Genomic DNA, 144179 nt, shown 5'->3' with positions numbered 1-144179 from the left:
TTTATGCAATGGGTTAATTTTGCCATCACTCATAACTGAAAATGGGTCATGGGTAAATTTTTTATATGCCATCCTCAGTATTTCTTTCTAGGTTGATGTAAACGAACAATACATGTAAATGAACAACTTTCCAACAATTAGTAAGTAAGCGACACTTTCTGAAGTGTTTGTCTTAGACATTTAAAAACACAAAACAAAAGGTTTTCTTGTTGTAAGATAATGGTTCTTTACCAGAAAATGTAACTATACTGCTGCAAATGCACCAGGAGTAGCCTACTATTTTCACACTGTTCAGAAATGGCTTTGAATATGATGTCTGTTGAATAGGTGTGATCAGACACAATCCCAATCCTGGCTCCTACGCTTTAGAAGTATACTACCTGCATTATTATTATTATTATTATTATTATTATTAACATATTTGATTTGAGTGGGATCATCACTGCAACTCAAAAACAAATACCAACATACCGTAAATAACCTTCCTTTGTTACTATGGACATTAACTCTTTTGCTAACTGACAGGTTCTTCACATTTCAGTTCATACCCGGCCTAGTTTGCGGTGATCTCTGTTCTTGGCATCCTCCTGAAACTTCTCCCACTCTTTGAGCATTTTGGGGTCAGGGAAGGAGATTCCATAGATCCTCTGGAGGGTTTCCATGTCAGCCTTTCCCTCCCAGTATGTAGATGAATTCTAGCACACCACAAAAGGAGTAGGTTAGTTTTCATCATGCTTTTGGGTCCATCACATCCCTTGAGAATAAAACATAAGGTAACTCTGCTCTAAAAATGGGGACAAATGTGTTTACTGCCAGACATTTGGGGCACAGGCTACGGTACATGAAATCCTGCCTGATTTAATCAATAAATCCACATATACAGTAACAACCGGTTTGCTGTACATAGAGCACTGCTGAAAACAAAAAGGCTCACCTTATGGATCTTAAGTGCCTTGATTTTCCCAGTATGTCTCACATGGGGCCCCCGACACAAGTCAATTAAGGGACCACACCTAAAATGTACAATGTTTATGAGTGTTTTTTTTTTTAATGCTGATAACTAATAACCAGTTGTGTTTAGGATAAGGCTAAAAATACTCTACATTTTTGTCATCACTATCAAATCCCATAAAAAGACCAAAACCAAGGTTGCATTAGTTCATCTCTCAATACCAAAACTCAAGACTAAACATTTTCATTGGTGGTGCCCATGCACCTGCATGTGCTCTGCATGTCACATGTGTGACACCACGCCCTGTACTCCTCCTACATTGCTTGCGTGCCAACAGGAGATACCGTGAGCAACATCACAACCTTATAACATAATTCAAAAATGCTGCGGTGCCCATTCCACTTGTCCCCGGGCCTGAAAGGCCCAGCCCAGACATCATTGACAAAGGTAACCGTTCCACCTGTCTCCCCTGTCCCCGGTCCTAAGTAGGTGTGGGGCAAACCGGTGTGTGGTGAAAAGAGAACTGAAGGGAAAAGCAAGGTAAGCAGATTAAAGTACTTTGTGAGTAAACACTAAAATAAGGTGGAGAATTAAGTAGAATGAAAATGGGGATATTTTTAATATAAATAAATAAATAAATAAATAAAAAAGAGAGAAATTTTAAGAAAAGTGAATATACCATGATACATACAGTTACCACCAGTGCTTCAAATTATACCGTGATATAAATTTTAGGCCATAAGAGATGCCCCAGTGCCACCAATGCAAAAAGTTAGTCTGGAACCCTGAATGGTTTCTACTGAAGATATAAATCTTTAAATCTTCTTGAATGAGGCTAGATCATTTTCTTAGAACAGCTGGACATTGTAGTTTTTAGCAAACATTACACAAATAGAAGTAAATGGTGCATTTGTTGGGGGCTATTTTCAGTAGCGGGTTTGGTGCACTAGTGTGTGTTTACGGCAGCATGACAGTGTAGGTGGGATTGAATCAAAATATAATACAGTGCCCATGTTCATTGTAATGAAGGAGGTCTGTGAATAAGCTATATCAGGCTTTGGCAACACAGACAATACTTGTCAGAATGATCATCAATGATTTATTCTTGGTTTTGGTCTTTTAATGGGATTTGTTTACACTACAAAAAATATAGACTATCACCAGAATTATACTTTAATAATAAAAAACTTGTACATGCACAGGGCCTGGACTCACCTATAAACTGTGGTAGTGGGAGTGGTAACCTTCTCATTCAGAATGCGGCACTTAAAGGTGTTGTACTGTCAAGAAGAAGAGGTGGTTTTAGAGTTCTGTTACTTATTACTTATTTTAGTTTTTATTTGTACAAGTTTGTGTTTTCAGATACCTTAAACATTTCCAACAGAGTCTCCTTCTTTATCTCCAGCCTCTCAAATGGCTGTTTCTCCTTGATAATTTTCTTGCACAAGGTCTCAAGACACGGGAAGTCATTGCTTGATACGCCCCTGTCCAAAACATCAAAAGATAAAACAACAAGAATTGACATCCAATGACAATGACTGAATGTCTTACGTACTCCTACATTAATATGCAAACTGCCTTCAATGCTAAATTTAGTCTGCCAGTGTTTCTAGAGGGCATCGTGGATGGGACCAAACATTAGCCATGTGCCCAGACCTTTTGTTCACCAATGTAATTCTTTGACTTCCAGAAACTGATAACCTCTGCCAAGCGTGGGCAAATAGTTAAAAGTCCTTGGCTTTAGGGCTTGAGCAATGTCAAAATATCCTTGCAAAAAACAGTCTCCAAGAATCCCATTAGCATAAAATGACTTCATTAAGAGGTTGTGGAATTAATTAGACCGCACTCCTCACGCTCTCCTGCTGCCTGAAGCAGGGAGAAATGCATCTGTTTCAGGGAAAGGTCAAGTGAAAAAGTTGTTTACGAGGAAGAAGTGTTCAGATTTCTGAGGGTGTCTCAACACATTTTCAAAACTTCACGGAAGTAATCTCTAGTTATGTGTTTTGAATAGATTTGCTTTTAGGCTTCCAATCCTGTGGGCAGATATAGAAAGATGTTATTTCAAAACCACGCCCAATAAAAATCCAGCTTGACTGCATTAGTGTCATTACAATCCACCTATTGTGTTTGCTGCCAGTCTTAGACAGTGAACCAGACTGACAGCTGCTAAGCCTTGAAGTACACACCAAAATAACACTGAGAGCCGACTAACACAACTAATTATACAGACAAATCTGAACCCAAAACCTGTGCCACTCACTCATTGTTCTCCAGGAACATGTCGTAGTAGAAGCCGCTCTCGATGGGGGGGCCGTAGCAGAGGCAGCCTCCATACACCCTCTCCATAGCTTCACCCAAGATATGGGCACTGGAGTGCCAGTAAACCTAAACAATATACAAAACAATATTGCCTGATTAGCAAAATAGCAGTACAGTTTATCCATTTGTGTTTATTAAAAATGAGAGGTATGACTGTGCTGTTGATGATGATTGTTGACCTTCATGTCGTGCTGATGTTATTGTGTGTTATTGTAATCATTCACTGTGCTGCTTAACTACTTAAACTGTAAGATTCTTCTGAATGAAAACAATACAAAATATGTTAAAAATCTGAAAAATATGCAGATAAACCTACTAACAAATGATACCATAAAAAGCTAATTGACTGAGACTTTGGAATCTCTTCAGTACTTAAAAATCTCAACTGACAAATGGCTAAGTAAAATATTCAGCAACTTCTATAGACAATGACGCTGAAATTGGGCTTTTATTTGAGGAAAAAGTCTCGTTATTCTCTTAGAGACCAGTTGCTGCCACTTTAATGACAGTACATAATTGCAGCAGTGTTTTACATTCTCTAGTCTCCTCTTAATGTCTTTGTGGCTCGGACACTTTGTCAATCACAGAGCTTTGAGGCTTATTACTCATTCATCACTTTAACCTTGCATACTCAGGTTAGCCTGCCCTAACTGCATATCAATAAGGTTCAAATAACTCTACAAGATGTTGTGTACTGGTAAGTAATCAACAGATTTGTTGTGTCAATGCATGTCAGAAATATTTTCATAGGCTTTCTCAGAGTTAAGTTAAAACATGGGCAAGTGAGTATAGTTATTGGTGTTCAAAATGAGCAAAATGTGCATCCAGAAGAAGGTGTTTAAGATGACTTTACTATGTTCTCCTCTCCTAATCCATATGTGGAGGAAAAAACTAAATATAAACACTGTCAGACCAGGGATGAGATGGACTTACAGCTTGAGCCTCCTCATCATCAAACTTGAGCAACTGAAGGCTGCAGTCATCCTCCAAAGGTCTGTCCAAGTCCCACACACTGTTGTTCACTTTAGCAATCACTGTGTTGTCGGCGAGGCCTTGACTGGACGTAAAATATGAAAATATTCCACATCGGATTAATGTTGATATGTACAAAATCAATCAATCATATTTTGACATACTGGCAAGATCAATTTAAACAGATAAGCTTGGTCAAAAGAGGTCAAATATAACACCATCTGTGACATCCCCTGCAGCTACAATATAGAAACATGACATTAAATCAGGTCTGAGTGACAATATTACTAATAATACTGATTATCAAATTGTTGTTTGAGGTAGTACATGCCAACTAGATGCATGCATGACTGCATGATAATGGCAAGCCAAACTGTAGCTTTCAATTTCAAGAAGAAAAGAGAAATGTGAGATAGTATTTGCTCTATATTTGAATTTAGATAGTTATTTATCAATCAGATTTTATTTGTATAGTGCTTTTCATACAAACAAAATGTAACACATAATACCCCCCCAATACCACACACAAAGTAATAAATGACATTGTAATTAATAAAGCACTCAATAACAGTGCTCAATAAAAACAGGAACTGAGGAAACGCTATCATAAATCTCATAAATTTTCAATGAGGAAACACCAGAGGCAGGATTAGAAATAGATAAAAACTTAAAATAATAAAAAGGATATACCAAGTAATAAAACAGATTAAAATGTATAAATAGATAGACAAATAAACAGGAATAAAGTTCAACTAAAAGTCAGACTAAAAAGGTAGGTCTTGAGTTATAAAATAACATTTGCTGCTGCCCTCAGGTCTTCAGGAAGGCTCTTCCAGAGACGCTGGACCATAGTAATAAAAGGATGGCTCACTGTGGGTTTGTTCTGACTTTATGGATAATTAAAAGGCCACTACCAGAAGACCTGTTGATACTTGAGGGTTCATAGGCTAAAAGCAAATCTGCTAAATAGGTAGGACCAAGACCATTAAGAGCTTTATAAACCAATAAAAAAGGATCTTAAAATTCTGAATTCTGAAGCAAACAGGTAGCCAGTGCTGAGCTTCAGTACCAATAACCAAGACTTCAGTTTTGTCCTGAGAGCTGTAGAAAATGTTCAGCCATCCATAACTTGATATCTAAAATACAGTTAAAAAGGGCAACTATTGGCCCTGAGTTATCAGGAGACACGGCAATGTAAAGCTGTGTGTCATCAGCATAGCTATGGAAATGTATACCATGCCTCCTGATAACATTTTTCAAGTGTCAGCATGTAAAGGTTAAAAAGGGTAGGACCTAAAATTGAACCTTGAGGTGAACACCACAATTAATTTTATAGGTTTTATATGACCATTCATCCATGCTTACAAAAAATTCTCTAATCTATAAGATTTGAACCAATTAAAAACAGTACTAGAGAGGCCAATCAGACCGTGAAGTCCACCTAAAAGAATCGAGTGATCTACTGTATCAAAAGGCTGCGCTGAAGTCAAGTAGTTCTAATACAGAAGGTTTTTTAATATCCATATTGGACCTGGCTCTGTGCTGTGATTGCCCCGAAAACCAGATTGGTATTTTTTAAAAATATTGCACAAGTTCATAAAATCATTTAACTAATTAAAAAAAAGCTTCTCTACAATTTTACTAAAAAATAGCAAATTGGATACTGGTCTGTAGTTATTAAGAAGTGAGGCATCTAAATAGTTTCGCTTCAGAAGAGGTTTAAATATGGTGGTAAGAGCAGTAGGGAAGACACCCATCTGAAGAGAATAGTTTACAATGTTAAGTAAATCTTAATAAAAAGATTTAAACTGTTTTAAAAAAGGATGTGGGAATGGATCTAAGAAGCAGGTTGCGGGTTTGAAATAACTTTGCCATGGATCTCAGCATCAACCAGGACAAATTTCTCCAGTGTTTCCTCACGTAAAAACAAAGGTTCTGGGGTATTAAGATTCATAGGTTGACATTGACAAAAATTTGATCTAATAGTTCAATTAAATTTTATTTATAGCGCTCAAATTCATAATAGAAGTTCTCTCATTGCACTTTTCATACAGAGCAGATCTAGACTGTACTCTTTATAATATTTACAGAGATCCAACAATTCCCAGTTGAAGTTGGTAGATATACTCCTACACTTCATAAAAACAGGGTTAATTAAATGGTCAATGTTTGAAAAGAGGATTTTGGGATTATTTCGGTTGTCGGTTATCAATTTTGAGAAGTGTGCTCGCTTGCATGTTTAATTGCTGTTCACGGAGAATGTCCGGCCATCTGTTCGTGACCTCAAGCTGAAGCAAACTTGGGTTCTGCAGCAGGACAATGATCCAAAACACACCAGCAAGTCCACCTCTGAATGGCTGAAGAAGAACAAAATTAAGACTTTGGAGTGGCCTAGTCAAAGTCCTGACCTGAATCCCATTGAGATGCTGTGGCATGACCTTAAAAAGGCAGTTCATGCTCGAAAACCCTCCAATGTGGCTGAATTACAACAATTCTGCGAAGATGAGTGGGCCAAAATCCCTCCACAGCGCTGAGACTCAAAGACTCATTGCAAGTTATCACAAACAATTGATTGCAGTTGTTGCTGTTAAGGGTGGCCCAACCTGTTATTAGGTTTAGGGGGCAATCACTTTTTCACACAGGGCCATGTAGGTTTGGATTTTCTTTTCCCTTTATAACAACCTTCATTTAAAAACTGCATTTTGTGTTTACTTGTGTTATCTTTGACTTATTTTTAAATTTGTTTGATGATCTGAAACATTTACGTGTGACAAACATGCAAAAAAATAAGAAATCAGGAAGGGGGCAAACACTTTTGCACACCACTGTATATCCAGAGCCCTAGGAGTAGATAAAGGGATGCCGCTTATAGTACACCCTTGCTTCTGAAATTACAATAAAAAACTCTCCTACTCTCCCTTGGTCACAGGCTTATGGGCAGCTGTGGCTCAGGAGGTAGAGGAGCTCGTCCACCGATCACAGGGTTGGCGGTTCGATCCCCACCTCCTGCTGTCCACATATCGCAGTGTCCTTGGACAAAAATTGCTCCCGGTTGGCCTGCACCGTGAATGGTATTTCGTTGGAATAAAGCTACATTATATTATATAAATGTAGCTTTACTATTTACAAAAAGGTAAAAAACACCAGCCATATACACATATTCAATGCATCTAATAGAAATTACGGGGCTGATTAAATGGAGCAATGTTTCATATTTCCCGAAGCTTTTTACTGAGTTTACTGTCTTGGTCATGTGACCTTTGGTTATCAACATTTAATCTCTGTTAACACACTCTGACCTATTGTATATTGGAGCATGCTGGTAGGGAGATCATTCTCAGACTATCTTCAGGCAATAACTAATGAGGTTTTTTGTCAGAGTATTTTTTTGTCTTCGGTGGATGGTCTAAGGTTGGCGGGTGTCATTTCCAATTACTGTTTTCATAATGTGGGTGTTCTGAAGCCTTTTGAAACTGTAACAATGATTACAAGCTGTACAAATAAATTTGACAGCTACTCTTTAGAAATTACATTCCTGAAGCACCCTTGAGGTTTTCCTTTTTTTTTTGTGCTAAATGAAAGCGAGGTGTCATGCTTAATAAGTAAAAATTACAGCGATCCCATCATCACACTCACCTGATTCCACAGGCCACCTGATATGGTGTGGTCTTCCAGGACTCAGCCTCCACAACCTTTCCATCAGGCAGGGTCACCTTGATGGCTCGGCTATTCTTCGCAGCCCTCTCAGCCATCAGGGCTTCATGCTCAGCTTTCAGCTTTGCGTACAAAGTAAGACGCTCCTCAATATACTGAGGTGGTGGCGATAGCTGAACAGCAACAAAAAGAGATGAGTAAATGGAAGTAAATAGAGTAAATGGAAGTAAATAGAAAAAGTTTATGTCCCTCTTAAAGGTTCTGTATATGAGATTCTGAACATGAATACAGCAGCAAGCAACTATTTGCTATGTAAAGATATAGTGGAGTAATGGCATCCTGAGCAGAGAAAGACATCACACTCCCTCTGCCTTTGTTATTAGCCAAGCCTCTCAGTGCTTTGTTTATACAGCCGCACATGCATGTTAATGCATGCAAGTCCTTCCATGTAAAACTGTTCGTCTATGAGGAGAGCAATATACGGCTGTTTCTTTTCTTATCTAACGCAGTGAAAAAATGATTTATTTCAACCAAACCAGAGTTGGTGATTGTTGGAACAGTGGAAAGACTAACAAAGACAGTTTTGGTGAATTTTATTTTGTTTCTGTCCAGTTTGAATGAAGTGTGTTTTACGATGATCTGCAATGTAAAATTGCTGTTTTTCCTCAATGGAGTCTGGTGGGCTGTGGCGCCCATTTGTTTTGGTTTGAGATACTGGTGCTCTGGTTCGACATTTAGTGGCATTGAATGTCCCTTACAGCTCCTTTAAAGAAAAAAAGTCCATCAGTTGATCACACATTAGCGTAGTTGTAAATTATTTTCTACTTTATGTATTTAAATAATGAACATCTGTACACACTGTAAGAGCACAAAGACACACTGACACTGCACTTCTGAAGGACTGAAACCAAAACCTAATATTTATAGTTTTTGTTTTAGATTGCTGAAATATTTTCTGCTCTGAAACTCTGAGCTGGAACTATCTCAATGTGTTCTCAGTTCTGTTTTAGTAGATTAAATGTTTGACTATACTAGAATCTGATTATAAACATCAACAACCATTATGCTGGTGGGTGGCTGCTTTCAGATTTTTGAGCATACAATGACCAATATCTACACAAATATTAGACATACACCATGATTTAAGTTCTTGTAAAACAAGACATCATTATGATGTCTATAATAGCATCCACATGCACTCCAACACTTAATTTAACAACTCACCTCTGCCCTGCCTCCAGTGTCCCCAGGAGCACTTTTAGCTTTTTTCTTTCCTCCTTCTTTACTGCTTTCAGTTCCTCCCTGTCAAATAAAATCCCACCGTGAGGTTCATTAACTTTTATCAAGAAGGAAGTGAGATTTAAGACAAGTTTAGTATGAAGCTGGTATGAAGCAGACAACTTCATGGATACAAACTACACACTATTTACATACACATGGAAAAAGTACACACTTACACAATGCGTGACATAATAGTAACATACAGCAGCATAAGGAGCATTAGGCACATAAACACTACACAAAAATCATTTAAGCATACAAGTGATCCAATGAGAACTTATAAGTGGTTCACGCCACTTGACAGCGCTCTCCAACTTGTAACGCACACTAGGGTTATTGTTTGACGTTTGCGGGAGGACAAACCAGTTTTAATTGTGTGCTTTATATTTTTTTTAAATCTGCTTGGTCCATTGGGTGCGTGCCGATTTGAAGAGAGAATATAAGTGATTCATGTAAGGTCCTATGTATTGGTCTCACGTGGGTGTAAGCCCACCGATAAGCAGTGAAACATAAAATTGTCAGAGTTGTGAATTGAGTTTGGCGTAAGGCTCTCTCCCAATCCATACTAAGCTATACGAGTAAAAGCTACGTTAGTCAAACCAAACTAGCCGACTGAGCTCGCTTAATTGCAATGTGGCACAATTTACCGCCTAACTTAAACAGAATGAAACAAAAGTGAAATCAATGCTTCTGTCATCTTGAGAGTAACATTTAAGTAAAGCCAACATAACGTTACTCATAAAAGCTAAGCGTTAAGACCGCATTGCTGGAAGCCGAATGACAGCATGAATCTGACTACAGGCTAGGCTTGCTGCTAGCTGGCTAATATGACTTAAATGTAGCCGGTCATGAAAGTTAAGTATCACCTTTTTTCCCATGTCCACTTGCAATTCGCTCATTTTCTCCACGACAGTCTGGTCAGCCATAACAAGTGAAAAGCTACCTCACTTTCAGAGATAACTTTTGCAAGTGTGGGTAATATCTACTGTAAGCAGTCAGGGTGCCGGGTGAGGGCTGATGACGTTTCCCGGATATTGCGATTCTGATGCAACGTTGCCGTAGTAGGCGGCGCTTTCAGATGATAACGTCAGCGTTCTCGCTATTAGACTACCCCCTAAACTTTCTTTTAAAAGTCATTAAAAGTATGTGGTCTTTGAACCCAGAGCGTGATTGTTCGAACATGTTGCAAGGCATTTACAATGGGCTAAGTGCAAACAGTAGTCTCTTATGCACCAGCACCATCCCAAAATACTTTCCCATAAGTTTTAATATAGTACGCAAAATAATACACCGGAGTAAGGGTCGGGGTACGTCTTTATCTTGTTTTTTGACCACAGTGGCTAGTAGAACTTTTTGACATGACTTTTCTAATTCTTAGAGTTATAATTTGTAACAGTAATTGGTAGGTAATGTATATATCACCAACACTAAAGGGGGAAAAAAGAATTTTGTAAAGCATGTCTTGGCTACGCAGTTTTTAAATGCCCTACAAACCATTTCAGCAACTTCATCATCAAGGCAGTAGCCAGCATTTTAGAAATACTAAGGTCAACCCCATCTTCCAATAATAAAATAAATAATAGTCTCATTTATATTTTCTGTAAATTTTATTTCCTTACATGAAGGTCTAAATTGTGTTTCAAGCCCTTCTCCACACTTCCAGGAGTAAAATTCTGGTGGGAAAAAATTATATTAAAGGACAAAAGTAAAAAGTATAAAATACTCAATATTTATTTGTTTATTTATTTTGTTGGTGTAAAAGTAAATTATATATAGAGAGAGCTTATAAAGTCTAAAAATACTGGGATCAGCCTGTTGTAATATTAATATCCACCAAAAATAATAATGAGGACATGATCTCAGTGTCCTCAATGGTAGCTACAGCCCTAATGATCATCATCATCAACACCCCAGCAAAAAGGTCCAGGAGACTTCTGTCCAGGCAGCAAGCACACATACGTTCTTCAGAAAATGCAGCTTTCCCTTGTTGTCTCTGCAATCTTGATGGTGTTTCTGTGTGGAGGAAAGGGGAACCAGCAGGTGATATCTGGATGCTGCTCTTGCACAACATGGTTACTGACAGCACGGTTATCATATTCTGAATTGGTGGAGCCAGTTTTCATTACAAGCAAACACTTCCATCTCATTTCACTGTTTTTTTTAACACACCTTCAACGAGAGAGCTAGCTTAAATCTGTGGAATCACCTGCTGTTATGTTTGGCTTGCGCAAAACCTGCATACACACAGTGCTCACTGCTCAGTGGCACATTTTAGGAGACCACAGTAGTTTGGATAAAATCATTTATCAGATGAATGCAAACACTCGTTTCTTTTTTGCTTCATATTTCTTAAGGTGGTCATAAACAACAAAGTCAGCTTATGTTTCTGAGTGAAATCACGAGTATTTTAGATACTCTGAAATTATCGCTGATGTGGTTGCCTAGCAGGGACATGAGAGAGATGGTGGCATTGTTAGATCAATATTGATCAGGAGTGTAATCCTCTTTTCTATTTAGTCTGAAGTATGATTTCCTTCTGTTCAGCATCAGGTGATTTTCCCATGCTGCCCTTGAGGCTCGCAGCTGCAGTATTGACAGCAAGTTTTAGAGTTATATTCTGACTAGAACTACTTTTGAATATAAGATCATTTGTGAAGTGGAAAGAGAAGAAAGGGGGGGGAGTGATCTCCTTAGTCAGTAATCTGCATCTGTCTTGATGCCCAGTGTACTGCCACCAGCACATGGTTTCAGTAGAACATTCTGTTGCTAGTAGCAACCACTTACTGGCACAGTTCCATAGACGTTGCAGTTTAACAGATATTGTTACATCCACCATTTTGTCTGTGATCTGTGATCAAGGAAATATTGACAAGCATATTTTATTTAGTCCCCAAATGCCCTTTTGAACATTATCTATAGGCACTCTATTATTATAGCTGTTTGTGATTGCTGGTTTGTTATTTGCTGCAATCAGTTTATTGCTAATCAAGCTAGTCATTACACTAGCTGATTGAGGCTAATGTGTTGCTAATACACTATTCTATTCTATTCTATTGTTAAATTACTGTACTTTTGTAGACTCTGTGTGTTACTGTGATTACTGTAATTACTGTGGTGTACTTGCTATAGGGACTTAATGTTGAGCTTTTACTGGTGATACTTTGTTTCTTCCTTGCATGGGGGATAATTCATTTGACAGTTTATACTTTTGTGAATCCAGTTTTCTTGTTACTGTACTAATTCATTTTACAGTTCTTTTAGTTTAACTCTCGTTTGTGATATCTCATTGTTTCTGATTTGATCACTGAATTTGTTTTCCAATACTGTTCTCACTGTTTCACAATTGTTTCCAGTAAATCTACAAAAATCAACATTTATTGGAAGTGTGTTTAGCATGCTGCTTAGCTGTGCACCTGCCAGAACAGACCGGAGAGACCCACCTTTTGAAATTTCTTCACTTGCTTGAGAAAGCTGATGGTGTGCAGGGTATGATATGAGGTAGATAATGACTATGCAGCTAACCAGCACTGTAGTTATTGGTTTGGAGTGGAAATAAAAGTGCAGTTTGGGGCATATTGTTGACATTGTGAGCTGTGAAAAATTTCAGGGAATAGCTACTGTTTAATGGTCCACAGAGTATGAGTTGGGGTCATTTGGTCAAGGTCTAGGCTACAATTTAGCTTTTCCTCTTATTGAAATAATTCTTCTGTGACTATTAAGGATGAGAAAAGATTAGGTTTGGGAAATTGTCATGAAGGCAGAATAAAAGAGTCCTTTATACAATATGTGAATCTAGTGAAGACATTCCCTTCCTCCTGTTTTGTCTGTTTGAGGTTCACCTAGATTCCCTTTTTTTATTTTTACAATTTTTTTATGCAAGTCTCACAAACATTTCAGCTCCTTATGTGGATCTTAATTGCTTGTAATTGCTTTTTAAAACTATAGAAACCTAATTATGAAAACCTTATAGTTGTTGTTGCTTACATGTCCAACATACTGATTATAGAGTACCTTGTTTTTAAATCTTTAATCAGATTAACCAATTTAATCTACACTCATAATTTACACTCACAGTGCATGCATAATCAAAATAACAAAAAACAGATTAGTCTTGTCACTGATTAGAATCATATCACTGATTGTTCTTCTTTACCGAGAGAGTATCTGGGGTTATGTTTGTCCTATATTTTCTTTCTGCTTTGCTTGAAGGCGCCAGGCTTCAGACAAAGTGTGCATTTCAATTATAGTCAAACAGTGGTTTTAAACTTCTGACACTCTCCGAGGGAATAAAGAAGAAGCTGTAGCATGCGGTGCTATCCTGCTGTTCTTGCTCTGTCGTGAGGAGAGGGAATTCTTGAATAATTAACCTTCACTTGAAAAGTAAGACACCATGTTCTGTTTGTTGGCTCTGTATTGGGCCTTGAACACAGTTTCTGTTCCAACTCAGACTAATAGTGTGGTTAATGTATATGGATAAACCAAAGTAGATTACATGCAATAGAACTACAGCAACATGTTCAAAAATGTATTTTGAATGTTTGTTTGATTATGGGTATACATTTCTTACAGATAATAGTCAATAATCATCACATTTTTGAACGAAACTTTGGATTTAATTTCACATTCTAAAAGTAGTTAGATTGGCTCAGATTTAAGGGCGTAAAACAAATAGATTTTGATAGGATACTGATTTCATAATTTATTATGAGTGCTAGTAATAAAAATACCACTACTCTCCTTTTCCATAAATAAAGCAATGCATAAAAGGAGAAAAAGGTATGAGAAAAAAAGTGAAAGGGGGATGCTTATTATTTATAGTGAGAAAGTGAAAAAAGAATGTGGCAGAGGCAAAGACCCTGTAAAAGTGGATTTACTACTTATGTGTCACGTCTATATTCATTCTCATATATTCATTATTTGGAGATATTTTGAATATTTTATATCACTATAGCCTCTAGGTGTCAGTAGAGAAACCTTGCAAAAGACAAACCTAAGCCAGAATCCAAAACCAGCCAGTCTCAAACACTCTGTTTTCTGCCTGCAGTTTGCACTCCCCCACAGTTCAGCAGCTGACATTGCCACCTCTCTCACTGAAGTTTTGATATAGCCCGCATTTGTCTACAGGCATCTCTGGAGAGAGCAGCACAGAGCTCCAGCCTCTTTCACTCTGCTCCACATTCAAAGGAAATTGCAGAGGCGAATACATGATGGGATTTGTTCCAAATGCATCATAAATATTTTATCCCTCTATGGTAAATTCGATTTTTTTTTCAATACAGAGTGAATGAGATCATCAGTCAGTGCTATTGTCTGTCTCCCATGAAACCTCTCTCTTAAACAATATTGGGGAATACCTCTTGATTAGATCATTCATAAATGTTATGGCTTAGAGTGGCCTAGGTAAAAAAAACAACAACAACCTCACTAAAGTCTCCCAAAGCCAACATCCTCTTGAATCTGTGATGCAACAAAGATGTGAAATCTGGAGTTGTAAAGAATGAATGGAGATAGTTGATGAGACTGACTGAGGGAAGATGGTTTTCAAGTTCAGAGCTGATAATACCTCTTAAGAGCACTTAATGAGGGACATCTCACAACCAATCCCGATTTAATAATACAGGTCTGTAAGTGAAAGCATTCTTACAGCCTCGTCTGAGTAAGCCTGCTGGTTTCCTGCTGGTTTCCTGCTCCAAGGACGAGCTTCAGAATGAAAAATCACTGGCCTTCAGCTGCCCTCCATACTGGAAAAGGATGACACCAGGTCAGAGACAAGGGCAGGGCAAATCACTGCTCACCCCGACCAAGCAGACAACCATCTGCTGCAAAATCCTTTGTGAGATGGTCTGATCATGCTCTTCCTGAGAGCTGTCACACTGCTCCCATCAGCAGTCTTAACACTCATCCCCCATACACACACACACACACACACACACACACACACACACACACACACACACACACACACACACACACACACACAAAATCTCTGGACTCCTCACAACTCATTATGGCTGAGTGTGAAAGCTGCTACTATTTCTATTTATTGTGATTCTCTTTATTATTTCAAAGAGCTTTTTCTCATAATGTATTCATTATCATAATGTAAATTTAATCCTTTCTAAGTATGAATTCTTTGGCTGCACATTATGTCAAAGATGTGTATTTATTTATTTCCTTTGACTCATTCAACTTTCTAGGCATGAGGCATGTAAGGCATGTATGTCCCTTTGTCCTGGTAGGGACTTTAGAGTCAGCAACATGTCATTACAGAAACACCACCAAGGTTAACTCCTCAATTTGCACTTCAGGTCATTCTGTTTCTTATATGGAAGTTAACATGTTGTACAGTATATCAGTGAAAGTGTTTTTCCTGTGTTTTTAGGTATTCTCCAATGATTTCAGTTTATTTGAATGGACTATAGACTTAAAACTTGCTCATGGTTATGGTAATCCATTACCAAATAATAATCCATATAAAAAGTAACCTTGTCATTTTCTGATAATACAGTTGAAAGTCTGCTCTTAGCTCAGAAATCTGAGATATGAGAGTTGGCTGCAAAACAGCATTACATTCACAAGCTACATTGTCCTAAAATACACAATATTAGCAAACAAGGACATCCTGAAAAGCATAATGTGAGTTTGATGACTCCATATATCAAATCTGATGGTGATCAGCAGCCAACTGTTAACATACTTTTGTTATTCTACATTATTTTGATTAATTATTCATATTAATTCATTATTTATATTTCATTTTTTAATAGGTAGTTAGAGAACAATACTTGTATGTATCAATATCCAAACAACAGTGTATTGTTCTTAACAAATATCAAAATTAGAAACTATCCCTCTTTTCTTATGAATAATACTTTACTCAAAGCACTTCATACTGTATGAATACAGATAACAGAATTGGAAATGGCTCTTCTGGTCTACATGAACCCACAACACATGCACATGCATACACGCAGACACACGCATGCAGGTCTGTTTCTGGGTCGCTTGTCTGCAGAGCTTCCTGCAGAGTTTCTGGTTCAGACAGAGGTGCTCCCTTTGAGTTGAAATTCAAATGCTGACGCACATGAAACAGCTCCGACAGCAGTCAAATGAAGTACAATAAACATGGGGAAAAAAATTCTAAGGTGAAACGAAAAATATGTTCTCAAAAGTATTTTAGCACTAAGCTCGACTTGTTTTTATTCGAGGTGAAATACTCACATAAAATGTTTCCCTACTCAACAGTGAAGTGCCATGAAGTCTACTGCTATATTAAAGCAAAGCGTACCCATTCTGTTGCACCCATTTAAGTTTAGATGCACCAAAAAATATGAGAAATCAGGTGTGCCAGTCTGCATATGACCAAAAATATAAATAAATCATACACTATTCCATTAAAATTGCAGTCAGATTTCTGTGTGCAATATTTCTTCAAAGCATAAGCATGGATCACATCCCAGGCAGATGGTAGGGGGTCCAGATTATGCTGCCATCCCTGCATTGCCACATAATGTCAAATACACCAAGGGAAGGCTTTAGTAAGGCTGCCTTTTCCAAACCCTCTGTGCTGCCAGGGGAGAAGGTAAAAAGCAGAAGCGGAATGGAAAAAAAATTAAGGTACTAGGCTTTTTTTCTCTCCCTGCTTGCATCTTAGTAAGAAATGAGAATCAGTCAATGTGGAAGACAATAAAATGTACATCACATCGCACCCAGAGGAACATTTATTGGCTTCTTCCCACAGCCAGGGGTGATGGCAGATCAACTGGTAGTGGTTAGTTTGAGGGAGAGAGACAGAAAGGGAGGGAGATAGAAGGATTAGGCTTGATTGTGGTCCCTTATCATTCAGTTCAGTCTGCTGGCTCAGCAACAGTAAGCAAATTGAAACTAACAGGATCTGCTACTACCGCCTCACAGTAATATGTGAGCCAAGCTGGGCCTGACTGTCATTAGAGGATTACACTTTATGTCCTCTGCTACTGCCAAAAGATTCCTGATGTACTTAAAGGAACCCCCCTCCCCCGAAACAAAAATCACATTAAACATTTGTTAATATGAGGATGTCTCCCATTAAATAAGCCAAGAATTTTGATTGTTTTTTGTTTTGAACTTAAGCAATTATCTATTATAGCAGTGTAGATTGGAACCTGAACACACTCATTACCCAGAAAATGCTCCCTGGATAGTATGATAGTGTCTTTAAAAGTCATTTTGGCATTAATTGATTGATGGCATCACTGCACACTCATGAGTTCAGACTCATTGACCTGTCCATTTAAACAAGCATCACATGTCATAGCTGGCTGTTTTGTATGTAATGCCTTCTAATGTGAGAGCTCAAAATCAGGGACATAGACTTCAGTCTTATTCTACAGAATATTTTGTCACCTTGGCTGTATTATTCAGACCAAAATAGATCTCCTAACAAAAGATACTACATTACACAATAGTGAAAGGAAGTTAAACTCATTTTGAATTCCAAACATACATTACACTAGGTTCATACACTTCGGTAGCAGGATAAGCCCCTTGAGATGAAACAGCCCATTAGAAGCATAAAAACAAGAAGAAAAAAAACTTAATTGACCTAGGCTTCAGCATGGCTTTCTCTGAGTCATTCCCACATCTTTGGTGACTACTGTATAAGAAAGCCTCGGTGATCCACACAGGTAAGCTGTATTAATCTCACAATTTCTCATTTCATTTTACAAATTGAAAAGCATCCAACAAGATCCAGAAAGCTCATACAGTCTAATAGGGAGCATGAAACTGAATATTTGATTTTCTACCTTACAAGAGCAGCAAAACAAAGCAAAATGTCATGCAACCCTTTCCTTTATGAATAGTAAATTTGACTTTGAATAGCCCTGTCTGTATGGACATCACTGTGAAATATGATCCAAATGTCATGTCCTTCCTGTAAAGATAAAATGTTTATTAAATCTGTTTAAAGTGGCTATAATCAAATTTTTTTATAATAACAATGCATCAAATGACAATGTGAAAACAATGTGACAATGTGAAAGGGGTCGTTTGTAGTGATGAACCTACAGAGAATGATCAAAAAGCTCTAAAAACCCACTGTACACTATCTCCCCAACACCAAACAGAAAGTTGGCAATTAGCTGCTGAACATAGTGAAGCATTTAGCAGCTATATAAATATTTACTTCAGGAGTTGGTATAGACCAAAAACAGAATATTGGACTTACATTCGTCAGGTGGTCAGAAACACGACTCCAAATGAATGATAATGTTGCACCATAACTGGTGTATGTGTAAATAAGCAACTGTTTGCTACCAAGTCCGCCATATCAACTTAAAAGGTGATGATATGTCAGTGCTGTGTTCAAAATGTATTTCTGCTTCCCCCAAATGGACAAAATTCTCTGTGGCATGTTTACTTCTTATTAAACCACCGCTAGAGATTTAGTAATGTCTAATGATGTTGATGATGCTCCCAGTGCCCACATCCAATCAGTGCATTTATCTGAGAGCATAACATTTAAGTTTATTGTGTGCTGAAAAGGCTAATCACTCCACCTGATTGTATCAAGAAATGGTTCATTTTTTGGGAGAATCTGTATTTTGTACGGTGTCAATCATTTGTCCCCCTGAATTCACAAATAACGTGCCTCATATTTTGCAATGGGTAATTTCCCTTGTCTTTTTTAACATTTCACTGCACAATACATGTAAATAAACCTAGATACAAACAGTACCTCAAATCCTAGACATGTTCCACAGCCTCAGTTTTATGTGAGGTTTGAAGCAACAAAGATTCCATTTTAGAGCATTTTACAGAAACAGCAGTGTTTATACGAGTTATAGCCAGTGATTTTATTTTTGCAGCAGATTGGGTTTGAAAGTTCAGTTTTAATCCTATTAGATCTTAAAGCACCATTTGTGCACAACACAGAATTTTAATGGGTTTCCTTAAATTGGTAGGTTGACATCAAAGGCAAAACACTAAACTGCTTCAGCTCATACACTCACTATAGGAAACTCCTTTTTCAGCACGCATTACCTTGTGGAGTTCCTCAAGGTTCAATGTTAGGCTCTGTCCTGTTTTTCCATTTACTCGCTCCCACTAGGTTTTACAACATGAAAGGCAACAAAGGGTACCTTTGTGAAGTTTATATTCTAGTTTTCTTTTTGAGACTGTGTCACCGAGATATGAATTCAACTTAATGTTAATTTTTTAGTTAGTTTGTGATGTTGTTCTCCTTCCTTTGTTACACTAATTATCCACAGCTATCTCTACTTAAACAATGGAAGGTTTAAAATGCCTAAATAAAATCAAATAAAGAAATAAAGTGAAATACAATGTACACTAATACAAATTGTGATATGATTTTAATGTGGAATGGAAAATTCATGTCACATTCATTCTGGCATCTCCTCATGGATTAACTGTTTATAATTAAATCTTACTGATTACTTTTAAAGCAGGGTTAAACCTAGTCCTGGGGCCGCATAGTAAACACAACTATTTCAACCAGCTATCTGTCCTCAGCAACTTCCCCACATAATGGTCTTGAATCAAAGCTTAAGACTAAAGATGACTGTGTTTTTGCACTAGGGAAAAATTATTTTTTTTAAAGACTTTTGTGTGTATTTCTTTTTTATAATAAGAATGATCATAAATTATATTTATATATTACACCTTTCAAAACAAAGTTAAAGTGAAGTTAAAGTGCTTCACATAGGAAAATCAAGATTAAAACCATTCAGCACTACAATAAATTAAAATCAGGCAGCATGTTTATTCAAGTATTGAATAAACGTTGAGGTACTTATTTTGAGGTACTTGTACTTTACTTGAGTATTTTCAATTTGTTCTACTTTATACTATACTCCACCACAGTTCAGAGGCAAACATTGTACTTTTTACTCAACATTTATTTGATAACTTTAGTTTATAATTACTTTGCATCTTCAGATTAATAATACAAAATATAATTAAATAAACTATGATGTATTATTACAGGTTAAGATAAGACTTTATTAATCCCTGGGGGGAAATTCACAAGCTACCCAGCAGTATATTAAGTAATTAAAATTAGCCCCACCTTTACCAAGTGATGAACACAATAATGCAACAATAACTATAATCTAATAATATAATATACATTATTCTGAAATGGGCCAGATGAGTACTTTTTGGTACTTTAAAGTATATTTTGATGCTAATACTTTTGTAATTTTAAGTAAAATTTTGAATGCAGGACTTTTACATAACAGAGTATTTCTACACTGTCGTATTGCTATTTTTACTCAAATAAAAGATCTGGGTACTTCTTCCACCACTGATTGGAGTACAAAATTAAACCATAAATACAAATACATAAAATACACAACAATACAATGAGCTAAGAAAGATTGAAATCAACAAATATAAACAGGTAATACCTAAAATAAAGCTCAGGGGTAACAATAAAGTATTTAAAAAAAAGCCTTAGATCAACAGGGAAATTACATTTTTAATATTTTACGTTTAATATTTCTTACCTTTTATAATGTCTTCTTACTTATACTTACACAATTGTATTAATAACATTAGCAGCAGCAGTTGTAGGAGTGCTCTATTGTTTGTTAAAAGGATTGTGTGGGTTATTAAAAACAACATTAGACTTTCAATGATTAATTTTATTCTTATTATCTGAAAAGGTAGCTTTTGTGAATAGATGGTTGGAGATAATCTTTCCAGGCACAATCATCCACACACAGAAGAGTAGTGAGAGGAAACTACTGTGGAACATATAATAAGACATGCACAATTCACTAGCACCTGCTGTAGAATTCAAGTAATGGAGAGGGAACACGAAGCAAAAGCCAGTGAACCAGATAGCACATGAATAAAGCAGCAGGGAGACGGATGGAGCAGGGGCTCCAGTCCTCCCTCCCCTTTCATTTCCTTCGGAGCGGGTCGGGAGGCATCCTTGGCTTTAATCAGGCTCACCTAACCATACCTCAGTGCTGCCGTGCCACAATGATGGATGGTTTGGAGAAATACCTGTAATGGCAAGCTCTCTGCTTTGTGTTTGGCAAAGCAGGTGCTCGCTCTCAAAAAGTATAGTAGTGAACCAAGCAACTGATAGAGACAACTGAGGCATGTACTTTTCAACAGTTTCATCCTGTTAATTACTGCTTCCCCCCACACTGTGCCTTATTTGCATCTGGGGGGGATACTCGACTTTAATGCTCAAACCTGGTGCCTTGAAGTACGGACACAGCTGAGAAGTGCAGGGCATTTCTGACATTTCGTGTGATATACCACAGCAGTAACGTGTGTGTCATTCCTTTTTGCCTCTGGACTGACATCATGTAGGGCTGATAGAAAGATGTCTTTTCACTCGGTTCTGAACGATACATTTTGTTCTTTGAGAAGTGCCAAAGGCTCAGTTTAATCTATTCACACTCTTTTTCATGCTGTTGCCTTCGAGGGCTGAGGCTACTGCTGCACACAGAGAGGCTCTTGTAATTGTAATAAATAATGTATGATTAATATGGCTGATTAAACAGTCTGGGAATCCTCTCCCTGTGGGCAACACTACTTCTAGCAGAATAACAAAGATTACCTCAGAGCTTTCTGCTCTTGTCACACCATTGTCTGATAAGGAGTTAGACAGCCGCTCCAGATCAAAGAACACCTTTATGCAACGTAGCTTTGCAAGTTCAGTTTTAGTCAGTTTGGAAGTTTTGGTAGTATTACAAGGTGTGCAGTTTGGTGATTCTTATCAGAAAGTTTTCAGGTCGACTTTGTGTTATAAAATGGAAGGTATTGTACATGACATATAATTGGTAGCTGTTTTATTAGTGACTAGGCTGCACATTTCATGTTGTGTGTTGACAATTCATTTCATGACAGTTATTAGTGACATTGTGTACTGAATTATTCTTGTTTCTAATGTGAAGACAGTACATAGACTGCACACTGTTCTGTATTAGTGTTTATGTACAAACTTAGAAGCAAGTTAGCCCAGTCTGAACTAGAACAGTTATGATAGCAGCCAACCAATAAGCCTGTATTCATCTAAGACTATTCTTCTGCTGTATTTACAGTATCTATTCAAATCATCTGGCACCTGAATGGAAATTGTCCTCATTCAGCATGTGTAACATAGAAACCAGGTTTTGACACGGAAGAAGAAAGCATGGAATATAAAAAGATATCTCTGGTTCTACTGTATGGATTGACATAGTCTACTTTTTTTCACTGTCCATTGTGAGTCCGACAGTGTTATAGGAGAGCAATGCTAAATCGGTGGAGTACTCTTTTCATTTGTACAATGCATTTTATATGATTTGAAAAATTGGAATTGGATTTAGGCTAAAGCGTCTTGTAACATCACTTTGTAACAAAAAAATGTAGGGTGCTCAATGTTTGCTGCCTTTCATCCACTTTGCAAGTGCTCACCGCCATTTGTGGTTCAGAAATGGTACTAGAAATCCTTTTTTATTCTCTCAATGTTAAAATCACCTGTTAGAAAATTGCGTTTAGCCACTGCACTCTACAACCCCTGCCTCCAATCCACCCTTGAGTCTCACCTTCTCTACTACCCTCTACTTCAGCCTTCTCTTGGAGCAGGTAACACATCATCATTACTTGCCTAGATAGAAAATGTTGGCCTCCATTTCTCATTTTGAATTTTTTTCTTTTTCTTTTTAGGACTGTGGAGTACATTGCTCAAAGGACCATAACATGCTACCTTCACTATCAGATGCACAGCATGAAAAATTACATTTCCCACCTGTTCTACCTGATGGAGACAACACTAAAACTTTCTAGCTATAAATTCTCCTTAAATGTCAAGTCTCCACGTACTTGAGACAAGGTCAGAATCTTTGTCCACGAATAAGCCCCTGATGTATAAAGAGAAAATGCTATTACAAACTCAACGGCTTCTGAGGAACAAGCTCTGTCCCTGCACTTTGGCTAATATACCTGATGGGACCACTACCACAAGCGGTCAAGCGAGAGTAAGACTGGCGTATTTCTAATTTAACTGCCAATGTCTTTGACAGACACTGACCTTTTGCGGACAGAGGTCCTTAAACACTATTACAGGGTTTTGAGGGAAATAGAAGTCATTTAGCCTAATGCTTGGCTCAGGCACTCACAAAATCCAATAAAGCGGAAGGTTACAGGCTGTCCATTCAAGTCTACAAAAGAGCACTCGACGAACACTTGCTAAGTGCTGTTATCTTGTTGGGACTCCAGAAAACTCAAACTGATCTGACAGCCCAAAATGGGAGAACAGCTGTTTGATTTACTATACGAGAGCCTTGAATCCATAATAAGCTCAGAAAGAAGCTCATTTGTTATACAGTTTTTTTTTTAAGTAATGGTTGGTGTTCTAAGCATGCACTAAAGATTTATAATGAAAACCTCATGTCACTAACCCTACCAAAACATTATGCTAAATCTACGTTTTTGAGAAACTACACCCCAGATACATCACTAGAAATGAGGCCCTGCATGTCTGGAACAGCCGGCTAGCTTAAAGAAAAATGACAGTATATTTTCGAGGGTCAGCATGCAAAACCACGTATATCGAGCTTTCCAAATAAACTTAAATTTTACATAAATCATTTCAATGAAAGTAACCCCTTTAATTAGCTATTTTTGCTAACTGCACAGGGATGTACTTACAGGGCAACCAGTTAGCTCAGCTGATTGATTAGCCAACTAACAAACTACCTATTCATCTGCAGTAATAACAAACATTTATTACTAGTCATTTCATATATAGCATGATTCTACTTAAATAGAGGTAAACAGACAGTTACAGAAATGTACTGAAATGCTTTGACTGTTTTGTAGAGGTTGTAATTGCTGTTGCTTACCATATTGAGCGCTGACTGTTTGGTCCAGCCAGCCTCTGACTTTTCTTCTAGTTAAATTTGAGAAGGTGAACCACAACAATGTAGATCAGAGCAGCAAATTAAATATTTGTAGCTAAACAACTGGGATCACTCTCATCCATGGACAACATGGTCTACATTTGCAGCAAAGTTTTCCTTAGTCAGTCAGTCAGCTATGGAGACCAGTGACTCCAGAAATACCACCAGTGCCAGTGTAATGTAAATTGTCATGCTTCTTTGTCATTCCTCTTCCACACAATTTGCTCCTCGTCTGTGTACTATAGTGCTAAAAAATACGGTTGACCACCACAGTAAAATGACTCAGAATCTTCCTCAAAATAGCCCACTAGATACCCAGCCATTGCTGAATTTCCTCAGGAGACTGTCTCTTGTTTGCTACTACTTCTCTAGCATGAATGCATGCTAAAATCGACAGCCACCCACTGTCTCACACATGTAAAGAAACCAGGGTGTGCATATGAACAAGCAGCTGTTTGGTTATCCTTAATTATTTCTGTGTTTACTTTTGTTTGGACTCAAGCATTTTAAATGATTTATGTAAAATGTACGATTTTTTGGAAAGCTTTAAGACCGTGCTGCTTGCCCCAATTTACATTGTATTGCAGGAGTCGCGTTTCCCAAATCTCTACAAAAAGGTGGTGAGGGCAAAGTTATTACGACCCACAGTCGTAACAGCCACAATTATGAGAACAAGACTCACATTGAAAAATACTGTAATTTTCTTTTAACACTCTTATCAACATATGCATACAGTATAGCCATATGACTCATCGTCTTGTATAGCCATCTGACTCATCGTCTTGGTATCTATTGTATACTGTTGAGATGCACAATTCATTATACTTTGACAGCAAATTAATGCTGTGATGGAACTGCAATAGTTTGCCATGGACTAGTTGACCAGGAGTTGGCTGGTCTCAAAACAAAACATGCTGACGTGAAATATGTGCATGCTGTCTACTAGTAAAAGAGGGCGTAGGAGGCGTTATGGGATTCATCACAATTTAAGACTGAGGGAGTGTGTGAATAATTAAATGCAAAAATTCTGTAGACATTTTGGCATTTCAAAACAATACAAAATGACAAGTGAATCAGACAGTGAAAATGAATAATGGCTGTGATGTTATTTAAGCTAATACCAGTGGCATGACTGTGGTAAACCTTTCCATAAGGTAAATTATTCATTGTCTTGTTTGTTTGACAGTTACTCACACTCTATTTATGGACAAAATAATGTTTCCAATCCAAATGACCTGCATGTGTTTGGACAACATCCAAAAGATATCCAGACAAATGTGGTAAAAAATATGCAAATGCTACAATTGAGCCACCATGTCACCTATTTCCATAGGCAGCCACTCAAAATTTTGAGATGTGTCTGTGATTTTTTTGACAACAAATCCAGCAGTCAAAATTATTTTAAAATCCCTCCAAAAAGAAAGCTGTCTCCAAAGAAGGACAGCAACAAGGTTAATGGCCTGGTTTGCTTTATGGCTTTGGAGGATGATTACTTTTCGTGGTAATTTGCTGTTTATATGAATAGAAAAGCCTATAAATAGTGCAGCCTTGAAGAGTGACAATGTGATTATGGCTTTGGCAACTCAAGATAAGGAAATCGTGTTGCTCTAAGTAAAAGCTTTCCTGGGATTCACTTTCCTTGACCTAGAAAGTCCCGTCACTCCCACTCATCCACACACTTACTTCCCCTTGGAATGGTTTCAAAAGTCAGTTACTTTTAGAGGCAGCAGGTACTCTACTGTCCACAAATAACCTGACTCTTTAGAGTTTTTTTGAACTATATGTACCTACTTTTATCCCATCACAGTACAAGACTTTCACAAGGGTAATAAATATCAGACATGTTGTATATTACAGGTGATTAGTGTGTTTTAGACTGGATTTTGTAAATGCCTCAGTCAGACAGTCTTTGCCAACCAGCAGTCCTGACCAAACATCTGATTTGGATTTCTCTTGTGATTGTTAGAGAGGATTAACAATCCACATTTCTATAGACAGATAGTCCTTAAAGCAATAAAACCAGATAAGAGCTTGATGTTGTTTGTTCCTGCATAACAACATGGTTTTTAGCCATGCAGCATGGCTTTAGGGATGGCAGTGTTGGTTGGTCCAGCACTTTGATTCAGACTGAAATATCTCAACAGCTACTGGATGGATTAAGATGAAATTTTTTTACTTTCATTCATGTTCCCCAGAGGATGAATCCTAGTGACTGACTGACTGACATCACAAAGGCAGCCAAGACAGAGCCAACATAGCAACAGGGACAACCTGATGAAGACCAAAGGAAGGACACAGATTTAAATACACTTAGGTGAGGGAAACAAAGAGACACCGGTGAAAACACTTGAAGCAATCAACGACAGGAAGCAAAACTAACAGACACAAGAGGGAGGGAGAGTTTTACAAAATAAAACAGGAAATAACAGGACATAACCCCAAAACCATGACAGTACTTTGGTGTGGTCTGTGACCAAATTCCTACATAACTAATCACATTCCCATCAGCCCCAGCTGTAATTCGTGTTTAGTGCTAATTAGCAAATGCTAGCTGTACATAAGTACAGCCTCTCAGAGCCACTAGCACGGCTAGCACTATTATCTCACTGTAACATAAACATAAATACTTGCTGCAGCTAATATATAATTCCAGATGCTACTTGACCAGCCAAATTACACAAAAAGCAGATTTATTTTTATGCTTCAAATGGACAGTGGACTCTTTAGGACTGGATAATCTGCCATATTGGATAGAAATGTATGTAATTATGCTACCATTATGAAAACTGTATGTTCTTTTCCAGTCTGCCTTTTAACTTGTCATGTCTAAAGTTATGTGAAAAATGTTGGTTCAGTTGGTGACTTTTGGACAGCAATTTAAAAGACTGGTTCCTGTGAAGAAGATAATTGGCTTTTACCGATTTGTTTATGACAGGCTGTGGAGCCAGGATAGCTTGATTTACCTCAATCACCCTTATGTAATACAGTCCCCAGTGAAACATGTAATGTTTCTCTTTTCATAACAGCAATATATGCTTATTTCTTAAGAGAAATTACACCGTGGGACTGCTACTTTGTGAGTGGTCACATCAATGTAATGCTTCTCGGCACAAACACAGGCTTCGACATTATTGATCATATCTAATTGTAGATATCTAGTGCTGTGAACTGGTTCTCATTTAAGAATTTGTCCACGATCTGCAGCTGCTTCTTCTGTGCAGGGCTGCAGGGGCAGTGGAGTTGATCTGAGCTCAGAGCAAGAATTGACAATATGCAGGTTTTATGATCAACCCAGCACCTTAGGAGACAAACACATAAAAAATCTGCTCAAACAGCGATGTGGATTCATTCACTCAGCAAAAGTGATCCCTAATGAGTGGAATGATGACTTTAACCCCTTTTTTGTAGATGTAGTTGAATGTTTCTTTCCCATTACATTGTCATTTTACAAAACACTTGCAAGTTAATTATGAATAAATTTACATTACTTGCTAACATTACTTACATTATACATGTGTCATATACAGTAATATCACATCACTGTGTATTTACATCATAGCATACACTGACAACTTATACTGTACATTATTATTCATGTCTTATCACATCATTTTATGTGTCCTATATTATGGACAATGTCTTTTGTAGTGGCATATGATTACTTGAAATATAGATACACTATATTAATATACTGTTAACTTGATGTATTACTTTATGTAAATTTGGTTATCTCCATTTACATAAATATATGACAAATAGGGCTGCGACTAATTCTCATTATTGATTAATCTGTCAATTCTTTTTTGATTAATTGATTAATAAATCAATTTATCTATGACATTGTCAAAATATAAGTGAAAAATGCCCAACACAAGCTCTGAGAGCCCAAGATGACATCTTCAAATGTCTTGTTTTTTCCAACCAACAGTCCATAACCCTAAATTATTCTATTTAAAATCATTTAAAAAACACAGAAAAGCAGCAAATCTTCACATTTTGACAGTTCCATTTTTTTTTCTTTTTTTAAACAACTGCATCAATTAATCGATTATCACTTCTAAAGACATGACAAGAAAATAAGTAAATAGACGGGACACATAAAAGGAAAAAATACATGTAATAAAACAAGTCCAACAGCTTGTTGTAGTTAAGTGAAGTGGTGCAACAAATTCAAAACCTTGACAGTGTGACAGTAAAAAACATTTTTAACTGTTGGTTCCAAATACTTTGCATTTCTGTCTGAGTAGTACTTCCAGTGATAGCATCTACCTGATGAGAGCCCCTAAATGACACCCACAGATGGCTGAGCTGTTTAATGCGCTGTTTTTACGATCTTGTCTATAAGCCTCCCTCTTCATCAGTACAGTTTTCTTATTAAACTATAATATGGAAATCTTGACTGTTACACCAGGCATTTTTGTAAACAGTGGTTGCTGCTGAGCCTGTTTGCCAAAGGCTGTACAGTGAAGACATTTGAGGTCCTTGGATATTTGAACTCCTAATAATGTGAAAAAACTACTTTTTTTACACCAGCACCATTGCCACTAATAGGAATGTGCTTTCTGCTGTTTGCCTTTAAGTCAGGAATGATTTCCTTCATCTTGGTGGCATTTAAATCAACTTTATTTTCACTTCACCACTCTGTGAGTCACACAAACTCCTCTCTGTGAAAAAGGACTCATCATTATTCTGAATTCCCTCTATCAGTTTTTTCCGCTCACAAATTTAATGATGTGGTCCCTATCATATTTTGCAATGCAGTCATGAGTGAAATGCGAATATAGAAGTGAACTAAGGATACACCTCTGGGGTGCACCTGCGTTCATTACCACTGCAGATGAAGCGAAATTATCTATTCTCACTGCTTGTTCTCTCCCAGTAAAAAAGACTGAAATCCAGGCTAAGAAAATGTCTACATGCTGTGATGTACTGATTGGCTTTTAATGTAATGTATACGCTGGATGATGATAGTGGTTAGTAGAAGAATCTGTGTTGTGTATGTATGACCTTTTATATAGTCTCACTTTGTGATTGGGATGAAGATGCTTTAAAGAAGGCAAAAGGCTGATGTGTGCATCTGCACAGAGTAAATCAAAGTAAAAAACTGAAGTTACCCTACCGACTAGTTATTTCTACTCATCTAGACAGTATATTTCGAAGCACTCCACACTGGAAAACACATTTTTCTAACGCATCCACAATTTTTAACAGATCTTGTAGAAGCCCACTTTTTACATCACTTTTCATTGCTGTGACGAAGGTTGAACAAGCTGCAGAACTGTCATCAGACATGACTTTTATCAGCTGGACAACAAGACAAAGATAAGATAGTCTTCAAGTTTAATAATGCTTATAGAATTACGTTCTGTATGCTTTTATATCATCTCCACCCTATGACTCCGATACCCTGTCTTTCTGTTTCATGCAACTGGCACAGTGTAGAGTATTGCTGCCTCATCATCAAAAAGTAAACTTTTAATGTCTCCCTATTGTACATATTAATTCAAACTGTCTCTTTAGCAGGTGTTCAAGACCTCACTCGCTGTAGGAAATATCCATGCTGTGATGTTCCTAAAAGTGAGGTAAAATATTCAATTACTGGTAATAATTTATCTTCAAAAATCTGTTAAGATTTCAGAGCAGTCGCCCCCCCCCAGAGATAAATTAGAAGGGTCACAAGTATATTATAGGCATAACTTTGGAGGAAAACCTTTCCTCCTTGGCTTTTTCAACAGTGATTCTTCACCGGTTTTGAAGACACAGACATCACACAACTTCTGTCATCTGCAGCTTCACCTACAGTGTCATGTGAGTGGTTGCAGCATTTCAATAATGTTTTGTCAGTTTTGTTTTCATTTTATCTGTGCCACCCACTTTACTTCCTTTTTTGTGTGTTTCTGGTTGCCTTCCAACACCATTTCCACCTGCTCACTGTAAGCAGATGTCACACCCTCAGCAAATGTCTCTGCCACAAAACATCCCGAACATCACTGAAAGCCGATTCCAGGTAAACAAGGAGATCAAGACCTGCATGGGTTGATAATGTGGAATGGACCCAATTTGTTCTCTCTTTTTTAAAATATATTGCTTTTTTGATGCCAAAAAGCTCCATATTTGCAGCTTAAGCAAATGTCCCTACTGGCTCGGCATTGGCACATCTTCACTTTTTTCAACTTGCAACTGTGTGAGTATCAGCTCCATGATTTCCAGGATAGCAGCACATCCCTAACTGTCAAAAACTAAGAAGAAATGTGCTTTACAAAACACTGTACATTTCCAGTGTGACAACAACACACCATCTTCTCCATCGAAGAACACACAGAAACAGAAACAAGCTGTTCAGAGCTGACCAGACTCGACCCAGTGATTGACCCAACTCGCTGGACTCCCTGTCCCTCACCTCCCGAAGCAATACTCTGAGCCCCTAATTGGGAAGACTGTGGGCTTATAGCAAAGAATGAGCCAATCAGGATGCCTTCCTCTCCACAGGAGTGGAACTGCATGCTGGCTGTGGAGCTTGTTAAGGCATAGTTACTTGTAGCATCATGGGAGCAGCAGCACACAAACACACACATAGATACACAACAGACATACAGTACAGTTACTCAAATCCCCACCTGTCTCTTCACCATTAGAAAGCACCAAGTAGAAATTCTATGTGGTACATTTGAGGAAAGTACATAACATCATTGTCAAACATTCTGTAGTTAATCATATCACCTTCCAAATTAATGGCATTTGGCCAAGTCAATCCGACATATCAGGCTGACAGAGGGACAATGAGACACAACGGAGGAAATAAAATAAAATAGCCTGCAACAATTAATTGTGTTGTGCTATCAGATGCAAATCAAATCGAAAGAGACGTCTTCTATTGTTATTCCACCACCACCATCAGTTTGTGTTGGTAATGGATATGGATTATGGTACGAGTCTACACAAGATATACAAACAAACAAGACTGAGTCTGTGGCCATGCTAGCGACTCTGTCTGGCTGTACTTTGAAACAACAGTGCTTTGAGCTAAAAGCTAACATCAGCATGATAACGTGTTTACAACAATAATGCTAGCATGTTGATATTTAGCAGGTATAATGTTTACCATATTCACCATCTTAGTTTAGCATATGCTGACATTTGCTAACTAGCACTAAACACAAAGTACAGCTGAGGCTGATGGGAAAGCCATTAGTTTTGCAGTATTTCTTCATAAACCAATTGGACAAATTAAAATTTTGACTTGATGATGGCAAAAGATAAAAGACAGGGTGAATGTGTGTACTAAATTTCATGGCAATGCATCAAATAGTTGTTGAGACATTTGACTCAAAACTACGAATGTCAACCTCATGGTAGTCATTAAGATACATCTCTGGGGACCATGAATATCAGAACAAAATTTTTTGCCAATCCATCAAGTAGTTGTTGAGATCTTTCACTGGATAAGTGAATACTTTGACCTGCTGTTGGCGCTAGAGGAATAGTCAGGGACTCATCAAAGTAAGTATGATTCATCCTCTTGGGGATATGAATGTTTGTCCAAAAGTTCATGGCAATAGTTGATGAGATATTTCAGTCTGGATCAAAGTGGTGGACCAACCGGCAGACCTAAAAAACTCTTCCAAAATCCTAAAACAAAAACTCACTCAAATTCATTCAGATAAAAAATTGGGATGTACACCATTTTGAAGGCCTGCAGTGTGAGTGTAGCCTCAGTGGCCACGAGCTTGAGATATGAGCCTGACATGAGGGACAGACACCGTGTGAAAAGATCACAGCACAGGTCACATCAGACCTCGCTGTCCAAAAGAAGGCAGTGAATGATGAGTGCCAGAAAAAACCCATCTGTCATATCAACTTTAATCTTCAGGGGTGCTTCTTTTTATAACTCCTGTAACATGCACCGCATTCACCAAGAAAAATAATAAAAACAATGGTGTCTATACAATAATTCCACAGGATTTGAATATATTGTCTTTTATAGAAGAAATGACAGGCAGATGGGAAAATGAAATGCTTGAAAAGATGAATCAAATTATAATAATATAGGATATGATCACAGCTACACAAGATGGCACACTTTTACATGAAGGGGTTAATTATATGTGCAAACCTCACAAACTATGTGAGATGCACACATCACTAATGAATGACAACCTCAGCAGGAACAAAGTTTGTTAACAAAGTTTGTTAAAAGTAATTTAGTTTTTTTAATCATATAATTTAAAGTGATTTTCATAATTTTATAACACTCAGCAGCTGGCACAAGCCTACATGTGGAGTACTGATAGGTTTGACTATTTAGCATAATGCATAAGCCCCTGGAGGCAACAGGGAGGCCAGATGTGTCTCATGATATAACTATCGCAGACCAGGGTGAAATTATAAAGAGAGGGAACTTTTGGAAAAGCGACAGTCTAACAGCAACATGCTTTTAAAAAGCAGTGGGGTAAATTATATCATACTGTGCAACAGCATGTTGCAAAACAGGTGAGAGCTGCTTTGTACATTTGGGCATGGAAGTAATCTAAGCTGAGGTCCACTTAGTAGTTTTTGAGCTTTCAATCGCATCTCATGGTATTTGTACATGTCAAGAAATCAAGAAAACCTTAAACTGCACTCTCAGTTGCAATTTCAATGACTACATAGATTATATTTTAGATTTTATATCTTTTCCAAAACTGAGACAAAATGAGGGTTATCGGGGGGATTTCAAACACATCTGCAAATATTTTGGCCATTTTCACTTGCTTGAAAATTTAGTCAACTATTTGGGGATGCTGCCCTTAGTCTAAACCTGTAAAAGGCAACTCTCCCAAAGTCTTTGCAGCAGGTAAACCTTTAACCCTCCACAAAATGGAAGATTTGGTAAAGCCAAACGAGAAGATTTTGGAAAGACTGGGAGATTTGAAAAATATTTTAGTTCTCACAGGTGCTAGGTCAAAAAAAAGTCCAAATAAAAATACTTAGTACACATTCACTGGCATGTTGCCTGTGTTTGCTAAGTACATTTACCTTAAGTGCAATTTTGAGCATTTGAGCATTTCCATCACATACTCCACTATATAAGTTTAATTTCATTTCAGATTTAAATTGTATCCAAAACAAAATTATGATGCAATGTTGTAAATTGGACTATCCAATACTATATAAAGTATTTACAATTAGCTACACCTTGACTAGCTGTTTACACAGTAATACATCCATAGGTATAATCCACTAATACAATATGATATGACATTTTTAACAGGGGTCATTCTGCTACCTCATGAGTAGTTTTGATATTCCAAGTCAATTTTGCTGCTTCGTCTACTTTAGTAAAATTATGAATGCAGGACTTTGGAGTACTTGCGGTATTGCTACTTTTCTTAAATCTGCATTAACTGATTTTTTGGCCACTTGGGGGCAGCAGAAAGAAGCTGTGAACACAACACTGACATATCATCACCTTTTAAGTTAATATGGCGAACTTGTTAGCAAACATGTATCAGGCCACCTGGCAAATGTAAGTCCAATATTCACTCATTTTAGCTCTGTTTTTGGTCTCTACCAACTCCTGACTGAAATATCTGGCTCTTTAGCTGCTAAATGCTCCACTATGTTCATCAGCTAGTTGCTAGAGCTTTTATTTTTAGCTGCCTGCTGCAGCTGTGAACATGAGAGCGGTGAGAGTGCACCAAAACAGCTAAACAGTGAGCCAAAACTCACTATAAAGCTCCATAAAGGCTAGGGGAGCTGCAGATTCAGGTGATAATTCTCTGTAGGTTCATCACTACGAGCGACCCCTTTCACATTGTCACATTGCTTTCACATTGTCATTTGATAGATTGTTATCATAAAGACATCTATTATAGCCGCTTTAAGCAAAAGATCTCAATACTTTTTCCACCACTGCAAATCATCCAAGTTTTATGCAAACATAATTCCTGTTTAAAAATTATGAATATTGATTTTATGCAGCCTCTTACTGCGTTTTTAGTTGATAACTTTAAAAACACACTGAAAGATTTGGCATCTCAACGCTCATAACAGAGTGCTGAGATTGAGGGGGGACAATTAAAGCCCCTGTCTCTCTGATCAGCAGCAGTCAAATCTGAGACTAAACTACAAGGACAAGGGCCCTTAATTTTGAAGTCGCAACATTATTGCATCTTAAACTGCAATGTATTAGCACTTTACAAACCCTCAAGGCTTTTCACTGTTTCAAAAGCCAGTCATCATTTAGTCCTGTATGACACATGTCTGTGTGGGGCTACACACTGTACATACCTACGACAGACCTTATTAAATCTCCAAGCTCCAACATTCAGCCGATCCCTCTCTACACAGCATCTGAAATGTAGCATGACCTTTCAGGTCCCGTCAGACTGCCAGGCTGTCTGCTTGATGTGTTTGGGTCCAGTATGTGCTGACAGGAATCCGGAGGAGGAGCAGAGCGCAGCTAAATCAGAGATGTGAAGCTACTTATTCAGATCTGCCCTGTTTTGACAGTTTTCTCCCCCTTCTACACCTCTCTATTTAGGACTCACTTTAAAACCCTCGTTAGCTTAAATTTCATATGACATTGAATGATCAGTATGTAAAAGATTAAGACTAGTCAGAACCATACTGTTCCATAAAGAACTCATGATACCTCTTTATATATGATGACCTATGAGTTGCCAGAACTAATCTTGGAATAACACATTCATTTTTATCTCAGGGTAACAGGAACAAAGTGCCCATGGGACACAGATGGATAATCAGCATTCACATTCAACACATGAAAAAAAAAAAAAAAAACTACATAATTAGACCCCTGCTTCCTTTTTATGTGTGAATGTCATGGATGAGTGCACAGACTCTTATGTGTGTTTGATTTATCTAATTTCAGTTTTTAGTTCTTGAGGCTGATAGCTCACAGGCTATTTCCAAATCCTGTGTACCAACCTAATCTTGGATTATGTCGGGGGGAAAAAACCTAGGAAATACAAGTCTTAAACAGCATTTGTGCTCTGTAGTTTCCGCAAAAGTTTCTCATCACATAGTACAATTTCCTGTGTAATCTAATGTAATGATGAAATAATTGTAACCTGGTCTTATATGTGGAGTCGATCTACTTCCAGTTCTAATAAACAAAATCCACAGGCCATTTGAATTATTAATATTAGCACCAAAGATTTCATTTGGGGAACAATTCCAGCTGTTTGGTGGCGCTTTAGCTTTTTTGATTATCAAGATTCAAATATGTTTTGTGTGTTCTATATAAGCTGTTTTTAATTAAATTTAATTACATTTTTATCTGCACATCATACAGTCTACAAATAAGAGTACTAAGGCACAGCAGTGCTTTGACCTAAATGCAAATGTTAGCATACTAACATGCTCACAATGACAATACTAACATACTTTGTTTTTTTAGTCAAAAACCAAAGTATTGTTTTATGAATTGGAATTTTTACCTGATGATGGCGCTAGATGAAAAGTCAGAGGATCATCAAAGTGAATGCAGTTCATCCTGAGGGGGGACATGAATGTCTGTGTCAGGTTTAATTTTACTCAAAACCACAAATATCAACCTCATGGAGGTGCTTGAGGAAGAGTCAGGGGATCACCAAAGTCAGTAGGAGTCATCCTCTGGGGACCACGAATGTCTGTACCAATCCATCCAATAGTTGTCATGATATTTCAGTCTGAACCAAAGTGGTGGACTGGACGGCCGACAGACTGACATTGCCATCCCTAGAGCCGTGCTTTCAAGTAAAACAAAAACACTGTAGCAAGTATATAACAAAATCAAATGTTATACAGCAGCAACAAGGAGTCCTGAGAGACAACAGGAACAATAGGATTTGGCCTGGGGATTTCTATATGTGATATCTATTGGCTGCACACTGTGAGCAAGTCTGCGAGGTAGTGGCTGTACAGTGTGAACTGGCTGCCATTAGTGATAACTAGACAGGAGAGTGTCTAGTTCAACAATGTTGTTGAGATGTATGTGCATTTCCTGTGCTTTGACATTACACACCCCTAAAATCATAATCAGTACTAGTTTGTATCAGCCCATTGACAAAATTATATTCAAGGTTTGAACCTCAGTAGACTTCTTCCTCCTCCTGTTATCTGCTATGTTCATTGCTGGGCTTGTTCCCCGGTGAAGTATTTAACCTGTAGCCCTGACTTCAGTTGCTGAGATAAAACTCAAGAGTCTCCACTTTCCCTTCAATCTCTGTGTTGTTTGCTGTTGCAGTTAAAGAACAGCTTCTCTGCCTCCTCTAACAGACAGAGCTACAGCAGCTGTAACAACTCCTTTGCTGGTTTTGCTCTCTTTCCTAACGTCTAATCTCTCTCATGGACATTCACTAATCTCTCATTTATATTTAAATCACAACTTCATGCAGAATGTCTGGCTCATGAAGCAAATAAGGCTTGTTACTGTTCCAAGCTCAATTTCAGTGAGTGATAGCATGATGAAGATGAAGGAAAAGCCAATGTTTTGCTCCATGATAGTTGTTGTTGTGAACACAGTGAGAGAAGCTTTGACCTCTCCCTGAAAAATGTAATGAAAAAAAGAGAGACAAATGAGAAATAAACAACTATCTTTGTTTATTTCCTGTAATTAAATTGGCCCATCCAAGATGTAATTGAATGTTGATTGATTGTATTAACCTAAACTAACCTAGCATCATTATGGACCAGTGTTTGCACCCTAGAGTGCATCTGGTCCTATGAAATGGTCTCATATTTCCTGGTTGCCATGCAATCGTGCAGAACAAACACTGGACCTGTGACTCTCACCAGATGGATACCCAAACCATTACAGATTGACCAACATGTATAATGGGGGGCATCAGGTGTTATGGGTTAAATCCTTTGGTTTTCTTCAAATTCAGACCATTCAGCGTTTCTGCTCCTGAAACCACATTATGCATCTTTGTGTGTTGACCTTGGATACAAGTGGTGCACGAACTGCACTTCTGTTATGGGTCCAAGCGTTTGGGATACTTACGATGTGCAGGTGTGTTGACATTGAGGTGGGAATTCAATTATAAACTAAAGTAAATTTGGAGGCCAAACTGTAGTTAAAAGATTTTTCTGATAGATTCAGCTGCAATTACAGGTGCATCTATTGTTCCTCTTTGTAACTCTGTTTGCACTCTTTATGTTGATTTTAAACTCACATTCTCTGAACTCTTGTAATGCCACCAGGCACTACTAATTTACTTCATTTAAATTCAAAGTCCCTTTTTCACATAGTATTTGCAGCATTTTGTCTACTCGCTGTAGTTTAAAACATTGTAAATATCGTATTGTAGTGATGGATGAAAATATCATAGTTTGTCTTTTCATTACACACACATCTGTTTCCTACCTTTCTTCAGAGTGTATTTATTTTAAAAAGTTCATACAAACTTGTAACACTGAAAGCTGGTCCTTTACATTCATGTATATGCTGCATAGTGTAGCTGTTATACAGGTGTTTGACATTTTATTAATGTGGTAAGAATCACAGTTCGTGCAAAGTGTTCCCATTAAAGGATTTTGTGATTGTGAGTGCCTGATTTAGATCACTGCAGACTCATTATCATTATCATCTATCGTGAATAAACGCCATAGAAAATATTTAGATGCAAACAAATGTTCTTAAAGTTTTTACAAAAAAACATTCTTCAACATTTCATACTGGTTCATACTGAAACATCTCAACAAATATTGAATGGATTGCCAGTACAGACATGCGTGATCCCCAGCGGATGAATCCTACTGACTTTGGGGATTCCCTGACTTTTCCGCTAGCACCAACAGCAGGTTGACATTAGTGGTTTTTACTGAAATACCTCAAAAACTATTGCATGGATTGCCTTGAAATTTGGTACACACATTTAAATCCCTCCTCAGGATGATCTCCTGAGGCAATTTCTTTGGGGATCCCCTGACTTTCCCTCTAGCACCATCATCACATAAAACATTTAAATTGTCCAGTACTTTGGTTTAGGATCAAAATGACATTCTCTTCAGCCTCATCTGTAGTGTACTTTGCATGTAGTGCATGATAGCATGGTGACATTAGCACTTAGCTCAGACTATCGTTGTGCCTAATTCAGTTCAATTCAATTCAATTTTATTTATATAGCGCCAATTCATAACAGAAGTTTTTTCATTGCACTTGTCCTATAGAACAGGTCTTGACCGTACTCTTTATAATATTATTTACCTAAGAGCAGCCTCATAGAGCTGCTAGCATGGCCGTAGACTAGCCTCGTTTAGGCTGTGCGGCTCATCATATCTCAGCCCAGTACAGTAGCTCTGTGCTTAGACAGGATTTACCCAAGGAAAAACAGCCATGCAAATAAGCCGAGCTGAAATTGCTCTAGTATTGTAGGTTATGGTGTGTCAGAGTAATAATCCTGCTATATGTTAGCCAAGAATCCATGAATACAAAGAAGGCACTTGCTTCGATTTCACGTGTGGTGCACTGCAAGTACAGGAATATCCACTGTTTGAAATTCCAATATCTACGACCTTGTCATTTTGGTCTAATTTGTCTCATTAAGTACAGACACAGGCCTTTTATTCCCTCCAAGGGGTGCACCCTGCACTTGGAATATTGAGTCTCTTATTACATGAATTACCATTACTTGGCTTTTCTTTGAAATGTCAGAGAAGTGTCTGAGAAATGCCCTGAAATATATACAGCTTCACAAAGTTTTGTGTTGATTTAACCAGTGTTTCATTTTGCATTTCAATGGCACTTTATTTCTCATTTCAATATCACCTGAATCCTTTTTGAACAGTGTTCCTTAAATTATCTGCTTGAACTGAAAAAGGGGAAGAGAACCAATTTATATTTCTTTTTGCTGAGATGAAAAGAGCAACAAAGACTCTTTTAAAATATATAGATTGTGTGGGTTGTACCTTGTTTAAATTAATGTATAATATTTAATATAATTAAAGGATCTAAAGGATAGGAATACGATATAGATAAAAGCATAGAGCAATTCCACTGTGTATTAGTCATATTGCCGGTTTACTATAGACGTCTGTTTTCTTTTGCTTTTTTTCCCCTTTTGGACAGAGAGAGTAGGGAAGAAAAGTTAATGTGAGGACTTTAAATGCCCTCCAGTGACCTCATTCCATCACATTTTCAAAACAGAAACACTCCAAGTAAGGAATTGATGCATAATTAGCTGCAGCAGTGGCAGTTCTGGTAAAAATGAGGAATTAGCTTTCTCTTCTGTCTTGCCCTGTAAATAAATGCTTTGCTTGCAAATCTTGACTAAAAAAATTATGTTGATTAGATCACTGCAGGGTGTGTGTGTTTATTTTGTATCACTAGAAACTATCCTTTCTCTGGTTTATACAATTCTAAGCTTAATCATTAAAATGTAAATCTACATCGATAAAAAATTACTTTTTTAAGAGAGAGTTAAATGAGAAGATAGATGTCACTTTCATATCTGTCTGCTACAGTTGGGCGATGGTTAGCTTAGCTTAGCACAAAGACTGAGAACATGGGGAAACAGCTTGCCTGACTCTGTCCAAAGATTTCAAAATCCATGTACCAGCACCTCTAATTAAGACATTATATATTGTTTGTTGAGTCTATACAATTAACAAAGTTTAAAAACGATGTTTTTAGTTATGGCTTTACAGGGGGGGTTGTGCTGGACAGACAGGCTAGCTGTTTCCCAGTTTTCAGTCTTTGTGTTAAGCTAAGCTAACTGTTTCTTGGTCGTATCTTCATATTTAACAGAAAAATATAAGTAGTATAGGTAACATTTTACAATAAGGTACAAAGGATTTAGAGTAGTTACTAGGGAACAAATGAGGAATGAATGAGGAACTAACTATTAGTTAATGGCCAGTTCTTGAGTAACCCCTAATCAAATGTCATAGAGTAGCTAATCAGTAGTTAATGATTAGTTAATTAAGAAACGAGTGAGGAATAAATCAGAAACGACTTGATTATTAATGAATTGTTAATAACTACTTCGCTAATAGTTCCTAATGGAGGAATATATATTAGATAATGATGGATTACTAGAGAACAGACTGGGCGATCGTATATTAATGAATCATTAGGTAATGATTAGTTCATGAATATCTGTGACTCGATCATACTGACCACTTTCTTCATGAGTCGTTCCTGATTAACTCCTGAACCAGCCGGTGAATGGCACAAAACTAGTAAAGACTCATTCACTACCAATTACTTAAACATCAGTTAGTGTTTTTGTGTCCCCTAAAGTACAACGGAGCATCATACCGAGTAGTTACTAAGTATTCCCTCATTACTTCATTATTATCTTATAATTACTTACCGTTTTTGTGTCCCTTAATGTAAAGTGGTGCATCATACTGAGTGGTTGCTGAGTACTGAATAATTACTTAATTATTACCTGTCCATTAGTTACCCTTTTTGTGGCCCTTTAAGTAGAATGGTGTATCATACTGGTTACTGATACTGAATCATTACTTCAGATTTCACAGCAATCCATCTAATAGTTGTCAAGATATTTTAATAAACACTATATATTAAACTAGGCTATTTTTTTTTTAAATGTCAAGCTCATGGTGGCGCTACCTGAGAAGTCAAGGGATCAGCAAAGTCAGTAGGATACATCGTCTGGGCACCACGGATATCTGTACCAATCAATTCAGTAGATTAGAGATATTTACAGTGAAAACTTTGACTACTGATGGCACTAGAGGAAAAGCCAGAAGGTCATCCAATCCATCTAATAGTTGTTGAGTTATTTCAGTCTGGACCAAAGTGGTGGACCAACTGACCGACCAACATTACCATCCCGAGATGGTAAAAAATCAACACGGGCCTTAAATAAGGTCCTGTCTTGATGGTAACCCTGGATTTGCAGAAACTCTCGCAAGATTTAGGTTTAGGCAAGTATGTGCCTAATACTTAGTACTTATACATACTTAGTAACTACTACTTGGTACACACATTCATGGTCCCCAGAAGATGAATTGGAATGACTTTGATCCCCTGACCTTTCATCTTGTGCAGGTCAAATTTTCCTTTTTATACTTTGGTTTATGACCAAATACCTGCAAAACTAATGACATTATAGCCTCAGCTGTAATGTGGGTTTAGACTCTTAATCTTGTTTATTAGTGTGATGTCAAGGCCAGGTACAACCTCCAACCTTAGCTGTGGTACAGCATGTACACTTGCAAAAAATCAATTCTTTCATCTTTCTTTTCTCAAATAATTTCACGAGACCGGGTGTGCACACAGGATGATGAATACTGAGCAGCTGCTGATGGATCACGCCTAATAAGGCATAAAGCAAAGAGTCATAAAACTCTCTCTTTCCTTATATAAGAGAGAGAGGCTTCATATTGACAGTATGCTCTGAAGCTGCCTTCATACTGCTGCTCTGTAGGAGAATTATTTATCTCTTGCTCTATTCCTTGGAGGATGCTGTTGACAGTGTCTCATCTCACTGTCTGAGACACTGGCTTCCATTAGGGCAGGAATTGCAATATGATGTCTTTATGGAAGGTTCACCAGTTGCACTACATTTAAAAGCTTCGAAAGCAGAAGTAATACTGAGGCAAAGAAAGAAAACATTTATTGTTTATGAATGTGGTGTCACACAGGTCCTGTCAGAAAAGAACAGGGAGGTGAGGTCTTGGTTTGAGGTCTCTGAAATAATCCTGCCTCCCCTCTTCTCTTTCAACAGGCAGCTGGACTTTGGAATTGTTCCTATCAAGAACAATCAGCACATTCGTGTAAAAGCGATACATTGCAATTGCAAAAGACAGTCTAACATTCCACATGACAACTAGGTTTTACATTTGTGATGTCCACTGTAGTTAATATTGTTATAAAAATTTACAGAATAACATTTTTGTGTCTCAGTGCAAAAGATATATTCCAAAGGAATTTCAGAAAAGCCGTGCCCTTGATAAATGTCCCCCCACGTCTCCCCTGATCTGTGCCCCAACAGTAGAATAATTGGCCTGTTTACAAGACCACCAATAAATAACCAACAGAAGCAGTTTTACAGTCACCGTCAGATAGCAGCAGTGTTTCAGCTTTGACTTTAAATACATATTCACAAACAACAGTGTGTCACTGTACACTCACAAATCATCAGAACAACTTTAACTATAGATAATAATAATTACAGTTGTATTGATAGTAATAACCATGACAATAACAACCAAAAAAAAAGAAATCCAATGTCTCACATCTGCATTAAAGTATTTACATTGCTTTTTCAAGTTCTGTGGCTTAATTTCCCATGTGTGAATTTCCCAAGTAAAAGAAGGCAATGAAGTGTCTCTAAGGTAAAAGGTTGGGAGTGGGGAGTTTATCAGCTGGTACAGATGCTGTTGATGGAGATGATGGCCGGGTCCACCAGGCCCAGCTCCTCGTGCTCGTTAACGCACAGCTGATAGCCGCAGCCCCGCCTACGCTTCAGCGGGGTCACCTTGGCGTCGGGCTTGGCGCGAGGTGGCAGGAGGAAGCCCACGCTCCCTGCGATCAGCATGTGCCAGATGCTGTGGATGTAGAAGTAGTTTTCCTCCGTCTCCACGAAGGCGTAGAGGGCCACGGCAGACGTGGCAATCATGGTGCCCGGGAAGAGGAAGAACACCCAGCGCTTCCAAGTGGGCGGGTAGCAACGCCGCCGACGGATGGTGCGCACCGTCTGACAGGCCAACAGAAACAGAAAAGTGTTTTCAACTTCACCATTTAGACCTATTTTATATGAAGTTTCAAACAGCAAACTGCAGTTTAAATTTCCCAGGTGTAGCTTATGTAGTAAAGGTTTTCTGGAAAAGTCTGTGTAATTTGCACATAGGTAAGATAACATATTCAATGGGTACACTACCTGCTAATGTATTTGAGCAAGGAAACAGATTACACAAAAAAATAGAAGAGTGGAGTTGGGTGGAGTTTATATAAAGAAGAGACATTTCCAGGAAAGAACTGTATAATGCCAACAGCTCGAAATACTGAGATTTGCTAATCCAGGTAAATACTTATTTAATTTATTCCCATGCCTGTAATTTACAAACACACAGAACCAGAAAATTATTTATTTTTGTATTTATGTTCATCTTACCTGTTCACTATTAAGCTGGAATTATGCTTCTCTGGGCTGCACGTACGATAACGAACACAGGTGTTGTTCAGATACATTTGCGTGTGTGTTTCTTTTTTACTTATATGGGGTATGAATTGCGGTATTGGGGTATAATGTGTCCACTTGGAAACAGTGTCACGTTTAGCAAACCACAGTGTAAAGAAAATGCAGAAATTCCAGCTTAAAACACTGTGTGCCAAAATGTGCCAATTAATGTCATTTCAATTTTTCTTGTAATTAGTCAGGAACAGTCCTTACCAAGAAACTTACTAAGAAATAACAGTTACATATCAATGTCTTTCTAGAAAATTATTAGGAAACTAAGGGACCCATAAAATAAAGCATTTTACAGTTTATTTCTTTTACAGTTGCTCTCAAAGGCCCTGTGTTTAATGTTCTTATTTCCTTAATTTAATGAACATATTTCATGTAGAAACAGGATATTGAAGTGGGAGATTACACAGGGAGCAGTAATTCAAAAATGGAGACCAATGGGATTTCAGCGAGGGAGCAGCAGGCAGTTTACTTTGACTGGAGGAACAGAGTGATGGGATTCTTCATAAATCTCCATTGGTTTTATTGTCTGAAATTTGTATTCGTGCCTACTGCTGCACCATAAAGTCCATCACAATGATCATAATCAGCTGATAGATGTTTTAAATTGGTAATCAGTGATTGTCCAGTCACCGCTTTAGCTATTTTGTTATTTATGCTCATGTTCCATTTGGCAGTAACTGGATATGATGTCTCTATTTGTTTAATATAGAGAATGTGCTCATTCTTTCTGTAAGTGGCCCAGAATTGCGAAAAGTGTGGCACCGAGAAACATTTCACTTCATTTCTTTCTAAACAGCGTTTAGAGAGTGCTTCATTATTGTATTCAGTCTCTATTTTCATCGGTTCATAAACACTGATTGCTTGCATTATATATTTTCCCAAAACATTACCATAAAGACTTACATTGTCAAAGGAAGTGTACAGTAAGCCATTCATGAATGACAAAAAGAATTACATGTATTCTAGCAGTAAAATGGCACTGATTGAGTTATTATGCCGTTTACATTTTAGGTTAAAGACTAATGATCGATGTGAAGCCAAGTGAAAAAAAAAACATGAAATGTGTTTTCACTGTTCTATTTTTCTGGTTAAGACAAACAATTTCAAACCAGGATGGTCTTTTCATGTCAGGGACCTCATTTAGTTTTCTCATTTAGAATAAGGGATATTTGGCATTGACAGAGTTGAACGTCTCCCCTTTTTCTTACTGCTCATGACACCCCTGCAAAGTAGCAGGCACTCTCTGTGCCCTCCGCTTGACTGATCTAATTCGGTTGTGTCTGGGAACATTCAGAATGCCAGGCTTTGCAGAAACATGACAAGATGAAATTAAAGGGCTCTTGTAGGAAATGTGCGGCGCTCAAACTCAGAGGTGCAGCACTGAAGAGAGAATGCTGAAATGTAGACATACGCTATTGAACAGCTGATAAATTATGAAGTGTCAAGTAATCAAAGCATGAGCCCAGGTTTTTTTTTTTTTAAACTGCAACATAGCAGAAGATCCAAGTGACTTTTTCTGGAAAAGTTGCTGTGTGGAGTTTACCATTGTGACTAGTTAGTGTGTGGTTCATTGCCATTGGAAGATCAGATATTATGTCTCTATGTTTCATTCATTTTGACATTGCATAAAATCTGTGTATACTTCCATTCTGTAGACATTGTCACAGTATACCAGACTATGATATTTGCATTTTATATTTTTCAAATAACATATGTCAACAAGCCATCTATAATTGAATTATAAATGCACCAAAGCCTAAAGAAAACCAGCCAAACAGTGGAAGCCAATGGCGTTATGTAAATCTCTGAATACACTCACATTTGAATAATACAGTTGTGCTGTGCATGAATTCTGAAGGACTGTTGTTATTAAACAGTACTTCATCTTCCACAGTTTCTGTAGGATCCTTCAGCTCACAGAAAGATAACTATCAGAGCTACAACTCCCACTCTCTTTTCAAAGCAAAGCTTTCTCCATGGAAGCCACAAACCTTATTTTCAAACTCATGTCAGAGGTTTGGTGTTAAAGGCTTTTTTTTTCAAGAACCTTGCCTGAAAGACTATTATTTTTTATCTTCTCAGTTCAGGGAGCACATTATGACTCGGAGAAGAGTCAGTAAAAGTACAAGCTGACTTATAATGGAACTACAACCCATGACTAATACCCACAGGCTGCAAAACTTTTAAAGCCCCTTCCATGCTAATGTAAAATAGCTTTGTTGGTCAGGAACCCACACTTTTTTTAGCCATGCACATGTTCCAGCCCCATGTTCCAGCCCTAAGCTTAAATGATGGATTAAGTCCTTTTACACTTAAAGGCATGAGGAACAATAGAGGGACAGTGCTGACATGTTTCATCTGCATGCACCAGCTTGTCTATGAATGTCAAACACACATTATGTATTAAAATTAATTATCTTTTATCCTGTGTAAAAATCCCTTGTAGACCAGTTATTCACACACTGTAAGAAGTAACTTTTTTTGGGGGGGGGGTCTGTCTTTACCTCTGAAATACAGAATTAAGAAGCTAAAATTGATATCATTTTGTCAAACAGGAACATACTGTATGTTACATATGGGCTAACATTATTAAATCCCTATTCCCAAAAACTGTATTAACTTTTAATGGTAATTTCTATATGCAGAGGCTACTGTTTTCAAATGCAAGTATATGGGATAAACCCATTTTTATGTGTAGACTACTGGTCTACTGTGCAGTAAATATATGAGTTGCCCTTACCCATGCCACGGCCATGATGCCCAGAGCAAACAGGCTGGGTCCCAGCAGGTTCCATAGACCGTGACGGTCTAGCTGCAAAGCCATGGACAAAGACATCGCCCCCAGCAGATACAGCACCTTGACAAAAAACACATGGATCAATAATAGCCCTCCATAAACACTGTCAAAACTGTTATAGAGAGAAACATACTGTCAAAATTCTAATTTTCTCCCCACGTGTAAGAAAAATGGTGACAAAAGCTTTGAAGTTGCATCACAAATCTTTTAGAAATGATTGACGGTGACTAAAACACAGGGAGAAGATTTTCAGTGGCTGTATGTGGAACGATACTTTAATTATTTCTGCACCTGTGTCCTGTTTTTTGGAGTCCTACTTTACATTCATGGAGGTCCAATGGAGAACTGTGTGAAAAATGGATAGTTCAGCGAAGGAGAATTAGAGTTAACAGTTTGTTGTTAGCTTTGTTATGTTAACTAGCCAGCAAGCTAATTTGGTAAATCATATATATTAATGGTTAGGACTGGAGATATTCTATATTTTTCTTATTGTCAACCAATCGCAATGAAAAGACTACAACAATGAATTGATCCTACTAACAAGTATTAGCTGTGTAGCCAAAGTTCTATGCCATAGAGCTCCATTGTTGAAAAACTGCGTTGCTAAAAACACATCAATGAGCCAAACTGTTGCACTGGGTGACATGTTCCTTCATTATAATAAACACACACACACTGTAGTTTATTTAGACTGTCCTGGTGCAGTAAATATGCACTAGAGCACCAAATGTGTATTAATCTGTGGTTGAAAATAGCCCTCAACAAATGCACTATTTACTTCTGTTTGAGTAATGTAAAACTACCATGCCCAGTTGTTTCAGCAGATATGATCAATAAACAATGGAGCACAATATATTTGTGATCTATTGTTAAAGATTTACATATTCTGTGGGAACGAATGGGCTTGGGGCTGAGTACCACAGACAGGGCAGTGAAGTCACAAAGTTGAGAAACATTGAGAAACAGTTTAACGCATTGTTGTTTGTTCTTTTCATGGGATTTGTTGACAATTAAAGATAAAATAATGCCAGCCTTAACCTGTAATGTCAACAGCCACTACAAGAGCTGGCTTTCACAAATGGCATGCAAATCTGTGTTTATAAAAGGTAAATGTCTGCTATTATGTAAACATAACGTCAGTTTAATCAGTGGGGAAAAGTCATTACAGAAAATAACTGTGTCTGCTGAGTTCTGTTGAAGTCAAAATCGTTATTTCAGTGTCTCTATATGAGTGAGAGCCACAAAACAAAACACTAACAATAGAGGCCCATGCTATAAATAATACCAGTTTTTTTGTCAAGCTCACAATTTGACATAAAGCCACAGGATATAAAAAAGATAAAGTGAGAGGGAAAAAAATCAATAAGCTGTGCTACACATGCTTTGGGAGAACTTAAGCCTGTCCAAGATGCCTGAGGTCTGCATTCTTCTGCCTGGTAGGGAACGTGAGGAGAAATTGGGTATTTTTTGAGCAGGGAAGGGATGACCCGCCTTCAGGAGAACAGGGCTAATTGGCACAGACCAAGGAGGAGAGGAGCAGCGTGGTGCAGCCCGAGGACTCTGTGCAGCAACAGTCATCAGTTATACTGCACCGTTGGATCACACAGTAGCACCCAAACATGCATGTACACATGTATTATATGCAGGAATGGATGCATGGACGCTCACAGGCAGGGGTTTTGCTGTAATGAATCATTATATGACATTGTGATGGACGAGCTTGTAGCAATTCTGGTAGAAAGCCTATTTTTATCTGCCACATATTTATATTTTTCATGCTCACCAACATACAGTAATATAGGCTTATACTGTATTTGTGTGGATTATGCATGGACAAGCTTTCAAAGCTTTCAAACAAATGTCATGGTCATTTGCTAAATATAAGACCTTCACCATCTCTTCACCATATTGAAAATAATAATTTATTATGTTAAAACCTTATGTGTTTCTTCGTTATTACATGTGCTTTCACAGCGCTTTGCTCTGATTTTATAGGCCTGTACACTCTGCTGTTCTACTTCTAGGATTGGCTGCCTCTGAGGTTGCTCCAAACTATAACTGTTTACTCAGTTTTCCCGTAACATCAAGGTGGCTGTTTAAATTTTCTACCTGCACTGTTGATCGTTTGTCCATCTGCTGATTTGTTGAACCCTTTGTCTTACAAGTATTACACATAACTGTGTTACATTATGCCTAATTTGAATAACAATGTTGCAGCACTCAAACTCTCAGAATGATGAATTTTGAGTGATGAGTTTATCAGCGCTATAGTACATTTTGAAATTAGTAAATTAATACAATCTCTTTATACAAGAGATACAAATAATTTTTATTGCAGTAGGTCTGAGTTCCGTAGTTGTTGCCATCATTCCTATCAGTAATTGTAACATTGTGCTGACCAAGTTAAGTGCTAGAATCTGGAAAAGTGGCAACATCACTAAAAAGAAGTCTGATGAGGCAACAAATGTGTGGTGTTTTATGTTGTACAGATTGTAAAGCCCTCTGAAGTAAATTTGTGATATTGGGCTATATAAATAAAATTGAATTGACTTGACTTGAATTGAATTGACGACAAACACAAGCAGTCAGGCGATCAGAGAGGTTTTAAAATCCCCTAGGACGGCCAAAATGTCCGTTTTATACATCCATCACAGTTTACAGACCAACTTCCAGGTTCAACTTCGACCTACCGTACTTGCAGTAGTTGTGCACACACACAGTTTTTCTGTGCAACAGATATTTCGGGTGTGCTCACTTTCGGTTTTCCCTCCAAATAAAGTGGTTAAGATCATCTGGCTAAAATGTTCTGATCGTCTGAAAGCTCATGTTTCATGTCCTGTTGTACCCAGATCTCAGCAATTACTTTGGTTAGAACAATGTTATCATAGCTGCTCGGTAAAAGAGGGCCAAAACTACGAAGATGAGACCCAACATGTAATAAAACGGAATTATCCTTTAAATTGATTTGTATGATTCTGACACAATAACCTTCAGCAAATCTCCTGAAGCTCTTTCTTTATGTGAACCAGCAAAAATGTCCTTGCAAGATACTCTGCTGACATATTTGTGAGGACTTTTAGACCTTTGAAGGTCCAAAAGTCACACACACACACACACACACACACACACACACACACTATCAGGTGCTCTTGGGTCCTTCACCCTCTACAGCTGCTGTGGTCATGGAAATAAACAAACAAACACACACATACACAAGCAAACACACACACACGCTGTCTCTCTACAGTACACAAACACACACAGTTCCACTTGCCAGTCTTGACATGTGCGATTTGATTAGTGACTGCGTACTGCAGCGCTCAGCAAAAATGAAAACTCTAGAGGACAGCAGATGTTAGTATACTCTCCCTCCCTCCCACTACACCACCCCCTCTGCCCCTCCCCTCTCTCTCTGTCTCATTTATGGACATGGACACACACACACACACACACAAACACACTTTCCCTGAGACTGCTCTATCTTGGTGTGCAGCCAGGGAGTGACCCAGGGAGAAGGTGCACCTGTTAGTGTTTACTGTTATCCACCGCAATATGTCAACAACCAGAGAATTTAGCACCACAAGTCGCTGATTCTAACACATCGATCTTTTAATTTATAACAAAAAATTGAGGCATATGCGATACTCATTTATAGTGCTCCTCCATAGCTCAACAGCTCTCCTTTGCAGTCCTCTAATCCCTCTTTGCTTCGGGGCTTTCCTCAAGTTGTCGACCACTAACTCTCAACTTACTGAAGGTGCTGCCAGACTGCAACACATGGCAGTGGACATGTGCTATGGTCAGAAGATGTCTGGTTCCAGATGTCTGAATCACTGTCCACATCTAATATTTTATCAAGCAAATCAAACAGGTCTGGAGTTGCTCTTGTGAATGGCTGCTTCTCCGTGTACTCGGCTTCCCATATCGAAACTACAAGCTCACATGTTTTATTACAGTTGAAACAAATGGCCGCTCAGTTTGAATATCAGGACAAACGTTGCCTACACTCATTTTTCCTTTCAACTATGTCACTTGACCCTCCTTTAAAGGGACAGTTCACCCCAAAATCAAAAATACATATTTTTCCTCTTACCTGTAGTGCTATTTATCCATCTAGATTGATTGAGTTGCTGAGGTTTGGCGATATCGGCCATAGAGATGTCTGCCTTTTTTGTTTATAATGGGACTATTTGGCGCTTGTGGTGCTCAAAGAGCCAAAAAACTACATTTGAAATTCAACAGCAATGTCTCTTTCCAGAAATCATGACCCGGTTACTCAAGATAATCCACAGACTTGTCGTGAGCAGTTTCATGTAGGAACTACTTGCTTTCTACCGATAACTGTCCCTTTCAGGGTGATTAGTTAGAATTACAGTAGGTACCTACCTGTTTGATGATGGACTTTAGCCTGGCCATAGCAATGACAGTGACCCACACTGACATGAGTGACCCGAGGAAGTCACAGAACTGTAGGACGTCATACTCCATGATGCAAAAGACCACAATGCCCGGCTGGTCACATGCATGGTAGAACTGTCAGTAGAGAGGGAAAAGGCAGCAGTTAGACCAACAAGCAAATGTGCCAGAAAAAAACACCTGGCACAGCTGCCATAAAAACAATGGATTCAGTAAAATTAAAACACTAAACGATGGGTGCGTGGTGAGTTTTTTCTTACCTGACAACAGCTAACATGCACACTATTGTTTGATGAGCTGAATGTATTTTCAGAGTGATGGGTCTTTTTGATTTGGTCTAAATTTAGCCCATAATTGGTCCTTTATTTTAGCCTCCACTGTCACAACCTGATTACTTTCTGAAAAATGTTTTTGTGTTTGTACATGCTTTAATAATTTCTTACATTTCTAAAATAGTTGTTTCTTAGTAATTTTTTCCTACTTTTATTTTCAACCAAAACTACACAAATATTAGATGTCTGGTTTATGATTCATCCTAAGAGTCACACATTATGTAAGATTTTCCTAAAAAACAATGTATAGACTGCAGAAAGGCCACAGCGGACAGGATGAAGCGTGGCTTCGGCTGCATTCACACAAAATTTGTGCTTTAGAACGTAACCACCGCAAAACAATCGGACCATAACGTTTTATTTCTCTGATTCACTGCTTCGTTCTCGCTAACGCCGCTCCCTCTCTTCATTCACTCTCTAGCTCGATTGACCACCGCTGCTCTCTCTCTCCTGCTTGTTGAGTGGGGGGAGGAGGGGCCAACATTCGTGTATTTACAAACAGCAACTGACAAAATCCTGCATAGTATGCCTTTAAAGGCTTGTCAGACGATGTTTGCATCCATGTTTGCTAGCTTGCAGTCTTCTTCTTCCTTGTCTTTGTTGGTGCATTGCTACGCTTCTTTGCGTGCTACCGCCGCCAACTGTTGATCGGTGGAATATTATGAAACCAGTGGCAGGAATGTGCCTACATGCTCACGTTGATGTGTGTCCTCGTGTGCGTACATGATACAAGCAAAACACGTGCTTGTATGCGTGCTCCATAGCACGTCAAAAACTCCACTGTGCCTTTAACGTGGTAACTTGTATTTATAAAGCATCAGCTATGCTAATCATGATCAGCATATTTCTTTCTATCACAGTAACTGACAGAAAATGTTAGTTTAGTTTAGCTACAGATGAAGCAGTAATGCAGCTTTCCGAATGTTTGTGCTGGTATCAGACCCAAAAATATTTTATAGGTCAACTCTAGTTTTTTATAGAGGATAGAAAATGCACCACTTTGTTTGTGTGGCAGTCACTCACAGTGGAGAAGAACATGGTGAAGATGTAAACTGAAGCCTCCAGCAGGTAGTGGCTTCGGATGGCGATGGCCACAGGCGGGACGAACATCAGGTTACTGAGACAGAGCAGCAGAGTGGAGAGGAGCTGGAAACTGTAGGAGTAGGCCTCCGAGTTGTCTGTGCATCCCCAGCCGTCCCAGCCTACGACACACAAACACACACAAACACAGTCAGTACTGTACTGTATGTTGTGCTAAGAAAGGCGAGATCTAAGAGTGTAGAGTGTTTCCGTCTTCCTTAAGCTCTAAGTAAATATAGGAAAGCCTTCTTAAATCTTTTGGCTGAATGGATGAGAAGAAATTGTACTGTAGATGAATCAGTTTGTTTCAAAAGCTCATCCCTTTAGAATTTACAGTATCTCTTAAAATGAATAAAATATTTATCTCTCAACAAGATGAATCCTTCATCAGCCCTTTCTTATAAACAGACATTTCTCTGTGGAAAATAATCAAAGTTGAAGTGTGAAGTTGTTTATCCTGCACAATAGAGCCTCCTGGTGTGAACTCCTTCCCATGTTAAAACACCACTGCTTTGCCACTTGAATTGGATCTTTATCAAGTGGTAGACTGGATAAGACAGCGTGAATTAAATATTTGTGAGCACTGTTGAACAGAGGGTTTTCAGTGTGAGACGGGCCAAGGGCAAGTGTTGAATGCAAAGCGCCTGCCAGGAAGCAGTCACACATATGAAGTATGACAATGAATTTAACTGAAGAGAAACCAGCTCTGATAAAAGAAGATCAAAGGCAGGATTTAAAAAAGCCTCAGAGGACATGCTTTGTTTAGTTTCATAAGCTCATCTTTTATTGAAAAGCTGTTCGTAATTAAGAGCCTGTTTTATTGTCTTATCAAAACGGCTTATATTAGAAGATTAATACCAGGCAGCTGTATGACTCATTGGACAGCGGCACATACAATTTAATCGCTGTATTGTCAGTTCAATTCTGGAAGGCGACCTGTGCCATCCCACCTTGCTCTCTCCCATTTTCTTGTCACTCTGCTTGATGTGTTTTCCAACAAATTAGAAATTCTTTGCAGCAGTGATGACCCAATTTCCTCAGAGAAAGTTCTATCTTATCTCGTATGTAAAAAAAAACTGAAAACAACTTCCAATTATTAATTCATGGTCACGCTTTTTGCTAATTATTAATTACTGATTAATAATGAAATGCTTTGTTGCATATACACCACATTTATACAATTATTTCTCCTCTTCTATCTTATTTGTTAGTAACTGGCTTCCAGTGGTTTAGTGAATGTGAATGCAATTTAAAAATTAAGAGGACATCAAAATAGAATCAAAAGAAGACATAAATAGACCACCTAATCAGAATTTAGTTCACATTCACACTGTACAGAAATTCACATCAACAAACAAAGAGGAAAAAAGCTCTCCATGTGAGCCTGAAAAATACACTGACAATGTAATGCATTGCAATAGACTTTTAAAGTAAACTGTTACCTGCTTTGCATTCACACGCAGCATAAAGGTAGTTGTTGGTGCGCAAAAGCTTGCACTGTCCATATGTCCCACAGTCATTGATGCATGGAGTCAGGTATGAGCGCATATACACCTCGGCAGTGACATTGGAGCACGCCTCAAATCTGGAAAAGGCACAGACAGGCAGAACATTAGATGGAGGTGAGCATGAGGAACATCACTGCAGTACCACTGATGAATTAAGGTTCCTTTTTATCAGTGTGAAGGTAGAAATGTACTACTTTTTCACTTTTAAATGGATTTCAACTGACATATTCTGCACTCAAGCTGCACCTTTTTATTCCTGGGTAGTTGTTTTAGCCATGCTCTGGAGATGGCAATGTTTGTCTGTTATTCCACCACTTTGGTCCAGACTGAAATATCTTATCAACTATTGGATAGAATTTGGTACACATATTAATGCCCCCCCATTAATGAACTGTTAACAACTTTGGTGATCCCTTCACTGTTCTGCGCCATCATCAGGTCAAAATGTCAATTTGTCCAATCAGCTGTCGCAGCTGTACTCTGTGTTTAGTGCTAATTAGCAAATGTTGCTCACATGTTAAATTAAGATGGTAAACGCATGTAAGCATGTTAGCATGTTAGCATGCTGACATTCACATTTCACTCAAAGTCAGACACCTTTACTCTGTTGGGCTTGTGCAATCTCCAAATTCATAAAGGAATTACAAAAGTAATTCACAAATTACGTCTGTGCTTTATAGACCAAGAGGGAAACTAGAGTTGTACTGTGATAGTTTAACCTTCATTAGGTATCTCTCTTAGATACCCCACCTGGAATTTCTCCCAGCACTTTACCTATAATCAGAAAGAACTCTATTTATGACTTCTCATGTCAACATCTCCTTTTTTTGTATTTCTAGAGAAGTATTTCAACCAAAAGGTAAAATCTTTTGGAATTCACGGCCTGATGCAGGTTGATGTTAATAAGCTAAATGTAGCCTACAAACTGGCAACTGCAAATGGACCTATACATAATTTGTTTATCTCTGACACCATACAGGATAAAAGAAAAAACCTTGTGTATTTGTGCTTGCATGGTATCTTTTCTAATTGCTTGTTTATACAATCAGTCACAAAGAATGAAACTCCAGGAGGTAACAAATGTGTTTCTTTGCCTTTTCCCAGAACCCATATTTTAATTGACACAGCTGCTTGCTTCTTTATTTTTAAATTATATCCATCACCTTAATTGTAGCCTTGAAGAGCACCTATCATTCACACTTCCTCTTTTCTAACAAGACCTGATTGATTTAGCACGTGTAAATGGGTGGATCTAATACATACTATGTGAATGTTTTCATACCTGAGCAATGGTCTCATGTGAGGATGAGACCATGTCCCACACCATCTGTTATTATTTGCTATTCAAATTCAATTGGAAATCCCAAGTGGCCCGCAAAAAATCTGTTTAATTTCATTCTGTTCACATTTTCGTGCCATTAAGGGTTCGGCAAAACAGCTCAATCTGCTGAATAGCTAACACTTATGAACTTGTGAAAAACATTGCGTTGGAGAACTTAATGGAAACATTTTCCCCTCATTCTCTTTCTGACATTTCTCACAATGACTTTAAACAACCGTCAAAGAAAGAGCGTGTACTTATTGCATTCATCTGTGGATTAAACTGTACATGAAAGTGGAGAGAACACTAGAGATTACAAAATGTTTTCTAGTCAAGAAAAGATAAGAGCTGCGCCCTTTAGAAAAACCCCAATATGTCATGTAGTTGCAATGCATTATGTTCTTCTTAGTATACAAAAGGTGGGAAAAGTAGTGTCTCTGCCTCTTTTGCAATACATTTTTACCTGTATGAATGGTGAACATTATCACAGAATGATGAAGAAAGAGATGCTCTTGATCTTTGAGTCTGAAAGGCTAACAGCAAAATCTGACTTTTCACGTTTTAGAAAGATGCTAAATTGTTCTGCGTTCAGATTCATTGTAGCCGCCGTGGAAATATCTCAAAGTAATACCAAGTTGTTAGAGTTTGTTGAACCAGACAAATACTGTACACCAAATAAAATAGATGCAGGAATTCAAGGTACCCTGCTAAAAGATTGAACTATGTTTCAGGGTGAATTTTCAATTTGGAGGTCTGTGTCCTATTTCAGAAAAGACATATTTGAATCATTTTAATCATTTGCTAATATGCAAATGTGGAAATATGAAAAATCTGCTTTTTAATTCTCAAAATCTAACCCTCTTCCATGGTAGGTGTGCGCCAGAAGCACATTTATGAAGCCAATCCCAAATTAATCTGCCGGGTGACAGATGGGAGAGGATGTGGCTGAATGAGGAAGGCTGCACCGTTTAAACAGTGAGTCTTCATAACAGCACTGAATTATTAATTTTGGTAAATAAACTAGAGATTGTAATACAAAGATCAGTTTTTAAGAAATACTGAATGTCCTATTTTGCAATCGTCTTCCTGTAATTGACAGCAAATATTGTCTCTTTGAGGTTGCTTTGGGGCACTGGGACCAAGCCAAAGAATTGATTATGAGACTGAGAGAATATTTATGAGCAACAGTCATTCAACTGGTTTCAGTGAATTTCTGCTTGTAAATGATGTTTTCGAGACTTTCTGGGTTGACTACGCCAGAGCACGCAATTTACACCATTGTTTCCATTTTAACGGAATAGTTTTTTGACATTTTGGGAAATACGCTTATTTGCTTTCTTGCCGAGAGTTAGGTGAGAAGATTGATACCACTCTCATGATCGTTTCAAGAGAGCGAATACAAGTATTTCCCAAAGTGTCAAACTTTTCGCCAGCAGCTTTTCAGGAAATAATTCTAAATGTAGTTGAGTGAAGTTCTCCACATGTAAGCATACAGGAAAAACAAATGTCTATAGAAATACAGAAGCAGTATTGCCTGTCTTACCCATGTTCAGTGGCACATAGAGAGCGCAGACTGAGGTACCAGGTGCCTGTTTGTGGGTAGGGAATCCTCAGTTTGGTGATATTAGCTGAGGCATTCACAGAAAGGAAAAACCCAGCCACCGATTCTGCAACAGAAGAAAACAATGATAGAGCAGTGAAAGTGAGTGTTTAAAACTGAAAGGGCTTCACACTTTGACAAGAAAAGGTTACATTTTCTGAAGAAAATTTACATTTACCCGCTCCTGAAATTTTTCCTTTAAAACAGCTCAAATTGTTGAAATACTGAAACAGTTGAAGTTGCGGTCAAATACAAATACTGATTGAAGTTGAAGTGTCAATTTAGGTGTAATCACTAAGGTGAAGTTGAAGTATCAGTTGAAATGAAAGTGCTGAAAGGAGTTGAAGATTCAGCAGAAGTTCAATCACTGAAAGGAGTTGAAATGTGTGTGTAGGCGATAAATTGAGCTTGAAGTGTCAGTTGAAGTGGAAGTCCTGAAAGAAATTAGCACCAGTTCAAATAATTAAACTGAAGAATGATGTCAGTTGAAGTGCTGAAGTTTAAGCAGAACAGTTGGAGTAAATTGTGTATGAATAGTCAAAGTTTGGGAAGTTAGAAGAGCTGGAAAAGTGTATTTGTTGTCCAAAGGTGAGCCTGACACTGAAAAGCATTAATTATTATATTCTTATGGAGCAATGATAGTTTATTAATTTGGGATTACAAAACATGTGGATATTTTGTCAAAGTTAAATTTGATATACCTGATTCACATTTCAGTGAAGAGTTTTTCCGTAAGAAAAGAGGCATCCCGTGGTTCAGGCAGCCAAACACTGTGACATTAGCTCCTTTCAGCGTAGACTGCAGGAGGAAACACAAGCAAACGTCATTCATCCATCCAACCATCAACCATCTGCTGCTATCATGCCTGTGCGCTAATACTGTTCATGATTACCTCAGGTCTCATTTCCCCTCAGCAGTGAGAAAGTAAACTTTAAAACTAACAAATCAAGTGAAACTGCTCTCCCTCTGTCTGCCTGAGGCACCGAAATGAAGATGTTGGCAGTTTATCTTCTTAAAGCATCAATTATACATTAACACGCTCATGCATTTAAAAAAAAAAATCCTGGAGAATTATTCAAGCGTTGGGAACTGCATATGCTTATACAAATTGGCTCACTCTGCAGGGAGGTGAAAGGAGACCACTACAGTCCAATTTGGTGTATCAGTAAAAGAACAACAGGAGTACAAATAGCAGCAAGAAATTACTGCATGTGTTCATAAAGCATCAGTGTGCATTCAGGCATCAAATTTGACACTTTATGAGTTTCAAAATTCCTTCTAATAAAGTCAGTGTCTCTGTCGTTGGGAATGAAGAGAAGGTGCAGCAGAGCATTGAAATGAGCACTGAAACTATTTTAAAAAGTGTCCGATTAAGTTACTAAACCTGAAACTGCCAGTCAGAAACAGTAAAAAAGTCATTCTTTTTCAGACAAAAACTTTACAGAACAAGATGCAGCACATGCTATGCATTTGCTTTGAGTCCAGAGGGAAATGCGCTTGGTGGTGGGGATAACTTTAGGCAATTATTTCTTGAATAAATAAGATTTCTATTGCCCCCCTTAGCACAGAATGAGCATAATGTATATGCAGGGAGTTGGTAAAGTTGTTGATTAATGCAATGACTCAACAAACACTTTGCCAGGTGCTGAGATTTCAGGCTTCCTAAACTCACCATCTGGCCTGTACTCTCTTGGTAGTAAGACTCAATCACGCCCACTGGCATTTCAAGATAGTCCCTCCCCCCCCCCCTTCCCCGTTTCGTCCCGACTCTGCCCTACAGTTTGAAGATGAAGGATTGAGCGAGAAACACTCATGGATGGATTACCAGACAGGCACACCAGACACAGGCCCAGGGGCCGCGAAGGAGTAAGGAGGCCCCCAAAGCCAGACTCTTTATATGAAGTGACTGTTTTCAACATTTCTGGTTGCTAAGTCAAAGAGCTCAGTCAAAAGTAGACATATTTTTAGGCATGCTAGCAGCATGGAAATATCAGCCGGTTGGTCGACCCACCACTTTGGTCCAGGCTAAAATATCTTGACAACTTTCAGATGGATTGTCATGAAATTTATATCAGATATCCTAGAGGTTAAATTCAAATGACTTTGGTGATCCTTTGACTTTTCCTCTAGCATCACCATGACTAAAATTAACATTTTAGTTAACATTTTATTGAAATATCTTGACAACAACTGGATGGATTGGTGTGGAATTTGGTTCATGATCCCCAGAGGATAAATTGCAGTAACTTTGATCTCCTGACTTTTCATCTAGTGCCATCATCTGGTCAAAATTTCATTTTGTCCAATACTTTGGTTTATGACCAAATACCAGCAAGACTAATGACATTCCCATCAGCCAGTGTTTAGTGCTAATTAGCAGATGTTAGCATGCTAACACGCTAAACCAACACGGTGAACATGGTAAACATTATACCTGCTAAACATCAACATGCAAGCATTATCATTATAAGAATGTTAGCATGCTGATGTTAGCATTTGGCTCAGCGCTGCTAGCATGGCTGTATAGTCTTATCCTTGTTTTGCTCTTGATCCCAAAAAAAGTGCTTTAATATATATCTGCTAATAATAAGTCAGATATTTATTTTTTATAATAATTTAGTTTATTTCTTTCTACATAATATAGCTACACAGTGCATACACCGCAAGTTCAGGTGCAGTTTTCAACCAATAGCAGCACTTATGGTTACAGTAGAATTAGGGTTGCTAACGTTGCTCAAGAGACACAAAACACTGCTGTTATGTTCAAGGAAGGGCCTTGTACACATCTGTGTCCAGGGGCCCATTGTCCCATAATCTGTCCATGTGAACAATCAAGCCCAGAAAGTCACAACAACAGTATTGTTATGGACGTTTTTAAAGACTGCCTTATTAAGCCTGTATGACTGAGAAGGCACAGCATGTGATGAGACAGGAGGAAATAAGTTCCTTCAAAGTTGTTGCCCCTCCTTCTGGCCCAGATAAAGCTCCACAGAGGTCTTATATGACTCAACATCCCATTTTTTTGCTCAGTGTAATTGGCCTACCCGACAACTATGTGAAAACTGAGCCGAAAAACAAAACAAAACAAGGAAGAACATTTTTTGTGTTGTGGTTCAAAATCTCATTACTTGTACGGAAAATCTGATGAGTGATGACATCACTGTGCATGAGGAGGCCCACAGCAAAAATCCAAAGCCAAAAATACCATTATAGGTTTTGAACATTTGTTTTCCTCTGCCTTTAGCAATTAAAAAGGTTCAACAGGATGCCATCCGAAATAATATAACAGAACCCGCTCCCAGCCCCAGTTTGGTGTTGTATGTTGTATGTGTACCTGCTTACGACTTACTAAACAAATCAACAAAGACAAACTATGTAGCCAAAACATGTTGAAGAGTTTATTTTCCCATAAGCTCCATTTAATGATATAGTTCAGGTTATTTACATTGTATTGACACAAATCCTTTAAACTCAGCCTTCAGAATTAGAATCCCTAATATTCTATTGGTCAACAGTTTTAAATGGTCCTGACAGATGTTATATGCCCACCCCCACCTTGTTTCAACAGGAAACATATCAAATTAAGGAAGCAATATACTGTCAAGATGCATACGATTATTTTATGATGTGTTTGATCCTTCTCAAATCTATCGACTGAACCATTCATGTGCTGTAGAAACTAAAACAATTCCTTTGTTTTCGACTCCACTCTGCCTGTCTGTATGGGCATTGTTGTTAATTTCTGTTAAATTCTTCTTGTGCTTGCCTGATTTTCTGTGGCCCATTTTAAATTCATGTCTGGAATTTTAATGTTAATTTTGTCTGGGGTTGTATTTATTGCTGTTACTTGTAAAGCACTTTGTAACATTGTTGTGAACATTGCTACGTTACTCATGTTTAATATTGTGATTTATATGCCTGATCCATTATGCAGCTGCTAGTTATGATTTTGGAATGTGAGTGGCAGAGGCATAATTCAATCAGGAGTGCTATCTTTCAACAATACAATGCTCAAGATAGTGACTGAAGCAAACTACTGTAGATAACTTCTGAATAAACATCTCTTCAAAAGCATTACTACAGCAGGACAGATACTACAACTCTGATCATAAAAATGCTGCAGATAGAAAAAACTTTTGATGAATGCCAGTCCATCTCTGTTGTGTACTTATGTGGCTTTTGGTTTGCTGAATTTCCCAGGAGTAATGCTGATGACATGTGCCTGGCTGGACACAATCAACAACCGATGCAAGAGTATGGATGAAGCTGGCATGTGTACCGTATGCTGCACATCCCAGTGCCCAAGCTAATTAAAATAAACTCTGTGATGAGTTTTAATTGTGCTCAAGAAAATATTAAACTATCTTATGTTTTGACTCATATTGGAAATTATAATTAATTAAAGCATCTCACCCTCTGAACATACCAATGCTGCTTAGCAACAGCAAACACAAACATTTTTTGTTTTGTTTTTTTCTTCTGGCTTCAGTTCAATATTTTCCACTCAAATTAAAGATCATTTAACAACAAGTTCTCATATATGGCTGCCCAAAAGTGACACGGGAGATAAATAAATAAATAATAAATAAATGAGCATGATAAATTAAAAATAAACAAATAACAAACCATAATTTTGCCATAATTTTTCTATGTTTATTCATTCATATTAATATAATATATATATATTTATTTCCATTTTTTAAAAATATATTTATTTATATATGTATTTCAACATTGTTTCATTTCCACATTTATTGCTACATTTCTGGCATCTCCTTGGTGACAAAGAAAGATGGTGTCACACAACTATGTCACGGTCTCTCCTGGCTCTCCTGGCTGTAAATGTCAGCATTAATAAATAAATATGCATATATATATATATATATATATATATATATATATATATATATATATATATATATATATATATATATATATATATATAAAAAAATAAATGCATACAGAAACATCTAATATTCTTTATTTATTTATTGCCTTTGCCCATTTGTATTAATTACTTTACTTTTCCTATCGAGGATAGTGTATTACTATGAAAAAACAACTGTAACATATAAAAGCTAATAAGGCGTAGACTGATACTATCACAGGGACTAACGTTCATTACAGCGCTTACAATTTCTTTCTCTGCATAAGCCCTACCTAAAGAAAACTTTGAAAAATGGATCAAAAGCGATTAAACCGATCCACTGCCAGTTGAGGTATCAGTGGAAATAAAAGCCATATGCATTCCTTTCACACTCGTTCACAGAGTGATGCAAGGCAGACAAACAGCTCCAGCTATTGTCTCCTAAAGCCCTGCAAATCTGCCAGAGTCCCCCACTGGCAGCGGCTGACTGGATTCTGCGCCCTTGACAAGCAAGTGACAGATCACCGCTGAGGGGGGAGGAATCTGTCCATAGAATAATAAAGTATGACAGTCTCTCTGTAGAATACATTTTGCGGCTCATACAACAATCACAGCAACTAGGTTTCATCACTGCATACTGTTTCTGTGACCTCCGCAGAATCCACCGAGTTAAAATCAACCAATTATGCACAGTTATGCCTATACCGGGGTGTGGGGTGGTGGGTGGCAGGGGTCAGGGTCTAGCCCAACATATATGGGGCATATATATATATAACACACAGATGTACAAACAGGTTCTCCAGACTGGACTGTAGAATGAAGGACACATAAACATGAGGACAACATGAAAACCCCACACAGAAAGGACCAGGGTTGCCATTTAAACCCAGGATGATCTTTCTGTGAAGTGACAGTAGCCACTAACCCACCGTGTCGCGACATCAACCGAGCAATCAATCAATAAATAACCAAATTAACTACAGTCAATTATTTCCATTTCCTTAAAAGTCAACTATCTGTGCTTTTCTCTGACATTTTTGGGAAATAAGATTTTTAAAAGATAAGATTTGCTTTCTTGCCGGGGGTTAGGTGAGAAGATCGATTATCAATTTCATTTCTGTGTGTTCAGTGGAGATGAAAGATGTGTTAAGCCTAGCTTATCACTAAGTCTGGAATCAGGGCAACAAATAATTATTTTCATCATTGTTCAATCTGGCCTTATTTTTTGATTAATCGATTAATCGTTTTGTCTATAAAATCTCAGTAAATAGTAAAAACAAATGTCCATCACAAGTTCACAGAGCACAAGTTGACATGGAAACTGTACTGTCTATGATTCCATGACAACTGGGTAACTCCATCTGCTGAGGAAGATCATGTGATAAGATCGAAAGCTCCAGAACAGCTACTGAATGGACCTTGTGGTGAGATTGCTTTGTTAATTTTAGAATTGTTGGAAGGGCATATTTTTCCTCCTTTTTTGTAGGCTAAAAATATCTTTGACCAGTATCTTCTCTGAATGCAGAGAGATGAAACTGATATCAATAACTCCCGGGAAGACACCGAAAAAAGCATATTTCCCAAAATGTCAGGATATTCCTTTGAACTTAACAATCAAAAATATTTGTCAGGGTTTTATGCTTCATCCTCTAGTTATTATAATATTGGCTGGCTTGCTTTCTATTAGGAGTAAAATGTTTATAAGTCCATCTGCCAGCCTGTAGCTCCCTGTAGACCTCCAGAGCCACTGCAGGTGCATTTCTAATGCCATTACTATCTGAAGGACAGAAGACATATCAAATCCTGCTTGGCTGAGTTTTGCATTTTGTTCGCTCTCAATTAGAGACATATGTCACAAGTCCAAACACTGGCGCCTGTGTCGTTGTGAACTTTTTCAGTTCTCCCAGCAAAGTCTCTGACCATACGAGCATCCATATTTAACACTTTGTGAGCCCAATTATTCACCCATGCTGTTAGGAACGGTTGGATATTTACTTTACTGATTACAATCTGATCCTTTGCAATAGTAAAGCATACAGCAGAAGGGTGAGGGTGGCACCAGAGCCCAGTCCAACATCTTGAACCAAAATGTCTCCTTTAAGAATCCTTACACATTTTGACTGATATACGAGGAGTACAGTGTTGTGTTATAAGCGTTGTCGAGATATTAAATAAAACGCTCAATCTTGCCCAATCCTTTGACATATAACTGAAGCTAAATTTACATTTTGATTAGTGTCTTGATAATAAAGAATAAACACATTGTATTCAGTCAACTGATCATAAATGAAACTATAATCTTGTTTTCTTGTATAAAAACTCAAGTAAACAAAATATTTACAGTATCAGAAAACATTAATAACTTTGATCGTGTCTTTGTAGTGTTCATACCTTTAGAAAAATACCTGTAAAACCAATTTGAGTAAGAGCAAACTATCTTTTAAATTAGTTGGATTATGCCTTCAAAACAAGCAGGAATAGTGTCAACAGAGCAACTCACCATGTTAAGTTTGAGCTCCATGTTGAGGACTCCTCCACTGTCTAAAACAGGCATCAGGTTGATGGCGAACACGGCGGCTCTGTCGGGTGGAATCGATATATTTGGACCAAAGAAGACGTAGAAGTGCACAGAGAAGGTGTCCAGCTCATTGCGCAGAGTCGGACGGATGGGCCAGCACTTGTTAGTGTCGGTGGTGGGGGCGAGGTAAATGATGCTGTCCTCCGAGGTGTGCAGGTGACTGGCGTTCTGCAACGGGCTTGGCAGGGCCGCCATTGACAGCGTCTCAGACAGGGAGAAACCCATGGCTGTTCCAAAAGACTGAGGCATGTTCATGGAGGAGCTGGGCTGTGCTTGGTCCTTTGACAAATTGGACTTGGAGCAATCTAGTCAGAGGAGGAAAATATCAAATTCACAAAAGAAATCAATCAAACTGATTCCTGTATGAATTGAACATTCTGATGGATTTTCCCTGCTTGTTGCAGAAGGTTTTAAAAATGCACCTTGCAACATTTTGTGTAATGTAATAATTATCCCTATCGTAAAATCAAACAACCAATCCCTGGCAAATCTTAAACAAACAGGCAATAACCAAGTCAGTCATTTTACTTGCGTTATTATGCATGCTAAGACACCAAGTCTTTTGCAAATGTTTGAAAAGATCCCCTTCGGCTGGCTTCCATAATGTAAACAGCAAGGTTCTGCGTTGTACACTGCTTTTTAATGAGACAAAGATTCACAGTAATTGCAAACAGTATGCTTTCACTCAACACAAAGCAACTCGCTGCAAAACGGTCATTGATGGCAACTGGCAGAGTACCATCAAATATCGCCAATCCCCAAGGGGAAAGGATTTCAAAAGCTTTTCCAGCTCAGCCTCGTTTGCATAGTGTTGTCTCTGAAAGGGTTTGAAGTATTTTGATGTCCGCTCCGGCAGCTGAAGCGCTCCTAAAAATACTGAAATACCAAATACTGCTGGTTGGAAGGAAATGTAACTTTGGTAGAAACAAGAAAAATCTATGTGAAATCAGTAAAGACCCAAATATATAGCACATATTTATGTATGTTTATGTGTGGATGGGAGGGAGCGGAGAGGCTGTGTAAACATACTGTTTCATAACGTTCATAATCCAAAGAATTGGCTTAATTTTGTTTTCAAATACAGCAGAACACATAAACTCTCTTCAGTGCCCAATCATCTATTGAGGACAAGACACCTGCAGTGAAAGTAAACCCAATAACAACAACAATAATAAATAATAAAGTGCAACCTATTTTCACCCCTTCCTGTCTAGCCAGCGACCGTGATACCTGTAAATTGGACTGAATTCAAATAAGGGCACATATTTCTGAGACAGCTCATAACAACAATAACCAATAACAGCGAGAAAGCATGAGAAGGTGAGGACTCCAGATGGTCCCTGAACCTGAGGTGTTCTTCAATTTAAATCCACAAAAGGTCAAGTAAGATCTGCCTGGCAGGCAGGGGGAGAAACAGAGTGTGAATAATTAGTGTCTGTGTTGCCATGGTGACAAAGTGCACCGTATAGTGTCCAACAGAGGGAGGGGATCGCTACATGGGAGTAGACTTCCCACAGATTTGTGAGCCATCCCTGCGGAGTGAGCATAAAGAATATCTCAGCTCTCCACAACCCCAAAACAGCATGTAGCACTTAAGCGTGGTATCACTGGCCTCTTAGCAATCCCTTATGAATCGCCTGTGTTTGGGCTCCAATCTTTTCTTAAACATCCTCTTAATGGTCCAACTGTGTCTGGCCTCGCTTTTCCCATCAAAACACATGTCCAAAATAAAATTTCTGCCACTGGTATCTCTGAGAAGCATGAGCACCTTGGACACACTTTGGAAGACATTTGGAGATTTTTGCTTTGATACCAGGAAAAAATTACACCTAGGAATCCGTCATTTTTAAAAGGGACGCCTGTGTAAATTGAAAGCAACAATCCTTTATACTTTGACTGTATAATTTTGGATATGATATGCTGCAGAGATCTACTTTGAGCTTTTGTTTGGCCTAATTTATGAGTTCTCAGGTTTGTAGAAACCATCCTGGTGTCATCTTAAATTACACATCAAAAGCAGCAGGAAGAAAAATGATGAACAACGCTGGAAGCAAAGAGCTCACAGATTGTGGCGTTAAACATTATCACAATTTATTTGAAAATGATGAGAGAAAAGAGCAATCTAACACATTACCTCTAATCATCAATCATTAAATCATTTTGTTTAATTGGCAAAATTGGTAAAATACTCTCATTTACAAAACCGTCTGCACATGAAAAACACTGATTGGAATAAAACTTTGCAAGTTATTTTCACATTAAGACAAGAAGCAAGAATACTAGTGTGCTCAGATATCATGCTTGACTTTATAAGTAATAAAATAATCAAAAAAGGATAAATGTACAAATGCCCATGATTTGTTGCCACATTAGTGAATGTAAATTTAACCACTATGAAAAACCAGGAACTCATTTATAGTTACAATTTCTGATGCTTTTGATGTAAACATTCTTATGTAGCATATTATTATTGCATTATTGCATTACTAGGGCTATACTGTAGCACTTGTGTGAAGTGATTAGATTATATCACAAATAATCATAAACATATATTGGGATGCAGGACCCTGTTGGAAGTAAAAGGGCGAAGGTCAAGCTACTGTTAAGTGTCTGTACAATAATTCAGTCTCTTTCAGGGATAAGGTAAACAGATGACGCGGGGTATTCTCTTCTCCTCATTATCTCAGTGTTTTTAGTTCAATATCACAACATAAAATTAAATCTATTTGTTTTACAGCTACAATTCACATTTTTGTTTGTCGTTTGCTTTTCCTGCCCACCTCCACTTAAACTGGAGAGGATTACAATAAGATTGGGGATATATCAAGAAAATACTGATATACCAATAACCTGGCATTTTGCCTCATAATATGGTGAAGTAAGTTAAATATTGTGTTTTCAAGTTTAGATAACAGTTAAAGCCAGATTATGCAACTTCTAAAAAGAAGACGTAGCACACTCAAAGCAATGAAAAGCTAATGTCAATAGGAAATAGATGTAATGTTTTTTATGTATACACTCAGTGGTTTTGCCGTCAGAGCTTCACTTGGTCTGGTATGACCATTAGCTTATGGCAGGTAATGTTAGCAAACTTTAGTTAGATATTGTGTGCTGTGTAACTGACATTACTGAGTGAGTTGAGTTTGTTGACTTTATGACTCTTGTTGTGCTACTGTTACACTATGTTCTAACATTTAGCATTATCTTGTTATTTAGCCAGTTTTGGCTAGAAAGGCTGCTAGTCAACCAAAGTTACATAGGCTCAATTTAAATGATCATTTTCTAATTTAACTCTTCAAGCTGATTGAAATGAACAATGAATGAATGAGACCCTCTACCTGCATGGCCAGACTGATACTGTCTAATCAATACAATTTGATTATTGTTTTTTTTTATGTGTTTATTGTTTGTTTTTCTAATATAAATAAAGAATGCATATTGCTGCTTTATAGTAGGAAGAAAAAATAAATAGTTCACAACAAGCCAGAGATAAAATTCATAAGCATCGATCACATTTTGCCAGTAAAACAAACTCACCCGTGACCTGCACCCCGATGCGGAAGTAGACGTTGCAGTTACTGAGATATCTCTCCACCAGGATGTAGTACCATTGTTCCCAGGCAGGTACGAGGGTGTCTAATTCACAAGGGCTCCACTCCCTGCAGTCGAGGGCACTTGAGTTATGCACCGGTGGCGCCCGTGCTCTTATCTTCAGCACCACGGGACAACTGTCGCTACTCTTGTTCCTGGTGCTGCAGTTTACCAGCTGAACCTTCACCTTTGATATATAATTGGGGACGAACACTCTGCACAAGTGCACACACACAGAAACATGTTTTAGGCAATAATAATACCAACCTCGGCTATTACACTACACTACACTATATCACACAGCAAAATGTAGAACAGTACCGTATAAAAAATGTATTCAATGTTTTTCCCAATAATTATTCCTTGAAGCGAACGGCATGCCTTTACTGTTAGATAGCTCTCCAACCCATCCTTACTTTTGGTTTTTGGAAGCTCAGTTAAAAGACTTACTTATAAAGTGCCGATCTGTTATGGACGGGGATCATCTGGTCGATGAAGTATCCAGGATAAAGTACTGAAATCCCAATTAGCCTCTGGACAATGAGCTGAGGTTGGAACAGATACTGGCATTCTTCAGACAGACCCTGCAAAGATAACACAGCAGTGGTTCAGATGGAATTTTAGTGGTTAACTCACCAATTTTTCTTAAAAGCTGGTAAGGAGGACATTAGATATCATTCAAACTGGCTGAAAATTCCTAATGGACTGTGCGCATAAAGCTTGTCACCCTCATGGATTAATATCACTCTGTCCTCCCTCTGCCTGCCACACAATGTAACATGCACCCACTCATGTTGTTCTGAGCCATTAATGCTTGATGTGCATTACTCTGTGAGATGAGCTGAGCAGACAGAATGACTTAGAGCCAGGAGGTTGTGCATTGTTTCTACACATGATCTGCTATACAATTTGTTTTAAAAAGGAACGGGGGGCCTTTTGCACCTGATTCAAAAGGACAGGTGTGAATGCCAAATGAGGTCCCTTCCTGCTCAAGCCACAATCACTATGGCATTAGTCCGGGAGCTGCAGAGGTGACCCTTTGATTTATTACAGCCTGTCAGTTGGACTTGCATGTATGTCTTGTTGAGCAAGTTGTGTTTTAATTAAGGCTCAACCAATATGGGTATGTGAAGGCCAATGTTTTTACACTATAAGTTCAGAGAGCTTTTGATGGTGTTCAGTAGCTTAAAATTTGACCATTTTCATGCCAAAAAAAGATATAGGCATTAATTTATTTTCCCCAGAATTTCAGTCCTGGCAGGATGTTAAAAGCCTCTAAAAATCAATTTATGCAATAGAACACTAAAAGTCCCCATTGAAACCCTGGCTAATTGCATTGTTTTACCTCTTTCAGTTAGAATGACCCACTGAGAAAATGCAATTTTAGGGAAAACTCTGGGGTATACACTGAGTTTCTAGTTTATAAGGCACACCTAAATAATCTAATGCAATCCATTGCAATTGTGCTGCAATAAATGTAACTTTTGTTACTACTCAACTCCATGGACATTTTTGAGTCTGTAGTTATTTGTGCTGTTGAACTGAACAGCATTATATTGAGAGAGTTTCTTGAATACTCCCGTTTACACACATTAATGAAACAGAAAGGAACACCTCTCAATATAATTTTAAGGCTCACATAGGAAGGATTAATTGCAGGAATAATACGTTAGATGCCATGAGATTGTAAAGGTATACTTTATGAGTAGATAACTTGTCTGTTTGTCTTTAGATTAATAATTATGCAAATTTACAACACAAACAAACATATGAACAGTTGAGTTAGTAAATAATGTGTGAAATTATATTTTTTATTATACTTTTATAGATTTGCAGTCAGGGACGCAACTCCATTGTACTGACAGTAGACAGCGCTGACTGGCCAATATCCAGCATTTTATAAAAGGCTAATATACACTGGCGAAACCACTATGTCAAACCCTGATTATAATGATCGTCATAAGACAGTAAGATCTTTTTCAGTAATGGGTAAGCAAGATAAAAGACACGCCTCCAGAATTGTGATTGATTATATTAAGAGTTAGTCTTTTTCACCGAATTCCCACAACCCTCGCTTTTACTATTATATTACTACTGCCTAAAACTATCTAGCATCACCATTACCCAGATGCAAGATAAATTGGTTGCTCTACGCTTTGATGAAGTCGCACCAGCAAACATGTAGAAGATCAAAGATGGTAAGATGGATGGGCAAACATTTAATATAATTTACTACTCTTATCACTTCCCATCAGTTTCCTCATTTACACTGAGCTTTGTATTATGTGTAATGACTTCAAATCAAGATATGATGCGCCTGGTCTTGATAACCAAGCGATGGAAAAAGTCTGGACAGTCTCCAGTGTTGCCTTTTGTCTTCTTAAAGACATTATGAGTTTAAATAAAAGAGTAAATAATGAAAAAAATCCAATATATTTAATAATTAGTTACTCCAAGGAGGTATAGAGGTCAAATAATTTCAGAGAAAGTTATGCCAGAATGAAATATATATGATCACATACAGAGAATCATGGCTCTCCAATTTTGTGTAGTGAGTGTAGAGTATTCTAATTGCAATAAGGGACATTTCAGCAAGTCAGAGAACATATGGAGATGACGTGTTTGACAGAAAATTCACTTTATCACTGCTTCTTTGTTTTGTGGTTGCTAAATCTTTACATCCTTTGCGCTAAGTTCAGTATGTGACTGAGATTGTTATAAATGCAGTGTGCATCCCCCCTGTTCGGCTCGCACTGCTTCCACACATGTTTCCTTTCTGAACAGAAAACATCACATCTTGGTTGCTAGAAAATTGCTTCAGAAAGCAGAATCTGGAAAAGGTATTTCCAAAGGTTATTTCCATCTATACAGTGTGTCATTGGAGGCTAGTCACATTTTAGCCACAGCTGCTTCTATTCCCAGTGCCCCCAAAGCAAACCAATTCTTTTGTACATGCAATGTTGATAGCAACTTTTGATGATATTTTTGATTGTTGTGCATTCCAGGTACACCTTTGCCAGCCAGTGGAAACCACAAAGGAAGCACAACTGAACACCATGCCAGTGACAAATAAATTGCCTGAAATGGAAATCAGCAGGTGTTTATGTGGCCAAATAGGAGAACATGATGAGATGAAGAAAAACTCTCTGACACTGTTCTGCCTCTTTAAGCTCTGCAGCACCAGCTGGAATACTAATCGCAACGAATACTTACATCATTTTTTTTTTCTGTCATGAAAGGGAGTTTAATAACCATGAAGAAAATATTTTAGATCTCATTTAAGTTATATAACATAACACTTTCACATAAATAAGATTCCGTTTTACCAGTCCCCATTAGTGAGTGATGGATAACAAAACAGTGATGCAAGCTTTTCGTTAGCTGCTCTAAACAGCTGATGCTGCTCCCTGCTAGCACGATTCCAGGGATGGCAATGTTGCTCTGTTGGTCAGTTGGTCCACCACTTTGGTCCAGACTGACATATCTCAACAACTAGTGGATGGATTGTCATGGAATTTTGGACAGACATCCATGGTCGTCAGGGGGATGAATCCTAATAACTTTGGTTATTCCCTGACTTTTCCTCTAGCGCCATTATGAGTTTGACATTTTTGGTAATTAGTGCAATGTCTCAACAGCTATTGTCATAAAATTTGGTAAATACATTCATGGTACCTTGAAGATAAATCCTACTGACTTTGGTGAGCCCCTGACTTTTCCACTAGCGCCACCATGAGATTGACATTTGTGGTTTTGAGTGAAATGTCTTGACAACTATTGAATGGATTCCCATGAAATTTGGTTCAGACATTCATGTAAGCATGTTAGCCGTTCCCTGGTGAAACTCTGTATGTTAGCATTGACATTTTGAGCATGTTAGCATGCTGACTTTAGCATTTAGCTCAAAGCATCACTGTGCCTGTTTATAGCCTCACAGAGCTTCTTGCATGGCTGTAGATTCGTAGTCTTGTTGAAGGATGAATCTGGTGGTTAACTTGCAGTAAAAGCAGTAAAAGCGAATAACAGACAAACAAAAGAGCGCCATCTACAGAAGCCAGTTTTGTCCACACTGTTTGTTTGTAAGTGGACCTCTGGGAAGGGCAGTGCGGAAACAACAAGGTAACCAATGTTAGCACCAACTACATTGACAAAATTACAATTCACAGATTCAAATTCTAACATGAAACTATGATGTTTATTTGTGATAAATGTTCAGGCTCACCTTGACTGAGATCTTGCCTTCATCCTTGGGTAAATGTGCAGCTAGGAACCAGTCTCCAGGGAGTGGGCTGGTCACATTGAATGCTCCTGTTGTACGGTTTGGAAGAGTCCAGGTAAGAGTCACAGCAAAGGATCCCGGGATGACTGTATCCCGAGGGAAGTGGGTGTACAGGGGGTTGATTACTGGAGGAGCCCCAGACCTGAAGTACCTATTAATCACAAAGCCAAAATTCAATCCCTGTTATTTTCATAAACAGCAGAGACATCTGCCGAATATAAAATTCATCAGATGACATCTTCTATTTAAAATGTGAAAAATTCAAAGCCAAAACATTAATAATCATATTCAGCCCCACATATTTGAATTGCATAACTATGTCCACGTCAATCAAAACTTCACAGGGACACAGAAGAGTCACCTGAGATACCAGCTCTCATGACAAACACTACAATATGACAATAGACAGGCAAAATGAAAAGTTAAATGCAGCTAATGCTTTAACAGCAGTTCCTCCATATGTTGAGGTTACCAGTAATAGCTGACACTGCTCAGGTTTAACCAGCTGCTATAACCTTTTTCCCCAAAGGTAAAGTGTATAAGATACTTATTATTATCCATTTATACCCTACAGAAGGAGCAGCTTCAATAAAAGAAGGCTTTAAGTCAAACACAAGCAACTTCAGAAAATGAGAAAGAAGTTGTGACAAACTCCTTGTCTTACACAGTCACATTGCGGTTTGGGCAACTGTCTCCAAAAGTGCCCCCTTGCTCCTTGAAGGTGATGAGGTTCCATACGGCCATCATGGTGTCGTCAGGCACATTGAAGTGGAACAATTCCACACTGGCGAAGGAGTTAAAAGCATTCAGCTTACGAGGCGTGCGGGTGAAGTATTCAGTCACAAAAAGGCAATCTGTAGGGAACAGAACCACAGGAAAGTTTCCCTGAATATTTGTGAGGATAAATAGAAGGAACACTACAAGTGGTACCTACATTTGCTCAACAAGACTAAGAGTATACAGCCATGCTAGCGGCTGTGAGGCTGTACTTTGGCACCGCACTGCTTTGAGCTAAATGCTAACGTCAACATGCTGGCATGCTCACAGTGACATGCTGATGTTAATGATATAATGTTCAGCAGGTATAATGTTTACCATGTTCACCATCTTAGTTTAGTATGCTAGCAAGCTAAAATATTTACAATGACAATGCTAACATGCTATTTTTAAGCAGGTATAATGTTTTCCATTTTTACCATCTTTGTTTGGTGTGTTAGCATGTTAAATGGTCACAATGCCTATGTTAACATGCTATTGCTAAGCAGGTATAATGTTTGACATCATCAAAGTACTATAATTAGGATGCATCCTCTAGGAACCATGAGTGTACCAGATTTTGCGCCAATCCATCTAGTAGATGTGATAATTCACAGGATAAGTTAAAACTTTGACATACTGGTGGCACTAGATAAAACATCATGGGATCACCAAAGTCATTAGAATTCATGCTATGGGGATCCTTGACATCTGTACAAAATTTCACGGCAACCCATCCGATAGTTGTTGAGAGATTTAGGTCTGAACCAAAGTGCTGGACTGATTGACTGATGTACAGACCAACATTGCCGTCCCTAGCCATGCTGCCAGCATGGCTAACAATTAGTTATGATTAAGACTTTTGCTTGTAAAGACTGAATCCCAAGTACAAACATTTTCCAATTTGTCAGCGCTATCATTCTTGTAAACAGAACAGAGGCATAAGCAGTCTCTCTGTCTTAAGTCCATAATGACAAGCTTCTCCTTGAACCCAGCAAACTGTTTGTAGAGAGCTAGATCATCTAAATATGTGATCACAGACTTTAACTCCTTTTAAAGCAGCTGAGGGAGAGTATGTATGCGGGCTCACTCGCGTCCTGCATAATGTCAAATCCTTGGATTACATCCACCGAAGGCTCTGCATATAAAAGCAGCTGAACAAGTGACAGGTGTAATCTCCCACATTACCTACATGAGCCTGGCTGGCATCGAGCAAACCCAGCAGGCGGGCAAAATGTGGGGGAAATTGTGTGTGAGTCAGTTAATTGTTGTACTACTAGAATACACTGCATCTGTTAGATAAGTGTTATCATCAACATAAACATAAGTAGATAAGAAAAATGGCAGCGGTATTTCATGGGAACAATGTGTAGGCACCTTAATGTTTTATTGGAGGAGAATGTTTTCCATTTGCAGCACACTCTCTTTGTGTTTGTGCATATCAACTATTTCTACCATCTGTACTTGGAATACCTGTGGTGATGTCTTTCACTCTTTTCTTTCTTTTAGGGGATAATTTATCTCACCTGCAACTGGTACAAAAATAGTAACATTTCACAACATTTGAGGATCCAATGAAGAGCCTGTGCCACTAAAACAGCATGAGCCCAATTCATTTAAGAGTTATAGTGAGATAGTACGCGAGCTCTGTACAAATGTTGTCATTTGCAGCTGTCTGTTTTGCTATTGGATCTGCTTTTTATCTTGACGATTACACAGAGTAAAGAAAACCAAGTTGCCCTCTACAGTGACAAGGAGCTGAGGCGTAGATGCATAAAGAAAAAGGTTTTTCTTGAATGTGCAGGGTGTTCTAATGTGTTAGGAAAAAGAGAAAAAAAAGACTCTGGTTCTGCTCTCCCCCACACTTTTACCGGTCCTCAAAGCTCGCGCTGGCTCTCACCTACGGAAGCAACCTTGAATACTAAAGGCGCAGAATAAGGAGGCAGAAACTCAGAAGAATGAAGCAATCTCGCTGTCAAGAGCTAAAGCCTAATCCCATTCAAAGCACCCAGCCTTAATTTCACTCTCATCCCAGCCTTCCTCTGGTCCGCTATCTGCAATATATGTAAGCCTTCTTTACATTAAGGGTCTTCTTTGCCCTTTCATTACATGGATACCTATGACTGAGGAGAAACTGGTCACATGTCACAAAGTGAAGTGCTATAACTCAATAGGTGGAGTGTGGCACTAACACTGCTGGAGCGCAGTAAGCCGTATGTACCGTATGTTCTGCTTGTCTGATTAGAAAGAAACAGACAGGGTTTCTTCCGGCTACAGATCACAACTACAACCACTAAAAGTTAATGACATACTGTATTTAGTTGATTACTTGTAGGTCAGACAGATGTTTGAAAGGAAAAAAGTCGCCAATTTGCACATCTGGATATAGGACTGGTTATGGGTGATTACACTATTCAAAAGAAGTCTTTAAATTAGGATGAATTGCTCATCGCCACATTCTGCAGGCAACGTAACCTCTCAGTTACAAGAAAGCCACCATTTATTACATCAAAAATAAGCTTCAACACACTCTCTCAATCCATGGTTCACAACCTGGGGGTCAGGATCCCCAAAAGGGGTTGTGAGATGATTACTGGAGGTAGGTTCTAAGAAAATGGAATGCCTGCTACATAAAATGTTTATTTTTCAAGCTTTTATCCAATCTTTGCTTCCTCTTCAGCGGACAAAAAGTAAGGGAAAATCACTTTTTGACTGAACTGCTCACAACTCCAAGACATGCACCCTGTGGGGTCTGTAAGTAGACGTAGCTTCATATTAAGGGTTCAAAAACATACAAAAAAAATGGGAACCAATGGTCTAAATAGCTACGTTTTGGTATGTCGAAATGCCTGACAAAGGTCACTGTACCAAAATGTACCTATTTAATAAATATTTTATGCATTTACCATAAGTACTGATAGTGTGCAGTACATTATTTTTGTTACTTTTAGTCATCATTTAATCTCCTACACACTACACTATACTGTCTGTATATAGGTGTGTAAAAATACTTTTCTTTTACTTGTTATTATTGTCAACAGATTGTAAATGGTCAATATTCTGAAATAGACATTTTATTGGTAACTGTCACAACCTTGCGTTTGCCAGATTTCACATGTCCCAATTATGATTCTTAATGTTTTGTAATGTATAAGGTACATATAGGTGGATACAGTTACACTCAACTGACAAGACAGGCTACACTTCAAACATATCGGCATCTGAGATTGTTGTGACAAATTAAATACATGACTGAAACCGAAAAATTTGAATAATAAACTTGCATATCTATTTTCAAATCCCCTCTATGTGGAAAACCAATTCTGCAAAGGAAACGTACCCAAAAAACAGCAGAAGACTCAGTGAAAATCCAGCAGCCACTTAATGTGAGGGTGTAAACATGCCAAAATATTTAAATATGCTTGTTTGTTTGCCAGCTAAATAAAGACATTTCATTTGAAGATAAAGGCAGCAGAGTGCTTACAGGCTTTCTTACAGCAAGGCTCTGAATTCAGTAATCTCTTCAATGAGCGCCTCCCAACCACTGTTTTACTCTGTTAGAGGCTTAATACAGACATAATCCTGCTTTTTGTCATCTCAACTAAAGATTTATCCTTGAATGCTTGGCTGGATAGTCTTTAAACTTTATTTTTTGGAACAGCGTAGGTAAAGGCTGCTTTTCAAAATTCCTCCTTTATTAGCATGATCTTGTAGGATTTTAAAATCTAAAAAAAAAAAAATCTTTTTAAAAAACAGATGTAAAAGAAGAACCATTTGTAACAAATATGATTAAAAGACGTATTAACATGGCATAAACTGGCCATCAATTCCCACTCCGGGTCAAACACACTGTCCTTTGCTTCATGTTGCACGCCGCCAACAAGAAATGCATAAAAAATGAAACACACGGCCATGAAAATGATTGTATCTTCCACTTCCAACCTCAAAGGCGTCAACACCAGAGCTGTCACATGTGAAATACCAACCAGATCAATACAAAACTGAACATCCTATCTATCTAGAGTGGACAAACTGACTTCCAGCTGACCATCGAGACAATGACCATTCCAATAAACATCAATTATTTCTTTAAGAAAAGCAGGGAATTCTGCATTCTCCTCTGAATAAGACACAATTTTCGAATAACACTTTGATCCTCCTCACTGTGATGTGTACTAAAAAAAAATACAACCAGTAAGCCAGAAAAAAGAGGGTAAAGGGGGAAACTGATCTTACGGACCAGGTATTTACCTAAACTGATCAAAAACAGCATAAAGTCTGTCAGGGGACTGCAACATCCTCAGACAGACCTTTAAGCTTGTCGGTGACCACAGCCAGTACAGCATGTGCTGAAGGTATGGATTCATTGTTGTCCCACAATCGAGCACTGAGGTTTTCGTTTCACACCTCTGTCTTGAAGCAGTAAAGACGTCTTGGTGGATAGACACCAAAAACACCAGAAAAACACTCTTCATATCTGACTACATCAGATTAAAAAAAAGAAAGGAAATACATATACAGAAAGAAAAATATGTTGTACTTTTGGGTCACATTTTATGATAAAAGGAGCCGAAATTAAAGGGATTTAAAAGGTTTAACTTCAATATTGCCATTCAATATTCGGTATTCGATTAGGCTGAATTAAAAACAGGAAATAACAAGGTTCAACTTAAACACTGCCTTATTGTCCGATGAATATGGTCATATTTTTGCATTATGCCAACGTGTCTTAACTTGTGTTTTGCCTTCTTTAACAAAGCCAAACAACGACAAACAAATACACAAACAACGAAAGCCAACGGCGACGAAAGCTCCAGCCTGATGTGTTTTCTACATTCAGCCCTCTGTATAGTAGCGTAGCCTTCAACCTATAGGAGCATCTGTCAATGTGTTGCGTGCCATTATTAGCAGCAACCTTTGCCATGCGTCACTTAACTGAAGCCAGTCTGTGGTCATGAAAACGGGGTTTTGTTGGTGGCCGAGACTAAAAGCAGCAGCTGCGGATGTTCGGGAGACTGAATTCAAACCAGAGACGGGATTCGAGGCTGCCGCGCTCCGGGAGGATTTCAGCACCCCCGACAAAAGGAACAGCTCCTCGTGAATCAAAGCAGCACACACTGAATGGAAAGCACTCACCTCCAAGAGCGCAGAGAGAGGTGTAAACAAGCAAGAGGAGCCTCGGAGGGCTACATCCTGAGCCCAGACGCTCCAGCTGCCACATCGTTGAAAGCAAAATATTTAGTGGAGGGCTACAGCCCGGGTGCAGTTCTCAGTCGCTGTGCTGGTCTACATTTTTTCAGATTTTTGCCAGCGACCAGCTGTTTGTGCATGACGTAATTCAGACGACGACGGGACAGCGCCTCCCCTTTGGCTTTGATTTGACAACCTCAATATGTCGACTTATTTTCATTGGACCTCCGGCCCTGTCAGTCCGGGGACGGTGCAGACGTAGATTGCACCACAAGGCTCGTCACTTCGGCGGCCGGGCCACCACACACACACACACACACAGGGCCGAGTGAGGAGTACCGAGGCTGCAGCTGCCCCCGGAGGCTGCTACTCCCAGGACCCGGGACAGAAAGTTGGTGGGGGAACAGAGCATCTGAGCTGAGCTGATCCTATACAGCCCTTTGAACTCAGATACATCCTGAGAAATAGGGCTATGTATCTTGTTGAATTTGCGCTTTCTTCTGCATTGCAGTGTGTTTCATTTGCCACAAAACAGATACTTTTTTAGTGTTTAGACCAAGACTTCTATCTATTAATAAGTTGGGAATCATTCAGCTTTTTTTGTGTGTGTTTTCATTATGTAAACCTCCCTGTGCCCTCTTTAACAGCTCAAAAAACACACAACACAACATTGTTTTATAACCTTGATACTTAGTTATTTTTCCTCATTTTATGAGAACTTTACTCATAAATTTTGGACCGATGACAAGTTTGAGAAGTCTGGTACAGAAAATGATATATTACTTCTGTTTGAATTTTCAGAGACTCCAGCAGTAAAACATGGTGAGTTCCAAGGGATTTGTATATGCTCTATACCTGTGAGTGGTGTTGACAGTACTTTTTCCACAGCACCACCACTCCCAAATCCCAAGTAAGTGTATTTGGATTTCTGTTATTGTTTAATAGCAGAGTAATGTCACCATGCAGGGATAATACTGTACATTTCTTTGTGAATTACTTTTTTTTGGCAAAACAAGAGAAATATACGTGTTCATTACTAGCCCATATAACATATAAAACATGAAATATAGTTATAGTTAAAACAATGCTTTATGGTTATTTTTTGTATTTTGTCGCCTTCATCAAATATTCAAGTCCAGTTTGTGTCAAAGGGATGGGTTACATACTGGGTTTAAATAAGGTCAGATGAAAAGAAAATTTCAATTAATATCAATTGCAAATATTTTGCAATTAATATTTTACACGCACAGCAGTGGAGTCTGTGGAACCCCAAACAATGAGGATGTAAAGCCAATGTTAACAAAACTAAATGTTAACTGTTACATGGACAATAATGACATTAACATAGTTGCACTGAACTGAAATTTAGTAGGTATCAAAATGATTGCATTTTTGTTATTCATTTTTATTGAAATTGGAAAAAAGGCATATCTTGTCCTCCTAAATTAACACACAAATAGCTATCTCCAGGACTTTGAAACATTCATTTTAAGCATCTCTCTCATGTTCAGCAGGTGATTGCAGAAAAATAATTTTTCACCAATGTCTGAATCAGACAACAATCTATTTCCCTCCAGGAACTGGACATCAAGACTGACCCAAATTCTCAGTGATGATTATTTTAGACTGTGGGGTGACTTCAAGCTGAGTCATAACTGTCCAAGCAGATCTGTCAGAGAGTGAATGAGCTCCTGAATCAGGCTGGGTATAATTTATTCGACAGAAATGAATCATTAAACTGAATTGTTCCCACTGAAGGAAGAACAAATGTCTAGGGAGTTAAGAATAATAAGCAGGCTGAATTTCACATTGTGAGAATTTGTTCCTGACCTTAAATTAACCCAACACACAACACACTTGTGTTTTTTGGGAAAATTAGTTCACAATTAAGTTGCCCAATCTGCCTGGAGTTTGTTTCATAGGCTGCAATTACAGACTACAGAATAGTTTTCTATGAATTAACCTAATCTCTGTATTTCAATGAATATATGTATCAGTCACGATGAGCCTCACAAAAGCCACATAACTAAGGTTTGCTTTGCCTTTTGCAGAGTGACAGGAATATTTTGAAACTTGCCCTCCAACACAGGAAGGTCAGAGTCAGTTACAGAACAAAGGGGGCGAGTATCAGCGTTGACATCATTTCAGCCAGTTATTCACAGTGTAACTACAAATCCACAAAAAATATGATGTAAAGTACATACGGGTACAGTAAGTAAAACGTGGATCCAGAGAAAAGATCCTGACTTGTAAGATGTGTGGAGTACTACATTCCTGTCACTTTGACAACGATATGGAACAAGGCAGCAAGAATACCTGAGAAAATATTATTTGTTGCGACTATGTAACAGGGTGTTAACTGGCATACTGTCGGCAGCAGTCAAAGTTTACTCTGAATGTTTCTTCAAAGTTGTAAAGATTGTCAGATCCCCTGGATACCACGACCCACACACAGCAACCCATCGTGTATGGCTGGCCTTGCCATTAAGTACTGCAGTAACGATCTCAGCTACAGTGCAGCTTCACTGTATCTGACTTGAACGGCCTGGCGTGTCCTTCTTTAGCTGTAGAGTCAGTTTATCCCATAATGACACTTTAAAGATGAACAGCACTGATATGACTTGGACACAAAATGTATTTCTATCAGGAAAAGGTCTCGTGTTCCTCTAAAGGTGTCAGGTTTGACGCTTGATCCTTTTGAATATGGGATTTATGGTTTGGGGGTTTTGTGAGTCTCTTCCAGTGGCTTCTGCTTCCTCCAGTGGTCCAGAGACATTTATGTTTGGACACACTGACTGCACATAGCTGTTAATGAGAGTATCTGTCTGTGTGTCTGGCAACCTGTCCCAATGGCCTTTTTAATCCACTGTATGCTGGGGACAGCTGTCATCCTCTAGGTTGTGAAGTGTTGTACAACCTCAAAGCCAAAATACTCGACATCAGATGGAAAGCTTGCCAAATATTCTGGCCAGACAAAAGGACAACCTCACCCTTCTGTAAAAGGAGACCTGGAAGTCACCCAGTGAGTGATTATTACTGCAATTAAGGGCAGTCCCGGTCAGCGTGAAAGGGTTAGATCAATTCTGACAACAGAGAGACAGAGTAAAATCATAAATCGTCCTAAATATCCCAGATTGACATTTCCCTGGATCTGTTTCTTTTATCACATACCTTGAAAACATGTATGAGACAAAACTTCTCTGAATCATAAAGTTTTGCTTACTTCTATAAAATCTAAACTTTTAAAACTGGTTCATGCTGTTTGGTAATGCCTCCCACAGTGGCATGTGGTGGAAGAAGATGAAGGCATAACCAGCAAACCAGTTTTAAAAACTGGTGGTAAGAGATGGTGGAGGATGTGAGTGTGGGTGGCGCACGCACGCACACACACACACACATACCATAGCCAGAGTTAGTTCTGCTCTCCCTAAGGTGAGGCTCTCCACAGCCTCAGTGTACCAGCCACACAGTCACACACAGAGGAGCATGAAGGGCTTCCAGTTAAGCATTTTAACCAGCTGGCTTCATAGTAAGACATTCGAACATTCAAATTCGCTGCTGCAGGAAATTTTTTTTACTTGTTGCCAGAGTGAACTCAGATGGTCTATGGCAATATGTGAGCATACCAACTGTGTGCAACATGTTCAGTTAAAGAGATAAACTGACAAAATGGAAAAGAGAGAGGGAAGGTATGCCCAACTGGTAAAGTTAAGCACTCTTCCTCTGTGGCTCAGTTTTGGTACACATTGTCTGCAGCATGCGATCTAGAAGACCACATCCTATTCCCCACCTGCTATAACACAATGTTTGCACAATTATAAACATGAAAAGCATAGGCACGAGGCCTAATAAACCCACTAGTCTCTCTGGACAACAGATTTTGTGCTGCTTTAAAGTGTGCATATAAAGATATTTGCACGAAGCGTTGACATTTTCAAATAACAGCTCCTCTGTCAATACCAGATGTCATCTAAAAGGCATTTATTTAGCTTGAAAAATGTTGAGTGTGCTTCTACCATCCCTATAGACTGTGGCCACTCAGATATTTATAGCTAAATAGCGCCCCCTTATGAACTTTGAAATTCCAGTGCTCTCATCACTAAGCAGCTGTAATGGTCATGAATAAAAAGACAGCACTTGTTTGTTTTCACATTTTTATAATTCACCATTTACAGTATTGAATAAAAAAAAAAATCCATCAAAGAGGGGAAGAACACAGTTAAGTACAGTTTGCATTTACACTGGAGTAGTAACAGTTAAGGCACAACTTATTAGTGGAAATGTCCCACAACAACAGCACACCATCCAATCACATCCCCATGGATCCAAGGTTGTGTGATTCTACTTGATTTGATGTTTCTTCTTTTTGTCTGTTTGTTGCTCTTAATCAGGTGACACACCTCACAAGTAAAACTACAAAGACTAGATTAAGTGCAGTACATGTCCAACTCTGAAAGGTAGGTCTGAGGTCTCTACACCTGTACAAGCTAAATGAGCATTACATCCTGAACACTCCGAAACGTGTCTTCTTCGTTGGTGCATTCAGTGCTGCACTGAGGCTCAGTCCCAAAACCATACGAGTATCAGCAGGATCAATAATCCCGTCATCCCACAGTCTGTAAAAAAATAAATAAAAGTGCATCACATTAATAGATGGCGCATTACACCTCACCTTCTTGTAGTAGTGCAGGTCTGTTATCAATTACTTCTATAATGTCGAGAGTTTGTGTGTCCTTCGCTCATCTTACAGTTTTGAAAATTTGTAGAGGTTTGTTAAAAAAGGATTTCTTCTTTTTGCTCTGCATTTTTTTCTGAGCAAGCTCCTATTTCCATCATTTTCATTGGTAAAAAAGGTAAAACATGTTTTCTATTATCTGTTACCATGATTGTGACACTTGCAAATCATACTAATGGCTATAATCTTGATTCTAATATGAAAATCTTCATCTCAATCTTTCACTTAAATATTTGTGCAGCTTTTAATGTAATGAATACCGGCATGGTGCTGAATGTTCATAAGTTAGTGTATTGCAACCCAACAATCTCTGAAAAAAATGTATCACAAATCCTCTGATTTTGTTTTTACTTATTATATTATTATTATTTTCCCACATCCATCCAAGTGCATGGATGGCCTGCAACACATTTTGATATAAATGGTTTCATACATTACTGACAAATTGGCAAATTCTAATTAAATTTAATAAAAAAATTGAAACAAATAATTTGGTGATTATTATTAGTCAGTGCCTTTAATGGGGCCTTGATTGGTGGTCAATAGAGCCAAATTTTGTTGACTCAGCGGAGTCATCAACAGTTTTGATCCTTCCGCTTTGCAAAACACATTAGTATGTCCATTTCCTGCTAGTGTCATCGCAACAATAAATGTGGTAATAGCCTCTATTCAGAGTCATCCAGAGGATCATTGCAGGTACAGGCAAGATTTTTCTTGTTAGACATCTAGTACATTTTAGCATTTTGTCTATTTAAAATCATTTTGATCTTATGTGCTTGTGAATCTTAATTATTGTCCTTATATTTAATTTAATTTATTGTAAGTCTGTGTCATGCGTTTTGAAAGCTCTATGATTTGTGCTCTATGTTGGCCAGGACACTCCTGTAAAAGAGATTTTCAATCTCAGTGAGGGCCTTTCTCGGTTAAATAAATATATATATATAAAATCTGCCTAATTATAACATTTGAATCGCCTCCATCATCTGATGTGTACTCAGCTCACATACAAAATAAAAATAGCTCACAGGACTAAATGAAAAGCAAAGATGGCTCATATTATCAGAACAACAGGACATCTAATGGAGAAGAAATACACTTTAAACACATCACAGCATCACTCCTCATGCATGAAGAGTCTTTCCTGTGGTTTCTCAGTTCTTGCAAAAGCAGGATAACATTAGGTACTGAAATGATTTAAAAATAAATTAGAAACAAATGCTGATGGCCTGTTGGTAGTTCACCTCTGTCCAATATTATCATTCCACAAAGAGCAGTAATAGTGTTAAACTGATGTGACTTACTGACATTTAAAAACTTCATACACTGAGTCAATGCTGTACAGCCTTTCGATACATCATTTTATCACCCACCTGCCTGAGACATACTGTATGATGTGTCATGACCAAACCTCACCTAGCACTAGAGTAGTATGGACTGCCTTCCTCCTCAAACCGCCGCACTATTGGTTCCTTCATGGCAGCTTCTTGCTCTGCTGTGAACTGTGAATAAGTTGTTAAAACAAAGAAACTGGTGTTATGGGTTTGCCAAAGATAACTTCAGAAAGGATTTTTTTTTTTTTTTTTTACAGTCATGTGCATTTAAATGCAGAATTAGGCAATAAGGACCTGTGCCAAAGGCATTTTAAAGGTTGTCGGAATTGTACAAGGCATACTGAAATGTAAAGCTGAAAGCTTACAGAAGATAAATTACAGACGGTAAAGACGCTCTAACTGCTGTGACTTGAAGTCCAGTTGATGTATTGGCAGAAGAGATGAGTGACGGGACTTGTTTTTTTGCATGGTACTGCTGGCTATATCTACAAAAAATATCACTTGTTCATCAGGCTTCAACTGTGAATACAAGTAGCATACAGATGATAAAAATAGCTAGAATTAATGATTAGTTAGAACTAATGATTAGTTTTTGTTCCCTTTTCAGTCTTTTTAATGCCATACATTTTTCAACCATCTTAAACACTGATTGAAACGCCTGCCATCAGGGTGCTGATGTGAGGTGTCATTCTGAAGCTAATAATGCACTCTTAATACACTCAGAACAGCATACCTGACACATTTTAATTACAGCCATTTGATGACTGCACTATTCTGGATAAGTCATCACTAACACTTAACACTGATATAATTTTATAAGTGCAATGTCAAACCATTGCTGAAAGAAAAGTCTTTCATAATGTTTATGTTTTTGGCAGCAAATCCACAAAAGCTAATTTAAGCCTTTCCAGTGAAGTGCAGATGGGATGATTAATGTGAATCATTACCTCCTTTCCCTCGCGTGCCCTCTGATCCTTGGTGATGGTTGCCAGGACAGTGGCTGCCTGCTCACCGCCCATTACAGAGATTCGTGAATTTGGCCACATGTATAGGAATCGAGGGCTGTGAGAGGAAAATAAGGAAGGGTCAATTTTCTTGGGTTTGCCAAGCCAGAATAGTCAGCTAAATCACACATGAACAACTAATAAACCTGTATTAATGAAGATCTAATACTCTAGTAATAGTCTAATAATCTGAGGACAACTACAGAAAAACATGATTTATGAGAGCTTAGGCCAGAAAAAGTACCAGTTGGGTAACACTAAATAATTCATAAAGTCCAACCAAAGGTGAGGACAAGCATATATTTTCCAAAATGCTAAATTATCTGTGCTTATTTAAATTTTACAAGAGAATGTTTGCCAGTAGTTTTCTAAATGTATGGAATGTAATGGATGGAAAACAAAAAAAGCGAAAGAGCTGAGTGAAACAGATGTGAAATGTTTAATTTAATTCAGTCCTTCAATCTAACAATAGCTTGTTTCCGAACTATTCACACAATATATGCAAATGTTTCTATTTTACAATGAAAGGTATTAGTGTGCAAACAACGCAGACAAAAATATTTAAGGAGAACTCCACTGATTTTACACTTTAAAGTCTGTTTACAGGTCTTCGGGAGTATCACTGCACAAAGTTGTATTAAGCCTTTTGTGGATCCAGAGGGAGCTGCACAAAATCTGATAAACTGCCTCAACGGTGTTGTTTGGGGCTGAAGACTACAAGTTTAAACATGAGTAGAAAAAGAAAAACCCTCTGATTCTGCTGCATCGACTTTGGTCACTTTTTTTAAAACTGTCCACTGTGAGACCGACAATGTTTTAGGAGTCCGGTGGAGTCCTCTTAACTAAGGAGCCCATGGTCGCTACACAATCAAAACCATCCCATAATTCTGTGTTTTATCATTCGTATAGAAGCAATACTGTGGGGGGACATTATCTAAACAAAATAACGAACAATGAAGCAGTGAGGAATGTTAATGTCTTTTTAGTATTGACAAGGTTAAACTCTGAAAGCTTCTTTTTGTGCCGTTCACTTCCACCTAAATGTAAAAATCCAAGGGTATCTGATGCATATTATTCCACATACTGAACAGCATGCACAGTAGATGTACAATATATATTATATATATACATATACACACACCCACCCACACAAATTATGCACTAACACCACAGCTAATTATCATATTTATGTAACAGGTCTCTGGTAACAAGCCAGGATTCTATTTGTGATGCTACCGGTGCTACAGACCACTCATTAACATCTTCATACCTGTAGGCTCTGCCGCACATGCCATAGTTTCCTGCACCATAGGAGCCGCCAATGATAACAGTAATCTTGGGTACATTGGCACAGGCAACTGCAGTTACCATCTTGGCTCCATCCTTGGCAATTCCTCCTGCTTCATACTCTCTACCCACCATGAAGCCTAACATGGAGACATAGAGGAGAGATTGCAAATAAAAACTGGGTTTACTTTGTGTGCTGTCATCTCAAGGGACAGCGTCTAGGTGTGTGAAAAATAAATGATCAATAATAAACTGGTAAAAACTGAGAACATGCTGAGAGTTTTCACTCTGAACTTGATGGTGCAATAGAGAAAAAATAAAAACACCACACAAAATCTCAAGTTGTCAATAATCCCCAAACCGAGGATATTAAGAATTCCCACTGACCTGTTATATTCTGGAGAAAAATAATGGGGATGTTTCGTTGGCAGCATAATTCAATGAAATGCGTCCCCTGAAAATGAATTCAAATATTCAGTGACTCGAGCATATTCCCACTGCTAGGACCAAAAACACAGACATGTACTTACTATTATCACTACCTTAAAATAAAATGATGGGATGGTAATAATTTATTTTTCTTGGCACCTTAAGATATTAACAGGAATATAACCTGCAAATGAACAACAGAAACAGCTGAACAGATAGAGAAAATAATCAAAGCACACAAGTGTACATGATGAACTGCTTGAGGTACTAGACTAGTGTCTGGGCTGTTGCACACAATCTATACTGTCTGGATCACATCTAGAGTTTGTGCTTTCAAAGAAGCTGGAAACTTCTGAAGAAGCTGGAAGCAGATTTGGAAGGCCGAATCAAACTTAGCATAAAATTTGACAACTGTTTCATGCTCATCAAACCATTCATTAAGTGTGTCTGTGAGCAGTTTGCCTCACCTTTATCATCATCTTCAGCTGAGTAGAGACCAGTCAGGACAGACATTTATCAACTTGGGGGGGAAGGTCATCTGGCTTCACACTGGCTTTGTATTTGCTAGATTTTACTTTGAGTATGAAGGAGCTGAATGGCCTTCAGCCTTGCCAGAAAAATGCACTGTACAACATAAGAGCTGCCAAAAACTATTGCACAGGAAAACAAGCACAAAAGACTGCGCACTGTATAGAGACACCTAATTTCCATATACTTTGTATTGCTGAATTACTCAGGTGTACTCAGGCTCTTTATTTTGGCAGTTATCTCTGCTGGCTTTGTTTCAATGACGCATCCTGCCTTGCATTACAAAACGTAAACAGAAGTTGGAGACAGTGTGAAAGACGGCTGCCTATTAGAAACTGTCACTTGGTGAAAAAGAACCATCAGTTTGCTCCCAAATGCGTGCTCAACAACAAAAATATAATCTTTTCTCTGTTAAGCCTCCCTTTCACAAACAGAAATACCTTGGGAAAAGCTTTTAACAATGTAACAGTTAGCATAATAGAAGCCCTGAGCATGTCTTAAGTGATGACAGCGTGTCTCAAAACCCCATCTCAAAATGCAGGTGCTGTATTGATTTTTCTTGGATATGCTCTCTGAGCATGTCTGTTCCACATCTGTGTCTGTCTGAAGCACTGTGTCAGTCCCTTTCAACAGCAATTACACTGATGAGATAACCAATGCTTATACTGTCATATTGAGACCTCACAGAAAAAAAAAATAAAAATTTTCAGGTCAAGCTTGTAATCTAATTCAAAATGTGTTTGAAAAACGTATTAGTCTATAATCACAAATTCAGCTCCTCATCTTTCCTAAGCCCGTGTAAAGTTCAGCTCTATTATGGCAGACTGGCTTGCAAATTAAGTGATGAAAATTATGATTGTCTCTTGTCCATGGAATCTCTAAATGCAATGTTATTACAATGCCATTCATCAGAGTACTCATGAGATGGCCCAGACAAGTGCAATTTGAGAGCTTATTGTACAAGAGAAACTCAGCGACTTGACTGTGAAAGGTCACTACAAACCATCTATGAAGACTAAAGCTCTCTCAAGAGAGAAATATTGGTAGTCAGTGTTGTAAGCAGCAAATCTCTGTGGAGAATACTATCTGAACTGCTTCAGTATTGTGTTAAAATCCTTGACATTTTGCCAGTACAATGCTTACTCCTTTGAAAATTCAACATGATCGTGAGGCTTAGCTTTTTACACTTTACACAGGGTTTGCCTGTATGTTCAAACACAGGATCAAAGCTGTACCATGAAAATTTAGGTTTTCTAATAACACTGTAGAGAACTGAACTTTAGAAATCCATAATCATTCTTAAGAGAACACTCACGTTCACCATCATCTTTGGGTACAAGGGATATTTACCTTTTTCGCAGACTCTGAAAACAAGACTCCGTTGTTGCCGATGATTCCGACAGGGTAACCAAATATTCTTGAAAAACCTAAAGAGGTACATATTGAAAGTTAAACGGTAAGGTTGGTAGATTCCATGAGAAAAAAAAACATAATTCTCTGGGTTGTAGAAATGGAAATGAAATGTTATTTCACATACCTGTAACAAGTGTGTCTCCATAGAAAGCTTTGAACTCATCAAACTTACTGCCATCTACTATTCTGGCGATGACCTGTAATCAAATAAATACAGGAAAGTTGTAAAAGCCAATAATGCAATACAGAACCAATGACAGAAAAATTGACAAGCCTTGCAAAACAAGTTAACAATGTTTTGTTTGTTTTAAACAATATGTTCTGACGTGTTACAGGGTAAGACTTGTAATATTCTATATTTTTCTTGCTGTCAATAAATCCAATGCCCCCATCCATTCATTCCTACTGAAGATGTAACTTTTTTTTTTAAAGTTACTCAAACAGGAGTAAATAGTGTATTTGTTGGGGACTATTTTCAGTCAAGGACTTGGTGGTAATGAGTATTTAGAGCAGCAGGGCGGTGTATGTTCAATCAACTCAAAATAAACTACAATGCCCATATTCATTGTAATGAAGGAACACGTCACCCAGTGCAACGGTGTGGCTCATTGATATGTTTTTAATAGCTTTTGGACAACAATGGAGCTCTTTGGAATAAGATATATCAGGCTTTGGCTACACAGACAAGACTTGTTAATAGGATCAATTCATTGTTGGCTTTGGTCTTTTCATAGGAATTGTTAATAATAATTGTTAATAATAAGAAAAATATATAATATCACCAAACTGATAAAATGTTTTACTGTGATTTAGGGGTGCCCTGTGTGGGAAAAGCCTATTACAGTTGACAAAGTCCCTGTAAAGAGGGAGTAGCCAGTTGATCTTGCATCCTAAATGGACTGCCAATACTGTTCTACACTACAAACAGTTTGACATCTGTAGAGTTAGCAGTGATTCTTGCTCCTGGGTCTACATCAAGAATCAAAGACACAGGCTTAAAACCAAATGAGAGCATGTGGCAAGCCTTGCCAGAGAGAGCAAAAACAAAGTGATTGATGCTGGCAGTCCATTATCAACTCAGCTCCTGATAGAGAGACCTGACAGTGGTTCACAGTGCATTCTGAACCAGTAAAAGCCAGGTTTGTTTGTATTATTCATGAATCTTAGGTATAAAACAGAGATGCAAAGTGTGTCTATATTATATAAATCATATTTTCTGGTGGTATTACTGTGACAAATCAATTTAATTAATTACATTACTCTGCTAAACACACATTAAACAAAGGGCATCATGGCACAATTATATCTAAGTAGATGTCTGAGTGGAGCTAAGGAATAATTTTTAATTGACCATTAAGTAGTCCCATGTAGTAGCTTATCAACTGTTTTACAACCCACCAGAACAAAAAACCCAAACTACACATTAAATAAACCCCCACATCATTTAGTTGAAAAGATCTAAATTAGAGTGTTGTTGTCTGTGTTCAAACAATTTGTGGAAATATTAAAAAGGTATTTCTTCTTGAAGTACAGTCTATAAATTTTTTCCTTGCCTGTTTGAGACAATGTACAGGAAACTGGACAAATACCTCTCTGACATCAAAGTTGCGTTTCAAGTTATCTCCAACTATGCCATAGAGTTCATCCGCAGGGTAGAGAGGGGCTTCAGTAGGTTCTGTGGTGACCTGAAAAATATAACAGACTTCATGTCAACAGAAAGCACAGACATTTAACTTGGTGGACAATAAAAGGTGATTGTTAACGATTGTCATCATTGGACTGACCTCAATATTTTTCCTGTAGTTGAGGCTTCTCACTGTCTTTCTTGCTAAATGGAGCGCATGGTTATCGTCTAGAGCATAGTGGTCTGTCACACCAGATTTTCTGTAAAATAAGCAACAAAGGACTGTGAAATTATAACAGAACATAAATAATTACTTAAAAATAATAACACTGAGGAGCATGTGTTTCATCAATGTAATTGAAATAAAATTATGATATAGAATTTTTGTTTTTAAGCATGAATTCATTTTTTCCAAAAACTCCAGTATTTAAATCTAAAAATGTGAACCAATGACCATGCCTGTTTGGTTGTGTTATAAAATACTGAGCTCTAAGTAAAGTGAAAACAAATGATGAAAAGAGTAATACCTGAACACTGACTCCAAACCACAAATGTATTTAAATGACTTAATAACTTTCAATCCCAGCCGGGTCTTCGCATGTCAAAAATATTTTGACCTGAAGAAAATCAGTGCTCATTTGAAATAGCCTTGCATCTACATATGGTGTGCATATAATCATGCTCCTTCCAAAGTGAAAAACAATCCCAACTACAGTATTGTCTGTGACATTACACAATTTGAAGAGGATAACAACCTACGTGCTGTGTAAACCCAGCTTGTAAATGGCACCACTGGAAAATATTTGTACCACATATTATATCGCAGGATATTAATTCCCACCATATGTAGGCTGTGGTTTATGATTGTGAACAATACTCCTGCATTGTCATGTATTAGTATTCAGCCTGAAGATTTTTTAGTTCTCTAAAAGCAGAAACATGAGATTGAAAACCCGTATATGCTCTGCAATGAAAAATACTGCTATTTCATACTTGCAGTGAAGATCAGCACCACCTAAGTCCTCAGCAGAAACTTCTTCCCCAGTGGCAGCTTTGACCTGTAAATACAAAGGCACAGAGACTCTCAAACAAACAGAAATAACAGACACAATATCAGTAAATATTTTTCACCACCTTTAAGTAGTGTCTGCTGCCTGGTCGCTATTTACTGTACAGCTTGAATGAAATTACTATAACAAAAAGTACATGCCATTAGTAAGTTATTTCTTGTGCTTAATTTGTGATGTTGGTAAAACCTATAGCCTGGTATATGAATCACCAATCCACTAATAGGATTATGAGCCAAGTTGATGCTCCAACTTGAATCCTATTTTTATACAATTTAACGAAAATTTGTCCAACCAATGGAGGTCCTCCTAGGAAAATGGTTCCTTGCTTCCGCACAATGATGCTCTCATCTGCCATGGCAGGTACATACGCTCCCCCAGCAGTGCAGGAGCCCATCACAACAGCAATCTGAAAGAGTCACCAAAAAGAATAAGTCTAATATTAACAATGGACATCCAAGATTGGCAGAAAATGAAAGCTCTAATATCAAATAAATGGATGATTTCTATGAAAAATTATGAAACCCATTTACTCTAAGGACAAATTAGCTACAAGAAAGTTTGAAGCTTCACACTTCACAAATCAGATTCAGTATTGATTTTACGCTGTATCACTGTCCTCTCAGGCCCTTATCAATGAAGATTTGATTCATAAATGTGATTAACAAGAATGTAATAGGCACTGGCAACTGGACTCGTAAATTTGTAATACAGCAATCTAAAAAGGTAAATTTGGTGGCAATACTAAATATGGCTAGGGGGAAAAAAACTTAAGAAAAAAAGAATAGAAGCCACAGAAGGACAAGCCTCGAATAATATATAATTCTAATCATCAGTAGAGACAATATTAGCATGAATTAAATGTGGGCTATGCGATTCTAATCCAATACGCGTCTTTTTGTCAAATTCAGCAAATATCTCCTCACGGTCCGCTAGCTGTCCGTTCAGTGTGTGCGCTGAAAAAAAAATCTGGTGTTTGTACACAGCCCTGGCTCTGTAAATGGAAAATAAATAAGTGGCTTGGACAGAGCCACACAACACTATCCCAGCCATTTTAGCCATTGATTTGTGTGTCAGGTAACGTTAAATGACTGAACCACAGACATTCAGCTTACTTTCTAGTTTGCTATAGTTTTAGCTATAGTAGAAGGAGAGTTGTGAGTATCGATGTCTGGAGCTGGTTTGCTGGCTCTGGGAAACTGTGGGCCACAAATATATGCTTGCTTCGCAGCAGCAACTGTAGCGACAGTTTGCTAACACATAACCTAGCTAATGTTAGTTACATTACTTGCTGTGTCGTTGTTCGCTCTATATCATGGTATTGGATTTCTCCAGAATTGCATACCCCACCTTTCAGTTTCAAGTTGTATGAATATATTCAGCTGTGTTTATCACCCCTGGGTCTACTGGAGAGATGTGAGTGCAAGACCTGACTTTTCTACAGCACCCATCTCATTTATCAGTTCTCTCACAAACTGACTTCTTTTTGTTTTGTTTTTAAAACACAAGGATGTCTCTTCCTCAACAGGCAATAGCAAGATGGATTTTAGTTGCCTGCAGACAATGAAAAGATGAATGATCTATAAACAGTGCAGTTCATTTAAATTTATCATTTCTGCTCTCTGGCACAATTTTTCAGACAACCCTTTCTGCTTTTGAGAACTGATCCATGAATCAAGGCAAGGTTATTTCAAATACAACAAATATATCATCCAAGATAACAATAGGCTATGGTAAAAAGACAGTGACCAAAGGTAGACGAGCAAATTATGAAGCTCCTTTAACCGTGTTATATGATCAACATGTGACTGTAAAGGCTCATGCACACCTTCAGTTTCTCAGACAGGTGCGTAGGAGGAAATATCCATAGGCAAGAGAACACTAGGAAATTGAAGCAATGCATCAGTGAACACAAGAGTGCAGTAGAAATGACCGTGATTATCCTGTTGCTATGCACTTTAATGATACAAAGCATGACATCTCTTCCTTATGATTTTACGGTATAGAGGAGAAGGTTAAGGTGCCACCTAGAGATGGTGACCGCGACCTGTTACTGAAGAGATGTGAAGCTTTTTGGATCTTCACATTGAAGACATTGTCTCCAAAAGGTCTTAATGATGAGTTGCTACTTAATGGTATGCTGTGAATTTCAGTTTTGTGTGGGACCAGCCAGGAAATATTCCTATTTGATTGTCATTATATTTATAGGTTTATCTACTATTGATGAATTATCTTCTATTGCCCAGGTATTGAAGCCCTGTTTGGATGATCTTTGCACATTGTCTTCATCATCCCTATGTTTATGCATTTCAATTGTGAGATTCCATGACATTTTCTATATTCATATTTTTTCTTAGTTTTTTCCTATTTCTACTATTATATGATTGAATGTTGCAACTTTTATTTTGTATTATGGTAACCTACTGCCTATTTAGAGGTATATTCATGGAGTAGCCTAAACAGTGAAATTATAATAGTGTTACCATTAGCCTAATTTTATTGTCATTATGGAAGAGATGATTTTGGATAAATTGATTTTAATATTATTCAGTGTTTGTATATAAACTGAATGTAGTTGCTGTCCATTATAGATTGGGGAATGTCCATTTTTTGATGCTGAGATGTGCCTTCGAATTGGCTAAATGCATCCAGACTGTGGCACCGATTGCCTGACAGCATGGTCCCTGATTGGCCTCACCTGAGGAGGTATTGGCAATATCTGTCTGGAACGTTCTTTGTTCCTCAGTTTTACCTGATGAAGGTCTAAGAACTGAAGCGTTGTATCTCTAATAAAGTTTACTGCAAGTAAAAGGACAGTGTGCAGGAGTTATCTCTTCTCCTGCATATGATCAACATGTTAAATACAATGTTATTAACCAAACATAAGCATCACCTGTGCTATTCCCTCTGAAGACAGCCTGGCCTGGTTGTAGAAAATGCGCCCAAAGTGATCTCTGTCTGGAAAGACATCGGCCTGTCTGGGTAGATTGGCACCTCCCGAATCCACTAAAGGAGTCAAGAACATCAGAATATTTAGAGAACTCCGTAATTATTATTAACATCTAGCCTCTGGCTATATTACAGACACCCTATCTCCCTTTATATGAACACCTGAAAGCCTCAGCCAGGGCCTTCTGGGATGTCTCAGGTCTACACTTACAAAAAAAACCCCAAAAACATTAGGGCCCTTTGACTTTGGAACAACTGCAGATACCTGGCTGACCAAGTTACTGAATTTAATAAAAAATTTGCTAGTATGCTCATTTTATGAGTTTATGATATGCAATATTTCTCTTTTTCTGCAGCATGACTTTCATATTTACACTACTGCTCAAAAGTTTGGAGTCACCTGTTATATTGATGTTTTTCTTTTTTCCTTCAATAATGGTTATTTTAACATAGATAAAACAATATAATTATACAACAAATGTCTTATTTACATTTGAAAGAGTTTTAGAATAATTAAATGATTAAAACTTCCGTTTAGTCGATGTCCCCACAGTGTTGCATGTCAGGGGAGAATACTGTTGTAACCATTCCCCCCCCACAATACACTTCAATTTTTAATTTGTTTTCCAGTCCAGAAAAGTGTAAGTGACCCTAGATCATTTTTGAACCACGTCTGTGCAATTGAGCTCTAAATATTTTTTATATTCTGCAGTCTACTCAGTGGTTAGATTGAATAGGTTTGAACTGTGATTTGTCAGTCCATAGTATGTTCAGCTGCTATTCCGTGATCCAATTCCAACAGTGCTAACTCTAGGCTAACCTAATATTGTTATTTTGAAGTTTTAAGATTAGCTTTGCTAAAGCAACACACATGTTAAGTCCAGCTTGTTAGAGGCATTATTGTGCACTTCACACTGAAACGGGAACCTGTTCCAATTTAAATCTGCACAGATATTAATGCTAAGCTTCCAATTTATTTTACCAGTGACTGTTATTATATTCTTATCTAACTGTTGCCCAGAGGTATCTACATCTCTTTCTGCCCTTTCAGTTGTCAGTGTGGTTGAACCATTGTACACAGCGTTTTGTTCTCCATGTACAAAGCATTACTTTTTTTTGCAAACCCTTCATACAAAATAACATCTATTTGTAAAGAAGACTTTCTACGACTTAAAAGCATGAAAGACAATTCAAAAATATTCCTCTATCTGACTGTACCAAATCAAGCTTTTGTAGCAACCTCCACACTTTTGAGCGGTAGTGTATATGTTTAATTCTGGTGGTGAACGTATACATTTTTTCCCCCTTTTGCAGATAAAAGTTTTTTATTGCAAATATAGAAAAACTCACCTAAATAAATGCATGGCAAGTGGTTCTGCTGGGCAATTTCTTGTGCACGAAGGTGTTTCTTCACTGTAACAGGGTAGTATGTTCCCCCTTTGACAGTAGCATCATTTGCAACAATAACACATTCCACCCTGTGAGAAATAAAAAACACTGAAATTTGTCAGGTGCACCTGGAGTACTTACAAGTCACAGAGATGAAATTAACACCCCATATAATTATCATCATCATCATCTGTTTTTTAAAGCCAGTTTAGCATCTTTATTCTGTAGTTAAAGAGGCAGAGAGAGTGGCTTAAAATCAAATTAGTAGTAGTAGTCTGTTTTCAGCAGAAATATATGCTCTAATCAAAATATACAGTATGTTCTCAAGTATTTCAAATCTCACAGACAGATTAACAGGTAAACACAAAATGGTGTTCATAGCGCTTACCCTGAAACCCGCCCAATCCCAGTAAGTATACCGCCAGCTGGGACTTCCTCTTTTCCATACAATTCATAAGCTGCAAACTGAGAGAATTCCAAGAAAGGGGTCCTGCAACAAAACCAAATCAAACCTAAATTACCGCCCCGTGGTTGTATGCCTTCACCAACCAGTCAAGATGCATTTTACATCCAGTCTGTCCAGACTCATATATGTAGTGAATACTTAAAGGAACTGAATAAAAAAGGTAGAAAGTGTACATTCTTGAACTGATTAATGAAGGATTACCGTAGATGTATTGGCTAAACATGTACTTGATGTGAAAATGTGGTGCTTTTGTTTTCTCCTGGCATTTTTAGATGTGAGGCCTCTTTATGAGCTGTAGGTGAAACTCACTCACACACGGGATCACGATTAGCTAGGCGCGCCCCAATACGTTGTTGGCAGTCACATGATTCCGATGACGCTCGAAATTCAGAATGAGGCAGGAAGTGAAAGGCAGAACGGACGAGATGGAGGATAGCTCGTACTGTGCTAGTTATAGTTTACTCATTGTGTTGTCCCAGTCAACACGCGTGTGAAATCTGGATCAATTCATTCTTCAATTATGGCTAAAAACCTATTTTGAGGTCACAATGACGTTTGACCTTTGAGTCAAAAGTGTCACCTATTCAGTGTCCAACCAACTGTGAAATATGGTCACAATCTCCTCTTCTGTTCCTGAGTTATGGTGTTGAAAAACGGCCATAAGAGTGTTTTTCCAGGACATTATGATGTCACAGTGAAGTTGGCCTTTGACCTTTTGGGTGAAAAAATATCACTCCAGCATTGTATCCCATTAAACATCTCTACAATTGTGTCATAATTACCACATCAATTCGTGAGTTATGGCCAAAAACGTGTTTTGTGAGGTCACAGTGACCTTGACCTTTTGTCCACCAAATTCTAATCAGTTCATCCTTGGGTTAAAGTGATCGTTTGTGCCAAATTTGTAGAAATTCCCTCGAGGGGTTCCTGAGATATCGTGTTCACGAGAATGGGACGGACGAATGGACGACCTGAAACCATAATGCTATCGCCGGCGCGGAGGCATTAAAAAAAAAAATCATGTAAAACAGTTAATTCTAAAATGTAGAGGAGAAATGTCTTCACTTGCAATTTAAAATAACACTTTTATACTTGAGATGTTCATGGTTTCGAGCATGAAAGCATGATGTATGTCGTGACAATGGATGATTTTAGGGTTCTACAGTTAACAGTAAGATGTAAGAAATGCTATCCTCCTTTCCCTGTTCGCAGTGCAGAGGGAAGTCTGTACAGCATCAGACATTAGAACTACCTGTACCATGGTTTGTCTAATGATGTCAGACCAGAGCACTAAAAATCTTATGCATCTGGTCTGCTGGGTATGAGTCAACCATGAATTTTGAATCTGTCAAAACCAAAGATGGAAGTAGATGATGGATCTACCCTGGATCCAGTAGTCTGTCTATACGCTCTCTAGGCAGGAGTTTCCCACGAGAAGTGTGAAGTCTTCTGGCTTTTTCTCCTCCACCTGGATTAATAAAAATAAAAAGCATGTTAGCAAACAGTTTGGCAACACTTTGGATAGCCCAGTATAGATTTTCAACTGATTTGTACATCTAGATCCTAACAAACCTATACGCTAAACATTAAAACAAAGATGAACATTTAGTATGTATGCAGTATGCACTACTTTACAGTCTATTGTATCAACTGTCATGAAACTCACTGTAGTAATACACTGTAATCTACTCAAGGTTAGATGAGTATCAGCATGCAATATCTACTGTAAATAAAAGTGTGACTGGCAATGTTTGCACACAGTGAAAGAGGTTTTTACCCTTATTAATCAAAGCAAGTTAATCAAGAACCAATTGTTATTTCCAGTTTACACATTCACATGTGAGAGCAGGCCCTTAAAACCTTAATATCTACAGGTGGACCCTGAGACATTTTACTAGATAGGGTAAGGGTGTTTTTACAAACACTTTCATCACCCAGACTGCCTGAACTTGAACATTAATTTGCACTGTTGGAATTAAAACACAAAGTGATGAATTTCACTTTAGTGTAGTGTGTAATCTGTCATGTGTTCACACCTACCCAATTTAATCCTCTCTGTCCTGCTTTTCAGTTCATCAACACGAACTTGCATTCGCTCATAATTCTCCTGAAAAACAAGAAGAGCATATAAACATTTGTTTGTCATGTTCTACTGATGACAATTTGTGACAGGCATAACACCACATTAAGAAACTGATGAAAGAGTTAAGTTTGTCTGCTGTAACTTTATCCAAATAGGCTGGTGGAAAAGTCATAGATATAAAACAACAAAGGCTTGAAGTGAGTATAATGTATAGTAGAGGGACATTTCCCAAATACTTGTGTATTTATGTATTAATCATTTACTATAAATGACATATGAAACATAATTAACTGTATAATCAAACACCACTTAGCCTTAACAGTAACCTGCCACATAATCACTTCCTCCAAATACAAAGTAAGGCAACTAAAATAATGGAAATGATATACAAGACCAGTGCCTGAAATGAAAACACCCCTCTTAGCTTGCAATAATACCCAATCATCGTCTGAGTGGGTGAGCATCAAGACAGAATTTTTTCCCCCTAGCTCTTTGCAATAGAGAAGTGTACTACCCCCTCCTCAACACTCATCAAACTTCATTGGTCAAGTAATTTATTGGTTACTAAATGTGGACACAATGTACCAATACTTACACTAATGCACCTTATAATTAAAATTATTAAATTATAACTTCAACCTAACACTCTGAAGCATTAAATCCTCAAACATTAATAAAAAGTAACCCTAATTTTAATTTTCTCCTACCTTGACCTGAACATTTTCTATATTCTAATGATGTTTTAGTGATAAGTGATACTGACACCTAACTGGTCATCGTCCAGCAGGTGTTGTTTATGGTAGATTCTGCCCTTTATTTATTTCACGTTTTTAACTTTACGGTTTATACCTTCGAGCAGAGATTCTCAACTCTGGTCACTGAGCACCACAACCCTGCTGGTTGGCACCACAGACCGTACATAACACAACTCCTGCAACCTACACCTGAGATATACTGTATACAGTAACGTAGAGTCCCAGTTATGAAAAGTCTCAACTGTAAAAAGTATTACTTGAGAGGCACAAATTGATGATGCATAAGGAAAGTTTTCACTCTAGTTAACCGACTAATTGCAGGACTATTCCACTCTACCAGGGCTGAATGTCACGAACTGACCTGTTATGACATGTGGAGCAAAGGCTGTGTCTAAACTGCTGACACCTACTGACAAAAATGACAAATAATAGAAATGCAGCTGCCTGGCTGTTGATGCTAAGACCTTGGCTGAGCACAATGAAAGCTCAAGGTTTTGACCTCTTGTAGCCAGTAAACTGCTGGAATTAGCCTCTGCGTGGTTTAGGAACTAAAAAAACTATAGTCTGTTTGTCAAGATTAGCTGAGCGTGATTTTACACTTGCCTGTCAGGTGAGCCACCTCACCAAGTTGAACAGTTAACGTTGACATTAGCAGCGAGTGGAATTGTAACGTTACAGTTTGGCTAGCTAGCATTAGCGACAGGCTAGCCTACCTGATATTCAGAAGACTGTTTATCCGGCTGAGAGCCGAGTCGAGCTACTTTATCGGCGTAGTAAGACCTTGTGCAAGCCAAAGGTAGACTCCTGCAACGAAGCAACCACGGTCTGACCGTCTGTAGAAGCATTTTGATGCTCACGTCAAACTATACCTGCGGTTTGCTACCTTGCCAGCTAACCTAGCAGTGATCTTCTTCTGTGGTTAATGTTAGTAGGAGTGAAGCTCCATATTGCCACCTGCTGTTTAAGATAAGATAAGTCTTTATTGATCCCCACAGGTGAAATTCAGGTGTTGCAGCAGCACAAAGACATAAATAAGTATAGAGAAATAGAGAAAGTAAAAAATCAATAGTTAGAAATATATAACATAAAAATAATAATTAAGAGTGACATAGTTATAGTTAGTTTATAGAAACTGTCTGCATGTACTCAGCATCTATTCTGATTCAAGTAACTGTTTGCAAATTGAATCAACAAGCAGTCAGGAGAGAGTTTTTCTGAAGATGTTAGAAGATCCACAGAGGATTATTTTTTTCCTTTATTTTTAAGATAGGACATAATTAAGGGATCTGTTCAAACATGGTTACCTGGAAGAAACAGATTTTTTAATTTATGTGGGTAAATGTATCAATATAATAAAATAATCTTAACTCAAGGTCCATTTACAAGCTTTTTCTGGAGCTTTTGCCTGCGTCCCATGGATGAAGATGGGATAATGTGCAGTTTAAAGTTAGTAGCTTGTAAGTGGACCTTGAGTTAAGATTATTTTGTCAAAATACCATTCAAGGTCAAAAATGGAGTACATCCTCCATGCCCTGCTCAAAATATGAAAACTGCACAATGTTGCTTCTAAAAAATACACAAATCAATATTCAAGATGTGAAACAACAAAAAGAGAGATCATTATTCAGATCCATGCTGCCATCATGTGGATTTTACAAACATTACACCAAAATCACTGTATTTGTGGGTGTGTGTGTGTGTGTGTCTGTAAGCGCGCTTTTTGTTGAACAAAAGAAAAAGAAATTCAGAAAATGTATGCATGCAAATGCCTATTACCATTATCTGAAGGCAGAGAGATTCCTAAGAGATCTAAGTTTCTTTTTTTGACCCATCATAATATTTGAGCATCAGTATTTACCTTTACTCCTCGTACATTCAATCTCAAGTGTTTTAAAAAGTGTAGAAGAAAATTTCTATTTCAATGCTACAGTAACACTGAAACAGATGCAGAGAAAAGGCCTTGTCTCATTTAGAAATGGGAACTAAAGTTGGTTTTAAGTGGGAATCAGAGTTAGCCTAAAAGCTTCAAAAAACATCCCTTCTGACCTGAGTGCTTTATTCGAGCTAGAGTACATAGTACATAGTATATAGAGTACATAGAGTATAGGCTGAAGGGCATTCAAACCAAGAGCTTTTAGTTCATTTAGTTTTAAGAGGCCTTTCTCCTCCAACGCTTCCACCTATTCTGTCAGCATGCATAGAAATGTCCATGACCTCCACTCAAATGGCTGCTCCTGTTTTCTTAGGAAATATACAATCCTCCACTCTCTTTGTGAACTTAAACCCTCTCACTCATCCAGCTCTCTCTACTTTGCCGTGACCCTTGAACCCTTCTCACTGCTGCAGTGGTGAAGTGACAGAATAGATGTAGAGGTATGAAAAGCCTCTTAAAAGTAAAAAAAATAGATATCTTAATAAATAAAATATTTTGATGACTGGGAGTAGAGTGCGGCTAAGTGGTTGAAAAGCACACATGGGTTGGATGAAAAAGAAAGAAAGAACAGGGTATCATTTGGTCAAGAAATTTGTGGCAAATCGTAGGGTCAGGCGAGGAATTTCGTAAAGTTTCTCGGAACATCAAGGAGTATCAGGGAGCCCTTTTACAGCATTATGTCAGAATATATTTTCTGTTTTTATTATTGTATTTTCCAGTGTTTTACATATTTCTTGATACAGTTTTACTTGACTATAAGGTTGCACTCTCAGAGCAGGAGCATTTAGTCACTTTTTATACAGCACACAGAAGACTCAAGGCTGTGTAGAAAAATATGTTCATATTTCGTAAAGTAAGGTATCCAAAAAGTAATTGTAGTATCGGTACCAAAACTCAAAAGTCCTAGTCTTAACGTGAAGACATACAGACATGGGCATTTACCAAGCAGGAAGGGTCTAATGAAAGACGCTACCTACTTGTATTATGGGGAATTTGGGATCCAGCTTTTCTTAGAGCTTGAATGAAAGTCAGGAAATCTCTGCTGCATTGATTTTGCATCGATGCTGCATTGATCTTTTAGTTGTCTGTTGCAAGTCCTCCAACTTTATGGGAGTGCAATATAAAATCAATGCAGTACCACTTTAACCCAAATTTTAAAAAAAATCAGGAGACAATGCACAAGTTTTACTGTAGGTAGTTTATACATTTTATTCAACTAAACCTTTTTCGACAGCATTAATTGCTGTTTGGGGTGAACTGTACACAGAAAAGCTGCTTCTTCCATCCTTTCCCTCAGATGCAGGTTAGTGTCACTCAGTCACTCACCCACCCACATACACACATACACACTGACTAACTAACACACACATTCACACAGTGACTGATTCCTCCCCTGTCTTTACACAAGCTGAGCTGAAATCTCTCATCCTTCCCTTTTTGTGAAGAGATAATGATGCTCGTTTCACAGCTCAAAGAAGTCATTAATGTGTGACACAGCCTTGAATGTAGGATATCAAAGCGCCACAGAGTGTGCCCCACTCCCGCCCACTAATGGGCACAACCTCATTAAGATAGCATCAGTTGTTGTGAGAAATGTCCCTTTGAATCGCTCGAAAGTATAAAGCTCCTTACAATTCTTTCATCTCATCACAGGATCACCATCAAATTTACTCCACCAGATAAGCTGATGGACGTGCTCCCTCCTATGTACCCTCATCCGCTCTCTTTCACAGATGCGATGCGACTGGCAAGGTGAAAAATGAAAAATGAGAGGAGAAATTAGTAAGTCAGATATGACAAGGACAGATGTGAGTCAGTTCAAATGCAACACAAGGCCGTAAAAGAGAACACTATGAGCCTCATAGCTGTGATATAATCTCATTAAAAATACACAGCGTGAATACATAACCTGTCCCACCAAATACCAAAGGAAGAAATCTCTATTCACATGCATTTTCTTTCATAGGTATCATCCTCCCAGCATAGTAAGACTAATTTTTGCAGCACTGGGAGCATCACTTTTATTTCTCTTATATTTTTGGTGGGGGCAGGCACTGACAGAAATTGACTTTTATCCTAGTGTTCCAATAATGTGAAAAGGTGGGCAGAAATGCTAGCACTGTGACAAAACTTTCTCTTCTAATGCTATGCTATAAAATGCCATGCTGAGTTATTGTCATGCTCATTAGTTGTTGTTGTTTCGCTTTTTGTTGCTGCTCCTCTATGTGGAAAAATCCTGTTGGTGCATAGTAGCCTTAGGTTTTTATTACTTTATAACTGTCTGAGAGCAGAGTTACTCTGATCCTGGGTTATAAGGTAATGTCTTACTTGGCAGGAGTTATTAAGTTGCCTGCAGTGTATTCTTTTTCACAGCTAATACTTATGAGTACTAAAAGAGTATAAAAGTCATCCATTATTGGTGGTCATGTGTTAAAGCAATTAATCTATGTTCATTATTTAAGTGAAAAAAATCCTGGTATTTCCAGAGGTAATTGTCCCTTTTGTGCAGAATGTGTTTTCTAAGGGAATAAAAGACTAAAGATACGCAGCAGCATACCCATCGTCTCCTGGGCTTTTGTGTATCCCATCAAAAGCCAATGAAGTTCAGCTGAGGTTTTATGATCAAAGCACAGCCACTGGAAAGGAATGATGTTGTTCACATAACCTCCCCATTCCTGTTATCAGGTGTTGCGGTTTTGTTAAAAAAGAAATCTCCTAGCAACCACGACTGTTACTGTGCCAGAAGAAAGATGAACAGTTTTATAGAGCAGTTTAATCTGTCTGTAGAGAGCAAGAAAGCTTTGCTGATGTACTGAGCTTTAATTGGTGATGAAATAGCATGGTCATATGGTTAATGCTGGATGCTGCTATAATTTGTGGTTTATTTTAGTGATTAGTTAAAGTAAACTACTGTATTTGGTGTCTGGATAACAATTTGCAGACTCTTTGGTTTCAATGACATTATTCTGTGGTGTTTAGGCAGATTTGTAAATAAAGTTTTGCAGTGGGCTGTGAAGAAGAGCTTCGTGTTCTTTGTTTTTATCTGTGCTATCTCTGACTCTAGGGATGGCAATGTCTCTCTGGCAGTTGCTCGGCCTACCACTTCCAGACTGAAATATCTCAACTACTGATGGATTGCCATATTTTGATATAGACTTTTTGTACAGACTTTCATGTTTCCCAGAGGAGGAAGCCTAAGGACTTTGGTGATCCTCGGACTTTTCGTCTAGCGCCACCATGAGGTTGACTTTTGTGGTTTTGAATGAAATGTTGATAATAAGATGGTAAATCATGTTAACATGCTAACATTAACATTTAGCTCAAAGCACCGGTGTATTTAAGTACAGCCTCACAGAGCTGCTAGCATGACTGCAGGCTCTTGTTCAATGGTTTTGTAGTGAGCTGTGCTCTAAAGGAGAGCGTCACATACTTTGTTTTGAACAGCAGTAAATATTCACTCTGTTGCATCTATAATCCTCTTCAGGAGACTCCAAAGTGTGCTGTCAGCACTATAAAAGTGAATTAATTAAGAGCCATTCTGACAGTGCTCTGAAGTTAGTAGAGTATTGTAATGGTTCTGTAAAGTGGCACTTTGCAAACATTATGCCAGCATACTGTGAGGTCACGCACGTGGTCATGAAGGTTTTTGGGAGGACAACAAATGTGACAGCAGTGGTCACAAACATTCAACATCAACAAGTGTGCAGTCTCGCCATCTTTGCAGCTTTATGAGCCAAATCTACCCGCAACGTGATGCAACACATGCAAGCTAAAGCCATCTTGCTGTTATGTGGCCTGTTTGTTTAATCCAACTTCTATGTCTGTCAGGAAAGTGGGCAATTTGCAAGCCGCAAGTGCTCTTAATATAAAATGTTGAAGTAGGGTGGCTCATTCCCACATTGCATCCCCACCTTTCCTCCTTCTCTTCCACTTTTGGCTGTTTGAAGTGCCGGTTAGAGAGCTGTAACAGGAGTATCATTCACCGTAATGGTGGAGCGTCCTCCTCCACAGCCCTCACTTAGATCACTTAATCCACTTCAACAGTCCAGCGCTGTGCTCTGCATGAACACATCACGTTCACAATAGGAGGTTAGACAGAGACTAGAGTTGACCCGTCAGCTTGCACTAAAATGCCACACTAAAACACTTGAAACCCTTGTTTCCCAGCTCACTTAATATGGATGTGGAGTATGGCTGCCGCACACCGAAGAGTCAACATCCAAAGCTTTTTTGGCCAAAAAGTTTGTCACATTATACTTTAAAGAAGACACAGAAGATTAATTGTGATAATTATTTTGATATTAATGTTGTCCATATCATCCACTACTAGCACTACTTGCTGTATTCAATCGCTTTTTTTGATACAGAGGTTTGGGTATATCCCAGAGTTGTGGTAGTTTGTAGTGAATGTAGTACTGCCAGTCAAGTCACTAGAATGAACCCAATAGCCTTATCTTATACAGTGTGGATACTTTGTGTGGACAGTTTATTCAGCAAAGTAACTGCTTTCTGCTTAGGCATAAAGAGGATTCAGAGGCAGGTTTATACGTTCAAAAGTAGGTTAGCGATGCTATAGACAAGGGTGTTTCAGTAGATGTAGTGGCAAGTCCAGAGCTGAAAAGTAAACAAATCAAAGGACAAACTAGAAGCTGTTGTTCTGGTTGATTTACCACAAGACAGTGCTGTAAGTTTCTTTCAAGGGCAGAGAGCCAGAGCTCAATGGAATAACCTTTAATGCAAAATGAATGTCTGCTGTGGCTGACAGCAGGCTGTAGTCTGTGTACTTGTGTGGTAGTAGTATTAGATCATCAAGGAAACCATTAGAATATTAATGCCCTGGGCATGCACAGAAAAGAGGCAGGTTGATAATGAGTCCATTAACAGGTTACCATACAGAAATGTGTGAATTGAGGAATGAAATATGTGGAGACCAGCAGAGAAGTCATGTTCATGTTTAATATCTTTTTGCAAGAGGTAAGGAATCTGCTGTTGCTGACTGTAGGTTAACCTGTGTCACAAGTCCATCACACCCGCACACTCTTTCATTTCTGCTATATATAATCGAATTCCATGGATACTCTTCAAAGATACATAAAATCCTTCTTTGATGCACCTTGTAACACCATGGAGGAAAAACAGGGTCATTTTCTTCAGCTGGGTAGAAGTAGAGAGGAGTCAAAAGACACTTTCAAACTAAACACTGAAGATTGGGCACAAGCTGCCCGTCTCACAGAAATGCAGATGTACGTTTCTCCAACATCTGGACGCGGAATCATTGTTGCAGAACTTTGTTGTAACATGCAGCCTGTCATGTTCTCTGATGGATTTGTAATGCAACTACAGTTTGGTTTATTTGAGTATTTTCATTGTAATTAATTGCATTATTCCCTAACATAAATATTAAATAATGAAAATTCAGAACGGTGGTACAGATTATTAGTTGGCACAGTGAATGAGTCTCAGACAAAATACTCCACACAATAATTTAATAAAATCAACCACAGACTAGAAAAAAGAGAGCAAAGGCATTTTGTATTGAAGAGGGGAAAAAAGCTCATCTAGCAACAGGAAGTTTCTTTCCACTGTAAGCTTAAATTATTAAATGTTTACAGTAAATTTATAATACCTTCATGAGTTCAGTCAAGCTAAATGCTCTACACATCATTATTGTATGTAACATCATTTCTGTATCAGGTCATGTTAGCCAGCTAACTTGTAGCAATCAAATGAGACGAGTAACATTAAGGTTTGACTCTTGACATTAGCGCATGTTTAACCAAAGTGTATTTTATATTTTTCCATTATTAATGGCGATGATAGCAAGGTGAATGAATTGTCACTTTAATTTGAAAGCTTAGCTGACTGCAGCAAACACAGAAATGTTTCAGATTTAGAAAGAAAGCACAGAATAAGGCAAACACTGTGAAAAACAAACCAATATCATGACCAGTCCTTCAGAATGTACAGTGTCACTGTCAAAGAAATTACAAAAATATCAGTCCTAACAGTGTAATATCTTTTGTAGGGGCTCTCCTGTATCAAACCCATTCGACTTTTTTCAAATGTCCCTTTGCATTCACACCAGTGCAGTTAATATCAGTAGCTTCTTCAACTCAAATAGAGATCTGTCTCTCACAGCTGCAAAAAAACAATTCATATGGTAAAGAAAATAAAAAAAGAACTGACCATCTTCAAATATGCATCTCCTTGGCATTTAACTCCTTTCCAATGCAATAAAGTATCAAACCTTTTTTTCTGCAAAGAGCTTTAAGACAAGCTCAGAAACTTAGAGAGGAGTTAATACTTGCACAAACTGATCTTTTTCAGATTTTAATATCTGTATTTTAGCATTAAGACCTTACAGTAAAATTAGACAGGTATGTAGGTCTCAGGCAGATCAGCACTGAGCATGAGCACTGCTCTCTTATCAGTGAAAAGAGAAATAAACCATTAAACACATTCAAATTTGGCCATCTTTGTCCATTTGATCTTTTATGAGGCAGTCATTACTGATAGAGGGTGTCCTTGCAAAAGTTAAATGAAAGGAAGAGCTGTATTGAGCCAGCGAAATAGGTTTTAGGCTATATCACATCAATGGGAATAACATGACAATAACATGTTCTAGCACATATGGGATGAGCCTTCTTATTATTTTAATCCCATGAACAGTAAAAACACTGGAAACCTCTTTCTGTTCATTGCTTCGTTCTTGATTTGCAGGTTGATGATGTCATTTTGCACTCAAAGGGTACTGGAAGTTAAAACTACAATATGAAACTTCTGGGATTAAAATAACAATGCATATGCTATTTTATACATTAATCAGTCTCTGTTTATAGTTCGTACATTTCTAAATCACTCAGCTGGTCTCAAAATTATCTTTCAGTGATGCAAAATTATGGATCCCACAAGGGTTATGGTCAGTAGCTAAACCAGGAGGTTGGTTTTAGGCACACAATTTAAAATGATCATGTGTAAGAATGAGTCTCCAGATAGTTAAATTTATTAATAAAATTTAAAATGGCTGTTTAGGTTAAGATTAGGGAAGGTTGGTGTTAGGTTATGTGGTTATGGTTTGGGTAAGAATATAGCATCGCTGCTAATAACTACTGATGTGCTATGTGTTTTTTATGTATGTCTTCCTGTAGATGAGTGTCATTTGAGCATGGGGTTTTAGCTATACAGGAGAAAAGCAATACTAACAAGAACAAAGCTTGAAAGCAGAAAGAAAAGTACAGTGAAAAATAATGTAGTTTTAAAAAACGGTTAATGGCACCATACTTCAAACAATCAGACTGAAACAGCAGCAGCCATGAATAATGTATTTCATGTGCCTTTGCTCGGCAAAGCAAGTGGAATAAAGAGGAATTTGGTCTTAATTACTTCAAAGTGGACAACAGACAACTGATACAAACCAGGCTGGATAATCTGTTTTACCAATTTGCTGATCTTTTTACTAAAATCCATCCTGAAATGGTTCAAGATGTACACTCAAAAACAGTATTGTTTAAAAACCACTCCAACAGCAGAGTCCATCATGTTTCATCTCTGTGTAGTTGAACACTCAGCAGGACGAAATGGGGTCAAAAGCGTAGCAGCATAAAGGCACTGTGTTATTTCTACAAGCCAATAGACGTAAATCCAAGAGAAATTATGAGCATATCGCTGACCACTTGTTTTTGTGTCCAAAGGTCCAAACAAAAAAATCCAGGCAGTAAATGGAGGGCTGGTTGACCTTCAAACACCAATCAAACAGTTTTACTGAAATCTGTCAGGCAGAATCCAGTGAGCATTCAGAGGAGTCTGAACTGAGGGGGCAGAACCAAGTGCAGTGGTGAGGGCACTGAGGGCAATCATGTTAGTTTGTTCGTTCAACGCCCACAGGGTCAAAACACACACACACACACACACACACACACATACACACACACATGCACACACACATGCACTGAGTTCACACCTCACTCAGAATTATGAGTTAGAAAATAAACATAATAATAATGAACACATACAGTAGGTAGAAAATAAATATCAAAAGTAATAGACGCAAACTGCATTTTATTTAATTTGTCATTTTGGAAAATGTGATTATTTGCTTCCTTGCCGAGTAAGATGAGAAGATGATTACAACTCTCATGTCTGAACGGTAAATATGTAGCTACAGCCAGCAGCCGGTTAGCTTAGCTTAGCATAAAGTCTGAAAACAAGGGGAAACAGCTAGCCTAGCTTCTCCACAGGTAAAAAAAAAAAACCTTACCAGCACTTCTAAAGCTCACTAATTAACACATTATATCTTGCTTGTATAATCAGTACAAATCCCGAAGTGTAAAAACAACAAGTTGTGGTTTTATGGGAGGTTATGTGCCAGACTATTTCTTGACCGGGAGCAGTGACTTCCTGGAGTCACTATGGTTGCCTGGCAACCTCACAGGGACGACAACACGACAAGCTGCTAGTAGGGATTTTTAATTTTTGACAGAGCAAGGCTATCTGTTTCCTCCTATTTCCAGTCTCTGTGCTAAGCTAAGCTAACCTTCTCCTGGCTGTAGCTTCATATTAGCATTCCGACATGAGAGTGGTATCATTCGTCTCATCTAACTCTGCAAGAAAGCATATAAGCGTGTGTCCCACAATGACGAATTATTACTTTAAGGACCACACCACCGTTTTCATAATGTGGGTTATGTTTGTTAGTCCTGGTACGAGCTAAATGTAGTTAGTCCACTCTCTTGTTAAGGTGACGTAAAACTAAAAAGCACTGAGATACTAAGCAACCTTTTCTGGATAGGGTGGTAACCTTCCACACTGTATTCACTATATATTTAGCATGCATTTGTTATTAAATAAAAATTTGATGTTTTTCACATATTGAAGGCTGATTTTGCTGATTGAGACAAACATAACAAACAAAAAATGTCTTGACATTTAAAAAAAAAGGCAAATTTGGTATGAGGTATTAACATACAGTCCATGAAGGCATAAATGAGACAGAATCAAAATATAAAAATGGCAATACTGCCTTTAGAGCTCTACATTAATAAAAGCTCAATCAAAATACAGAAAACAATGAATTTTATGCAAATATCCACAGGAATCTGTTATTGAATATTGCCTTGGATATACTTGTTTTCAATCACATGTTAACGTGTGCATGATTGCTACCCCTGCGTATCCTGTGTTCCTTCAGAGTGTAGTAGCAGTATATCAGGATGTGAGATAAGGTTGGCAGCAGACTTCGAACACATGACGACAACAATGGCATAAAGTTTTGAAGAGAAACTTCTAGAGCTTGCCGCCACTGCCCCTACTGCCGCTTTTTCTCCTGTGATATTTACATTTACCCAAAAGTAACCCTCTTGAGTGTTGGCATTTTTAGTTAAGTATGTTTATGTTGTGCCAAATCGGAAGTTCTCAGAGAAGATATTCTGGTGTCAGCCAGGAATGATCTGGCCCTGATTCTTTTTAAGCCTTCGGGTACAGACAAAGTACGAAGGCAAGTATGTGAACAATGACGCTTGTGTTGTAGCTGCTTGTCTGTGCGTATGTGTTGGTAAAAAAACAAGTATAGCAGAGGACTAAAAGTGTAAAGGAATGTTATCTGGCAACAGCATCCTCTCCAGATTCAGTGCACATGGACATTCACTCATCCTCCCAACAACAAAAAGCCACTCAGTAAAAAAAAAAAGAAATCTCTGTGCTTGGTTCTGCTTGTTCGTTTTGATCCACGACCATCTAAAAGGTCAAAAGGTCACAGTCCAAGAAAGTCTGTTGGGTTGGTTCCATTCAAATCCTTTTTATACACATTAAAAGTTGTACATGGGTGATGGACACATCGCAGAGTGCCTGGATGGAAGGATGGCGTTGTTGTTTAATGACCACGGTCGCCCCCCCTAGTAGTTGACCTCGTAGACAGTCGCTTTCTTATCTCCTGAGCCCGTCACAATGTACTTATCATCTATGGAGATGTCGCAGCTCAGCACTGAGGATGACTCCTTTGACTGTAAGGGGAATAGAAGATTTGTGAAAATGTAAAAAGTGAGCTTAAGACAGCGAAAAAGCCAAAAGGAATGAAGGCCATGTATGTGACAGACAAATGTTGAACAAAAGACTTGATATATGACCCTGATGAAGGCTCAGTAATGTCCAAGAAGGAGAGCTGAGCGTGTGGCTACATTTTTACTTTTTAAGATTTTGCTGTATTCAGAACCTCCACTTGTGTGTACACCTTTCACTGTCTTTCCTGTCTATAATTGACCATTTCACTTTTTTTTACAGTCAGTGAGCAGAAAGGTTTTTGATGCTCAAAGATATAAACGTAAAATTTGTAACCTCCTGGCTATTAGACTATACTGTATTTGGCCTCTCAGTTGCCTGAGAGTCATCCATGTTTATGTTCTTGTGGTACATTCTTCCACACTTACCTGGAATATGCTGGCTCCATATGGGGTTCTCCATGCGTTGAGCAGATTGTCTTTTCCTGTGCTCACAAACCACTTCCCTGCAGAGGATAGCAAACAACATTAGGCCACATCACAAACAAATATTGGCCCCAAATTTTAAACATGTCTCAACTACCCAAGCGATTCAGATTAGTGGAACACTTACTGTAAATGGCACTGAAAGTTAACTGAGCCATGCATTCCCATTCAAACTGATTCTGGTATCAGATTTTTAAAAATACCCCAAAATGTATTTTTCTCAAATAAAGCTTTTGCCAAAACATGAGTGATGCTAATGGGCACTGAGTGACAGTTAATCAATTGGCTCAAACAAAGCGTGTCTTGATTTGTCTCTGACACAAACAACTTTATCTTATACTGTATAGTACCTTAGTTATGGCAAGTAGATCATTTATATCTATTGCCATGGTAACTGCATCAATTTAATAAGCCCGATCATAGTGAGTAATAATGACTCATTGTTAAAGAAAAACTATCTATGATACATCAATTGCTTGGGTTGAAATTTAAGTAACTCTGAAGATAAGGTAAGAGATATTCCGTGCAGAGTGAGTTGTGAGTTGTAACTGAGTAGAAATGTTGCACGCTGTCTTGAAAAATACAAGACTGGGTTAAAATGAGAGAAATAAGGGGGGACTCTGGGGTGAACCAAGAGGAACAGTGTGTAGTGTTTCAAATCTCTCTTTACACTGTGGGTGCATAAAACTGTTACCAAACAATGTGGTAAAATCCTTGAACAGGGCTGCCATGTCCCAACTGAACACCAGCTTCTTATTTTAACCACTGGAGGGCAAATGAATCCAGATTTAGTGGGATAATTACGATACCAGCATATAATGCTCAAATACTGACAGTATGGGCTCAGTATTATAATGTAGAGATATTTTTTAAACATTAGTATGATCCTACATTAGTTATCTACAATATAGTACTGTCAGACAAGCTGGTGGTTTCAAAATAAAACTACTAAACTTACCATGTAGCACTTTAAACCGGCTACAAATTGTTATTTTCTCTAGTGCATAATATCACTCAACATAGTAAATATAGGCCTCAACTGTTCTAATCAAATCACACATAATTTGATCAACAAGCCAATTTCTTTTCCAAAACTTGGTACATGCATTAATTTCCTTCCTTAAATACCTCTTCAAAAATACTGGTAGGAGCATGTTTGAAGACAGAATTGTCTTAATAGATTTGTTGATTCTTACCACAGTGAGCAAATCTGAGTGAGAGCACACAGCTTTCATGCAGGTGGAGCTGGTACTTGTCAGGTTTGGTGACATGTAGGACCTCCACATTATTGTTCTCCATCCCCACTGCCAGCCATTCGCCCGTTGGACAGTATCCCAGTGAGAAGATCTACAACGAAACCCAACAGTTATGGTAGTCACATCTCTTATAGTTTATATGAATATAATAAATAAGCATCTCTTATATTAGTCTACTCTAGAAATGTTTCAGTGCATGAAGATTGTGTTTGTCTGTGGGGGTGGGCACTGATATTAACATATCTATGGATGCTGGCAAAAGTCCACTACATGCTTTTCTACACCATCATAAACATTTCAGTCCTTGACATACTAATCTGTCGAAACAGATGGCTGTTTCAGTTTCTAAAATCGTATTAGGTATATAACATTCCTGCTGGCAGGACTGTTGGAAAAAGCAGTTATACATCATGACATGAGGTAGTTGAGTCAGTTCTCATTTTTGAAACAAATCTAACAAATCTAAAAATATTTTTCCAGATGATGAAGACCAAAAAAGCAATCAGGGAATGCACCTGATGGCTTGATAAACCTGATAAACGCAATAGTATTTTTTTTCCTTGTCAAATTGTTGGTGTTAAATTTGCTGAAGCTGTTTTTTTTTTTTTGTGGGGTGGGGGTTAGAACAGATATTACTCGATAGTATGAGCACTCTATTGGCCATGTCTGCCCTGCCCTCTCTGAGCTCTCTTTAAAGCACACTCACCTCCCCCCTGTGCACACTGAGATTGTGAAATGGGTCTTTTCTGGAAAAATTGCAGTAATGGTCTATTATTGCTGCTCTTCTCCTCACCTGAAAAAACTCAACTCTAACTGCCAGTATTATTCCTGTTAAAGGTATTTGAGCACAGGGCAGAAAACCAGAGCTCAGTCTGGCCTTTATCGTGGGTTAAATGTTCTGAACTGAGCTTGTAAATTACTGCAATAAAGCAAAGCCCGAGAGTGTAATCACACAAACTGTAAATGGCGGTGACTTGAGATGCACAGTTTTCAACAATCTGTGCCTTTTACTTTAACCACAAAATAATAATAATAAAAAAGCAGTGCAAAACCAAATCTGTTTGCAACATACACCTACAAACTGCTGGAGGGACTGAACAAATTCCACGCTACTGCTACACAAACTATGATTCATGCAGACATTTAGCATACATGCAGTGGCATCAGCAGTTCATAAGGAAGCTGGTTTATGTGTTGGAGCTCGGGAAGCACTAGCAAATAATGCCTTCTAACAGTGGTAGACGTAACTGCAGCACTAATAGAAAGGGTGTGTTTGTGTGTAAGAAGTGTCTTACGTACCTGGGAGGTGAAGTCGTGCTGCTGCAGCTGCCGTCCCTCTCTCAGGTCCCAGGACCGCACTGTGTTATCCAGGCCTCCAGTCCACAGCTTGGTCCCATCATTAGAGATGTCTATACAGCTGGCTCCGTCAGTGTGGCCCTGGAACTGCCTGCAGAAAGATACAGAGTCAGAAAAACCCATACCCAACAGTAGAGTGTTGAACACACGAGTATTTGCATCTTGTCTTGGAGAGAGGAGACGCTCCGAAGATAGTGTATTTACAGTTTCAGTATGTAGGCCTCAGGCTGCAAGATTCGTTGCTGAAGTTTGGTTGACATCAGCCAAGTCAGCACCCAATGCCAGTTTGACGGTATGGGTGAGAAACACTGCTCTATATATATGCAAGTACCAATGGAGTGAGATGTCAGAAATCCTTTGACAGTGACCCTCGCTGACACTGGTACGTTAATTGATTATAAAATGGATCACATTCCCATTCACAATAACCTAACCTCCAATATAATTGTAAAAGGTAAAGAAGAGTAATTTGTAAAATTTGTGAAATTCTTTTGTTTAACTCAAATTCTAAAAAAACACACACATACCAGTAAGAGTATATATAATAACACAGCAATATGTTTGTAATATAGCAATAAATGACTGATTTCTGGGAAAAATGGCACTTTGTTTTACACATTGTTGTACAAGTTAAAACTACACAAAGGACATTAAACATAAGTTTAATATAATGTGCAAGGAGAGAGGGAAAAAGGCTAAGAAGGGCCTATTCATTACCTAAATATTATAAAACCATATTCACAATGTCAAAGATATACATAGATTATGTAAGAAAAAGATTAAAAATTAAATTATTATTAATTGTATGAGGTTCCGACAACTGGTTTTAAATTGGTACAACATACAAAATAATGGTAAATCGATAAATTTGGTTTATCGTCCAGCACTAATTAAACCCCTCACAAATCACCCTCCCCAGCTCCATACCTAACCAGAGTCTGGTTGTGAAGATCCCAGACAGCTATGTTTCCGTCAGAGCAGCAGGAAAAGCAGACCTTGGAGTCGGGGCTGATGGCCAGAGCATAACACGCGGGTGCTGACGAAGTTAGTTCAGCCTTGATTCGTGGAGTTGGTGTAGCCAAATCCCAGATTGACAAAGTACTCGCCTCGCCCCCGACAATGAGAGTCCGTCCATCCGGCAGAAGCCGACAGGAACGGATGTAGTTATCTCTATTCTGATGTGTGAGACGCATTAAAACAGAATCAATGCATAAACTAGTTGCTGTAAATAGTAACTACAGGTAAAACAATGGAAAACATGTTCTGCATTCTAACAATATATTAAGTAACGCTGCAGTGTCATGTATGTAAGTGTCATTGCAGTGCACTCACAAGGCAGTCCAGCTGGGATACAGGGGTCTTGTTGCCCGGGTGACTGATGTCCCACACCTTGACGCAGCCCTTGCCGCCGGTGTAGACATGACGTGTCGGGTTACTGATGGTGACAGCACACACAACCTCCCCGTGGCTGAGCGTATTGATCTGTCGTGCGTGGCGCGGAATGCCAGGGCCAATCAGTGAATCCGGGGGAAAAGGCACAGGCTGCATTTGTCCATCAGCGCTCACATGAAAGGAGTAGGCTCTAGAGGAAAGAAAAAGGGCCATGTGGAAATGTGGTGAAAGGTAAAGGCAAATGCAACAAAGAAGAGGAAATGAAAGTTGATCTATTAAACGCTGTTGCTGTAATTGGGAGGAAACATACGGTTTTCCACCAGGAATGCCTGACAGGTTGGGAGGAAGGCCAGGGACACGTATGTGGTGGTGAGGATCAAATCCCACCTAGAGGATAAGAGAAAGAGAGTTTAGAAACAATTCAACCGCAAACAAATGACACAAAAATTAGAGCTGTTGGTAGCTGGTATCATGATGATTATCTATGTCTCTGTTACTCAGAAAAAAAGTTTTCCAAAAGCCGATCTGGTTGCAGGCAGCATGTTTGGATTAGAATTAATCTTTTAAAACAAGACATGACCTGGGTTTTGCAGCTCGCATACTGTAAGTCCTGAATGTTGCTTTCTGTATTAAGTGCACCATAAACTACAAAGCCCCCACACTGTAAGCAGGTCAAAAGACGTCTAGGCGTTTAGGATAATGCCAGGCAAAATTTGGTTGAAACATGAAAGTTTTTGTTTTTTTAAGACATGTAAGTTATAAATGTTGTTTCAAGAGCATTTAAATAACACTATTTCATTGTGAGGCAGGTTCTAACAGCACATTTTTTCATCGGTTTGCCATTTTTGGCCAGTTAACTATAATTTCTGATGAAATGATTAGAATGCTTAAACATTACATCCCTGTTTAAGTTGTCAATGGCAGTTTTTTTGTTTTGTTTGTTTACCAGTCCTTGGCAGGTTAAACTTGAAGTACATTTTACACACTGACTGAGTATGTTGGTATGTATGTATACATATACAATGTGTATGTGTGTGTTCAGGTACCACTTGTGTGCGTCCATAAGCTGCCACTGCAGCGGCAGCCACCGCGCTCATCTGTGGAGATATGTTATGCAGGCCGGTGTAGGCTGCTCCTGCTCCACTCAGCTCTCCGTTAATACCCGGGTGGGGGACCATTCCAAACGGACTGGGGTACGAGCAGGGCACGGCCAACGGCGTCCGGAGACCAGGAGCTGCAAGGCAAAACACTGTCTGATACAAGTTGTGACATTTAGAGGGCCTATTTTATCTGTGGGGCGATGTTTTTGGTTCACACTCCCATTAAATTTGAGTCTCAAATCTTCACACATCCCAGGTAGTGTAGAGATTGATCTTACACAGCTACCGTATCTGGCATTTGGTTGGATAGTAAAACGTCCAAAAACGTCTACTTTAGTCAAGTTTCTTACTGATTCATATCCCCTATCTCACTGATGCAGGCAGAGAGGTTTTATGTTCTGTTTGCAACACTCACCCAGCGTCTCGACTCCTGGCGGTTTACTGGGTGCGGTCCTAAGGCCCGGGGTGGAGGTGCTGCTGGGTGTCGGGGCATCAGAGCGGGATGTGGGGGTGCTGGACTTGGACACAGGTGTTGTGGACTTCTCATTCTACAACACAAAAAGGCAAAAATAATCTCAATCACAGAAGGTTTAAACACTAGTCTAAACACTGCCTTCAGATGGAGCACATATCTCTTCGCAGAAGGGTTTTAGAGACACATGCTACCATTTCCTAATTTAATAGCAGAGCAGAAACATTTAAATAATGCAGGAACCATTCACACTTAGACTGAGTTTGTGACTCATAAAATTGATATTCTATAAAAATATGGGCTGTTACACTTTCTGCACCTGATCTAATCCAGGGTTTTTCACCCTTTATTTACATTGTGCTGGTGTTTTATCTAACAACAGTTTGCCTTCTTTAACCCCAAACCTTCATTCTCTTCTATACCTTACTTACAATGATTACATTTTCATGAATGCCTAAAAATAGAAAACTACCCAGAGAAACGATGAAAAAGAATATCAGAAGGCTATAATTACCCAAATGACTCACCAAATTAATCTCTTTGGATTTGGATGAAGGTGTGCTGCTGGAGGAGGCGATGGAGGAAGGACTCAGTGGAGCGTCCTTCTTCAACAGGCGACGCTTGTCCAACCCGTTCTCCCGAGGTGAGTGGGCAGGACTTCCTCTAGGAGACACTGGATCCTGTGACAAAGATGAGAGAGTCAGACGGATTCATTTCTTCTGATCAGGAAACACAAAAGACACCATGCTGCTAAACTGTGTTGTACCTCATTGGAGACATCCACTACCAAGTTGTCATCGCTCTTCTCTCCATCACTTTCCTGGGATGGACACATAGAAGACACACACTTGACTTGAAAACATTTTGGAACCATTTTTGTGCGAGATTTACACAAAGTACTACAGTGTAAACTAGTATATGTATAAAGAATGCATGTCAATTTCATGTGCTCAGCATTTTGTTTTATTTTGGATAAAATGGATAGACTAAAATTCCCCATTAGTAAAAATACAGATAATCATTCACTTTTATCATTCAGTATCCCATTTATTTAATTGTAAGTAAAATAGAAATTACACATACAGTCATGGAAAGGGTTATCATAAAATCAATGATTTAATTATTGCTCTGAGAGAAGGCCATAAAGACTATTTTAATCATTTCTCTAGCATTACTCCTTTTATATTTTTACATGTTTTAATTATCAGATAAAGTGGTCAAAATGGTTCCATTGTGTAGCATCCAGATGGCTCATTTGGCTGAGGTACAAGCCATAAACTGCAACATACTACTTCAAATCCAAGCTACGAACTTTGCCCCCTCCCCCAAAAAAGGGGAAAGCACGGTTTGAATGTGGCGATAACTTCACATACTGTCTGTCAGGCTGCCTTTGTTTTGTTGTGGATTTTATATTAGAAAGTTGGAAAGTAGGTAATAAAATTTCAGAGAATTACAAAAAATAATGGTCTTAATGTAACTAATCTAACAAAGTTTCATGGTGATATCTATTAGTTAAATTTTTAACCCTGTTCACCTGGGGTGTCTCCCCATAAAAAATATACTTCAATAAACTATCATAAAAATTTATGTTCACTCACATAGCGGCTGGAGGCCAACTCCTTATCATCTGTCTTCTGTTTCTTGCTGTCGGAGGAGTAATCGCTCGAACTCCTGTGCTTTTCTCCGGTCCGAAAACTGGCCGAGGGAGACACAGATGAGCTCTGGAAGAAACAAGAACCATATACTTCAGAGGAGATTCTTCTTCATTTTAAAAGACATAAGCAACAGTATGCAATGGCCAGTAATGTCCCTATACTGAGGAGACTCTTTAACTGCACAAATCATCTTTTATATTATTCATACATTCATGCTGCGTGCACATTTAAATATATTGTAACCATCTTTATCTTTATGACTTAGAAGCAGTTCTTTAAACTGTTTTCTTGGAACTACTTTCTACTGAAGAAACAGTCCCACTGAAAACAGATGACAGCGTGTTCTGTGAATTATTCAGAGTAACGGGAACACTGACATTTTGCTTTTGAATCTTTTAAATTTAAGCAAGCAGCAAAATCCATAAATGAAAAGCCATTCACTTCCTTTGTATTGGGTGAAGGCAGACATCTCCCAAAACCTGGGCAAATAAAACAAAATCCATCCATCATCCAGAGGTGAGAGAGAAAATATGTTTTTTTGTAATTTTTAGTGAACCAGCCCTTTAATACCAAAATAATAAATTGTATTCAGTGCTGTCAATCAAAGGAATTTGGGCGCAGGGGCTCTTAGGCGAAATCATTATTTATTTCAATTGACACTGGTATATTTTGGATCTACTTTATAGTTTACAATTTAAAAATATCCAAAGAGGAAATATGAGAGATATTAAGGTTAAAGATGTCTTGGACGTGCTACAAAAGTCCCCTGTGTGGATCCATAAAGTGGCTCTTAAATAAATGCAGTCCAAACTGAGCCGAACTAAGACAACCTAGCGAAGAACAGTGGAGGCTGAGCTGAGGGAGATAGGACTTTCCTTTCCTTTCTATAGACCCTGATAGGCTGAGGGAAATCTTATGCCCAGGACAGGGTGAAGAGCACAAGTTAGCTCAAGACTTCTACTTGAGCTAAATTAGGACAAATCTGGCAATAAGTATGCAGCCAGATAGCAATGCAAACAGTGCAAACACAAAATGACTGTGATCCACTCCACAGCTGGATTTACACATCACTTTAAAAACTCCTCTGCCTGTCAAAACCATTTCATTTTCACAGTATCATACAATGCCAAAGCAGTGCTGCATCCTTGACAGTTTTACTACAGCATTATGGCTTGAACTCAGCAGCATTATTTTGAAATTGGGGGAGGGGGAGTTGGTCCATTGATGTCTCTCTTTTCTTAATCAAATGTGGCATCCTTTAAATACCATTACTGAAGGATTAATCCTCTTTGAGAAGCAAAGATCAAAATAAGGTCAACTAAACATTTCCCCTCTTGCTCCGCCTGTCCCTGCTGATCTCTCTCTCGCTCTCATTGGGAGGCGCTCCTTACCCAGCAGACGACGGACAGAGAGAAGAAAAATAAAGCAGGACCTTTAACTCGACCTTTCCACTAACTCACGCTTGTAACCTTTCCACTGCCCTTTGCCGTGCTGCAAGTGTTGATGACAAAGATTCTGTGGGGGAGGAGTGACGTTCGCTGTGCGTGTGTGTGTGTGTGTGTGTGTGTGTGTGTGTGTGGTCAGGCAGCACTTGTACCTGTTTACATTTTAGTACTCTGTATGTGCAAACAATGTTGAGATGTCAGTGTGTGTACAGGTGTGTGTCTCTTCTTGAGTGAGCCCCTCGCTCTCTCGCTCTCTCTTTCCAGACTGATTAGATTAATTAGCCTGCAAATTAGCTCTTTCAAAAACATCAAGGAAAATTAATTTTGCTGCAGAGACAAATGAAGGCTCCACCAGGCAGTACAAGCACTGAGTGTGAAGAACCATGTGGTGTGGCTGGGTGAAAGCGTTCATTTACCAGCACATCATAATTATATTTTTCCTCCCATTTCAAATTGATTCTGCAAGTCCTGATAATGATATGTGTAACCTCCACTGTTTTGCTTAACTTCAGTTTTGTAATCAGTCTCTCTAGTAATGAGAGGCCAAGAATGACCAAGCTTCTCTTGTATATTTTAATATTGTCAAGTACCATGAAGTCAAGGCCAGCAATCCTCAAGGTGGATGTTTGGATTACATTACAGATTAAAAAGAAATTAGAGGCGCATAAACTCAGTCAAATACTAATTTAATTGGCTGATTCTAAGCCATTACAGATGTTTTCAACATCATGATAACATTCTGAACTTTTACTGAGTAGTAGTACAACTACAAGTATTTCTTATGCCTTATCAATCGAGGGAAGATTCAGAATCAGAATTAGAATCGGGTTTATTGCCAGGTAGGTTTTCACATAAAAAGGAATTTGCCTTGGTATTTTGGTGCAAAACAATAAACATTGTAAGAGAAAATAAAAAGATAAAACAAGTTCTGCAAAAGTCAAGAATCATAAATAGAAAATATAAAACTGTACAATAAAAAATATGTAAAATATATTTAAAAAATATGTAAAATATATCTCTTTTTAAAAGTGCTTTAAAATGAAAAGAGCTGTACAGTGTTTGAGATGAAGAGGATGGAGTGTGTAAAATATTGACCGAGGACTATGCACATGTTCACAGTATAAAGTATAAAGAATACGTGCACTGTGAGGAGATAATAATCCAAAAATGTAACGAATTGAGTTAGATTTGGAGACTTTGCGTTAATGTAACGTGGAGTGTCCATGTGGCGAGATAAGCGTCAGTGCCAGTGGGGGTCCCTGGCCTCGTTAATGAAGTCAGCTGCAGTCGGGGAGAAACTGTTCTTCTTGCGTGAGGTTTTGGTCTTGATGGACCGCAGCCTCCTGCCAAAGGGGAGTGTTTCAAAAAGTTTCTGTCCGGGGTGGGAGGGGTCGGCCATAATCTTTCCCGCTCGCCTGAGGGTTCTGATCACTGATAGTGATGCTCTCGTTTTTCAGGAACTCCCTGCTCACACTCACACAGTTCACATCTGAATGCGGCCTGATCTGATGGGCTTTGAGCAGCTCCACAGGAGCAGTTGGGGGTTAAGGACCTTGCTCAAGGGCACCTCAGTAATGGTTCTTCACTTTCACCCAGATTTTTGCTGGCAGTCTAAGGACTGAACCGGCAACTCTCCGGTCACAAGCTCACTTTTCCACCCTTTCAGCTACCACTCCCCCCAAAATGTCTTAAAAATGTTTTTATTCAATTGTTCATTAACTCAAACGGCCATAATAATGTATCACAGCGCAAAAAGAAAGCACTGTAAAATGTAATACAGTATGATATATATATATATATATATAATATTGTGATATGACCAAAAGCTTCAGTTTTCTCCACTGCAGTTTCCAAGGTCAGAAATGAACTCTAAACCTCAGCTTTTATGCCAACATGGATGAGAAGTGCTTAAAGTGCTCAGAAAAAAATTAGAAATGTGAACATCTACATTTCCATGTTAATCAGAATCAGAATCAGAAATACTTTATTGATCCCCAAGGGGAAACTCTTTTGTTACAGCAGCTCACTATCACGTCAGTGCACACAGGAATAGAAGTACTAAGCAAAACAAAAACAAAACACTATAGTATAGGTCAGAAAATAATGAAGTACCAATCATAAATTAAGTACCAAAACAGGGCAAGACAAAAAATATCTCCACACCAGCTTCTGAATGGACCTTGTGGTGTGATGTTTTCTCAAAAACACAATAATTTGTATGCATTCACAGCAAATTCAGCCAACAATATGTTAAACGGACACAGTATTATGCCATTACTATATATTAAATCCTGTATTTTATTCCCCTTGTTTCTCAGCTTCTTTCACTCACTAACCCACAAAAATGATGGCTCTGTTCACACCATAAAACCTTTTTTACTCTGGGTTCAAGTCAGTTGGTCTAATATATCACCTCTGATCCTTCAGTTGGACTCAATTTGTTTCTTATTCTGCAGCCAACACAGCATGGAAGGCCAGCCTGTACACTGTATTCACATTTTTTAAAAAGAGCATCCCAATATTAACAAAGAGACAGACTGCAGCTGTAAACCTCGTTGACCAGCGAAAAAACCAACACCAAAAAGTACAAAAAAGAAGTCTGATGGCCACTAAAGGTCAGTCTAAACCTGAAAGCAGCCTCATTAGGAATTCATTTTCCACCTTTTTTCTGAACCTACAGCACACAATCAAGGATGTAGACTTTGTTAAGGTGCACATTTACATTGAGTGATCATATTTGAGATCACTGCATTTTTATAATAATCTCTTATCTCTTAACTGCGACCACTCCAGACCATGCATCTCCTTTCATCACACAGTTGACTGAAAAGGGAATATTACAAATACACAAAAAAAGAAAAAGTCAATGGCATTGACAACTGAACCAACCATTAGCTTCATTTGATAAGTGTGCTGACGGGCCTGAGGGGGTGCAGTCTTTGAACACACCACAACAATAAATATGTAAGACACACCTGTAGGTCTACACCCACATACCTTTATCAGTGTGTGAGGTGCTAACACCAAGGACATTAAGGCACAGATGTTCAAGCAATTCACACACACTGTACCCTGTGAACTGTTGCCAAGGCAACTGTAGACCACTGACAAGGGGCTTATTGGTTTCATGAAGTGACTGTTGGCTGTGTGTGTGTGTGTGTGCGTGTTCTCATAGGGCGCTAATGAAAGGCATTCATCATTCTGGTCTCTCTATCTTTACCATTGATTTCTGACGACCTCACACACACACGCACACATGCAACATACACACACATGCACACTGGTAATCGCAGCTCTGAGTGTGCGTGTGTGTGTGTGTGCGTGTGTGTGTGTGTGTGTGGAATGATATGCTACATGGGGGGCAGGAGATAACATATTAAACATTCCCCCTGTCTCCACTTACTCTAAAAATCCAGTGAACACACACAACACGCTAAACTCATGCATGCGTGTGTTATTAAGTGTGTGTGTGTGTGTGTGTGAGCTTGGGCTGCCGGAATAAAGAAATGCTAATCTGCTCATTGAGTATTCAACAAACCAAATGTTTGCCTTGGGAAAAAAGCTCCGCATAAGGGACTAATTACTACAAGTGCTGGATGTAATGTTGCTCTGTTGCCTTTTTGCTGCCTTCCTCCCTCTGTGTGCTTTTTTCTTTGTTCATCTTGGGGTTTTATTTTTCACCCACTCCTTTCTAAATCTTTGTCTCCATTTTCAAAAATCTGAATGTTTTAAAATACGTTTTTTCTTTTACAGTGAATGGGGAATACATAAATGACGAGTGGATCGGAGGACATTCATCTTCAGATAAAGAAATTATGGATCGTTATTAAATAATATTATATATATTGTATTAAAGTGATGAGCTACATTTTTTTTAAATATATCAACATTTTTGATGTGGTCATTTGTGTTAAAATATGAAGCAGTGAACATTAAATATGTTTTATATAAGTATATGATGTATATATAACAGTTAACATCTAAAAACATACACAATATGGCTCCCTAATTGTATGTTTTACCTGAACATGCTGTAGAATTACATAGAAACATTGTAACATTACAATTTCATTAGTCATTTACAATGTGACTTTGTAACAAACAACAAAAACTATTTAAATAAATGTGGAAACATATCATATCATAAAATCATAACATGTTTGGACTCTCGTAAATTTTGCGTTCATTTTTTCCTTCATAGTTGACACAGTTTGAAACTAGGAAGGCGGGTATCATCAGATCAGTCTCACTTCATCAACTTCATGTTCTTTGCATATGATAACAAATATTAGTCTTCAGCCACGAGCAGGTGTTTTTGGAATGAAAATTAATAAAGGGAATTTTGATGGAAGGCGAAGAAATTTGTTTATTCAAATAGATAAAATTTCCCTTTTATCTGTATTGCAGGTTGTGTCACCTGATAAAGATATTTTCTATTATTTAAAAAAATATTTATCAAGCTAAGTTGAGTGAGAAGAAACTATACAGCAAACACGTCAGTCTGTAATAGAGAGAACGTAAGGAAGGACTTACCTTGACCGAGTCTCTGTCTGAGGAGGCGGAGGGCAAGAGACAGAAAAAAATGACTGATTAAGGCATTTAATGTCTGAGCAACAAGTACATTAATACATGTGCAAAGATACACACACAAAACAGGTGATGTAAAACTCACACACACACACACAAACACACACACACACATACACAGAGAAAGAGAGAGAGAGAGAGAGAGAGAGAGAGAGAGGGAGAGAGAGAGAGGAATATGGCTAATGATGGATTGTCATTGTTATTGATTCTCCAGCTTGATGATGATATGAGTAGTATTTTTCTGTTTATTTTACCAGCTAGCCTACTGATTGTTAAGTTAAATGTTATGATGGGAAACAAAGCACAAATACACGATTATACTGGCCACTCTGTCAGAACGCAGTGACCCATCAGCGAAGTCATTCACAGTATGAACACCCTGTTTGCATATAGAAATAGTACTGCAGCAGCTGCTCGAGAAACAACACAGTTTAAAGATGGTTGTCAACCAACTCTGATGTGAGGAATTTAGTTAAAGGCTGCTCCAAACCTGCAAGGGATGACTTTAGGTCACATTTCCTATAATACTCCATTCTTAGCAGAGACAGAAACTGCACTTTTCCAGTGAAAGTGCTGTGATCATCAGGCCTGTTTGGATTAGACAAGCTAGTAGCCTATATGTACATACTATGTACACATACACATGTCCAAGAAGTTGCTGGATTTGTAAATTAAGGAGTCCAGGGGGTCAAAATGACACTTAATTTGGCAACAACATGCATCAGAACAAAGAAATGCATTTAAAAAGACAAATAAAGAAACCTCTTATTCCCTACATACAGTACACACCCATTCGCAGGAACTAAGCTAGAGATGGAATTGGATTGTTATTGATTGTGCTCCTAATGGGGGTAAGTATTACCTGAGTTAGCAGCTGTTAGCTTTACTGCAGCTACAGGGCAAGGTTAACTGCTCTACTGCACTGTAAAAACCCTCATAGTCATGCTGCAACAGAGTAATTAAGAACTTGCACACACTGTTTCTATCACATACACACACACACACACACGTCTGTGTCATTGAAAGAATGCTTTCTCTAGCCCCTTACCCAAACCATAATCATCACAACTACAACAACCTGAACCCTAAAACCAAGTCTTAATCCTCAAAAAGCAGTCTCTACCCATGGGGACCTCAATTTCCAAAACCAAAAAGTCCCCATGGGTTAGTGTGCATTCAGGTTAAAGACCCACCGGGATATAAGAACATGAAACATACACACACACAGTCTCGATGTACTGTAATTAAATGCTTAAGCTCAAAGTCAGCTCAGAGAAGAATTAGAGGTGTTCTGCGTGTACAAGAAACAGTAGGCATCATGGCGGTTGTGTATCGCGCCTTATTAGGCCAATTAAAACAGCATAATGACAAATCAGGTTGTAATTGCTTTAACTGCTGTTCATTCAGAGTATTAACACTTCAGCATCAGCCAGTGCAAGGGGTGGTATAATTCATAACTTTGACTGAATATTCCAGACAAAAAAATTGTTTGGTATCATTAACTGAACAAAAGATAAAAGCTTTAGTATTTATGTTTATTAACGGCATTTAGCATCTGCTTATGAATGACATAAGACAGCACAAGTTTGTGCAATTTCTATTAAATATTGACATGTTATATAGGGTTGTCTGTATTTTTAAAATGTCTCAGACAAACAAAATTATATTTTAGCCTGGTATATACCCTTTAACTAGATAAATAATCTGTCAGCGGATGTGAGAAAGAAAAGTAGACTGAAAATGTAAAGATTTAGAGAAATCTAAAAAAGCTCTTATTTAATATGATGCAAGAATGTGACATCAACAATGAAAAAGATAAAATAAAATGAAGTGCGATGCAACAATTTGGTAAAGATTTACATTTCCCTCTCATGTGTTTGCATCATTCCTAGATCGTAAAGTAGAATTAAAGTCAATTTTTGTTAAGTAACCAAACAAAAACAAAACTTCCCATTATGACTGTTCAACACATAAACAACCAATAATGCTTGCTAGGATTTAGAGCAGACATTAAGACGCCAACAGCTACACACAAAGACATAAACACATCAACACCTATTGTACACACACATGCAGAGCAGGCCTTACCTCTCGGGTGTTCGCTGTTGTTGTCGTGGTGTTTCCTGTCATCTTTGAGCGGCAGCTGGTGGCTCAGGGCGGAGGACAGAGCCAGCAGGCTGGCAGTACCAGCCCCGGGGGGCAGGGGGGGCTGGAGGCCCGCTGGGTGTGGCGTGAGCGGGATGGGGATGGCGTGGCCGTGGGAGAGGTGTTGAGCCTGGAGCTGCTGCTGCTGAACCACACAGAAGTAATGATTACTGTAATGCTACATTTTGACTTAAAGCACTCTGCATGGTAGGAGAGAAACACGAGGCTGGAATGGAGAGACAGACAGGAATGAGAGGAGACGGACAAAATAAGAGCCAGGAAATAAAAAAAAACACATTAGGAGCATCACATGGTACCTGAAACATACTGGATATTAGACGTGATATCAACATTTTGAAGATTAATAAATAAATATATCAACATAATATCTGTCATGCCGATGTACAGTAAATCCACGGCTCTAAACCACACTGCAGAAAGCAATCAACAGGTGTTTTTTGTGGGAAAAAAGACAGAGAGACGCTCTGCTGTGATTAACGAATATTGAAAAACCTATTTTCACATTGTAAATCTCAATAGCTATATGCTGACCCAGTATCCTAACAAAGACTCGTTGACGCTGAAAAATATTGGTCGATTTATTGAACTTGAGAATGAATGAGGTCAAAAAAACCACACTCATCTTTCTTGTTGTCCATTCATGTCTTTCTCACTTAGCATTAGCTGTTACTGTTTAGCTCCACTATCATCTTAAAACATCTCTTTTTCTATTACTGTGTGTGTGTGTGTGTGTGTGTGTGTGTGTGTTTGTGCAATACACCCACTCCTATGATGGCGTTGAGTTCAGCCATGGTGACCTGCTTGGCCCTCTCCACCGCCTGAACCACCTGCTGCTGATGCTGGGAGAGAGACAGTGACCATCAGAGAAAGTGAGATATCGAAACAGCAACTGAGACGGAGAGAAGAAGATCTGTTCAATTCAGACATCTGGATTTTAAAGAGGGATCGGGACGATTATGACCTCTACGGACAAACAGAAGGAACTACAACAACAGTATTACAAATGTATTCCTCCTACATAATTCTCTGGTGTAAATGAAGATGGTAATACCGTATATAAAAAAAAAAGACTCTCTGCACACCTGTGAATTAGCTACTACCTCACATCTGTTCAGGATTTGTTTACAACAAAGTGATGCTTTTTCTATCAAACCTGAATAACAGCTAATTGGCAGCTGTCAGTTAGACTTTACACAGTCTGACATATACTTACCAATCAGCAATGCACTGATCATAAAACCTGACCAACTGTTATACGCATACTCATTAAACCAGCCATAAATGTGCAGTAACAGAGTGAGCAACAGTTTCTTACTGTACCTTGAACAAGATATTTTTTTTCCTCACCAGTTTCTGGACAAAAGCATCCACCATCTTATTAAAATCCAAGGCTCTGACCAGTTTAAATGCCATCAGACAAGAACCTGAGACACCTCTGAGTCATCATTGCTGTTTGCTCTTTATGTGGAAAACAAGTGCCCCTCCTCACAATTTGATACTAACCAGTGTGTTCATTAAAGCTCATCGGATCTAAAAAAAACAATCAGCAGCTAATTAGGGTGTGTAAGTTGGTCAAGCGTAACTTTCACAGGCAATTCCTTCTTTGGGGAGCAGAATTTGAAAACAAAAAAATGGGTGCAAGATGTGCTGTAGCACAAGTGGCTAAAAATCCTGATATAAACATCTTATGGAGAAGCCCAGTGTAAGAGATCCTGCAAGCGTCTAGAGTAAATCATTGTATGCATATATGTATGACCACTGTACTGGAGATGATGATTCACTTTTGGGGTGGTGAAACATTTTCCATCCGTTTACATTAACATGTGTATGGCACAACAGCTATAACCATAAATTCTGTGCAATTCTGTTGTCTGTTCTCTGCTCACACATCTCAAAATGGTGTAGCTGCAAAAACTTCAACATAGAGAAACAGACATATTTGCAGAGAGAAAGGGAAAGAGACACCCAGAGAGGCAGGCAGCTAACAGGGCAAAGTCATCCAAAGGGTACAGAGCGAGAAAGACAGATCTAGACGGTGAGAGAGAGAGAGCAGCAAGATTCATCCAGGAGCGCAAAACATCAAAGTAGGGCTGAGATGAAAGAGTTTATCCGGTGTGGAAATGAACCTGACCATCGAGTTCAGCTACACCTCTGCAGACTGAGTCCAACTTGCCTGAACGTGACTCACACATGAAAAGATCTATCAGTCCAATGAATGTTGGCAAATAGCTTTTATTCCATTATTATCAATAATTCTATTAATTATAGACCTAGGATGGACACCAAACATTTAGCAACCAACAATTTAGTCTTTCATTTCAGCCAAATCAGCTGCTTTTCATTTCATCACATTACCATTAGAGTTTACCTGTTACCTTTACTGTAGGATGATACTTGATGCAGAAACAAACAAAAACACTGCTTTGTTAGCTGCCCTTTATTAAAACACAGTTTCTAACTGGCTGCAATAGCTAAGGGAGATGAGCACAAATGACTTCAACTCAAATGCAGAAAACAGGTGGATGGATCACTGAAAGCTTCCATGTAAAATACTGACTGTCACACTTTTACACTGTTGCAAGGGAAAACAAGATTGTAAATATCAAAATCTCCCTGCAATCATTGCAAAGACTTTTAGAAAATCACATAAAGTACGATTTTAATTAGATCCATTCAATAATTGTCACATTCAAACAGACAGTGTGGCTTAATTATGCCAGATTTAAGGCTGGGTTTGTTCAAAAATACTCAAATACTGGTGCCACTACGGTAACCGAGTTTTGGCACTGATACCAAAACATTACTTTACTCAATTCCATTACTTGCTGAGTACAAACGCTTGTCCACAAAAATCTTTTTTTCTTGAAAAAAAAAGGACAAACATGAACAACAATATCTTTGCCTAAAGAAAATGCAGTATAAATTTAGCAAAATCATGACTTAAGTCAAGAAATATCTGATCAAACAATGAGCATAACAAGACTATGACCCAGGATTCAGTGCCAACTTTAGTTCTTTGACACTTTTTGATACTTTGGGATGAGGCCACAATTCTGTTACCACTAGTATTTAAGGTGTGCGACCCAATTCTATCTATGTATGCTCAATTATATGCACTAGGCATAATTCTGATACTGGTCCTTATACCGGTAAAATATTTCTGAGCAATTATTGCTCGATAAAGTAGGTTGACTGATACATCATCCTGTTTGTGACAATAATGCTACTGTCAAACACAATTCCAAACCGCAAGAAGGAACAATAACAGAAAATGACAAAAATAAAAACAAAAGAGCTCTCGCAAACACAGTCGATGTGATTTGCAGCACAATAATAATATGATTGTGTTACATTTCATATGCACACCCAGTAAACAAGGCTGTGCATCAAAACAAAGCAGTAAAAGCCGTTTCCTCTCCCTGCCTCCCCTCTCTGCAGGCCTCAGGGCTCTGTAGCAGCACCACAGTCTAATGCCATTATTCCTAATCCACCCTAAACCCTCCTAATCCATGGCTAATCTGGAGGAGAGCTTTGGAGTCCACACTCACTCCTTCCTGCTGTTCCCATCCCTCAACACACACACACACACACACACACACACGTACACACCTTCAACTCCTCCAGAGGAAGGATTTATCAGCTAAACACACACACCCAAAGATTCCACAATAAGCATACTGTATAAAAACACACTTCTCACACCCCCTACTGTATGCGCACACATTTTATGTGTATTTTATGTGCATGCAGGTGGACAAATATACAAACACACACACAAAATAAACTCAAACACAAAAGAATCTTCTCACACACACACTTACACACTTAGCCGCTGGCTCCTGCATATGTTAGTGGGAGACATTTAATAAGTTCGGAGCATATCTGCCTATCCCGAGCAGAGAGGATTAGACCAGGATAATCTGTGTGTGTGTGTGTGTGTGTGTGTGTGTGTACATGGCAATGTGCATGCATGTGTGTGTCCATAGCTGTCTGTTTTTCCTCACAATCCACCACATACCTTTCCTCCTCCTATTCCTTCTATGAGTCCTATCTCTCTCGCTCTCTCTCACTCTCTCAGTCTCTCTCGCCCACCTCTGTCTTAACTCACAGTGACAGGCATTTTTCGAGTCTTACCTCTTGAGAGAGGAAGGGGATGACTTGGGCGCAGATTGCGTTCAGCCGTTTGACGATCTCCGCCTGCAAGACAGAGAGATGGGTGCAGAAAACACACAATCCTCAAATTCAGCAACAGACAAGAAGGCGCAATCCTCTTCACACAACCTACAAAAGCTCAAATCAAGTCAGTTTAATATGTGTTAAATTTAAGTAATAGCCCACATTATTTTCACATAATGGCCAGTTCATATTAAACAATGTATACTCAGTTGTTGGGAGCTTTTTCATATTCTGTTAGAAACACCTGGTCTGGTTTGTTTTTACTTCTGGCTCACAGGAAGTCAGGCATTTTACATACAGTATAAGGCAAAGTAGCGCTATGGAGCTGTTTTTCAATGTGTGGGTCCATGTTTTGTTTATCTTCGCAATACACAATCCTACCAATGGTGTCACACTATTCCACTGATCAACAGGTGGAGGTAACACGCCAATATATGCTGAAATGTGCAAGCAAAGACAGGGAAGAAGAACACTGCAAGCTAGTAAACATGTATCTAAACAAGCCTGGATTCAAAACACTCAAAAAATTGGTTTGTTAGACCTCAAGGATACACACAATGTGTTTTGGTGAGTAACACTGAATGTAAACTCCAGAAACTCAAACTTCTTCTGTATAAAAATGTGAGTAAAAAGACATCAAAGTACCACCCACACTGTGTGATTTAAAGGTGATCTCTGGGAAGTGTAGTGCACAGACACCACACCAATGTCACCAAAACAGAAAAAACAAACCTATTATTGAGTGATTATTGTAAAGCAGATTGTGTCGGCCAAGAAGTCTGACTAAAGAGGCAGATATAGATATGTTAATGTTATAACCTTTCGGGTTAAAGGCACTGCTAAAATAATAAAATAATTAGATGATTCGTTAATTAGTCGATGGACAGGAAATTAATCGTCGGAAGCTAGTTCTACAATAGATTCATTACAAAATTCACAGCTTTTTAAGAGTTGTCAGGTGGTAGCTTGCTTCTTCAGATAATTAGTTGAAAAATGTGTCCCATACATTACAAGCAAAAGTGAAAAAACACTGCTGCATGCTATAAATATTATGTCTTATTGTCATTTCGGCAAAGATGCCCGAGACTTACTGTGCACCCTGATGTCTCAACCATTCATGACAGAATAATGGAAATGGGATCAAATACGACGCCCAGATTACTATTACAAGGGCTTTGTGAGTAAGAATTTATTTCTAATCTGCTTTTAACCGAGAATTAGCATTTTAGTTTTCTCAGCAGGTCTGGTAAGCTCACTTCTTTCTAACTCCACACGCTCCCCAGTATTTTTTTCATTTTCAGACTTATAGTCTTCAGTCCCAGCCGACGCTGACTCAAGTGACATCACTTGAGGCAATTTATCAGACTTCACGCTGCTCCCTCTGGAGCCACAAAAGGATTTATACAACTTTTTTCACATATGCAGTAGTGCTCCCCAAGACCTGTAAACAGACTTTGATGTGTAAAATCTGTGCAGTTCCCCTTTAAGTACAGCAACAATGATCACAGCACTTAGGTTAGCACATTTCAATAAAAATCTTAATATTGTAGTGGAGTAAGAACCATTCTAATAACAAGATTTGGGATTTTTAAAAACTATTATTTTGTCAGTAAGATTTAGCGCTTCATGACAGTTCAACTTCCGTATCCCACTTCCAATGACTACACCATTTATTAGAGTTAGACCAATAAATCGATATATCAGTATCTGTGTTTATGTCGGCCAATAAGTAACAAGAAATTGTCGCACAGAAATGCCGAACTAGACTAAACTACACTAAATATTTCAACTGTAAAATGTGTTTGTTTTTGCTTTTAATTACTATCAGCCAATATATTATATATCTGATTTCTGACTCACAAATATCGATGTCAGTATCAGCAAAAATCCACTATCAGGCTACACCACTTATCATTCAGTATCTCTGGAAGGTTATTCTACCGCTGCACTCTCTGAGCATCAATCAACATCAACCTAATGGATGATTTGTAAATATAAACCCAGGTTAATTAAGAGCCAACTACTGAAAAGGCCATCATGGACTGCAATAACTCCTCCAAGTCCAACACAAATGCAGAATAAGCTACATCTCTAACCTTGCCAAGCACTTGTTTCATGTATATAACCTTGACAGAGGTGAACTTTGCTCTGGTATCAGTTGTAACAGATGCCCCCAGAGGCCATGACAGCAAACCTGCAGACACACACTGATACGAACCCTTCAGACAGAAGCACAAGCAACACTCCTGCGGGATGGTACACATTAACACAACCATGCACACACAGACACAAGCAGATACACACCTCCACAGCCTTCTCTGTATTCATCAGATGTTTTACTGAACCCAAGGGTTGGCTTTTAAAGATTATACAGCTCTCTCTCTCTCTCTCTCTCTCTCTCTCTCTCTCTCTCTCTCTCTCTCTCTCTCTCTCTCTCTCTCCATCAGGTAGGATTTTTTTTTAACAGGAAATTGCCTGATCCACTGTCCCAAAGGGAGTGCCAGTAGTGCAACTCTAATCCAAACACAAACACAGACAAAACACAGACTCACACAAAAACACACACCAAATGACACACAGGGCTGCACATCATCTTCTTTATTTGTGAGACTAAGTACATACAACTATATAACAGAAAGTCGTTCCTCGAGAGAGGTCAAGTGACCTGCAGGCACAATGGTCGGAAGACTCTGGGGCTCTCCAGCGGTACTCCCGATTTTACAAATAATTTGACTGCCAAAACTTACAGCAGTATTTTCTTTGGTCATACGAACTATATAAGATGTCAAGCAACATGAAACTGATTGACTCACCGATTAAAATACCATCAGCGAAGCAAAAACAACAGGATGCTAACAGCGCTGCAACTACCGATGTTAGCATAGAATAAGCTATCCTTAGCTCTGGCCAGATCGCCTGGTGGCGGTTGTCACTCACACGATTAATAACTCGGTTGAGATTTTGATGCCCACATGGACATTGGTCGGGGTTCGGTATCTAAAGTCAACAGAGTTTAGAGTTTTGTCCCATAAGACAAAGAAAAGAAGCAAATCTTCACATTTGAGAAGCTGGAACCAGACATTGTTTGGCACTTTGGCTTGAAAACTGACTAAAACAATCGATCGATTATCAGATCTAAATCGATGAATTTTCTGTCAATCAACTAATCGATTAATCGACTAATCATTTCAGCTCAACACTGGAGATCACCAGAAGACACCAGAATTCAGACAGAACATTTGTGCCAGAAGACAAGAGGATCTGACCTCAGTTTTAAACAACAGGCAGCAGTTAATAAGTTTATTGTTGAGTTTACACTAAATGCAAAACAAACATTATTTTTTTTAAAACACTTCCAGCTGCATTTTAAGTACAAACAGTGCTATATAAATAAAGTTTATTCTTATATATTATGTCTAAAACTTTGGAAAGCAGTCCGAGGCTGAAAGTTGACATGTCTGATTTTATCTTTACTGAGGCAGGAAATGTGTGCTCTGCTAAAGTAGCAGCACCAGCTCAGGTGAAGGTTTTGCCAGCGAAGAGTAGATGCCGCAGAATAGAGGTGTAGCTATAAAGGCAGCCAAGTTTTCCAAAAATGTGCTTAGTCAGACAACACAAACAAAACCAAACAAAAGGACAGATGTATGACTTCAACGTAAACCTTATTAACTCTTCAGACATTAGCAACCATTGCCACTCAAGAGGTTCCATTCAGTACATTTATTCATTCACTGTTCACACTTGATTATTCACTTACTGACAACTATCTCACTATGTCAGAAAATACCCTAAAACCTCTTTGACATCCAAGGCCTCTCATTCTTTGTGTTTTTTTATTGAATAGTCCTGAGTGGTGTGCTTTTAAGGCAAGACTTCAGAGGCCATGAATGTAAACCGTAAATATATATTCAGGATGTCTGAGCACCAACTATCAGTAGAGTTAGGAAGCCATTTAGTGTCGAGCAGATGGGGAACTATAAGGCAGGGTTGCAATTCAATCTACCTGTGATTAACACAGTGCTGCAGCTGCTCGCGCTCCCACAGACAATCTAAAACACTGACATTTTCATTTTATATTTAACGTTTATCCAGGGAAGACTTGCTGTGCACACATGCCCTTTTTCAGTTCGGTTCTGCTTCACATTCATACACACCGGGGAGCTGCCCAGTACATATTAGCCTCTGAGAAACTCCACTGTATTAGTTGGCTGGGTATAAGTGCCTTGCTCAAGGGCACCTTAGTGTTAGGTGTTGAGGGCAAAGGAGGCCATGCTCAGTATTTTACAGCTGGGAAATGAGTTGGTGATCCTCCATCATCCTCCACGCTAGCAGCAGCTTGAGAAGTGAATGAATAAAAGAACTGCTTCCTCTGGTCTGGCATAAGGAAATAGATGTTCAAGGAGACAGTAAATGGATGGCAGAAAGCTACAGTGGTGAGGATCAGGCTGTATGAGATGCTGCTACATCCGCTTGGACATAAGAGGGCTGCCAGGCACCGCCAAAATTAGAACAACATCACCTATCGAGCTGGCCAAAAACGTACCACAGTGTTTTTCCAAGTTTGAGCTCTATTAGTGTTATTATTGATTTTGAAGTATTCTGGGGGCATTTTATACCTCTATTAGAGGATAGACAGTTGAGAGCTTACAGGAAATGAGGAGAGAGAGGAATGGGGAATGGCATGCAGCAGAAGTCTTTGGTCAGACCAAACTGTGGACGTTGCAATTACATAGTCTTAGGCCATTAGGCCGCCAGGGAGCCCCAGTTCCCCAGCTGGAACTCAACTGCGTGGGTTTCTTAATGGTTTTAATGTAAAATATATGTAATAGAGCTGAAGTGATTAGTCGATTAATCGATTAGTCATGCCAAAGAAAATGAATTGGCAACTATTTTGATAATCGATACATTTTCAAATTAAAGTAAAAATGCCCCAAATTTTGCAGGCTCCAGCTTCTCAAATGTGAATATTTACTGGATTTCTTAGTCCTCTAAGATATTAAACAAATGGTCTCTGTTTTTTTTTTTTTACTATTTTCTGACATTTTATGGACCAAACTGTGGTTGGGGAAAATATTGAACTGATTAATCGACAATAACAATGATCATTAGTTTCAACCCAAACATATTATGTAGCAAATGCAAAACATGCAAAACCAATAATGTAGCACTTTAAAACTGCAGTGGTTTTATTTTGAAAGACTGACAACCACAGTAGTGTAAAAATAAAGATTCTAATGCTATGAGATCACTTGTAAAAATGCAGATAACCACTAACAACTCTACAACCTCCAATCGATGCATTTTGAAGAGGTGACCCTGAGATGTTGGCACACAAATGGAAACAAAAGCACCGGAGCAGAAAAGGAAAGGGAGATGCTTTTCCACGAGGCAACACAACCAATTTCAGGTGACATTTTACATCAATGGCGACAATCGTGACTGTCGGCCAGAGTGCAGGGATGTCAGCCTGTTTGGCCAACATGTCTGTTTACACTGCCAAAGCGAAAAAGCAGGGCTCCTTTTTTTCTCGAAAAGCGTCCTGTGTTTCGTGCAAACCTGAGAATGTGTATCTGCAGCGAGCAGGCCTCAACTTCGACCTGGACCTGTCACCGTCTTGACAGTGAATAAATAATAAGAAACGACTGGCCAGAGAGTCCTCTGAGGTTAGGACTCAAACCTGGTCGATCCACGGAGCTTATTGCGAGATTAGAGGACTCTGTGGTCACATAAAGCCCAGTAACCTCTGAGGCGAGATCATGTGTGCTGAATTTATCTTTGACCCTCAACGTGAGTCACTGGAGAAATGTTCCTCCAGTTAAAAAAGAGAAAAATCAGTGAGCAGTAGCTGCACAACGTCAAACTTCTTATTTTTCGGTTTGTCCCTTGTGATCAGATCAACAACATACAATACATGGTGGGAACTGCCTGACTTATAACAACTTCTGGCACTTTGAAATGTTCAAACTGAAAAAGGGCTACTGCAGAATTTGGCACTGAATATGCTTTCATTATTTACCTGAGAGCACCGACTTGGGTTACAGTACTGTCTTTATTTATAACAGAATGGCGTGCTAGTGTAGCAAAAAACACCCAAGCAATAACAACTTATCACCAAAGATGTTGCCCTAAAGAATGAAAAACATTTCAAATATTCCCACTTTAACTCCTAACAACAAAGAAATTAGATCAGGCAGGAGCCCAGGAGTCAGATTGGGTCAGATAGAAGATCAAATCTCTATCTCCCCTGTGGAGCTTTGTAAGCACCACATCAGCACCAGCTAATACACCTAATGGACCCCACCATATAAAAGCTGTATTCCCTTGTGACTGTATGTATGTATGTGTATGTGTGTGTGTGTGTGTGTGTGTGATAGGTAGGGAGGGACAGAAAGGCAAAACAAAGGGTACTATACAGACAAGCTAAAAACTGTTCAAGCTGCAAAATTTCTGCTTAATGTAAAGATTTAATTTGCACCTTATTAAAATTTAAAATAAACCCTCTCTTTTTCCAGACAGGGTTAGTAGTGGTGACACTTGCTTTTTTGAAGCGGGCCCTTGGCACCAGGTCAATTAAAGAGAGATTTTCTCCCCCACAGTTTTGTTTGAATCATTGTTTGAGATTTCTATAAAATTACTGTTTCCAGTATTTATGCTAAGCTATCCGGCTGTTGGCTGTAGCCTTACATTTACTGGACAGATATGGGAGTGGTATCAATCTTCTCATCTAACTCTCAGCAAGAAAGAGAATAAGCGTATTCCCCAAAATGTCAAACTATTCCTTCAGTCATCTCGGGACCACTCAGATTACTCTTGTGACCCCTTGAGGGGTGCCGACCCCCAGGTTGGGAACCACTAAAATACACTGTCACAGTTTTACCCAGAATGCCATCATTTTCACCCTCCTGTTACATACAGAAGTGAAATTTAAAGTAAAACCTGAATCTGAAGATTATTAAAATACTTTATATGAAAGTTGTTAACCATCAGAAAATATGACAATAATTACAGGACTGTCATTTAAAATCTTATTTACTGTGATATAAATGTTCCAATGTTTTCTAAATGCAATTTCTAAAAGTCATTCCAAGTATTAAAATGCCGGATAAAACATTACGTGACCAAAATCCTCGAAATGAAACAAATGGCTCCCTATCCGCTGCAGTAAAATGAGTTGTCAGACCTCATTGAAAACACTGCCAGTCTTCAGTATCAAAACGTCTTATTATTTCCTTCTTTCACCACTTTCTCCTCCCTCCTCCTTGCCTTTTTCTCCCCATCCTTCGCTTGCTTTATTTCTCTTTCAGCCTCGCTAATTTGCAATTGATTAGCTGTCCTCTCGCAGCTCAGTCCCCATGCTCTACACCCCTCGTACCCTCCTCCCTCCTCTCCGCCTCCCCGCCTGTTCTCTCCTCCATCTACGAGTCAATTTCTCTTTAACGAGGGTACCAGAGCCCTTCTGTGTAAATAAAACAGAGAGCAGAGGAAAAAATCAATGGGCTTATTACCTTCAGAAAATGCTAAACAAGCAATATTAGCAATTCACTTGGTAGCGGAGGCCGACTGCCTTAATGGGACTGAGGCTCAACACCCCCTCCCCAGAAAACACCCCCTCAATCTCAGCATCCACTCAACGAGCCACACACATCTTATCGTCATATCAAATGCCGTAGATAGACGTCCCATGCATGCTTGGCGTACAAGTGCACACAAACACAGCCTGCACATCAAAATCATCTCACACACACACACACACACAAACACACAAAACATGAACGCACAGATAGAAATTAGGGATTCACACCCCACAAACAGAAATCATTGGGCACCACACAGAGCCGCAGGCCACATTTTACCTATTTTTATTTTTTCTGCCTTTCTCCCAATGAACACATACACACACACACACACACACACACACACACACACACAAACAAACAGCAGCAGACAGCAGGATTTATAGTAGACACCCAGTATTTCATCAGACAAGTCTGATTAGTGTGCCAGTACAAAGCTGCATGTGTGTGCAACATTTACACACAGAAACACACACACACACAGACACACGATAACAGAAACAAACAAAAAGACAAACACACATGCCCAAGTAAACGTCTACAATATATGAGCACACACACACAATGCACACAAATAGTACATACACAACTAAATAAACAACTACAGTGTGCATACACACAAACACACACACACACACACACATACTAAGTAAACATGTACAGTATACATACAGGCTGTTATACAGACACCCCACCGCACACACACACACACACACACACACACACACACACACACACACACAGCAAAGTAAACACACAGTATGGATACACACAAAATCATACACACAGCAAGACAAAGGCCAAGCATTTATCACTTCCTCTCATACTCTCACAAACGCACACACATTCGCACACACCATTTCTCTGGAAATGAATGTGTTGTAGCTGGTAAGCTGTAGCCCATTTAGCCTGGCAGCTGATGTGTGGTTAACACAGACATTTATGCTAATGACCTTCTGTGTTTAAAAAAAGGCAGCAGTATGTAAAGGCTCGTTAAAGGCCAAATCCTCGTTCACTCAAGTCATTTTTCAGCCCATTTTCTCATTCAATTAAACTGATGAAATCATTATTCACATGTGGAATTACTACTCAGCCTCACAAGGCAACGAAACTGCTGCTTTTTACCCTGTAAATATATCACATTTCCATTATGAAATGAACACCTTTAATATACTGTATGATTTGGGATGATTTTCCCTTTAACACTAGCTCCAGTTTGTGCCTCTCATGATTTACCATTACATTCAAGTCACAGCTAAGCATCCAGTTTACCTAAAACTAATTACCCGGAGATCTTTGAAAAACCCAGAAGGTTGTTTAACAGAGTTTACCACGATGCTGAAGGTATTTCCAGAATCTTCAAAAACTCTTCCAATCATCTGGATGAAAAAATATTCAGTATTTTGCACTTTTAACCCGTTTCTCAAGTTGCGACTGTATTTCCTGATATAGGTAGCCAGAAATGACTCTTTCGTAAAGCACGGGCAAAATATTAATGCATTATTTTGTGTGAAAATGAAAAAATCTAATGGAAAGAAACATAAATATATACCAATACTGATAATACAGTGATTTTGGTTCATGTTGTACAAATTGAGCAAGGAGGTATGTCATTTCCAGCTACCATCTTTGTTTTGGATTAGGAAAACAGAGTAGTTTGCTGCATGTTAAAGCTTATTTAACATGAACAGAGTATATTGATCCAAATGTTTAGAAGAGTCTTTGAGGATTTTGGAAATACCTTCAAAAAAGCAGTAAGTGTTGTTAAACAGCCTTTTGGGTTTTTCATTGATCACCGGGAAGATATTAAATCAGACGCTTAGCTCTGTAGCTCGAATGTAATGGGAATACATGAAAGGCACAAAATGGGGCTAACACTAGAATATCACTGGCAGGGAATTTGTTGACCAAAGAAAGGTGAAGAGATCATTATAAGGCGGTAACAACAATAGAAACATATGTATTTTCTTGCAGAATTTAGCAAAACTATCAACACCAGTCTGTATAAAACGCGGGGGCTGGAAAAACATGGTGGGATATCTTGAAACCTGAGATATTTCAGTTTTAAAATTCAAAACTGCCATAAACTGACTGCAGTTTGGCCTTCCTAGTGATAACCTTGTAGCACTGGCAGTGATTAATAAGTTATCTCCAAATTCACAGGACTTTGGCCTGAATAAAACTTGTAGAATTCAACAGCAATTACAGATTTCAAGATCAAAAGCTCATGTTAATCTAATCTACCATCTGCATTCCTCTGAGACCTAATACGCTGTGTGGTTTGAATCAGTTCTTCTTTTTGACATTCGAGTAAAAAACATTCCTACCTGCTTGTGCATCTCGATGTTGAGTCCGTATGACATTTCGTAGTACTGAAAAAAACAAAGATCAAAGCAAGGTCAAAAAAGGTCTTCTCTGTTCCTCTTTTTGCACACATCAAAAATACTAATGCATTTATGCGCGCATGCGCACACACAAACGTAGTCAATGAGACTCACCATGACATAGTGTCTCTGCATCTCAGTTTTCTCACTGGCCAGTTTCTCACACTCCAATTTCAGACTGTGAGGCAGATGGAAAATGTTATGTTAGTATATATGTCATGATCAAACAAACAGCAACCCACACACGTGCGCGCACACACACACACACACACACACACCTGAAATCATTTAGGACTTTAAATAACTCTACAAGATCTCTTACATGTTTTGTCACATGAAACAAATTCACAAAAAATGAAATTGACGATGCCACTTTCAGAATACTGAGCCTGTAAGTGACTACATCCTGTTACTTTAAATTTGCATTTCTAAATCTGAGTGCTACAAAGAAAGAAGAAAAAGAGTTGCTTGGATCACCCCAGTTTCCCCTGCAGACACTTACTCAGCAGGTACAGAGCAGTAATTAATGGATCAATAGACGACCACACAAACCTCATCATATATTCTTACAGTGTGAGTGGATGCCCAAACTGCACCATCAACAAAAAAGCAACCATATAATGAGGATCCATTTTACAACTGTGGTTACACAAAAGCTTAACTCTTTCAAATGTTGTCTGTTACTGGAAAGCCTCCACATATTACTACTTCATGCTTTTGTACATGTATTCTATTAGAAACTTGGCAGGTTTACAATGTTGGAGGTAAAGTAAGGACACTGTCATGCCAAATACGGACTAACAGAGACACTTATGCATGTTACTGAAATGTAAAATATAGAATAAGATGAAGAATATGGGAAGATTGAAACTGTGAATCTTCAGTACGTAAGCCTTAATTTGAGCTTGATGATGATGCATTTTGGACAATGTCCAATTGGTTTCATCAACCCAGAAGGTTGGAGAATTTACTCAGCCAACAGGGAAATTATGCAGTCTTTCAAACTAAGTAAAAATGTGAAAATCAACTAAATTGGAGACGCAGGTTTTTACACAATATGAATGTCAATAAGCTATGCTTTTTCAGATATTTAAAATGATATTACATGTGACAGGAGACTGGATAATTACATTTGACAAATGTTTTAAGCTCAAAGGAAGTTTCAGAAGACTTTTTACTTTCTTCTAAATAAAAACAAAAAATATCCAAACAAAATGAGGATCTATATTCAGTATGTGTATCAGACCAAGCTTTACTTCCTTTTTTTTACCAAATCAATGTCTCCCTGCAGATAGGATTTCACACATATGCAGCAGTTTGATCACAGTATTACACATGCAGCAGACACTATCATTGGGTCAGCTCATTCAGATCCAGGTTTTGCCAGCAAACTGGGCTGGTTCATCTCACCAGGTGATTGGGCAATAATTACGAGGTGGCCAGAGGTGGGCGATTATTATGCATTGGTATCGTGCTTATGGTTCTGGCCCCCAAGCAATGTATTTCACACTTCATCATGTCGGGTGAAAAAGTATTTCACACCACTTGAGCTTGCAGAGAGAGAAGTGCATACCAAGGTTGATGGGGTTTACCTGTGGTTAGCCACCAGTGATAGATGGACCTGAGACAAATGTACCAGCAGTTCTATGGAGGGTCTGAGGAGAATGATTTCATGGGATCTCCAGATGGATATTTACCTAAGAATGTTTTATTTCTCAATCAAATCCTAAACAATAATCTGTTTCTGTCTTGTATTTCATGATTGCATCATGCATTTTCCTTTATGATTACTGTATGATTCATACATGACTGGTGCAAGGCAGGTCAACATCACAGAAATTACCCTATTCTCACATAATGGGGTTTCAGTTTATAATATGGACTAGGCCTGCAACTAACTAACTATTTTCATTATTAATGAATCTACTGATTATCTTCTCGATTAATCATTTGGTCTGTACAATGTCAGCAAGTTGTGGAAATGGACCATTACAATAGACTAATCGTTGCAGCTCTAATATGGACCCAGAATAACACACAGATCAAATTTACGATCACTCTTCAATCCAATGCAGAAAGTTTGATTAGTATTTTGTTTTGTCATTCTTTTGCTGATGAGCACATGTTTCGATGCAGCGTTAATGCCATGCTCCATCCAAACTCTTACCTGTGATACTGAGCTTGAAGGAAGTGGAACTCCTCCTTGATCCGGTCGCAGGACTCGGTGACAGTGAACTTTAACGGCTGTCCCGGCTGGTGGGGGACCTCAATTCAAACCAAACAGCGTGTGAGGTGGTGGGGGGGGGGGAGAGAGGAAGAACTGAGCCACCAAAGTTCAGTGTCACGACACACACACAGGCAAGACTGTAGATGACAATAGGCCTCTGTGATACGGATGGCCTTTTGGTTTCACTCAGACTCCTTACACGTTAACCCACGCACACTCACAGACACACACAAGCAGCTGCAGCAGTTTGACAATGAGCGCAATTGTCCGTGCGAGCGCGCAGTGGCACGGCAACTTGATCTAAACTGATTACGCATCAGGCGCGCGGCTGTTAATCTGCGCTGTTTTGACATACTGCCTTGGCTGCTTCTGTTCTTACTTACCGGATGCCGTGCCGGGGGGTACATCTTGCTCAGATCTCGAATCATTAAAAATGTATTGTAAAGTTCATCCACATAAACACGAAAACAAAATGTGTGAGCACGGATCTTTCCCCGTGCGTAAAAGGTCAGTCAGTGGCCGCTTTGCGGACTATGTGCAGGTTCCGTGAAGAGCGGAATCATCCTTGGACCTTTGGCTGGCCGTCATTCTTTTAGACAGTATATCAAAAGTCCATTCAGTGTGATCATCAAAGCAGGAGTTGCCTCAGTCTTCTCCAAAATCTCCAGCGAGTTATTTTATGCGCACAAAGCTTAATATTCTCCCTCTGAACTAACAACGAATCCTCTATTTTCTCAGATTTTCCCTACAAAGCATCGACTTCTGTCGCATCATGACCCTGCGAGCTTCTCCGCGGCGTCCTGTCGTCACGCATTTATGGGTTAATTTCCTACAGCCTCCGTTAATGTTCACATCCTCACACAGCACCGGCGAAACAACCACCTCACCGACTGTAGCAGCCTGCCCCAGCAAAGCCAAGTTTAGAAGCAACCAATCGCACGAGCGCAATTACATATTCACAACAATTATAAGAGCCCGTACCGTGACGTCGGGACGTGGAGTTTAATTCATTTCAGTCGATAATAAGCACTACAGATGTGCGTCTCCTGTAAAGAACTACAACTTCCCGGCTCCTCCGCGAACCTCCCAAAGCCAGTGGTGTGTGGTCTGAAGGAGGAGCGGCCATTAAATACAGCCAATAGCGACAGACAAGTGTACACATTGCACTCCATCCTCCTGTCAATCATCGATACGTTGTCCAATCACCTCTAACAGGGTGCGATTTATGCAGACTCCCCACGTGGGGGCTCGGCCTGGTACTAAAAGATGTCACAGGGATTAATCTGGAAACTATCTGTTGACTTAATACGTGTGTGGGTTTTTTTTAACAGACTTCCAGACGGAAGCGAACACATGGCCCCTAGGTGTCTC

The 144179-nt window shown here is 38.5% G+C and overlaps 4 protein-coding genes and 1 long non-coding RNA gene across 9 annotated transcripts in view; 1 reads left to right on the top strand and 4 right to left on the bottom strand.

Annotated features, from left to right (window-relative positions):
- Positions 1-10212, bottom strand: part of tars1 (threonyl-tRNA synthetase 1) — a 19906-nt gene extending 9694 nt beyond the window's left edge. Inside the window, exons 1-9 of the mRNA XM_044195311.1 lie at positions 10045-10212; positions 9122-9199; positions 7880-8070; positions 4205-4328; positions 3213-3337; positions 2319-2436; positions 2168-2232; positions 935-1013; positions 549-695 (exon numbers count right to left, since the gene is read on the bottom strand). Coding sequence (XP_044051246.1) covers positions 549-695; positions 935-1013; positions 2168-2232; positions 2319-2436; positions 3213-3337; positions 4205-4328; positions 7880-8070; positions 9122-9199; positions 10045-10104 — 987 coding nt within the window. The 5' untranslated portion in view covers positions 10105-10212. The remainder of the gene's footprint in view (positions 1-548; positions 696-934; positions 1014-2167; positions 2233-2318; positions 2437-3212; positions 3338-4204; positions 4329-7879; positions 8071-9121; positions 9200-10044) is intronic.
- Positions 10213-29604: 19392 nt separating this feature from the next.
- Positions 29605-30063, top strand: LOC122876235. The gene is made up of 3 exons (XR_006378040.1): positions 29605-29663; positions 29817-29889; positions 30023-30063. It is a non-coding gene; the product is annotated as an uncharacterized LOC122876235 (long non-coding RNA).
- An 11566-nt stretch (positions 30064-41629) lies between these two features.
- On the bottom strand, positions 41630-78565 carry tmem8b (transmembrane protein 8B). Its single transcript, XM_044197096.1, has 13 exons — positions 77494-78565; positions 72266-72455; positions 71545-71752; positions 67773-67906; positions 67269-67537; positions 63654-64036; positions 56988-57084; positions 56230-56353; positions 53300-53442; positions 51801-51979; positions 50416-50562; positions 45973-46089; positions 41630-42737 (listed from the first exon to the last, which is right to left on the bottom strand). Exons 1-13 carry the CDS (start codon positions 77576-77578, stop codon positions 42402-42404), a joined length of 2412 nt encoding a protein of 803 aa, XP_044053031.1. The 5' UTR covers positions 77579-78565; the 3' UTR covers positions 41630-42401.
- Positions 78566-81687: 3122 nt separating this feature from the next.
- On the bottom strand, positions 81688-99543 carry mccc2 (methylcrotonyl-CoA carboxylase subunit 2). Of its 2 annotated transcripts, none has more exons than XM_044196934.1 (17): positions 99321-99543; positions 97810-97876; positions 97153-97237; positions 95692-95793; positions 95265-95392; positions 93859-93971; positions 91261-91374; positions 90892-90956; positions 90059-90158; positions 89864-89959; positions 88399-88471; positions 88212-88288; positions 86292-86358; positions 85888-86044; positions 84561-84675; positions 83696-83781; positions 81688-82163 (listed from the first exon to the last, which is right to left on the bottom strand). In XM_044196934.1, the coding sequence occupies exons 1-17, from the start codon at positions 99450-99452 to the stop codon at positions 82046-82048; spliced, it is 1695 nt and encodes a 564-aa protein (XP_044052869.1). In that variant the 5' UTR covers positions 99453-99543; the 3' UTR covers positions 81688-82045. The 2 variants fall into 2 exon arrangements, with proteins under 2 accessions (XP_044052869.1, XP_044052870.1); XM_044196935.1 differs by lacking the exon at positions 99321-99543 and adding an exon at positions 99211-99302.
- Positions 99544-108716: 9173 nt separating this feature from the next.
- Positions 108717-143872, bottom strand: LOC122876344 (transducin-like enhancer protein 4). 4 transcript variants are annotated; one of them, XM_044196570.1, is made up of 20 exons: positions 143192-143872; positions 142749-142846; positions 140696-140759; positions 140525-140569; positions 130582-130644; positions 127212-127286; positions 126370-126571; positions 124228-124244; positions 118193-118315; positions 117361-117414; positions 117122-117274; positions 116538-116670; positions 116069-116256; positions 115333-115409; positions 114963-115212; positions 114558-114805; positions 113574-113721; positions 112215-112365; positions 110962-111038; positions 108717-110538 (listed from the first exon to the last, which is right to left on the bottom strand). In XM_044196570.1, exons 1-20 carry the CDS (start codon positions 143234-143236, stop codon positions 110431-110433), a joined length of 2319 nt encoding a protein of 772 aa, XP_044052505.1. In that variant the 5' UTR covers positions 143237-143872; the 3' UTR covers positions 108717-110430. The 4 variants fall into 4 exon arrangements, with proteins under 4 accessions (XP_044052505.1, XP_044052506.1, XP_044052507.1 ...); XM_044196571.1 differs by having other exon boundaries at positions 126370-126568; XM_044196572.1 differs by having other exon boundaries at positions 142749-142834.
- Positions 143873-144179: the final 307 nt, after the last annotated feature.

This window comes from Siniperca chuatsi, linkage group LG5 (genome assembly GCF_020085105.1).
Source record: "Siniperca chuatsi isolate FFG_IHB_CAS linkage group LG5, ASM2008510v1, whole genome shotgun sequence".
Lineage (NCBI taxonomy): Eukaryota > Metazoa > Chordata > Actinopteri > Centrarchiformes > Sinipercidae > Siniperca > Siniperca chuatsi.
Note: the sequence above shows the minus strand (reverse complement) of the source record. Positions and strands in the feature narration are given on the sequence as shown.

Excerpts from the sequence above, each read along its gene's own strand:
- tmem8b (XM_044197096.1), bottom strand. The coding sequence starts at position 77,578 with ATGTGGCAGCTGGAGCGTCTGGGCTCAGGATGTAGCCCTCCGAGGCTC. Across the intron at positions 71,753-72,265 it reads CCAAACCGCAATGTGACTGT|GTACTTCAGGTCTGGGGCTC; the intron begins GTAAGACAAGGA and ends TGTGATTAATAG. Across the intron at positions 67,538-67,772 it reads AACAGATCGGCACTTTATAA|AGTGTTCGTCCCCAATTATA; the intron begins GTAAGTCTTTTA and ends GCACTTGTGCAG.
- mccc2 (XM_044196934.1), bottom strand. The coding sequence starts at position 99,452 with ATGCTTCTACAGACGGTCAGACCGTGGTTGCTTCGTTGCAGGAGTCTA. Across the intron at positions 93,972-95,264 it reads CTTGCCATGCATTTATTTAG|TGGATTCGGGAGGTGCCAAT; the intron begins GTGAGTTTTTCT and ends TGACTCCTTTAG. Across the intron at positions 82,164-83,695 it reads CCATACTACTCTAGTGCTAG|ACTGTGGGATGACGGGATTA; the intron begins GTGAGGTTTGGT and ends ATTTTTTTACAG.
- LOC122876344 (XM_044196570.1), bottom strand. The coding sequence starts at position 143,236 with ATGATTCGAGATCTGAGCAAGATGTACCCCCCGGCACGGCATCCG. Across the intron at positions 113,722-114,557 it reads CACAACCAGACTCTGGTTAG|GCAGTTCCAGGGCCACACTG; the intron begins GTATGGAGCTGG and ends ATCTTTCTGCAG. Across the intron at positions 110,539-110,961 it reads ATGGAGCCAGCATATTCCAG|TCAAAGGAGTCATCCTCAGT; the intron begins GTAAGTGTGGAA and ends TTCCCCTTACAG.